Source organism: Lissotriton vulgaris, chromosome 3_2 (assembly GCF_964263255.1).
Source record: "Lissotriton vulgaris chromosome 3_2, aLisVul1.2, whole genome shotgun sequence".
NCBI lineage: Eukaryota > Metazoa > Chordata > Amphibia > Caudata > Salamandridae > Lissotriton > Lissotriton vulgaris.
In genome coordinates, this window is record NC_141690.1 from 173,538,581 (window position 1) to 173,682,759 (window position 144,179).

Genomic DNA, 144,179 nt, shown 5'->3' on the forward strand with positions numbered 1-144,179 from the left:
TTCATCATATGGAACGACACCCAAGCCAACCTGCAACAAGCCCTTACTACCCTGAATACCAAGGATGAAAGAATCCAGCTCACCTGGCAAATGAGGGAACAATCAATCAACTTTCTGGATGTAGTAATCACCAGAACACCTAATGGTTTCACCACTGATTTATACCGCAAACCAACAGACCGAAATAACACCCTTCACTACACCAGTTTCCACCAGGGATCATTAAAAAAGACATCTCCCATTTTCACAAATGTTGCAAGCCAAACGTATCACATCTGATGAACACACAGCAGAACAACGCATCAATGAAATGAGTAACCGATTCTCAGAACGGTTTTACCCTAAAGCCATACTGGAGGACGCTAAAACTCGCGTTAAAGTTATCAGCAGACAAGAGGCTCTCAAGAAAACCACCAAATCCAAAGACACCAGAATGGTACTAGTATCCACATTTTCTACCCTGAGTGCTACATACAAAAAAATCATATTAAAACACTGGCCGATCATGGAATTAGAGCCTGACTTCAAAGACATGTTCAAAGAACCCCTACACGTGGAGCAATAACATCATGGAAATACTAGCAAAACAACCTCTTGTCACCACTGAGAATAAAGGCATGAACTGCAATAATTGTAACAATATCATTAAAGGGAATACCATCACCCACCCTATGAAAGGGAATGATATCAAGTTAATCGTCAATGTCACTTGTGATTCCACCAATCTCATTTACTCACTGAAGTGTCCCTGTGGAAAAATCTATGTGGTGAAGACCGAGAGAAAAATCAAAGATCGAATAAACGAACACAAATCCAACATAAGAACCAGAAACGAAAAAATCCAATGTCGCCGTTCACTTCAATGAACAAAAACACACAGTTGCACAATTAAAATTCATGGTACTTGAAACCATTCGAAAAGCAGAAGGCAGAGATAATCATAAACTTTTACTCTAGCGAGAATTGTCATGGATTTACCGTCTACAATCTATGAAGCCCTTTGGGCTCAATTATAGAATTGAATTTAGCAGCTTTTTGTAGCCATTGTTTTTTTTATAAACATTAGTCTTTGTTTATAACCATCATTCCTGTTTCCAACCACACAAGTGTGGTTTTCTGACACTGTACCTTTGCTGTGTCTTGTTTATACCATATATTTTTGACACTGACACTTTGTTTTATTATTTTTAATTTTGTCACTTCACATAATAACCTTTTGTCACTTTGTAGTTGTTGTGTCACACCACACAACTTAATTGTGCATACACTCACATCGTGATACACTACTAACACACCTACCTCCGTAGGTCATCCAAGATGGCCGCTTCGATAGTCCGTCGTTTATGCCCTTAATTCACACGTGACCGGTTTAACCTATTACTTTGCTCCTATACCGTCACGTCACCGTGTACCTCACAGTGATCCCCGAGGATGCCACCGGCAACACTTGTGGACCCGTAGCATTGTTATGAAGCTTTAACCCACTTACCAAGTAAGTCTCTAACACCGTATCACTGTTAGATGGAGCAAGTCTCCCATCGTGAATAACTACTCACGTCACCTCGTTATTATTACAGACTCGTTGGCCTTGTTCACCGTGCAACCGTAAGTGAACTACCTGGCTTTCCAGCCAATGCTATAACTTTAAACACACGTTTCTTGCTAACTGCCAATGCTACAACTTTAAGCACACGTTCTTGCTAACAGCTTTGAGCACCACACGACTACTGTTCACCTTATCTGCCTCCGGTCAGGCACCAAGCTCGTTTAATACTGGCGTCTCACCCCGTTTCCCCTCTCTAGCATGACAGCCGAGTACACTGCAGACGACCTCACTTTTTCCCCCGACCGAGCACTCCTTTCCTCTTCACCGAGCACTCTTAACACAGGCGGCCCCATGCAGCTGCATCAGCTGGGACCTATTGCATGACACTTATTGTTCACTCCACTTATTAGCGCACTGGTATGCATTATTGATTGCTATATCTCCTTCACTTTTAGAACTCCTTTACAAAGGGCTGACCGCCCGAAATGCATCGGAGTTGTGGAAACTTGTATATATGTGACGACGAATAATGCTACAACGCTGATAAAGTCTATCACATGATATGCTGAAAATATTAGAAGATCATAATTAAACCTAAAACTTTACAAAATCTGATGAACATTGTATGGGAGTCAATTTTTGTTGAACCCAGAGGTGTGCCTCATACAGGGATGCATTCATATGTATGTATGCACTACAATTCTTAATCTTTTTACCATTTACACTTCCCATACTTTTTGTGGCCTCATAATCACTGCCTCCAGCACCATTGCACTCATCATAGTTCCCATACTGCGTCTATGCACTCTAACCTCTGAATGAAAGTCCTTACATCAGACAAAATCAAAACAACTTCACTGAGCAGAAATGGACCGCGAAAGTCAAGAACAAGGAACCTGATGCTTAACTTCCTTTTGTAAATGGTTTGAAGAAGGTAAAAGTTAGATGGAGTGGATCAAATAAGCAGGCTTGTAGATTTATTCTAAGCAAATACATATGTATAATTACCCAGTGAGGACTGACTGTTCGTGCTTTACAAATGTGGATTATTATGAAATTGTGACTACTGATGTCTCTAGAGATTTTTTTAAAACTATAAATTCCATATATACACATTCAACGCAGGACAGTGAAAGGGGACAATGGTGGCATGGCACCCTGTCCATGAGTGACTTCTTTGGTTTCCAAATATAATAATAATTATGCTAACAATAGCTATAATAATAATTATTTAAATATAAATACCCATAGGATGCTATGCAAAAAGCCTGGAAAGCTGCTGATGGTCAGTTTGGTAATGAGAAGATTCATGACTCACTCCTTTGATGTACTACTTGAACGTGATGGCTCATCAGCTCAATCTCGCTTCGCTGACTCGTGGCACAGAATATCCCGGTCCAGGAAGGACCGCAACGCCCAGCCTGCCACTCTCCATTGGCACCCCCTACCGCGTCATGACGCAGTGCCTGGAGGTGCTTGAAATTGGAACGCGGTCTCCCACAGCTTGGGTCTCGTTGGGACAGAATCGCCCGGTCCAGGAAGTACCGCAACACCCAGCCTGCCTCTCTCCCTTGGAGCCACCTACCGCTTCACGCCTCAGCGCCTGGAGGCGCTTGAAATTAGAAGGCAGGCTCCTGCAAAGCCCAGGCCAAGGGCGGGCCCATCTGCTCCAGTAAGCATCAGGAAGAGGCAGGGCAGGGATAGGTCTTTTGGTCTCAGTTCCAGGGCGTCTATTAATATTGAGTTTTGGCTGTTCAACAAATGGTACCAAAAACGTGGTATGTAAATTAATTCATTGGGAATGGCTGCAAATTTGAAATCAGGGGTTGGAAAGGTGGCCACTCCAAAAACTTTGGCAAACTCAACACTTAACTGTTTTCTTCTTCAGGCAGCCAAGGCAATTGATAACGAGATTCAGATTGCGGAGCGACGCTTGTTGGTGGGAGGTGGGCCAGTTTGTACTATTACTAAGCTAATACCTTACAAGTTATTATCTGTTATTGATATCTATCAGGATATCTATCAGGAGGTCAATCTCCTATAATTGGTCCAAGCACAATTGTGAATCAATACCCAATGGTATCACCCCCTGAGATTGTTGTGGCATTTGCTCCTTGTTTTGAAGAAATTATTGTCAAAAACGTCCTTCCTATACTTGCTAAACTTGAGAAGTTGGAGTCAACTGTGGCACTACTTTATAATCTAGTCTCTGATAACTCTTTGGGGGCAGGAGTTAAAAGACAAGAGAGGGGTGGAGGCACAGGCGAAGGGGTAGATGGTGGCACGGCCCGCCAAGGGGGATTGAACATGGGGACTTTGGCTCCAAGTGCCGATCATTGTTCCCAGACAGTGAGCAATGGCCAAACAAGAAGTGCTACTAGAGTAGAGCAACAAAAACATGCAGGGCCTTTGCACACTAGTTATGGAGGGAATTCAAGGTTTCCACCTGATATTGCAAGGCCAAGTAAACCACATGCAACTCCTGTGGGGCGATGGCAGACTGCAACACTACAATACCCTCTATAACACCATCAATCATGCGGGCCAAAAACAATTCAATCAGTCAAGATGACAGGGTGACAGGGTGACCTTGCACGTTCCACCTAAGTGTCGTCCTCATGTGGCAATTCTCACTAGTCATCCCCCGTTGCAGGATGGTCAGAAAGAATCACAGACCGAGCTGAAGAACAAAGTCTGTCATTGGTTAATACAGAACACCAACTTTTCTATCATCTCTTATCGTGATATTCTGTTTCTAAGGTGGGTAGGCTGTGTTGGTCCGTTGGCTAAGTCCCTTGATGAAGACTGTATTGTTATAAGTTGCAGATCCCTATCTTTGGCAGGACATCTGGTTGGTAGGGGGTCTCAATCAGCAAACCAGAGGTTAGGTCCGGGGATCAAAATTCTACCACTTTGCTTCTTTTATAGACTGTAGAGGAGTGGGTATCCCAGTTAACATGATTACCACACAGATGACCGCTACACATAGGGAGGGTCTCCTTCTGGAACTTAGTAACCGATATCAATTACTGTCTGACTTAGACTCCCAAGACGGACTACTAACACCACCTATCATTCCATCAATAATCCTTGAGGAGTTGCAAGCTACGCAGTTGGAGGAAACCCCTGGATATCTTAGTAACCTTGCTGTTTTACCAGGGGACATAAGAAAGAATAGACATTGCCAACAGCAAATAGAATTTGAGGGAGAAATAAATAACACAGGTCATGAACAGGTACCCTCACTTAATTCCCAAGATATGAAAATCTTATCATGGAACGTGGTATAAAATCCAAACTAATTGATCATGATTGGTGCAAACTAGTCGATGAATTTCATATATGCCTACTGCAGGAGATCTGGGCTCCGCCACGTATAGCATCCAAGCATAGCAGTCAACAGTTTGTCACCTTGCCGACAGTTCTCTGATATGGGTCAAAAATACACTGGCATGTAAAATTAAGATCTGAAACCTCGGTTCTGAGGAAATACTTGGGCTTGAACTGTGTGCGTTGAAAGGAGCACTCAAGTTAGGTTATTTAATATATAAAACCGCTTTAGTAGTCCCCACAAGCTCTCTGGGACTATAACAACACTTACTAATTATCTTGACACACTTAAGGGGAACCACCGACTCATATTTGCAGGTGATTTTAATATAACCGATGTACCTGTTGACTACATACAGGAGTTATTATCAGAAGGAAATGAAACTAGAGGAATTACAAAGCTCCAGATACCACAGATCAAGAAGTGTACTATGATTGGTCAACAGATTCTTTCCTTCACTATTGATTATGGGGTACAAGCTTACAATGGTAGGTCATGTTCTGATAAAGATGTAGGTTACACCTTTAAGAGGGGGGATAGTAAAACTAGATTCTTGTTGATCTCGAACTATGGGCTAAAGTTAAAGATATGGCCGTATTAATCTGGGAAGATAGTGACCATAACGCCCTGGCACTCACACTGTCTAGTCTATCTATATTATATGGGCAACCTCAGCACAAAACCACCCCAGTAAATACTAGTAATAATGATAAAACAGTCAAATGGACAATGATACTAGCTGATTAAACACTTAAACAGTTCTCCCGAAAATATATTCAGAGGTAGAGCAGGACCTCCCTGGCCTGAGTAACATCAATAATAGTAAAGATGATATTTTGGCCATATTTTTACCATTAACTGCAACACTCAGACCTTTTTTTTTATAAACAGCGAAGCAAAGCTCAACCTGCCGGAGAACTGCTTTATGGTTTAACGAGGCTTGTATAACATTTATTTATTTATTTATTTATTATTTATTTATTTAAGGTTTTTATAGAGCGCGTAGTCACCCATGAGTATCCCAGCACTATACCTCGTAATCCTGATGGAAGGGAGTGCGGAAAGGTAAGAGTGATTATGGAAAGAGGAGGGTTTTGAGCGATTTCCTGAAACGGAGTAGATTCGGTTCTGTTCTTAGTTTCAGAGGGAGTGCGTTCCATTGCTTCGCTGTGTGAACCGAAAAGCGGCGACCTCCTGAACGGGCTTTTTTCACCCTGGGTACCACAATGAGCTTTTCATGGTCCGATCGGAGCGCTCTATTAGGTCTGTAGGGGGTGATACATTTTTTGAGAATTGGAGGGCCTTCGTTGTGGAGCACTTTGTGAGCCAGGCAGAGGGCCTTGAATACCACTCTTTCCCTGATCTGTAGCCAGTGCAGTTTTTTCAATGCGGGTTTTGCCGATGTTCTGGCCGGGGTGTTCGTGAGCATCCGGGCAGCGGCATTCTGGATTTTCTGTAGTGTCTGGAGGGTGGTTTCAGGGGCTCCCAAATAAATGGCGTTACTGTAGTCCAGCCTGGACACAATCAGGCCTTGGATCAACTGTTTCCGAGAATTGATGGGGAGTAGGGGAAGCACCTTCCTACATGATCTTAACAGTCCGAAACAGACGCCGGCCGTCTTCCTTGCCTGCATTCTAAAGGTGAGATCTTTCTCCAACCATATTCCCAAACTCTTGACCGCCGTCTTGGGGGCAGGAGGATCACCAAGACAGGCGGGCCAGATGTTCGGGGGTAGATCCAGCGTTTTTTGACCTAGGAGCAAAATCTCCGTTTTTGACCCATTTAATTTCAGGGCTGAGTCGTTCATCCATTGATGTATATTAGAGAGGCAGTCATGGAGGTTGGAGGGCTCTTGCTTGGGGTGAGATAGAGTTACCACCAGCTGTGTATCGTCAGCATAACTGACGATGGTGACTCCGAATGGTGTGACCATCTCCTCCAGTGGGGCCATGTACACGTTAAATAACGTGGGGCTCAGTGACGAGCCCTGTGGCACACCACACCGGAGGGGGATGGCAGGGGAGCGGCTGTCACATTCCCAGACTTGGAAGGAGCGTTGGCAGAGAAAGGATGAAAGCCATTTCAGAGCCTTGTCTTTCACTCCGATGTTTTCCAGGCGTTGGGTTAGGACCTGGTGGCTGACAGTATCGAAGGCCGCACTCAGGTCCAGAAGGACCACTGCCACTGATCCTCCTGCATCGAGAATGTCTCTGGCCTTCTCCACTGCTGCAAGGAGAGCGGTGTCAGTGCCCTGACCTGGTTGGAAGCCCGTCTGGGAGTTCTTGAGGAGCTGGTTGGTTTCTAGGAACTGTGACAGTTTTTTATTTACAAGTTTCTCAGCGACCTTACCAATCCAAGGAAGGAGAGAGATGGGTCTATAGTTTGATAGATCCTCAGGGTCTAGTGCAGGTTTCTTAAGAAGTCCTTCTTGGGGATGACCTATTTGTGGCAGTGAAGTCAAGATCCTAATCTGATATTAGTGATAATAGGAAGCTGTATAAAATCAAGGACAAAAGAGAATGGGAATCTGAAAATTGGTGCCTGCTTGTTGAGCCATCAAAACAGAAGAATAGCCAATTGTTTTGGCATATTATGTCAAAAGGGTCACCCAGACTGGAAGCAGCAAATGATTTCCACATACAGACCCATGTGTGGGAAGAGTATTCTGAGCAGTTATATGCAGGGCAGGGCGTGGTCTCTGACCCAGGCCTACCAAATAGATCCCCAAACCTGTCATCAATTGAGGATATTGCTATTACTATAGAGGAAACCATAACAGTAATACAATCACTACAGAAAGGGAAAGCCCCAGGCGTGGCTAAACTACCGGGAGATTTGTATAAGGCTGAGCCAAAAATATAGGGACCCTTATTACAAGTGGTCTTTAATACCATTTTGAGTGGTGGCGAGACACCAGCATCCTGGAGAGGAACCAAAATCATCCTCATATACAAAAAAGAGGATAAAATGTCTCCTGAAAACTATAGGCCAATCAGCCTTATAGATGTCTCCTCAAATATTTTTTGTTAAATCGCCTTGAATAGGATGCAAAATCGAATTGAGGATAATAATGTCCTGTCAGATCTACAGGCAGGCTTTAGGGCATCCACCAGCACAACTGATCAAGTCTTCAGATTTCTTATGCTCATATGGAAGGAAGTGACCGTGGGCAGAGGTCACCTGTGTGTTGTGTTTGTGGACTTAAAAACAGCTTTTGATTCTATTGATCGTACCCAACAGTGGTCTACACTGAAAGATATTGGTCTGCCATGGTACCTACTCAATATTCTGTTTTGATTGCATTATAATACCTTTGCAAAGATTAGGTGGAATCTGGATAGAAGTCTATCCAAGGATATACTGATTAATAAAGGAGTATGCCAAGGCTGTGCCTTGGCCCCAACACTGTTTACCCTTTTCAGCAATGGGCTAATAGGGGAGCTGTTTATTTGGGATGGTGACCCTCCAAAATTAGCCGGCAGAGTATTGCCCTGTCTGCTTTCCACAGACGACACCCTACTTATAGCCTGAACACCAAAAGGGATTCAGAACCTCCAGAACAGATTTGATAAACCCTGCAATTACAGGGGGTTAGTTATAAACTGTTCTAACACCAAATATATGACATTCAATCCATATAAATCACACAAAGGTAAATTAAAGCTACATACTCTAGCCCTGGAGCAGCTTAGGGCATTTGAATATTTGGGAGTGCGCATTAGTGATAAGCTGGCTTGGTCACCACAAATTGAAAAGAGCACCCTGACCCTCCAACATGCCGATTGTGCAATAGTTTGTAGGGATAGAGCTTCCCTGTTCAGCCCACTTTCGCTAATTTTAGAACTTGATAGGGCAAAAGGTCTAGGAGTAGCCCTCTATGGGACCGAGCTATGGGGGCTGGAATATCTGAAAGACCTGGACCTTGCCGAAAATAAATGTATCAGGGCAGCACTGAATCTTCCTGTAAATACCCCCTCCTGCCACTTAGACTTGATATTAGCCTCAGACCTATTAGCTATTTTTCTATTCTCAGGGCTCTTATGTTCTGGATTAGGATTTGGACTAGTGACACTCAGATTCACAGTGGAGAAGTGTGGCTCACCGGTAAGAGGCGGCAGACCCAGAAGCAGAGGTCGGCCCGGGACCAGGGTTCAATTCCCGACGTGGCAGGGTACGGAACCAATGTCAGCGGGCTCGATAAATCTTGCCTGGGTGCCTCTCTAACCATGGGTCCCACGCTGCAACTCTGGGCAATAGCTTGCTTAATCTCCACGACGGCCCCCTCGCTGCCGGGAATGCCTGGCTTCACCTTGGGGATGTCCAATCAAGTCAGAAATTATATAGCGCGCTACATACCCAGAGGGTCTCAAGGCGCTTGAAGAGGGGTGGGGAATTACTGGTCAAATATCCACGTTTTAAGTTGCTTTCTGAATGCTAGGTGGTTCTGAGTAAGGCGAAGGTGAGTGGGAAGTGCGTTCCAGGTTTTAGCTGCCAGGTAGGAAAAGGATCTACCTCCCATGGTGGTTTTGTTGATGCGAGGTACAGTGGCCAGGGCTTGGTTGGATGATCGTAGCTGGCGTGAGGGGGTGTAGAAGGACAGTCGTGTGTTGAGGCATTCTGGTCCGATTTTGTAGAGTGCTTTGTGTGCGAGGGTTAGGAGCCGGAAAGTGATCCTCTTATTGACGGGGAGCCAGTGGAGGTTTTTCAGGTGACCAGAGATGTGTTCTTTGCGCGGGATGTCTAATATGAGCCTGGCTGAAGCGTTCTGGATTCGTTGGAGTTTTTTCTGGAGTTTAGCGGTAGTACCGGCGTAGAGGGTGTTTCCGTAGTCCAGTCGGCTCGTAACCAGAGCGTGGGTGACCGTTTTCCTAGTTTCGGTGGGGATCCAACGAAATGTTTTTTTGAGCATGCGAAGAATGTTGAAGCAGGATGAAGAGACGGCGTTGACTTGTCTATTCATTGAAAGTGAGGAATCCAGGATGACGCCCAGGTTCCGTGCGTGGTCCGTCGAGATGGGTGCTTTTCCAAGGGCTTCTAGCCACCAAGAGTCGTCCCAGGCAGAGGGGGAGGTGCCTAAGATAAGGACTTCTGTTTTATCTGAGTTCAGTTTCAGACGGCGGTGTTTCATCCATTCGGCTACTTCTTTCATTCCTTCGTGTAGGTTAGTTTTGGCGGTGCTAGGGTCATTGGTGAGTGAAAGGATCAGTTGAGTGTCATCCGCGTAGGAGATGATGTTGAGGTTGTGTTGGCGTGCGATGGCCGCGAGGAGGCTCATGTATACGTTGAAGAGGGTGGGACTGAGTGAGGATCCTTGGGGTACGCCGCAGATGACTTCAGTGGCCTCTGAGATGAATGGTGGGAGGCGGACTCTCTGGGTTCTTCCGGTGAGGAATGAGTTGATCCATTCCAATGCTTTTCCTTGTATTCCGATGTTTTTGAGGCGCTGTAGAAGGGTGCTATGGCAGACGTTGTCGAAGGCTGCGGAGAGGTCAAGGAGGATGAGGGCGACTGTGTCTCCATTGTCCAGGAGAGTTCGAATGTCGTCTGTTGCTGCGATGAGGGCGGTTTCAGTGCTGTGTTTGGCTCGGAAGCCGGATTGTGAGGAGTCGAGGGATTTGTTAGTTTCAAGGAAGGTGGCGAGCTGGTTGTTGACCGCTTTCTCGATGACTTTGGCCGGGAATGGAAGGAGCGAGATGGGGCAGTAGTTTTTGAGTTCGGTGGGGTCAGCTGTGGGTTTCTTCAGGAGGGCGCTGAGTTCGGCATGTTTCCAGCTTTCCGGGAAGGTGGCGGAGTTGAAGGAGCAGTTGATGACATCTCGGAGGTGTGGTGCTATGATGGAGTCTGCTTTGTTGAAGATGTGGTGAGGGCATGGGCCAGTTGGGGATCCTGAGTGGATGGAGTTCATCAGGCGGATGGTATCCTCAGTGGAGATTGGGTTCCAGTCGTTGATGGTGTTCAAGGGAGGTGGGGGTCCTGCTAGGGGTTGGGTGGGTTGGTCTTCAGGTTGGTTGTCGAAGCTGTTGTGGATGTCTGCGATTTTGTTGTGGAAGAATGAGGCTAGGGAGTCGCAGAGGGCTTGGGAGGGGGTGATGTTGTTGGAGTTGGCCGTGGGATTGGTGAATTCCTTGACGATATTGAATAGTTCTTTGCTGTTGTGGGCGTTGTTATCTAGTCGGTCCTTGAAAGCGGCTTTCTTGGCTTTTCGGATCAGTTTGTGGTGTAATCGGGTGGCGTTTTTGAAGGCTTCCTTGGTGCTGGTGGTTGGATCTTTTTTCCAGGCCTTCTCAAGGGAGCGGCAGAGTTTCTTGGATTTCTTAAGATCATCGTTGAACCAGGAGGCCTTCTTGCTGCTGAGTTTGTTTTGTCATTTTTTCAGTGGTGCTAGGATGTTAGCGCTGTTGGATAACCATAGGGTGAGGTTGGAGGCGGCTTGATCGGGATTTGAGGAGTGGGCTGGTGGGAGCGACCTCAGCAGTTGGATGCAGAGCGGTCACAGCGGTTCCTTCCTATGGTAGAGGAACTACCATAAGTAGTTAGAGGAGGGGGAGGGGCGAGGGGTGGTCAGCTGGGAGGCGGGATGCGGGGTGGAGCTGCAGGCTGGGCCAAAACAACAACAACAAAATGGCAGGCAAAGCGGAAGTGAGGACGACGGGCTGGGGTGAGCAGGGTCGCTGGTCTAGTCAGAACCGTAAACAGCCTAGCCAGCAAATATGAAGTAAGCGCACTGAACGAGGATACACACAGCAACAATGCTAAATAATCTCAATAGCGCTAGCGTTAGGCTCAGATCCGCCTAATTAAGCGTGGGTACAATAGCGCTGGAGTTAGAATCAGATTGACTAATTAGGCGCAGGCACAATAGCGCTAGCGTGAGGTTTCAATGCAAGTGCAGGCAAGAGTAGGTATAAGCGTGGGAGCAAGCAACGATACCACAGGAGGCTTGGAGGAGCGTGGTGGGAGCGACCTCAGCAGTTGGATGCAGAGCGGTCACAGCGGTTCCTTGGGCGAAGCGATGCTTAACTCTGTTGTGGGAGGGGTGGTCAGCTGGGAGGCGGGATGCGGGGTGGAGCTGCAGGCTGGGCCAAAACAACAACAACAAAATGGCAGGCAAAGCGGAAGTGAGGACGACGGGCTGGGGTGAGCAGGGTCGCCGGTCTAGTCAGAACCGTAAACAGCCTAGCCAGCAAATATGAAGTAAGCGCACTGAACGAGGATACACACAACAACAATGCTAAATAATCTCAATAGCGCTAGCGTTAGGCTCAGATCCGCCTAATTAAGCGTAGGTACAATAGCGCTGGAGTTAGAATCAGATTGCCTAATTAGGCGCAGGCACAATAGCGCTAGCGTGAGGATTCAATGCAAGTGCAGGCAAGAGTAGGTATAAGCGTGGGAGCAAGCAACGATACCACAGGAGGCTTGGAGGAGCGTGGTGGGAGCGACCTCAGCAGTTGGATGCAGAGCGGTCATATAGGGACCATCTCACAGGGAAAGCCAGGACGGGTTCCCCAGCGGTACACAGTGCCAAGAACCCCCAGGGTGAACGTGCGCTCTACAAATACATACTAACATACATACTAAAATCCCACTGAGGAAAGCCCTGGAAGATCTAATTGTTCTGCAAAGGCAAACAGGTCGCATTAAATAGCTTAATATGATCAAGGATTGGTTTTTAAAACTAGGGTTGGGGTCTTTAAGGGAGGATCCAGGGTCTATAAAGAAATCAATGGTTCCCCTACTTAAACAAACTCTCACAAAGTATAGATAGTAACGTGCATGGCATTTTAACCTCTAGTTTTTTAGACTTCAAAGGTTGGGTCGGTTTTATCCATTTATGGATGCTATTGAACCACCCCAGGCAAGAGCCCTATACATTCAATTTAGGTATGGAGATTTGCCTTTAAACTCAAGAAGAAGTACTTGGGAAAACGCATCCACACTACGAATATGCCCCACCTGTCATACCTCCCCTGAGACCCTTGTACATTTTCTTTTTTTCTGTCATACTAATGCTGATCATTGCAAAAATTGGATTATACCTGTATGTCGCCTACTATCTTTTACATGCCCTAATGATGCACTAAGAATCTTTATGTCTGATACGACTAGCTGGTTGATTTTGCAATCTCAAGATACTTACTGTTTGCAAGGTGGAAGAGGTCACAAATAACCAAAAATGTCTTTGGGAACCAGCCATCACAATGAACAACAAATGAACCTATGGAATCGTGCCATGAATTTTATTTTTATATGATCAGAAACTGATCCTCTTTTAAAAATGATAATGCTGCTACCTATGTTATGGGACATTTTAAAACAAATATTTTCTAAAATGATGTATTGCACTGCAATTTTAATTGTTTTTAGATATATGATTTTTTTTTGATGTCTATGATGTAACTGATCATATATTTGATCGATAAATAAAATAACATTCATGACAAACTTCCCTTTGACAGTTATTTGATTGGCTCTTTAAAGCCTAACCATGTGGCCTCCTTTTCTCTACAGTGCTGTGTCTTCCGTTCACACTCACAAAGCTATTTACCACTCTTTTAACTGACAGTACAACGAGAAATAGTGGATCCCATGACAATAGCATTGCATTGAATCAGAAGCATTTTCAGATTCATTATCAGGGTCCCTTCTTGGTTGTACAGTTTCAATAACCTGGAAGTGCATTTCACTCACTTGGTGATTCATTTCACAGAAATGTCTTGGCTCTCTCTGTTTTATTCTGAACTTTAATCTTGTGTTCATAGAGCCTTATTTTAAATGTGTGTTCTGTTTTATCAATATAAGCATAAGCACAAGGGCAATTTTTAAAAGATAATTGCAATTCTTGCTATCGCAAGTTAGTGTGCTTTTTATCAAAAATGTTTTACTAGTTAGGGATGTTGGATTTCAGTGCTCTCCGTGATAGAATGGCTATGTGCACTGTTTTTGCCTGGATCCAACAGTCTGCTCCTACGTGTAGAAATTTCCACTCCAGAATCTACTTCTTTCATAACAATTCTAAGCCTGACAGAGTTTGAGTGTGACAAAAAAACTCCACCAAGCTACGAGGAGTTCTGGAGGAGCAGAGTGGGTTACCTTGCGCTATTTGCACTGATTTTTAGTGCCTGTTGTTTGTACCACTGTAAAATCAGCACCAATGGCATCTCGCAAAGTGCAAGAGGGTGCTGCTACTTTCTGCCCCTCAATAAAGTTCTACTCGAGCGGCAACTTCAACACAAACAGAAGGTTCCTAAATACGAGCAGTAGCGACCATCCGCTACCGTCTGCTTTGAGAAATCTCGCAGGAAAGTGGGCTCGCATTGGATTTTCCTCGCTTGCACTCGCCAACTTACCATTTTTCAGAACTTTGTCAGCTCTGTGGACCGTGGAGTGTGGAAAAACTCTGTAAACTCAGTGAACCAAGCAGTGTTCACCACCCAGGCTTAAATGATGTTCAGACATCTAGTGTAAGGAAACAGCGGTTTAGCTCTGAACAACATTGAGTATATCTGGTCCAATTTCAAATTAAGACTAATATTTGAGAATGACTCTTATAAAACCTACATTTTTAGTAGAAAATTTGGAAACACAAGTTATTCTTATTTGAGTTTTTTTCTCCGTACACCTCCGCAGTTTATCTCTCTTCAAGCACCTGTGGGTTGGTCTGTTCTCAAAAGGTCACTGGAAACGGACCCAGTTTGGGTCTCATCAAGCTGCACAGCCAAACCTCATTTTGAATCCAATGAATCAAATTCATCTGTATTCTTTCTTTTACTCCTCTTTTTTCTTCATTATTTTTCATCCATTTTTAACTCATATTATTCAATCCATTTTATTCAATCTTTATATATCATCGTTGTTCAAAGAAGCGCAGGAGTCATCAATCAGTTCCACATGCCTTAGTTTTATTCAACAACCCAATGCATTTCGGGAATGGGATCCCTTTGTCAGGGGTATCTATAATTGCAAGTAAACATATCAATTTAAACGATCTCCAATTGTAAAAACATTTTCAGAGTATTATCTCAATGTAAGATCATTCCTAATCAATTGTACACAAAATCTGTGTTACAAATAAACAATGCTTAAAACACTACTAATTGTGCCTACACGGTACACTCTAACTTGGTACATTCTATTCTTATCCCCACCTCATGTATAGCACATGCATTATGGTGCATCAGTTTTTAACTGCAATGTTCCTTCCCCGTTTTTTAAGTGTAAAGTGGATAGTTACATTTATGTCAGCCAATGCTAACACTGACAAACTTTAAGCACTGACAACCTCATCTACGCTTACCTTGGCATGCTCATCCCTCTAGTTTCTTAAAATCACAGTATCAAACTGCCATATCCATCGTTAAATCTCGTGTGGAGAAACATTTCAGCGCCACCAGTAACCCGTATTCAGTGCCGAGTGTGATGTGAGGAACTTCCTCCCGTACGTTCCCACCCTTATTCGCCTTCCCCCAGTGAATCAATTACACCTCTGAAGATCTCTGTACAGGGGTGAATGTATGACATTGTTCTGCATTCTGTCCATCACCTGTGGTTTTTGCCTTTTTTTAAGTTTAAAAAGCTTTATTAGAACAAATATACCATGTAAAACATCAGTACAAAGTACAATTCACAATGCTATGAGAAATAAAAGAAAGCAAAAAGATATATATTAAAAAAGAAAATGAAAAATCCTGTTAAGTACAATAAAAGTGTGAATTGCAAAGTACACGAAAGCCCCAAAAAAGGGGAAAACCTAATATCTATACTAAGAGAAAATGCTTTTTAAAAAAATTTTATGAGTACGAAAAAAAAGAGAAAAGGAAACAAAGAAAAAGAACTTAAAAGAGGAAGAAAGAGAAGAGAGAAGAAGAAACAGAGGAGAAAGAATAGAGAACAGAGATGAAAAGTGAAAATAACATATTAATAACAGTAAGGCTTATTATGTTACACGTTTGGAAAGGAAATCAGTTAGAGGTAACCATAACAAATCTCTTTTTATCAAAAGAGAGGTAGTTGTAGCATGGACACGATCAAGTCTATGATGATGACATAGCAGGTTCCACCATGCAGTATGGGAGATATTTGAGGTATCTTTCCAGTTTGTAGTAATAATCTGCAGAGAGATGGATATAAACAAGTCTACAAATTGACAAACAATATTAGAAACATTCCATATAGGGGAAGAACCACCTAAAAAAAATTGATTGAACAATATCAAAAGCGTGGTTGGAGCCCAAAATATCATTCAGCTTATGCCATATACTTTTCCATAAGGAATTAACCAGGGGGCATTGGAAAAACATATGAAAAATATTACTATCAGGGTGTGTACAGGACCAGCATTGACTAGAATCAGAGGCATTAAACTTGAAAAGGTCAGAAGGGGTAAGGAAAAGTCTGTTATAAAAGAAATACAGAGTCTGAGTAGTGCTAGCTGAACGGGACACAGTATGAATCTTAGACCAGATGGACTCCCAGACAGAAAAGGAAAAATCTTGTGCTAGATCCTTTTCCCAGACAAGTTCTGTTTTGGATTTTAAACCATCAGGGATAGAGCGGGAGAGGATTTTATAAATGGTAGCAGCTTTGAGTTGGGTGGTGAAATCTAAATGAAGGGAGTCTGATGGAGTATCAACCAAGAGAGAATTGCGGTATGAGATAAGGGAAGAAAAAGCTAGCTTAAAGTCCGGGAATTGGGAAGAATGCTTATTAGATATATGAAAGGACGAGCAAATATCTGAGAAATCCAGTAAAGAACCATGGAATAAAAGCTTATCAGCAAGCATAATACCTTTATCAATCCATTCCTTCCAAAAGAGAGCCTTATTATTAACTTTAAGTGAGTTTGTTGGACCCGGCCCTTTGGGCAGGTTCACCCCGAGACTTTTTGCTTTTTCCTAGCCTGTTTCTGGAACCTGGTGGTGGTGATTTCAGGCCTCTGCGCACTTTTTCACTGTGGTACAGTGTAAAGTGCTTGAGCTCTCTGTGAATGAATGGTGAGTGACCTGCCCTCCCATAGGAATGAATGGGGAATATGTATGCCCATGGTAGTTCCTGATGTGTGGGGAGTGCAGGGGCGAGTTTGGTATGTAAGAACTCGTGAGACTGAATGCTGCAAAATGGTATATGCGGCATGAGTGTGTCTAGTCTAGAAGTACCTCTTTTGGAAGTTGGCATATTTGTGTAAGTTGTTGCTGGCGTGTGATTGGCTGGTGAGCCTGGCCCAGAGTGCCTGGGCCTGCTTGTGGATTGACTGTCTGGTTTGAGGATGACAGGGGCTGGAGAGCCCAGGAGGTTGTCTGAAGCCAGCCCATGGATGAAAGGCAGCATCTGCTGCCAGGGAAGTGGGAGGAGATGGCACCTGATAGTGAAGGGCTGTGCCTGCCTAACTACAAATCTGGCTCCACCTCCCGCTGGGCGACTGTCACCTCTGTCCCTGATACTGAAGGGACTTCCCTATAACCAGTTCTAGCTGGTTCCCACACTGCCTGCTTCAAAGGACTTCAAGGACTTCAAAGACTTTTTACTGTATAAGAAGGGGCTGTGTCCCCTTCCAAAATGTTCTTGTTTCTGACTTGAATCTACCAGGGGTGGGCGCTGCCCAGCCCCTGGATGCCTGGAGGACCCCTCTGCCTTGCCTGGGCTGATGGGGGGACTTTGCTTTGCCCTGGATTCCTGATGGACTTTCCTTAGGGACCTTTGCCTATGGTCCCCTCCTTGCAGACTCCTGAGGACTTTGTCTTGTTTTTGCTAGGGCTTATTATAGCCTAAATGCGCCTGGGAGCGCTTAGTCTGTTGTTCTAGCGCTAGGAGCACTGTGGATTGTGCTCTAGCGCTGATTAGCACTTTATTTGTGTTCTAGCGCTGGGATCGCTGGGTTCTTCTGTTAAGCGCTGGGAGCGCTTCTATCCCCGTTTATTGGGTTAATTTACGGGTGCCACCCCGCTTTAATTCAATTATTTGGAGCCAGTGCCCACCCGGCATTGCCCCGTGTTGTTCACCGCCGCTGCCCGGGGCCAGGAAGATGCCCAGAAGCTGCCGTTCGTCCGCGGTGAAGATCGAGCCCGCCGCGCTCTGATTGGGTGAGAGAGCCGAGCCCCCTCACCAGAGCCGCGACGGGATTGGTCCGTGGATCATCGCATCATCGGCGAGGCCGCGCTGCCATTGGTTGGCGGTCTCGCGTCAAGAGGGGCTCGTCGCAGGAGCCGCAACGTGATTGGCTGGGCCGCCCCTGAGGCCGGAGACCAGGAGAAGGATGGCGGCTGGTTGCGAGGCTCCTCCGACCTGAGGGAGCCCCAGTGACGAGAAGGGGAAGCATGGCTGCTGGTCTGCAGAGCTCCCGTGAGCGGAGGGAGCCCTGCAGCGAGAGGAGAGGCCTGCAGAAACGAGCGGAGGGGGCGCAAGGCACATTGCCGGTGCCTGCCCCCACCGCGAGGCTCCCCGACTGGAGGGAGAGCCCCGAGTGAAGAGAGCCGCCGGCCGGTGACTGAGCAGACGAAAGAGAGGGGCGCTGGGACACATTGTCGGTGTCTGCCCCTCCCCCGCAGTAGCACGAGCTCGCGCTCATGGTCGGTGTAAAGCCACGAGGGCTTCAAGGGAGGCCCCGTTTGGCAGTGGGTCGCCCCAACGTGCACGGAGCCTGGAGAGGCTCCCCGCCCCATTTTTTTGCATTGAGAGCCCTGAGAGGCTCTGGGGGAATTTTGCGAAGTTAGAGTCCCCCGTAGGGGACTCCACCATGACTGGAGAGTCAGGGCGACCCCGTTTGCCAGTGGGCCGCCCCAACGCGATAGAGAGCCCATGAGAGGCTCTTGGGGGCCATTTTAGTTACGAGGGGGGCGTCGGGGCACATTGCCGGTGCCCGCCCCCTCCTGCCTCCGAGTGTTAGGGTTAGAGTCCGGTGAGGCTCATGGGGGCACCATTGTATTTAGAGCCCTGAGAGGCTCCAACGCTGGGTGCACAGTAGTTTCAGAGCCTGTGTGGCTCAATGTGGCGCAGTTTGTGCTCAAGGGGCACCCCTTTATTTCAGGGCCCCTGCCACAGTTTGTGATTCCCCAGCTGCCCAGCACTTTGTGGGCAGCTGCCACGTTTAGGCTTTTGGTACTTTGTGACTGGCGCTGCTTGGCAGCGTGCCCTGACATTTGGACACAGGGCATCTGAGCCCCAACAAGCCAGTTGGCCTAGGGACTGCCACAGGTGCTGGCTTATGTAAGTTATGCGCAATGTGATTCCTATGTTTTTAATAGTAATTGCCTACCGTGTGTTTTTGCGCTATTGACTTATGTTCTGGCACCTCTGAATGTGTAGGTTTATGCATCATGTGTCTTTCTTTCCATGCGCTGCACCTCTGAATGTTTTAGGCATCATGTGTCTTCTTGTGCTGCACCCCTGAATGTATTTTATTGCATCATGTGCTTTATTCTTAACACCTCTGAATGTTTTAGGCCTCATGTGTTTCTCTTTATTACTCCACTGAATGTGGTTCATGCATCATGGGTAATGTGTTCTGGTATACCCCTAAATGTATTTTACTCTTAGGTGGTTGTCCAGGTGGTCCTAGTAAGGTCCTGGTTCCTGTTACCAGTGGATACTGGTTATGATCTTTTTGATTACTATTTTATGTTTAGTATTTCTTAGTCTAAAAGTACTATATCTGATTCTGACAGTGGCCCATGTGGCCCTGTCTTGTAAATAATCCCTTATGAATGTTGCCCGTGCCAGTTGGCACAATGTACATGTGTGATTTTTATCTGATATGTGTTTTGACAATACAAAAGTTAAAGGTAATAACCTTGTGTGGAGTTCCTTTTTGTGGTGTGCCTAGTATGTTGTTGCTGTTGTGCGCTGACGCAAATGCTTTACACATTGCCTCCGATTTAGCCTTACTGCTTGTGCCAAGTTAGCAAGGGGGTGAGCAGGGGTTATCTTGGCGTGTGACTTCCTTGCCCTGACTAGAATGGTGGTTTCTGCCTGGCTTTGGCGTCAGCCTTAGCCTACCAGAAAAAGCCAGTTCTAACAAAGTTATTATACCATAACGGTATGAGTGAATGCAAATGAACTGGAGAGAAAGATGAGCGAAACAGTGAGAGGGAAAGCGCTCTGGAGAGTTTGAAAGTGGGTGAAAGGAAGCGTTTAGGAGGTTGAGATAAGTGAGTGGCAGCGAGGAAAGGGAAGGGAGAGAGTTGTGCCAACTCCAAGGTACTCCATGCAGTGATAGGAGGAGAGGATGAATCAGACAGAATTGGCCATATTTGTTTTAAAGTGAAAGAAGAATGAACAATTTTCTGAAAATTAAACCCTCCCAAGTGCTTCGGATGTTGAAGGCGAGAGAGAGATATCCTGGCATTGCGATTGTTCCAAAGGAAACAAACAAAAATATGATTCATTTGTGTAAAAAAGTAGGTGGGAAGAGAGATGGGTAACATAGAAAGATAGAAGTTAACAATGGGACGAAGCATCATCTTAATAGTGGACCGTCTACCCCACCAGGATAAAAACAATGGAGACCAACGTTCTATAAGAGAAGAGAACTTAGAAAGAATATCTTTGTGATTGAGTTTAATAGTGTCTTTAATCGAGTTAGCGTACAGAACACCCAAACATTTGATGCCAATAGGACTCCATTCAAAGCCCGAGTCCTGAAACATATGTGGAAGACAATGCTTATTTAGGGGTAAAACTTCAGACTCATCAATATTTAGCTTATACCCAGAAACAGAGGAATACTCATTGAGTAAGGAAAAAAGGGCAGGTAGGGAAGTAGAAGGATTAGAAATGTAAAGTAAAATATCATCGGCATATGCAGTGAACTTAATGTCCAGTGATTTGTAGACAAAACCAGAGTAAGAAGTGGAGCACCGGATCTTTTCAAGAAAAGGTTCTAATGCTAAAACAAAAAGGAGGGGAGATAGAAGACAGCCCTGTCTGGTACCCCTATGCAAGGGGAAATAAGAAGACTGAGCACCATTAACCCATATAGAGGTGGAGGGGGCTGAATAGAGGAGTTGAATAAAATCAATGAAATGAGGACTGAAGCCGTGCCATCGTAAAGCCCCAAACATGAAATCCCAGTTAACCCTATTGAAAGCTTTCTCTGCATCAAGGGTGATGGCCGCAAGGGGGTCAGTCATCTTAGAAGCAAGATGAATTATATTGAGGAGTGTTCTAGAATTATCTGTAATGGATCTACCTTTGAGGAAACCGGATTGATAAACATTAATTGGATCTGGAACTACAGTGTTTAAACGAGAGGCCAACATTTTTGCATATATTTTGAAGTCTGTATTGATTAAAGAAATGGGTCTATAATTTTCGCAGAGCGAGGGATCTTTATCTTTTTTAGGGAGTAAACATAACATGGCCTGAGTAAAGGATCCTTTAGATTCTCCCATAGCGAGAAAGGAAGCTATCAAGGAGGAGAGGTAGGTATGAGATGTTTTTTAAATTGGAAATAAAATCGAACGATAAAGCCATCGGGGCCAGGAGACTTATCTTTGGGTAAAAGAGTGATTGCTTGCAAAATCTCTTGTTCAGAAATAGGAGCATCTAATGAGGAAAAATCAAGACCTGTGGATGAACACTTGGGAATATCAAGAAAAAAGGAATCTATTTGAGAGCGGGATGGAGTCAATTCTGGGGTATATAGAGAGGAGTAGTATTGAACAAAACAAGAGAGAATCTTATTATCCGTACTATGGCGATTACCCTGTGAGACGGTAATGATAGCTATGCTGGATTTTTGTTTCTTGATTTTTAGGTTTAAAGTATTTTATTAAGGTATAAAAAACATGGGGAAGGGAATAGGAGGTCAAGCGAACATACAGTACAAAAAGCGAGATGTTGCAGCGGTTCAGAAGGAAAGTAGGGAGACAGGAAGCCCCAGAGGGTAACAAGGCATAAGTCTTAAGGCAGTAAGGCATCGCGAATGACCCCCCAGGAGACCCCCATTCTCTTAGCAAGGCCGAGCTGAAATAGCGTCCCGCAACACAGTAAAAAAAACACACCATCCCTCCAGCCCCCCAACCCCGGAAAATTAGGAGAAAGAGAAGCAGAGGAAGAAAAGGAAGAAAACAATACCCCAACATCCCCGTCCGAAGGTCAGCATTAGAAGCATATAACCCTGCCCCAAACCCCTGACCCCGCACATTCACTCCGCTGGAGCCGCCGGCGGCGTCAGCCTAAGAAGTCGCAGGTACCGTGGGCATGTGAGCTCGCGGAATTCCGTGGATAGCAGTGCCAAAAAGGGGTGCCAGAGTTCTTCAAACTGGTCAACATTCCCAGCCACCGTCAGCGACATCTTCTCCATGCCCAGTACCTGCCAGAGCCTGTGTAACCAACCAGTGACAGAGGGGGCAGTGGGGGTACGCCAGAGTACCAGGATGTTTTGAACCGCGGAGCCCAGCGCAATCGCAATCTGCCTACCCCTGCGGGACTTCAGCGGGTACATGAGGTCATTGGGGAGGCCTAGCAAGACATACGCAGGGAAGCGCGGGAGCTCAATCTCAAAATGCCTGTCCACCTCATCCAAGACCTCTTTCCAATAGGCCGACAGCACCGGGCACTCCCAGAGAATGTGCGTGAGGGTACCCTCCTGTCCGCAGCCGCGCCAGCAACCTCTATCGCCGATTTTGCGCATCTCGTAGAGCCGCTCCGGGGTGTAATACCAATAGGTGGACACCTTAGTAAAGGTCTCCGTCAGCCCAGTGTGGTACGCCGAGTGCCTCGCCCGATACGCAATCCTGTCCCACTCTTGGTGGCTCAAGGTCCTGCCCAATTCCCTGTGCCAGCGCTCCCTCCCTGGGTTATGGTAATGAAACGGCGGGGGTTGGAGAAACTTGTACAAGTCGGTGATAAGCTTGGCATCCGAGGTCCGGGTAACCAGCCAACGCTCATAGGGCGTAATCGAGCGGGCAGCGACGTCGCGCACTGGGGGTTGTAGAGCCCAGTGGCGGACTTGCATATAACGCAGTCTGTCCCCCTCCGTCAGGCCAAACTCCTGTCGGAGCTGCTGGAAGGGGAGTACGCCCTCCGGACCGTAGATCTGGAAAAGCGCCCTGCAGCCCGCGCTCATCCAATGGGAAAAGGCTCCCGGTTCCAGGCCCGGAGTGAAGTCCGGATTGCCAGCAATGGGGGTGAACGGCGATGGAAAAGTGGTGAGCTCGCGAAGCTCGCACACCGCGTCCCACGCTCTCAGCGGAACCCGGGTGATAAAAGAGGCGTAGAGGTTTGGCGGGCGGTGAGTGCGCCGCAGGAACGGGACTTCCTGGAGCGTACGGCCCGCAACTGCCTGGTCTTGAAAGAGCCAGTGCTTGTCCGATTCCCACCGGCTCCACTCCACCAGATACCGAAGTTGTGCCGCCTGGAAGTACTTCCGGAGGTCTGGGACCCCGAGACCCCCCGCCTCCGGGGCAAGCATGGAGAGGACCCGCTTCATCCGAGGCTTACGGCCCTGCCACACAAAGCGGGAGATGTCTGCCTGCGCCTGTTGTATCCAACCTACAGGGGGCTGGAGAGGTAGGGCGCGAAAAAGATACAGGATCTGAGGCAGTATCGTCATCTTCACCGCTGCAATACGGCCCAGCCACGAGAGCAGGCCCTTGTTCCATCGGCCGAGTTCCTCTTTGATCTTTTTGCCCAGAGAGGAATAGTTAGCAGCGACCATTGCAGGCAGGGAAGGCGCAAGCAAAATCCCCAGGTAAGGCACCGTGGAGGAGGACCATTGCAGAGGAAAAAGACGCTGGAGGTCCCGCCTGGTGTCAACAGAGAGGGACACGTCCAGGGCGGCCGACTTAGACATATTCATTTTGAAGCCTGCCACACGGGCAAAGGAATTCAGTTCCTGGACGCAGGCAGGGAGCGACCGCCTAGGGTCATCTAGGGTCAGCAAGACATCGTCCGCATACAGGCTGACAGTATGCGTGTATTGCCCCATCCTCACTCCGATAGCGTCCGGGTTATCGCGAATCCTCTGGGCAAACGGCTCCATATAGAGGGCAAACAGGAGCGGTGAAAGGGGGCAACCCTGTCTCGTGCCACGCTCAATGGCAAAGCTGCCGGAGCTGTGTCCGTTTACACGCACCGATGCTGACGGTCTCTTATAGCAATTAAAGATCATAGTGCGGAACTTCTCGCCGATCCCCAGTTTCCCAAGAACCAGCTCGAGGTACGGCCAATGAACCCTATCAAAGGCCTTCTCCGCGTCTACCGATAGCAGCATCCGCTCCCCCGGGACGCGTGAGGCCTTTTCTAGCACGTGCGTCACCCTCTTGGTGTTGTCGACCGTCTGCCTACCGGGTACAAAGCCGGTCTGGTCCGCCTCCACCAAACCTGGTAGATGTAGACCCAGTCTGGCCGCCAAGATCCCCGTGTACAGCTTGAGGTCCACATTTAGAAGCGAGATGGGCCGATACGAGCAGCATAGAGTCCGGTCTTTTCCCGGTTTCGGGATAACCGACACGGTCGCCGAAAGAAGGTCTGGCGGGATGGCTCCCGGTTCGGAGAAGGAGTTGAATAAACGAGCTAGGAGAGGCGCGACAGTGGGACAGAAGGTCTTGTAAAACAAGGCCGTATAGCTGTCCGGGCCCGGGGCCTTGCCGTGTTTCAGCCGTGCAATAGCGGAGATGACTTCCTCCACGTGAATATCCCTCTCCAGGTGGGTCGCCTGGGCGGGGTCCAAGGCCGGGAGGGTCACTGATTCCAGATAGGCCTCAGCCTCTCCCGGTGGGGAGGGCTCTGCAGCGTACAGCGCCTCGTAAAAGGCACGGAAGGAGTCCGCCACTTCCGCGTCACCGGAAACCGGGACCCCATCTGCTCCCACTAGCTCCTTCACGACGTTGCGTTGCTGCGCAGCCCTGAGCCGGTGGGCCAGGAGCTTACCGCACCTATCTCCGCCGGTGTAAAAGCATGTTTCAGGCGCAACGCCGCATACTCCGCCCGGTCCAGGTCCAACGCAGAGAGAAGTTTCCGCGCCGCCTTCAGCTGCCTCCAAACACGAGGCGCCCCCGTCGGGCGGTGAACTTGCTCAAGTTCCCTGACCTGCGCCGTTAATTCCTCCCTCTTGCGTTGACGCTCCTTGTTCTCCGCCGAGGAGATGGAGATAAACTCCCCTCTGATGACCGCTTTCAGAGCAGCCCACTGCGTTGCCAGGGACGTATCGGGGTTGCTGTTGTGGATCAGGTACTCTTGAATAACCTCCTCCACTCACTTCACCACCGATTTCTTATGGAGAAGCGTGTCCCGAAGCCGCCACATCCCTCTGGAGGGGGGGGCCGCCGGCCAGGCAAAAACTCCGGAAACCGGCGCATGGTCGGACAGGGACAAAACCCCGATGTCAGCCGCCGTGGCGGCGAAGCGGAGCGGGCCACTCACCAAGAGGTAATCCAACCGCGAGTAAGTGCGGTGTGCGTGGGAGAAATATGAGTAGTCCCTATCGGCGGGGTGCATGATGCGCCAGAGATCATGCAGATCCATCTCTGCGATCTGGTCCTGTACCGCTTTAGAAAGCTCCCCCGTCTGCGGAAAGCGCTGGGCCGACCTATCTAAGGTGGAGTCAAAGACCATGTTCAGGTCTCCCCCCAAGATGACGTGGCGGTCGGGCGAGGCAGTAACGTCTACCAACACAGATTCCAGGAAGCGATCCTGGTGGTCATTTGGGCTGTATACGGAACCAACCGTAAAGGCAACACCCCCCAGACGCATGCGATACACTAGGAGCCTCCCCTTCTGCTCGGCATGTTTATATAGCACCTCACCTCGGAAGGAGCTGGCTAGAAGAATGGCCACCCCTGCAGTCTTAGTCGCCGCCGAGGAAAAGAGTTGCGTGGGAAACTTGGCAGAGCGCAGCCTGTGGCAATCTTTAGAGAGTAAATGGGTTTCCTGCAGGAGGCAGATATCCGCCTGCGACCCTTCTAGCAGGGAAAGAATTGCCCTACGCTTCACAGGGTTGTTCAGACCCTTAACATTAAGGGTCACTACTTTCAGGGGCGGCATCACTCCCAGGGAAGCAAAGCGCTGTGCAGCAAGCTCGGGATCAGTGGAAGGGGCGCGCGGGGCAGGGGCGCAGGAAGGCCAGAATCGGCTCTGCATATGTTCGGACAGTATCGGACGGGACCCCCCCAACACCAAACCAGCTTTGAAACCCCCCCAAAACCAACCCATGGCAACCAGCCAAAACCAAAAACAAGAAAAAACACCCCATAGTCTCAGTCCAGCCCAAATGGGCGAGTCTGCAGAAAACAGTCAAGTGGACGTTCAGCCACACACCTCCAACCTCACCCCCCCAACCCCCAGCCCCAACCCAGCATCGAAGAAGCTAAGAGTCTCTCCCCCCGGAGAAAAGTTAGGCCGTCTGGGCCACGCCATTAGATTCAGGCAAGTTCCTGGCCGCAGTCCTCAGGGCCTCCGCCATATCCGCCCTGATGGTAGGGGAGTCAGGGCGACTCGCTGGTGCTGACGATTGGCGCCTCCTCGATCTCCGTCGGCCTCGCCGCTCGGGGCGCCTCCATGCGGGTGTCGCCCCTTCTTCCTCTGTAGCTGTGAGTCCCAGCACCCCACAGACATCTTGTAAGGAGCGCAGCTGATGTAGCACCCCATTCCATCGGAAAATAAGACGGAAGGGGTGACCCCAGGAGTAGTTCGTCTCATGCTCTCGCAGAAAGTCTGTAGCAATGCGGAAAGACCTGCGCTTCTGCAATGTGATGGCGGACAGGTCTTGATAGAGCACCACGGGTCGTTCTCGGAAGGACAGCGGCTGCTTCCTGCGGGCCTCTGTCATAATGCGCTCCTTTAGGGGAAAATCCGGCAGGAATGCCAGGATATCAGGTGGGGGTGCCGATGATTGGCGCTGGCGGCCCACTCTGTGTGCTCTGTCTATGCGGATCGGGAAGTCCGCTCCTTCTCCCAAGATGTCGCGGAACAGGTCCTGCAAATAGGCCACTAGGTCCGCACCCTCATCCGCGGACGGAACGTCCCGCACCCGGATATTATTCCGCCTGGATCTGTTCTCGAGGTCCTCCGAGTGGGCCTGGAGCTCGACACACTGCTCCCGTAGGCGGAGGACGTCCTGCTGGAGATGAACTATCTCCTCGTCGCGGCGCTGGGCCGCCGTTTCCACCGTGTCGACTCGTTCGCCCAGGCCTTCGATTTCTCTCCGCACTTCACGGACCTCTCCCGCCACCTCGGTTTTGAGAGTCTGAAATTCCTCCTTGAGGGAGCTGAATAAGTCCTCCATGAAGGACCTCGTGACAGGCGGTTCGCCCCCGGTGGCGTCCGTTGAGGCTCGGGAGGACCCCGGGGATGGCTGCGCCCTGTCGCGTAGTTGCTGGGCCCTGCCGAGCATGTCCGGCAAAGTGCGATCTCCCCGTGTTGCGCCTCGTCTTCTGGCCATCCTGGCCTCCGCGGTAGTCGAGGCCCAGAGCCGGCCGTTGTAGACACGCCCAGGCGCTCGTGGGCACCAGATGCGAAGTCCTCACCGAGGACAAGGGTAGTGCGTCACAGGCGACAAAATGGCGGCCCGGGTCAGGGCGAGACGACCGCCGGGCCAGGCAGGGCGGTCAGCAATGTCCGAGTCAGAGGCCCTCAGCCGTGTGCCCCCAGGGAGGACAGCAGATGTGTAGGTGCCAAGAGAAACCCAGGCGCCCGTATGACCAGGGCGCGGGCGAGGGTCACCAGCATTAGTTCGGCAAAGACAAGATGGCGGGAGGGTAGAACCCAGGATGCCAGCCCAGACCAGCCAGTCTATGGGCGACCCTCAAATGGCCACGGGTCGGGGAAGTGCGAACCCAATGTCTCCCAGTACCATCGGCCAAGACGCCCGGCCCGGGCTCCGCTCAGACTTCACCGTTCCACTCCTCCAGGCTCGGGGTCCGCAAGGCGTTACACTCCGATACCCATGGTGGGGGAGTAGATCGTCGTCGCAGGGCAGGGGTCTGTCGTCTAGCGATGGTCCCGACCACCAGGGCGCCGGTCAGGAAGCCTCCACACTCCGCGAAGTCCGTCGAGTCCGTCCCCCGGGATCTCCAGCTTTCAGCACTCGACTCCGCCGTGGCGCGCGGACAGCGCCGCAGTATGCTCCGCCTCCAGGCCCTTCTCCTCGGGGCGACCCAGGCTCCCTTTCTCGGTTCGATCGTTGAACAAACTTTTAGGGGACTTCCCCCGGGGCAACAGAAGTCGAAGTGGTATCAAAACGTGCCCCAAGAACTCCGGCACAGTTCTCTCGCCCGCAGTGCGACCGCGGGGGGAGAGAAGCGCAGGAATCGGGGCTCGAGCTGAGCCAGGCCGGAGGAGCTACGGGAGGAAGCGTCCGCTCACCCCGCCATCTTGGCCACGCCCCGTTTCTTGATTTTTAAATAATTAGCTAGAGATCTGCCGGCTTTGTTGCGCCCACCATACATCTTAGAATTAAACTTCAAAAGGTGGTTACAGGCCGCTTCACAAGAAAATGTATTAAATTGGAGTTTTGCTTTAATAAGGGAATCAAGGGCATCTGGGGAATTAGATGTGTAAAAGAGGTGCTCTAAATCTTTAATCTGCTTAAGTATGTTGGAGGACTTGGAAAGGGCTTGCTTCTTTTTACAAGAAACAAAATCAATGATAAAACCTCTACCCGAAGCTTTAAAAGCGTCCCAAACAAAATGAAATTGGGAAGAAGAGTTAAGATTATTATGAAAAAATTAATTCATAAATAAAGTAAATTGATCTATAAAGTGAGGGCCCAGAAGGAGAGAATTGTTAAAACGCCAGCGACGGGAGCTAGGGGTGTGTGAAGGTAGATCAATATCAAGAATGACAGGTGCTTGGTCGGAAATAAGAATGGAACTAATTTCAATATTTGTGATGAATTGAAAAATATGTTGAGTCAGGAAAATATAATCGATCCGGAAGTGTGATGCATGGACAGGGGAAAAAAAAGAAAATTCCATGTATCAGGATAAGACAACCTCCAGGAGTCGATTAGACCTCTAGAAGAAATTGCTTTAGAAAAAAACTTTTGCATCTTGTTGGGAGTGTATCTGGTCTGAGACTTACGGTCCAGGAAAGGGTCCATTAATTGATTGCAGTCACCACCAACAATTAGGTCAACATTTGATTGAGAGGATAAAAACTTAGAAAATTCATTCCAAAAAGTAAGGTCTATACCATTAGGACCGTAAACATTGCAAAAAGATAATTCAGATTTATTAACTATAACATCTAAGTATAACCATCTACCGTCGGAGTCAGAGATCTCGTTGGTAAGTTGAACAGACAATGACTTGTGGAACAAAATAACAACACCATTCTTATTGTTAACTGAGGGTGAACAGAAAATTTCTCCCACCCACTGCTTGCGTAAAGAGGATAGGTCTTTTTGGGAAAGGTGCGTTTCCTGCAACATAGCAACCTGACATTTCAATCTTGCTAAGTGACATAAAACTCTTTGCTTTTTCACCGGGTTGCGGAGAACCTTAACATTCCAAGATATTACTCGAAGACCAGTCAATTAAAGATTAGAGAGAAAAGTAAACATAAAAATTGAGAAAAAATTGGGAAGGAAAAAAACTACACTGCAGCCAGGGAAGTAGAGCTCAGGAGAGAAAAGAGAGATAATTTCAAAAAGAGCAACAATCGTGGAGAAATGGAAAGCATAATTACCACAAATAAAAATAAAAAGTAGGAAAGGAGGAAGCTAAGTCTAAAATTAAAAGCCAAGGGATAATGCAAAGAAGAGAGCAAAAATGAGTAACAGATGCCATACGGAGAAGAAGAGAGTGAAAGGAAAAAGAGAGAAGTGGGATAGAGATAGGTGAGGAACGAGAGGAACGGTAGACCAAAACTCCCTTGAGATAAAGTAAAAGAAAGAAAATGGCAAAAAGCCAAGGGGCTTCAGCCATACAGATCAAAAGCACGAAGAACAATAAAGTGAGAGCGGGGGCTGCAAAGGACAAACAGACGCGCAAAAAAAGAAAACGTCAAATGAATGATCCCAAAAACATTAGTTATAGGAGAGGAAAGGAGAACAGTACAATAGGATCATGAGACCAAACACGACAATATAAAACAAATGAAGGACACTTACCAAATAATTGGGGAAGGAAAGCAGCGTACTAGGATGAAAAAATAGACAAAGGAACAACACAATGAAGGGATGATACAGCCAGAACATAGAAAGGGAGACCTAAAAGAAACATGATGAAAAAACTAGAACATATTACCATGAGGAACCATAAAACATAAAGTTATAAAACAACAAGGAAAAACACAGAAACATTAAGAACTGCTGGGATCCATGGAGTCTTCTTTATGTGTGTTGATAAACTTCCGAAAGTCAGCTGGATCGTCGAAGCTGAAAGATCTTTCTTTATAAGTCACTTTGAAAAAGCAAGGGTGAATGAGGCCGTATCTGGCATTCATGGATCGTAGTGTAGTACGTAAGTCCAGAAACTCCTTGCGTCGTGCAGCAGTCAGCTTAGAAACACCCTAAATGAGAAAAATGTTGTGGCCAGACCAAATTAACTGCTTGTGCTGTTTAGCAGAGTGGAGAATAGTCATTAGATCAGAGTAGAGAAGGAAATAAGCAATAATGCCTCTGGGTTTGGAAGATGCAGAAGAGTTCTTTGGTCCAAGACAGTGCGCCCTTTGAATATTCACATCCAGGTGCTTAGGAAGGCCAGTAATGGGTAAGACTTGTGCCTTTAGAAATTGGATGATGTCTGACCCCTCCGAATTCTCCGGAATACCATAAATACGTAGGTTATCGCTCCTATTGCGATTTTCCAAATCCTCAGAAGTCTTCTTGAGAATAGCGACTTCCTTCATAAGATTGGCGACCTTAGCAACAACATCTTGAGTGTCACTGATCCCTTGTTCAACGTCTGACACCCTCTTATCCAAGTTGGACCACTTTTCGTCTAGTCTATGTAAGGTACTGGTGGTATCAGCAATGAAAGGGCGGATAAGACGTAGCTCCTCCATAATATCCTCTAAGGTAACAGGAAGAGGAGACTTGGAGGGTGAGGGGGGATCCTTTTTGATATGCTTGCCAGAAGAAGCAGTGTCTTTACGTGTAGAAGAAGCTGCGTTGGAGGCTTTGGAGTTATGTGCGTGCTCCATGTTGACCAAAGCTGAGAGGGGCTGCGTGGATGTAGATGGAAGAAGACACCCCCAAGGCACAGAGGTGATGAACTGACCAAAAAGGCAGCAATAGACAGGTGGGAAGCACGCAAAGATAAATAAGCTTGCAGCAATACAACAGGCTTCAATAAACAGGTAGCGGTGTGTTGTATCTAGCTATAAAAGTAAAGTTGGTACAGTTCGACCCCCTCTGTTCTGCCCCAGTTGGGCTGACCCTTCCCTACATGTCAACGTTCTAAGGCACACTCCTGTGAGTACTTGACTGGCAGGGTTATGGATGTCGGATTATATGTTCTGTCTGAATAAAGAACTTCAAGTTACAGAGCGTTGTTTTTGACTACAATATTGGCGACGATCGTTGGGAGGAGGCGAACACACGACATCCCCTTCATTCGTTACCCGGGACCAGTGGAATGAAGAGAGGAAGTAACGGAATGATACGGAAGGTGAAGAGAGACAGGAAGTAGATTTTTTTGGCTGAGCAAAGTGAGCCTGCAAGCAACTGAAGTGAAAAAAAGAAAAGAAATTACATGTGAACGGACTGACAGAATAAAGAGAAGTTTGTGGAAACTGGCAGGCTGGAAGGTGAAAACAGCTGGCTACGGAACTAATCTGTTGGTGGATGTGAGCAGCAACTGAAAGGGAAAAGGAGATAAGTACCCACAGTGTGACAGTGCCAGCTGAGACGAAGATGAAACTGATCTGCGGGCGAAATGAGCAGTAAATGAGAGGAAGAGACTAGTGAGTGGGAATCGACAGGCTGAAAGGAGAGAACAGCTGCGAGTAACAAACCCGCTGGTGATCGAGCCGTGACCGGATGAAAGAAATATCCACAGTGGATGGGCAAGCTGTAAAGAAGTGAAACTGATCTCAGGTGGAAACCTCAGGTGTTAATGAAAGGAAAATAAATGAAATCAAAGGTACTCACAGTTGCCGGTGCTATATTAGGACACTGGGTGACGGAAGGTTAATAACAGAGCGGAGCCGTAGTGGTGATTGGTGGTATCTGTGAGGAAGCGTCGAGGCAGGCAATCTATGGTGAGAGGAATCATCGTGGAGTCTGGAGCAGGTGGCGCGTAAAAAAAAAGTAAACGGAAGGGATTCCGGTGAGGAACGCTGCCGTCAAGATTTGGAGCAAGGCAGCAGGTTGGAAGTCGGTGAGGTGGCATTTTGCGCAACAGCGGAGGCTAGAGGAAAGTGAGCGAGGAAGAAATTCTGAGAGAGGAAGAGCCTCCGTGTGGAAGGGAGAAGCTGTGGCCGGGGTGAGATGACGGAGTGAGGCATCGTGTTGTAGAAGAAGAAGGATACTGTCAGGAACTGTGCCGTCGTAAATTTGAGCAAGGCAGCAGGGTGATAGACGGTGAGGCAGTATTTTGTGTGACAGCTGTGGCCAGCGGGAAGTAAGTGTTGAAGAAATCCCCTGAGGGAGACTGAACCACCCTGTGAAAGGAGGGAGCTTTAGCCGGTTTAGTCGACGGTGAGAGGCATCCCGTGTGGAAGAAGTGAGGCGTTTCCGTGCTTGAAGTGTTCTCCTGGGTAGGGAGCGTTCCTGAAGAGAATTGGTGACCGTGTGCAACTGGGTGAGGCGAGGGCAGACGCAGTGGGGAATAAAGAAATTTGTTGTGACAGATTCGTTAAAGACGCTACGAACATCATTGGCAGATTCCTCACAGAACTGTCACTAAGAGCAGCGCAATATTGCGGAGGAACTTTTTGACTGAACTGTATTTATTCCTTTTAGGTCATTCTTAAAGGTTGGAGCACAACAATTCTATTGGGGTTTAGGTTAATATTTGCTTAGATAGGAGACCATTGGGAAACAGCTGGAGAATCTGATTTGCAGATTCCAAAGAGAAAAGTGAGAGGAGAGGGGAACTGTTTATGGTGATTAGTCACACGGGTTGGGGAGCACTATTTAAGCTGTGACAAGAAATAACGTAGTTCATAAACAGATTAATCCAAATGTCTTGGTAGAGCATAAATTGAAAGTAATATTTTGCAGTATTTGGTGGTGAAGGTGTAATGTTGTGAAGGGAAAAGTGAAGTTGTTAGGAAAGTGACTACTCTGAAGTAGTATAGGGTACAAGAATCTGCGCCATACACTCTAGTAGGCTGTGCACTATAGTTGTAGCACCACAGGGAGTTAGATTTTTCTCCGTAGTCACCCTGGAAATGGCGGCAGCAAGCGTGAATCAACCGCCACCGTTCCTAACAGAGGAAGGGGAGCCAGTGCTGCCATGGAAAGATTGGAGGAAGGGATTTGAGTCATACGTGGTCGCAATAGGAGCGAGTGGGTTTTCTGCCATCAGGAAGCTGAACATACTCCTGATAAATCTTGGGACGGAGGGAAGGAAAGTTTTTGACAGCCTACCTGAGTTGGAAGGAGGGGTAGGTGAAGGTGAGGATATGGACATCTATGATAAAAGCTTAAAGAAATTAGAATTGCAATATGCTTATAAGATAAATGTAGTGTTGGAAAGACACAAGTTTTATGGAAGAGTGCAAGGGAAAATCGAGAAAGTAGGAAACTATATAGCATGCCTTAGAGGATTAGCGAACACATGTGAATTCAATGATCTGACAGAATCACTTATAAGAGATCAGCTGGTGAGGTGCACCAACAACAAGAAAATTCAGGAGAAGTTGTTGGTAGGTAATCCGGATTTGAGAAATGCCATAGATTTAGCCAAGAGTGTAGAACACACTGCAGAATGCGTGAAGGAAATGAATATAGTCGCGGGAAGTAGGGTAAATGAAATTGGTGGTAGCTGGGAGGTCAACTGAGAAGTGTATGCAGTAAAGAACATAAAGAGCAAAGACTCCTGTAGAGAACAAAAAGAAGAGAAGTATAAAGGAAGAAGATAGACTCAAATGTTTTAGATGCAGCAGTTCCAGACATTTAGCGAATAGTACCAGATGTATGGCAAGATCAGCAACGTGCAAAAATTGCAACAGGAAAGGGCATTTTGAAAGAGCATGCAAAGATAATTCAAGAGTTAAAAATGTGAATCTGTTGAGAAATAGTGATGAGTGTGTAAAAGGGTATGTGTTATGCATTTGTAATAAGGATGAAGACTCTGTTAAGAGAAAAAATTTACCAAAATGTGTAATTGATTTAAATGGTGATATGATAGAAATATTTACAGATTCTTGTTCTCAATTTACTTTCATCAATTCAAAGACGTACAAGGAAAAGGCTGGAAAATGGGGGATACGATTGATGGAACCTGATGTTTGCCCCATTGGCTACAATGGTGAGAGAATACCACTAGAAGGAATGTTCATAGGGAAAATATCCTTTAAGGGTAGAAGCACGTTAGGAAAAGTCCCTGTTGTGATAGATGGTCTAAACTTACTGGGATGGGCTCAACAAAAGGACTTAAGGATGATCCTAGATGCCACTAGTGGAGAACCGGTCATGATATCAAGGGAGTGTGGTGAGGAGGTAATAGAAAGAGGAGAAAAGATGTGTAATGAGAATACATTTGGGGAAATGGAAAACTCTGAAGGAGTTCAAAGAGAATATGTAAGGTAGGAAGAGATGGAACCTGCAGGGAACTCAAGTGGAGTCATACCCATAATAACAAGAGCTGAAGAGGGCACCAACAAAAAGGTGCTAACGAGTGAAGAAGGAAAGCAGAAAACTATGAATGTTTTTCCTCAAGGCCAGTGGAACATTGATGGGGCCATGATCAAGGCTAGGGATATCAGCACCAGGAGGTAAGAGACTACCCCTAGACAAGAGGTAGTGGAGGAAGAAGAGGAAATGGTTGCTGATTCTAGGTTCTTAATTGAACTAGGAGAGCAGGAGGAAGAGATCAGTAGAGGAAGTGTAGTGACCAAAACGCAGATTGGTCAACTAGGTTGTAATTTAATGGTAAACGGAGAGAATTCTAGACAGTGCAGTCGTACTGAGAGTGATGTGACGGCAGTAAGTAAGGAAGCCTGTATATTGGCAGTTGAGGTACCCACCTCTTTTGGCTAGAAATCTGTAAAGAGCAGAGTAGGACCTTGGGAGGCCAAAGAGGTGGAAGCAATATTCAACGAGCCTTTGGGGGTTATCATTCCCGCGGAGCAGGGGAAAAGTGCGTAGAATAGGAGTCTACCAACTTAGTGACAGTGGTCGGTCAAGAAAGGTTAAGGAATTAAGGAGCAGCTCTATTATTGATATTGGAATATTAGATTCAGAGTGTTCCACCACAGGTGAGAGAGGGACATATAAAGGAGTTGCATTTTTACAATGTCCTACACATGTCGCACAACAGTGAATAGTTTATTGAGAAAGGAAATCAGATTATTGAGGAGACCTCGTTTTGTTAGTAACACAGTGGTCAACGTGAGGAAAGCACTGGTAGAAACAATTTGGGTGTATCTAACCCTTCAGCTCATGTGCTGAGGCCATCTACGGGTATCTGGAAATAATTAGACCAGGGACTAACATGAGAATAATAAGACCTTAGGAGAAAGAGGAGGAGAAGGAGGATATGGGAAAACGCCAGGAAGATTAGGGATGCCTGGTGGGGTATCTAGTTGCCACTCTACTGGTATTGGGAAAGAGACTTGGGAGCAGGCATACATAGTAGAGTTGGTTACTTATATCTTTGTCACTGGAGATGTTCAAATGTTGTCTGTGACCATATTCCTATCCCGCGATGCTACCTTGGTAAGCTTTCTATTATGGGGAAGGAGATGTGTTGTATCTAACTATAAAAGTAAAGTTGGTACAGTCCGACCCCCTCTGTTCTGCCCCAGTTGGGCTGACCCTTCCCTACATGTCGACGTTCTAAGGCACACTCCTGTGAGTACTTGACTGGCAGGGTTATGGATGTCGGATTATATGTTCTGTCTGAATAAAGGACTTCAAGTTACAGAGCGTTACAGAACAAAATGATAAGTCACCTTCAAGAATAATGCTGAGGGAAAAACAACACCAAGAGGCTACTTAAACCAGTCAATTTTGAGAGGTAGCCAACATTTGCAGCAAAAAGGCAATAAATGGAAAGAGAACCGGAGGGCCAGAAGCAGGAGCAGAAGAAAAACCTTCATTGTTTTTTAAAAAAAAACGGGTGAAAAAAAGAAAATGGCGGCCGTTTTCGAGTGGGGAGCATTTTCACCGATATTTGTATAAGAAAATGCGTTTGGAGCCCCAAAAAACATACCAAGATGAGGGGAACCATCTCCGACGATAAAATCCGCTGAAAGTGCACCCAAAACACCGGTAATTAGAGCGTTCTTCTCCTAATAGCGCCGCCGAAATCGCAGAGCTCAGGTAGGGGCGGCCATTTTGTCTGCCACGACGCGCACTGTCCTGGTTTTTGCCTTTTGAAAAGGAGCAGATGAAATTTATTTCTAAAATTGAAGGTAATATGACTAGGGTAAAGGGAACCTTCAGGCGAGATTGGAGAGCAACACATCTTTTGTATATTTGTACAGCAAATACATAACCAACAACAATATGCTAGCTTCTCACCATAGACTCAATGTTGGATGGCTTCTCATCTCGCTTTGACAGCACTATTGTCCTTTTTGTTTCCTTGTAAACATATATTTCTTTATAATACACATAGGTGGACTACAGTAATATTTGTTCTAGGCCTCTATTGCATTTATACATGGATATCCGAGCGAGTGGTGATTCTTTCCCTTTAAAGGGGGGATTTTTGGAATTACACAGATTTCAAATACGCCTGCCTCTAGGGATATGGTCGCAATAAAAGGATCAGGACTGTGACCAGAACCACAAGGACTGGTTTTAATGAAGATTACTGGTAAGTAAACTGGTGAAAAGTGGGAACACTCACATTTCCTGCTTCCAGGATCTGACTGTCCTTTTATCTATTGGGCATTTCCCTGGAGGGATGCAACCATTGGGGCAGTGGCGTAACATTAGCCCCTGTGAGGCAGTGGAGCCCTGAGATTCAGGGGACCCCTCTGGCACTCTGCTCGGGTGCCATTCTCCTGGCCTAAGAGCTTCTGATTGGGCCCGGGGTGGGGGCGGGGGGAGAGGGGGCACCTCCATGTACTTTTTGCGGGGGGAGGGGGAGCTCAAGTTTCATTCTGCAACTGTATTGGAGGCCGGTTTTGAAAGCCCTTCGCCACTGGTGGTGACTCTGTCACTTGCCCCATCTCCCTGAGATTAACTGCATCAGGCGCAGATGGCTTTAAGAGAGATAAAGAATGGGAAGAGAGAGAGAGACAGAGGGATGGAGAGAGAGATCCGATAGGTAGAAGAAAGAGATTGAATATATGTATAGATGAGAGAAGAAGAGCGAGGAGAGGAAGGGAGCAGGACTGGTTCGAACATTTTTGCTAGGGCTGATTTTGGTTCATAAGTCAGGGCTTGCCTTCTTCGTCCCATATAGCAATTCTGAATTCTACTTAAATGCTGATTACCAAATGGTTACATATGAATATGCATGTGCACTTTGGCTTTGCGAAATCTACTAGATGAGGATATTGCAGCAGCACCTAATTCGTGGTTTCAGACCATGTTCATTCATCTATGATCATTTTTGCGTATATGTGGCCCCTTGTGGCATTGTTCAGTTCCATTCAATATATAAAAATCATCTTAGTTTCACTTACAAATTATTTGGGTTCTCTTTATTATAAGATTCAGTTATCAGTGATCTCACAGTGGTTTTATGTTTGTGGCCTGTAGATATGTTGCATTTGTGTCTTGATTCTAAACACAGAGCCCTATTCACAAGCCATTTTTGTCCATAAATATACTTTAAAGGCCAACACATTATTTCATTTACACCTGTCAGGAATTTACTGAAATGCTCACAGCTGGTGTAAATAGTTTTCCTGGTTCAGAGTTCTCCATGACGCCATTGAGGAGAAATCTGCATTACTTAATGCACACAGAGGATGAATAATAGGGACATAAATATTTGGGACGGCCCATAATCTTGTGTGTTTGTTGACATTCACAAACTCCAATCTACCTATTCACACAGAGGAAATGGTTTCTGTTTTACTTAAGCAAATGGATGGAGTAATTTCCTTTCCTGGGATGGGGAATGGACCACCTCCAAACCTGGGTATAAGGGGAATTTCTGTAAAAACTTCAAAGATAGAGAAGTTAAAAAAAGTGCATCTGAAAACCAGGCTGCATTTATCCAGAGTGAAGATGCATATAATGCACAATTCTGCAGTAGACAAATGGGAGCCAAGGCCATATTCACATTTTTTTTAACAATAATGCCCCAATAAATAGCCCTGCAAGGGTGTGGTCTGTGCAATTCAGAACATTGATATATAAAATAGCATAAAAGCAGCACATTTGATTTAATTTTTTCCACTATCTGGGAGACAGCACTTTCACGCAATCTGTTGCATTTACTCTCAACTAGCCATGAAATATATCTAGCTTGAACTCTCATAATATATTTACAAAAGTCACCACATATTTACACATTTGAAAATTCTCATTCTTTTCAGTAAACTTTTATAAACTGGGATAGTAACACATTCTAGTTATTCAAGCAATTAATAGACATTTAGAGCCTCAATAACAGTTTGTTGGATAGAGTACTCCATCGTAAAGGTGACAAACTACCCTGCCCATCAAACCCTCTATCTGCTCACCAAATGTTGAGATTCTGTCGAGGAAGCACCTGTTGTCTCTCTCAATGGAATATTTCCTCGGATGGTCCATCTGATTATGGGCTGTGTGAGGAAGGACATTACATCACCAACCCTATTTAGAGTGAACATTGTGATGTTTTTTTTCATCTACCTCACCGCCAGGAAAACGGACAGGAAAAAAATGCCAATAATGATCCCTACATCCTGGGAGACAGTTCCCAAGGTGTGAGAGTCATTTTTTTTTTTCAGAAAGTCCCACTTAGGGGCTTATTGATGATCCCTTGCATCACATTTATGACATCATTGCGTCACCTTATGTGACGCTGTGGCAGCATAAATAATGCTCCATGTTGCTCCATATTTATGAAGTGACGCATCTAGGCAGATGCGTGACCTCGTAAAGCCCTGTGCCACATTATACCTGCGTCAAGTATAATGTACGTAGGATGGCCGTTCCCCCACACCAAAGCCTTGTAGAAGTGGTGCATTGAAATCCATAAGATTTCAGTGCCCAACTTCTAGAACGCCACTGCGTTAAATCCTTACACCTGCCGCATAGCAGGCATAAAGGTGACGCAGTGCTATAATCATAGCCCTCCCCCTGCATTGCTGGAGTGGCGTTGTTCTTCCGACACAACTCCACCAATGCATCCATTTTGCGCCGACAGATATGTCAGTAATACTGTCGTATCTGTCATTCCTTGCGACATGATGCCTCATAGAGTAAATATGGCATTATCAATGGTGTCGCAAGGAGGAAGCACTGAGAAGTGTTGCAGCGATGAAATACTTCTCATAAATAAGGCCCTTCATTTCTAGAAAATAAAAAAAGTGTAAAAAGTTTGTTAGATGGCCTTACAACCTACATCCACTAAGCTTTAAGTAAGTTGGATGGAATCACCATGATGGCGTTTGGTGTATGGAGTACCGTCAGGTTGGCCAAGAAAATGCCCTCCACCATATCGATGGATGCTACTCTGTCAGTCAATCCCTAAATCAGGCCCCTAATCTTTTTTCCCTAAGAACAAATGTGTTTGGATTCTAACACTTTACAGTGCCAGAGCAATATCCTATTCAAAGTGATATTCTTGCCATGAGAGAAAACTCTAAGATATCAAAGTAATACTAAACTAAGCAGGAACAAAGTAAAATTTGAGATATGAGTATGGGAACAGATGTGGAAAAGAAAGGAATCTGTGCAGAGAGTCTGTGATCAACTTGAAAGCACATTAGGTGTTTAGGAGCCTACATTTCCTCTGATCTTTGGTCCTTGTGGGAATCAGAGTTAATAAAATGCCGGAGGCAGACATTCTCTCTGTGCAGTGAGAGGTCTCCTTCAAACACATCCTTCAACCTCTGGCTGCAGTACTGAGAGAATGAGTAGGCTCTATTGTTAAACACATTGGGAATGAAAAGCAAGAGCCAATTATTGCACAGCAGGAAAGTATCAGATTAACCCACACATAAGTAACAAACCCGGAGACTATTCTGTTTTCTAATGAACAGTAGAAAATTAAAATGCATCAGCCCCTAGATGCAATGACATTGGAGCAGCAGTACTGCAAGCAATTTAAAATAAATGGGAATGTTATTTAATTCCGTTCAGGCAGACATTTTTCCATATTAATCAAAGTATTATCTAATCTTACGCTATTGATTATGTATGTGCGGTAGCTGTATGGGTGCAAAGGTGGATAGTTTTGAGATATGAGTGGCAGGTGATGCTTTTCTTCCTTTCAAAGTGAGTACCTTGCATACCATTGATATTAGTCATACTAATAACCCTATTTTACTGGGATGTGTCCTAGCATGCAATAAGTAAACAATGTCACCCCCCCCCCCCCCCCCCATATACATACAATTGTGATTTGTGCGTCTGTCATCCGTCGGCTTGAATATATGCAATGGATGTGAAAAGGATTGCACACTTACTGTCTTCATTACATTAGCTTTAAAATATAAGGCCCTGTTTCTAAAGCACACTGATTTAAATCAGAATTTCTCTGAGTTAGTGCATGAGCTGCAGGCAACGTAGCCTCGAAACTGACAGAGGCAACCATTGTTTCTCCTTTGCACCATTCACAGTTACACTGCTGGGCCCGGTGTGCAGTAGCGTCTGCTACCAAACGGGGCTGTGAGGGCAGGCGTTGTGGGGGGAGCAGACGGAATAAAAAAAAACACTTACCTGGATACGGCCGGCCGCCGCCTCTCCTCCGTCCTCTTCTCTTCTCCCGGGCAGCAGTAACCAGGAAGCACACAGCCTCCCAGACTCCCTTGACCAATCACAACGCTGCCTTACAGCAGCGCTGTGAGAGCACCGTGATTTAGTGCCCAGACAGAGGCTGGGAGGTTGTGCATATTCTCCACCCAGGCTGTAATGCAGCCTTGGTGGAGAACATGCAAAGTGCACATGGCTGTAGGGCTGGTAAAATATCATGTGCACTTAGGAAGTGCCTACCACTCTTCCCCAGCTCTAAACAGTCCAGCTCCACCTGCCCCCAAGCAACTGAGCCAGTACTGTTAACTAAAATTAGAATAATATTGCCATATTATAATTATATTTTTCTGTTTTGAATTGCTCTTCGGGGCAACACTCCTCCGCCTTAGCAGTGGAGCCGCTACTGCCTGTATGAGCACACACATCCATGCCCCGCCCCTGAATGTGCAAGGCCTTTTGCAGTGAGTATTCACAGTCACATCTAATATCTATGAATACATTTATAACTTGTTGCTGCCATATCATGGACCAGTTAATTACAGGTGTTATTATTACCCAATTTCACAGTGCTGAGTTAACTGACCTTGATGCATAGAAGCCTCTAGGTATTCTGGATTCAAACTCATGACCTGTAGTTCACAGTGGGCTACAGTTGCATGCATTCAATTGGGCGCGGGCGGCGAACTCTTCTCCGCCTGCAGAGTGTGCGGAGATTTGCCTACTCCGCGTTGCGCGGAGAACGCGGAGTAGGCAAGTCTCTGCACACGCCACAGCAGAGCAGAGTTGGCCAGCCCCCGCCTACACACCCCCTATCAGCAAATAAATAGATATTAATGAAAACTAAAACAAAAAACACCTCTACTGCGGATTCCCCAGGCTGCCCTGCTCCTCTTCCTAGCCGTCTCTGGGTGATTCTTGCGAAAACTCGCAAGAAATGCGTATGCCCGGGTGCCTGTCATGTGCAGTTTTTGCAAGTATCACCCAGAGACGTCGAGGAAGGGGAAGGAGGGCAGCCCGGGGATGCCGCAGTACAGGTAAGTGTTTTTTTTAGTTTTAATTGATGTCTAATTCATTGTTAATGGGGGGTGGAGGCGGGTGGCCGAGCGGAGATAGATGAGTGGAGTGGAGTTTGTTCCCAACTCCGTGGGCCTCCGCCTAGTCCCACTACGCCAGCTATTCCCAGGTCATGGGGGGCTGTGACCACATGAAAGGTGCAGAATTCAGCATCAGCACTGAGGCAGTCGATACCAGCAATGATACTTACCCTCACAGTTGGCAGTGGGTAATGAGAGAGATAGGTTTCAGCAGGCGGCCAACACCATTTCCATTGCAGTTGCTAGCGGTCGGTAGCTGTAGATTGGATGGGTTTCTGCCATTGTCGGACCGTCCTGGGGCGGTCGCGGTATGGCAAGTGGTTCAGAAGAAGGCTGACAGGGTCACTTGCAGGAGGGTATGGACTCCCGGACACAGGACTGTGAACAGCTATGGTGGCAGGGCCAAGACGATCCATTGAGATCATGGAGGCCGTCCGGCTGTGGGGTTTACTTCCGGTAGGGTAGAGTCACATTGGCACAAGTGCCAGTCCTCTAGCCCTGCAGCCTTTGGGGGTCTCGGGTAGCAGTGAGTCGTGTTGACTGGAGTGTCGGTTCTCAACTACGGTGGTTCTTGGAGTTTTCCCAGTTCAGTCACTTGCTCCCCTGCAGGTTCCAGGGCATCCCCCCCCAAAGGGTGCCTCCTCCTGGACAGTGGGAACTGCGGGCCAGTTTCCCATACCCCCTGCCTCTTCTCTTCATGGCAGGCACCTGGGCCACTGGGTCAGGCTCCAGGTTCTCATGAACACCTTTACTGGCTGCCATAAAAAGAGTGGTTACACAAACCCACTCAGGCAGACCCAACATCTCCATCTCCAAATGTGCCTGGTGCTCCACCTCCTTCCAAGGGGAACTTTCCAGGTCATTCTCTAGCAGACAGTTTACAGGCATGGACAGATTCACAATGACCTTCAAAGAACCTGAGACCCCCCCACTCAAAAGGAACCAGTGCCACCTTGCAGAGGCGCACTGAGTTGTCTGCTGCAACTACAGTATGAAGCACATCAGGAATTGCCTACTCTTCAGACACCCACTGACACCTGACAGATGTCAAACTAGCTCCGGTGTCCCTCAGAGCCTCCAACCTCTTTCCATTGATGTCAATGTATATGTCAATGTCAATGGTATTTATAAAGCGCAAACAATCATCCCAAATAGGATATCATGGCACTGTCCTGACAGTAGTGAGTGGTTGACAGATAAAAGAGTCAAGATCATATTTAATCAGATTTAGGGAAAAGAAATGTTTTTAATTGCTTCCTAAAGGACAAATAACAGTCTGTTAGTCTGAGTTCCTGTGGCAGCTTATTCCAGTTGTTTGGCGCCAGGTGGGAGAACGCCCGTCCACCCATCCTAGCTGTTTTCACACGAGTGTTACTTGCTCTAGCTGCCGTACGGGAGCGCAAGTTCCTAGCAGGAGCATAGAATCTGATTTTATTTTTTAGGATGCGAGGGCCTGTATTGTGCAATGCTCTATGCGTTATGTACAGTAGCTTGAAGATGGCTCTCTGCCTCATTGATAGCCAATGAAGCTCACGCAGGCAGCTTTTGGCTGGGTCGTACTTTCTTTTATTGCAAATTGCCTTCGCCGCAGCGTTCTGTACAACTTGTAGTTTGGCAAACAGATAGTCAGCCATTCCCACGAACAGAGAGTTTCCATAATCCAGCCTACTCATTAATAAGGACTGGACCAGTATTTTCCTACACTCAATAGGGATCCATGGGAAAACTCGCCGGAGCATCTTGAGTAGTGCAAAACCTTTGCCACAGATTATAGATACATGGGTTTTCATGCTCAAGGTATTGTCTAGAATCACACCTAGGTTCTTGGCCGTTGATGCTGGGCTGGGAGCGGTGCCCAAAGTTGTGGGCCACCAGCTGCTGTCCCATAGTTGTGTTTGTCTACCAAACAACAATACCTCAGATTTGTCTGCGTTTAGCTTGAGGCAATGGTTGTCACCCACTGCCTGTATTTTTTAGTATTCTCAGGCAGCGGGATTTCCTGAACCATCTCTCGGTCTCTTAATGAGACCAGGGTCATAACAGCTTGCCCCTCCCCATTCCGAGGACCCAATTACTCCCCTAACGCTACACTCACTAATCCTGGTGTTGGAGCACCAGTGGGTGCAGATGACTTCTTGGGGCATTTAGGGGAAATATGGCCCACTTCCCTAAAGTAGTAACAAGTAAGAGGGCTGTGATTGTCCCGCTTGCCTTTATGGGGCCAGGACCTCTTAGCCTTTGGAGACTGGGACCCTTTCACTGGGAAACTACTTTGGGGCCCTTCAGAGAACGCCTTGTGGATACCCTTTGTCCTCCTCCACTTTCCGCGGTAGGTCCTGTACACTTTTGCTAGTGGTACCTCCTATCCCCTTGTGGACCCAGGTACTGGTCCAGCAGTCCACCTCTTCAGCAAGCTTACTCGGATCAGTCAGCTTACTGTCCAAAAGATACTGGACATCTCTGGAACACACAGACTACTCAAGTGCTCCCAACTAATTAAATCACATAAGCTCTTAAAATCAGTTGCCTTGCTGCCCTTCATCCAACCGTCCAGTACACACGTGTACACATTCACACATTCCACCCAAGTACTGGATTCCAGTTTCTTGGAGGTCCTGAACTTCTGTCTATACCGTTCAGGACTGGAGTGAGCCCATACCTGAGGCATAAAGCCTCCTTCATGTTGGCATAGGTCAGGGTTCCTGCCCTCTCTAAAGGGGGTCCCAGTGTCCCAGCCGCTTTTAACGGCGCTAGTGCTACGTGACCTGTGGTGTGATTTTATGTCTGTTTTAACTGTTAGGGGGCATTGGGAGGAGAGAGATTAGGCTCCCTCCTTGTATTTCTTTTAAAAATTACTTGTTGCACTGTTGGACTGCTGAGGTCTCCTGGCAGCTACTTCGCATGTATTTTTAAAAATAATTACTTGGTGCACTGTTGGACTGCTGAGGTCTCCTACCTGAAGGCAGCAACATCGCGCAGGGGGGCTGGGCTTGTTTTCTTCCTTCCCATCCCGTTCTGACACCAGTGACAAGCACCGTTTGTGCGGAGGGCGTGGAAGGTCCGAGCCAGCCACTTCCGGTGCGCGGGGGAGGACGGTCAGCGTTCTAGTCTTCCTAGACGCTGGGGGGGTTAAAAGGCGGATGTCCACTCGGCCGCGCAGCGGGCGCGCCGACGGCACGCCAAAGGCGCGCCTAAGGCAAGCTCGTCTGCGCCCGTCCACGGCCGGGCCTGAGCCAGGGCCTTAACCCCTGGTCTAACTGGGGTCAGAACGCAATGGACCAGAGACCAACTCCTGAGTCTTCGCACAAAAACCCCTAACTCATGCTATCATAGCATGAGAATGGAGGAGGACGTAGGCTGTAAGTATTGTCAGTATGCGTGCTGTGTAGGATGCGAGGGAAAACAGGAGTACACCAGTCTGGCTTGTGGGCTACTCAATGTCAGATCTATGCGCAAACACAGACTGGACATCTATGACTTACTCATAGAGAAACAATTTGATCTCCTGTTCCCCACGGAAACATGGCTAGACGCTGATTCAGATCCGGATGTCATCGAGGCTCTACCGGAAGGGTACTTGATGGTTCGGCAAGATAGGCCTTTGGGTAGAGGAGTGGGTATAGCCATTATCTTTAAACAACCTCTGTGCTGCCAAATGGAGCAAATGATGGTAACAAATAGTGAAGCAGGTGCCTTCACTATTAGGGTGAACGCTGGTACTACGGTGAAGGGCTTCCTGATTTACAGACCCCCTGGTCCCTACACCCGGTTCGCAGGTAGCTTGGTGGAGGGATTCACAGAAGCAGCTTTACGTAGAGATAAATTCCTCGTGTTAGGGGATCTGAACATGCATTTGGAAGATCCGCTTGACAGAGGAGCGGCTGGTTTCTGTCAGGAATTGCAGGCACTACAGCTTGATCAGAGAGGGCCACTTACTGGACCTGATATTTGCTAATTGGGGGGAAGTGGAGATTAATCCCACCATCCCGCTATCCTGGTCGGACCACTTCCTTGTGCCCTTTTTAGTGCAGATTCCGGGAGCAAGAGCACTGGAACAGCCACCTCTTAACTACCCTAGCCGGAAATGGGCGAAATTCTCCCAGGCTTGGTTTGAGGAAGCACTTATTAAAGGAGGGAGGCCAAGCGGGTTGGATGTGGAACCAGCTAGTAGCAATTTGGATAAGCGTATGACAGAGGCACTGGATTGTACGGTCCCACTCTGTTTGACCAATGTTGGACGCCGTACACAGAAAACGGCTCCTTGGTATAACAATAAGTTGCGGCATGCAAAGGTGGAATGTAAGTGCTTTGAGAGGCTGTGGAGGGTGGCCTTCTTGAGCCAGGCTAAACAGGAGTATTTAGCCAAGAGGCGGGCCTACCATGGGCTGATTAGAAAGGCAAAGGCAGCCTACTTTGCAAAAAGGATTAGGGATGCGGAGAACTCTGCGAAGGAATTGTTTAAAATCTACAAAACAATTTCCGCAGCTAAGTTCTCCGCTGCGCCTGTGGATTGCTCAGTAGACTCATGCAATCGCATTGTGGAATTCTTTGCTGAAAAAGTGGCTAAAATCTACTCATCCTTTCCGGGACAAACCAAAATAGTGTCTGAGTTTGTAGAAGCTGCAAGAGAAGTTAGGGGACGACACGGCCTTGAGAACTTTACTACCCCTTCCCCAGAGGCATTAATACAGATCTGCAGATCAATAAAGTCTGGCTCCCCTAGGGATCCTGTCTCGCGCAAGCGGCTTGCGGAAAGCCTTACGATCCTGGAGCCTTACATTAGACATCTGCTGGATGTATCCTTTGGGACTCATACGGTGCCTATAGCGTGGAAACAGGCGGTAGTACTCCCTCTCCAAAAGAAGCCGAATATAGGCTTTGAGATATTGGAGAACCTTCGCCCCATTTCACTATTACCCTGTATGGCTAAAGTAGCGGAGAAGGTCGTGAACACCCAGCTGATGGAATATGTGGAGGAAGCTAACCTCCTTCATGCTACTCAATTTGGATTCAGACCTCACCACTCTACGGAGTCGGCTCTGCTCATGGCGGTCGAGACCATCAAACAGGGGGTGGATGAGGGCCAAACTATGGCCCTGATCCTCATGGATCTAAGCGCAGCATTCGACACTGTAGCACATGTCACCTTGCTACAGTGTCTGAATGAAGGTGGGATCTTGGGTGCTGCGCTGAAATGGATCCAGTCCTTCCTGGTGGACCGGGGCTTTCAGGTCAGGCAGGGGGACTGCTACTCTAGAGTGGTCAACCTGGGACAGGGCGTACCTCAGGGTTCGTCCCTGAGCCCAACTTTATTTAATCTATATGTCTCCCCAGTAGCAACCATAGTTGAGGGCCATGGGCTGCGCATAGTGTCCTATGCCGATGACACGCAGTTGGTCATCTCCCTATCTCGTGCGCCCGATCTTGCTGCGGACAGGTTCAGAGCATGCATGCAGGAGCTGGCCTCCTGGATGTCGACCAAATGCCTGAGGCTGAATGGCAGCAAGACGGAAGTGCTCGTGGTGGGGGGTGGCCCATCGGTGTCGTCATCGGCTTGGTGGCCACCCTGTCTGGGGTCGACTCCAACACCATGTCAGGAAGCAAAAAATCTGGGCGTGTGGCTCGATGCTGATCTAACATTTGGGCCCCAGATCACTCGGGTGGTGGGTGTATGCTTTGGCGTCCTGAAAGGCCTACGGAAGGTTCTAGAGTTCCTCCCTACAGAGGCTAGAAGGACGCTGGTGCATGCCCTTGTCACCTCTCGATTGGACTATGGCAATCTTCTTTATCTGGGTGCCACGGGAAAGAGCCTTGACCGCCTACAGGTGTTACAAAATGCTGCGGCTCGTTTGGTTTTGAGGCTGCCCAGAAGATCCGCCTTGAGGGCAGCGTTGCAGGCACTTCACTGGCTTCTGGTGAGGAGTAGAATTGAGTTTAAGGTTCTGTGCACGTGCCACCGCATTATGGGCGACAAAGCACCGAAGCCGTTACAGGGCCTAATTACTCGCTACGAGCCAGCCCGAGCATTGAGATCCTATGGCTCCAGACTTCTGATGGTTCCCAAAGTTAAAAAGGCACGCATGGGGGGTAGATCCTTCCGGTTTCTTGCAGCCAGACGCTGGAATAGGCTCCTCCTGGAACTGCGCTTGGAACCATCAGAGTCCAGATTTAGGGGGAAACTGAAAACTCACCTGTTTGTTCAGTAGATGGCCTCTAGGTGCTGCTGAGACTTTGTTGCTTCCACTTACCATAGCGCGGAGACACGCCGGTGTGCGTAACCAGGCGCTTTATAATCTTTCCTATTATTATTATTATTAATAAGACATCCCTCCATGAAGCCTCAAAGTGTTTCCATAGGCCTGCACCCCAATACTTCTCAGGCACCTTATGCATCCTCAGTGCGATCTCATATGCCGTAAACCATGCATATATATCATCACCCCTCTGGTAATCCCGCACTAAGTCCTTGGGAATGTGCACCTTCCCCACTGGCACTGGTTGTACGCTGCCACAATTTGAACAGGCCTTAAAGTCCATTTCCCTCATTCTTAACTCATGAGCTAAGAGAATCTTCTTCTCTTCTTTTCACTTTCGATGAGTAGCTTCTTCTCCTCTGCCTCAGTTTTAAGTTTTAACACCTCCAACTCATACTCTCTGACCCTTTGGTTTTCCTCCAACTCCTCTGGTGAAAATCCCCTCCCTGAGTGGCTACTACCAGCCCCCTGAAGCTGGCGCCTCCACTGGCAAATCCTGTGGACCAAATCCATTCACTGGGTCATCCTCATCCACCTCAACATCACCCGCCTCCTGAGTCCCTTTGGCTTCCCACCAGGCCTGCAAGGCCACCTCCAGCTCCTCCTTCTTGGCACTACTTTTCATGGGACATCCCTAAGCCTTGCAGAATTGCCTCAATTGATCAACCTTGTAGATAAGCAATGCCTCAATTTTGATCTCTAATTCTGCAGCCTCACTAGCTCCTTGACTCCTCTGAGACATGATGTGTGGCTTAAAGGTTTACTCTTTAATAAAACCAACAGTGGTCTACTAAATTTGTGATGTACACCAATCACTGTGAGTGAACTTGCAAATGCACATTCAATTCCTACAGGATTCATTTACAAACACAATGTTAGGAAATCCCACTGCACTGCTGCCAAAATGTTAGAATTCCTAGGCTCCCTGGTTGGCTGAGGTAGGTACCGTAGGCCAAACAGGGACCCGCGAGCCCCAACGATAGGGAAAAGACTGGTCGCCTCTAGAGATAGGCCCCGCTCCACCCCTTGGCAGCTTGTCATTAACATACTATGAGTTTACTCCAAGGGCATGTTTGAAATTGATTAATACTTGAAAGAAACACACACAGTAGAAATGGTGGCAGAAGCCCTTCCTAGATTGGATGCGTCTCCCTATGAAATGCCAGCGGCGCGATTCAGTATGGATCAGGGAGTTTCTGACAGCAGAGATGGTGATTGCTTTGCCTTCAGAAAAAATACAGTGCTTCCCCACCTCTGATGAGCTGGGCAGCCGAGAGGTTGGTAAGTGGGCATCTACCAATTGGTGGCCAAAGCCCCAATCACAAGAATGAACGAATTTGAAATAACATAGTTGCTTGTTGGATGGAATGGTGTAGTTAAAACAGTTCTCAAATGAATGGCCCACTGACAAAAAAAGACTCTTCTTGTTTAACTGAAAGATGTTTATTACCCCCAAATGCTTTTTTCAGCAAATGTAATGTTCATTCCATTAGGCAATGTCATCAAATAAAAATGAACTTATATAGTTTGCCAGTCAAGCAGAACCTTTTCTAAATTATTTTTTTACTCATTGGATGATTTTTTACAGGTTCATGTGCCCTTTCGACCGCATATCTATTTTTCTTTCTGAACATTGAAAATGGCAAAAAAGGTCCGTCTACTTTGAAGAAATGTTAGATGTCTTCATCACTACCCAGCAGGCAACATTTTAATAAAAAATGGGGTGGGATTACCTAAATACATGCATTATGTCTTTCTATGTCCTTTGCATACACAGTGGCTGATGCAATTGTTACAGCAATGGTACAAGAACCCTTTAAAAGAAAAAGCTTTCTACAGAAATATATGAAGGGTCACTGGAAGTATGCCGAAATGGGTGACCAAATTATGCAGCATGCTAAAGTAAATACTGCAGCTTCACTCAGCGTCATATGACGGTATTATCTCATTATTTTGAACCTTTAACACACGTTAATACAACAGGGATGCAATTTTTATGCAAGATCTCAAAGGCTTCTTAAGTACGAAAAGTATACACGTTCGTCAGGCATTAGCTAAATTGTTGTGCACAAGAAAATAATGATTTTGTTTTGCATGGGAGGACAGAACACCACTTTAATAATATGTCCGCTCTAAATAAAAGAATAAACAGCCGGATTCATGAAGCATTTTTGCGGGCGCAAACGGTGCGAATTGCATTAGAAATTCATCATTGGGTCATGTACTCGCAAATTGAGAAATCGCAAAAAATTGCGATTTTTCAAATTGCGATCACATTTAAGGAATCTCAATTTGAGATTCCTTAAATGATATTCATGACCCAATATAAAATTGCGATTTCGCTATTTTTGGACGCAATTTACCGCGAGGTCAAACCTCGCGGTAAATTGCGAAAACTCAGAAAAATGCATTTAAATGCATTTTTCTGAGTTGCATGTTACACACACACACATGTCCTTTGGACATGTGTGTGTGCAACACCTGTGTGAAATTACATTTGAGGGGTGCTACAGGGTGTCCTTTGGACACCCCTGGCACCCTTCAAATCGCAATCTTATTTGCGATTAGCTAATTGCTAATCGCAAATAAGGAATACTCCCCATTCATTCCTATGGGCCTTTTGGCCCATAGGAATGAATGGCGAGTTATTCCTTATTTGCGATTAGCAATTTGCTAATCGCAAATAAGGGATCAGTAGGAATCGCATTTTATTATGCGATTCCTACATGAATGCCGTTTTGCGAGTCCTTAATAGCGAATTGCTATGATTCGCTATTAGGGGCTCGCAAAACGGCCGTTGATGAATCAGGCGGAAAATGATTTATATACACTATTGCACTTTGTAAAAACGAGCGGGCATATGATATGCTTTGTGTGTTCTAATGTGGATCTCTTTTATTCGTCAGGGCTGAAGAGGACTATTGTATTAGGTTTAGTTTCTCTACAATAAGGGCCTCTAGAAGCACGTATTTCTTTCTACTAAGAAACCGCTTCCGGAAAATAATTCTATATCGTGTATAGAATTCTATAACAGACTCTTGCTAGGAAGCACTGTAAAGCATGGTGGGGTTGGAGCTGACTGGGATGTGAGGAGTTGGAGGGGTTGGAGCTGACTGGGATGTGAGAACTAATTGAGTTCATCATGCCTCAAACATCAAGCCTCAAAAAGAGAAGATGAATGTTTAGGAATTTTCTGCATTCTGTGCCCTCCTGAGATAAACACTATTTTGACACCCAGGAGTGCCGGGTAACATGAATGTGAGCTAATATTACTAATTTCCATCCTCTGTGAATTGCATTTAAATATGTCAAGATGTATTTCACACAGCATAGAAGAGCCCCTTCTTGTCCTATATTTGCGGATAATACTGCCACCTTACTAGTATTGTTGTGATGTTTAACAGGGACTGTGCACAAAAGCTTGCATTTTAAATGCTCACTTTTAAACTTGACAACTTTTTAGACATGTGACTTTTAGCCTGCTTTGCACTTACATGATAACGTACTCAGAAAGTGTTCTACTTGCAGGCACATTTCTTCGCAAGCATTTTAACACAAAACCATTCATTATGTTCAAGGATCAAGGGCCTGATGTAGGTAAAATAGAAATACAGAATTCTTAATACCTAATTTTACTGAATCGGTATTAGGAAATGGGTATTTCCGATGTAGATAAAAAATCGGAAAAAAAACAGAATCTGTAATATTTAGTAAAATTTACAGAATCCTTAATACCAATCGGAATTACCGATTCCTAAATACCGAATCGGTAAATACCGAATTGGTAATTTAAAAAAAACAGCAATTGAAGATTCAGCCAATCGTATACATCCACATCACCTCCCATCCAGGAAGTGGCCACACTCATGCAGCTGCACTGAATCAGAATCTGCTGGAGAGGCAGGGAGTGCAGAGGAGAAGACAGGATCAACTGAAAGAACATTTCCTGATACAAACTGCAGAATGGCCAACAAGGAGAGTGAAATGATGGTGCAGAAAGGAAAAGAAAATTCAAATTTAGCGAAAGGGAGCTGGAGGTGGCAAGAGAACACACAAAGCTGCTTGGGAAACAATCACTGCAAGTGCCAGAATCCCAGAAGAGAAAAATATGGATTGGAATACAGGAAACTGTAAATGCCCTTTCCCCAACCCTGTTCAATCTGTACGTCACCCCATTGGTCAATCTCGTCAGAAGGCATGGCTTTGATTTGGTCTCGTACGCCGACGATACTCAACTTGTCATTTCTATAAGCGATCGGCCATAGACTACGGCAGCCAGTTTTCACATCTGCCTCTCCGAGATTACGGCCTGGATGAGCCAGAATCATCTGAAAATAAACACTAACAAAATGGAGGTGATGGAGTTCAGGTCGGGACAACCCCTGTGGAACCAGTCCTGGTGGCCTATGGAGGCTGTAGACTGCCCCTCTCCAGTAGAAAAAGTCAGAAATCTGGGTATCATTTTTGATACCAAATTGAACTTTGGTCCACAGATAAACAGTCTGACTTCATCATGTTGCTATCTTCTGAAAATTTTGAGGAAAATACTCCTGTACATTCCTAAAGACCTTCAGAAGACCGTGATGGTCGCTCTCCTATTATCAAAACTGGACTATTGCAATGCCCTGCTTCTGGGAATTGATAAGTACCAGCTGCAAAAACTGCAGTCTTTGCAAAATGCTGCAGCAAGACTTCTACTGGGTATTCCCAGAAGTCAGCCAACCTCAGCCGGCATAAAAACTTTACACTGGATGCCTATCAAGCAGCATGTAGAGTTCAAAGCTTTAACTGTGGTACATAAAGCAATCTATGGTGGCGGTGCCGAGGATCTCCAGGCTCTCTTTACACTTTACATTCCCACCGTCACCTCAGATCTGCCAACCAGGGCCTCATACTACGAGGATAAGACGGGCAAGATGGGGGGGCAGAGTAATTACGCATTGTGCATCCAGACTCTTAAACAAGATGTCACCACCTCTGAGGACCCAAACCAACCTCCAGCTTTTCAGAAGGAGCTTAAAGACGTGGCTGTTTACAGCCATGTAAGATCTCACCTCCTTAGCCATTTTCCCTCCACACACCACAGCGTCAAGATGCCTCAGCATTCGAGCGCTTTACAAGCATATAAAACATAAAACATAAACAGTGACCCACTGTGAAATAGACGTACTCAAGGAAAGGTGGTACGACGTCAGGAGCCTGGCAAAGAAGAAGATGGCCGAAAGGAAAAAATGAACCAACCTGACAGGTGGAGGAAGAAATAGAGCACCTACACTGACTGCATTGGAACTGCTGGTGGAGTCCATCATTGAGCCTGGGAGTGTCAGCGGGAGCCGGGATGCAGACAGCTCAGCCAGAGCTGGCAACAAACAAGGTAAGCTGCATGCACAACAAGCTGCGCCCCCCCATGCCCTGACCCCATTCCACAACGAGGGAGTGTGAATCCCACTCCAGTACATGTTTTAGTAAACTCCAGCAATGCATTATGGGAGATGTAGTCAGTGTAACACCTATCATAACAGACATCCCACTGAACACAAAGGCATGTGCCACACATCAGTGATAAGCAAGCAGAGAACAGTCAGATAGATTGACAGACATGAAAATAAATTTTTTCGAAGTGCTGCCAGACAAGTGAGCTAATGTATAATTTGTCTCCACAGGCGAGACATCACGCAGGTCTGCACATGTCAAGGCAGGAAAGGCACCGCAGAGGGAAAGAACGGGAGGAGGCCATTTCAACTGCAGGTCACACCACACCACCACCAGCATCAACACCACCACCGGCATCAACACCACCACCGGCATCAACACCATCACCTGCAACACCACCACCTGCAACAACAACACCACCACCTGCATCACCAGCAGCGTCACCACCAGCATTACCAAGACCCAGAAGGCATGCAGTTGCCAGACTCCAAGAAATGGAGTTGTCCGTTTAAGACTGCAAGGGTGGAGAACAGTCAACGGTGGCAGTAGATGGCAATAATGCAGGATCGCAGTCCCACACAGAGCGATCACACACACAGGTGCCAGACTCCGCAGGGCTAGGGAACCCAGTCCACCTTTGCAGGGCGACGAGCATGGCGTGTTTGCAGGTCTGGAGGTGAATATGTTAAAGGTCAAGCGCCTGCAAAGGAAAGCAATCCAATCAGTTCAGGGGCAGATGAGACACGTGACAGCAAACATGCAGAATATAGAGAAGGGCATCTGCTTAATGAACACAACACTGGCTGAGGGCATGAGGGACATGTCCCAGTCAGTGAGGCTGCTGTGCAGCAAGCTTGATGAGGACAGGATGGCACAGTGCAGGGAGAGGCAGAAAATGGAGAAGTATACCAAGGCGGTGAACCGCCTCTCCACTGCAACTTCTCTGCTCTGCAGGCGCTCCGTAGCCATGCAGGAAGGGATTGACTGCCATGTTGAGCCCTTCATGTGGTGGTGTAGTGCCAATATATTAAACTACATAATTCAAATACAACAACTGGCTGTGTCGCATTACTTACTCAAAAATAGTTGAGTCTGATCTCAGCCTGTCTTTGTCTCCCATCTGTTGCTGGCGCCACTCCTGCTGCGTTGGGCTCTAGCTGTGGTAATTCATCATCATCGTCAGTTAATTCAACTGCTGTACCTTTCTTAGTGGCAAGGTTATGCAGCATAACACAAGTTGTGATGATCTTGCAGCAGATGATGGGTAGGTACTGTCATGTCCCTCCGCTTTTGTGGAGGCAGCGGAACCTGCTTTTCAATAGTCCAAACATGGGCTCCACAAAGTTGCGTGTTGATTTGTGCGCCACATTGTATCGTATTTCACTTGGGTTTGATGGGTTTAGGTAAGGAGTGAAGATGAATGACCGCACAGCATATGCGCTATCACCTAGGTGGGGAAGACAGTGCCATTAATAACAGTCACCAACACATTCATCTGCAGTTTACATCAGGGTGTGTCACTGTGATTTACCTAGCAGGTATCCTTCTCGAAATTCTCTCGCAGCCAGGTGTGTGTAGATCCCGCTGTTTTGGAAAATGTATCAGTCGTGGATGCTCCCCGGAAATTTGGCCACGATGTTGGTGATTACGTTGGCTGCATCGCAGATTATCTGCACATTAAGGAAGTAGGTTGATTTTCTGTTTCTGTAGATATACTCAGTGGCTGAAGGTGGGCAGATAGGAATGTGTGTCCCATCAAATCACCCTATAACATGCGGGAACTGTGCCTTTTGGTAAAAGTCTGTCTTTTCTTTTTCTGCAGTTCTGTCTGTGTGGTTGGGAACCTTATGTAGTGATGCATTCTCTGCATCATGGCATCCAGGAACTTGTTAAAGAAACAGAACAGGCAACTCTGTGACACACCACCTCCCGCAGCTATCACCCCCCGGTAACTGCCAGATGCAAGTAGGTGTAGGCTACAGAGCACCTGCACATATTGTGGTATAACGTGCACCTTAGGTGTTGGATTCTCCAGGAGTGGGTGCAGGTCCCTTGTCAGGTCCAGGATGGTTTGGGGGTGTAGCCTGTACCTTTCATGGATCTCTGCCTCAGTCAGTTGGAAGAGTGTGATGCATTGTCTGTAAACGCCCTCTTCCCGTCTCCAGATCCTCACTCCTGCTGCCTGTAGCCGTAGCCGCCGTGCAATAAAATAGAGGGCCACCGAATTTTACTACATCTCTTTTCTCGTTTTTACCGTTTCTTATTTACCGATTCGGTGTTTGGAGGTTCGGTAAGTCCGAATCGGTAAATTAGGAATCGGTAATAAGGAATCGGTATTTACTGATTCCTTATTACCGATTCCTTTCCTACATTGGGGATTGCTAAATACCGGTCGGTAATGCTGAAATCTACCGATTTTCAGTATTACCGACCGGTATTTAGCTACCTACATCTGGCCCAAAGTACACTGAGCAAATTGCCCTTGAGTAGCATTGTTGTCCATTCAGAGATAGGCCTGAGTCAGAAATACAAACAATGAATAGCCAAGGATCTGAGGCACAGTTCAAACAATGCCAGTTTTTATTATAAAAACTGCTTCTGACATTTAGCTTGGCACAGGAGCACTCCATAGATTAACCTGGATATTCAGCCATTACCGATTCCCATCCCGGCTGACTTCTGTCAGTATTCTGCAAAGGATAGCAGCCTGTTCCACATCAGGCAGGGTTCGGGGTATATCATTCATACAGGAAAATGGGGAGTTAAGCTACTCCACAAGATATGACAGAATGCACACCTTATTATGCTCTCTAGCGTAGTTAGTGTGAGGTAGGGTTATCAGTATGATGTGTGTTTATATATTAATATAATCAAGCCAATATCATAATATTTTTTTTATTTCAAGAGTTTTTATTAAGAAAAATGTTCCCATACAGTACAGTAGTGATGCTAGGGCAATACATTGATTCTTGACGCCTTCTTGGTTACATTAGGCGCTTACTGCTGCATAGGCTAGTTTCAGCTGTGGTTATGTAGAGCCCCAAGAAGAGGGTGAGTAGAGGAAAGGGGGCGAGAAGAGAGGAAAGGGGGAAGAGCTGAGGATAAGAGGGACTGGGGGGGCTGGGGGACCAGTCCACGCTTGATCGTGGTCCTCTTGTAGTCTGTTGTTTGTGAGGCATAGTCGCCAGTGCACCTACGGGGGTTTGTGCGACCCCAATTGTGCATCTAGTGCGGCCCACATCTCAGTCCTGGCTGTGTGATTGGGAGAAAATCTTTCTGTGATGTTGTCAGCTCCTCTGAGGAAGGTGACCGAGTTGACCCATCTTTTGAAAGTGGCTTTGGTCGTGTTCTTCCAATTCGCTAGGATAGTTTTTACCGCCGCAGTAAGTAAGAGGTCCACTAGGTCTCTGTCTTCCTTACTTCCTAGGTCTGGTGCCATGAATGCTGTGGCCGGTCCTACGAACCCTGGCTGTATGTTCCTCCCCACTACTGTGTTCATGAGGTCTCTCACCTTCCCCCAGAATGTTTTGACTTTAGGGCACGTGAAAATGAGATGTTCTAGGTCACCTCTGCTTTTGTGGCAGTTCCAGCATGTATCACTCTCACGTATACCAACTTCTGCTAATCTTGCTGGGGTCGAGAATGCTTTGTGTAGGAGCCAGTATTTTGTTTGTGCTAGCTGCGGTGTGATTTTGTTTTTTGTGGCTGACTCCCACAGTCGTGTTTTTTCCACCTCACTGAAGTGTTTGCTATGCATTGTTTCCCAGAAGGATATTGTTTTCGAGTTTAGGTTGGACGTTTTGGGGCATAGAAGCTTGTAAATGTGAGCTGTCTGGTGTCCGACCTTGTTGAGGTTGGTCAAGTAGTGTAGAATGTGAGGTGTTGTCTTAGTTAGGTTCGCTTTTGTTATGGATGTCCTTATTTTGAGGAACGTGTAGAGTTCTATTTCCGGTAGATTGTGTGTTAGTTTGAGGGTGTTAAAAGTAAGTGGGGTGTTATTCTTTTTTAGTTGTGATGGAGTTGTGATTCCCTTCGTGAGCCAGACCTCGTTGTTTAGTGTTCGCCCTTTATATTGTATTCTTGTGTTGAACCATATTGACTCCCATTTGGTATTTCTGATACCTTGCTCCATCCGCTTGTCTACCCTTAGCAGGGCGGTTTTGGTGTTCCTGATGATGGGATTGTTTGCTGCTGGGTGTTTGTTTGCTGTAAGCATCGCTATGGGGTTTAACCCGTCTAGGATGTTCTTTTCTAGCTCTATGCAAGTAAAAAGCAATGGAAAAAGGAGGAAAAGATCTACAGTCACTTATCTAAATAGGAGACAATTAATTCACCTATTTATATGCCATCTAGTGCACTTAGGAAAAATCCAATTTATACCACCCCATCACTCATACACAGGGACTAGATTACACATTTTTTATTGTTTTTTGTAATCACTAGACTCATATCTCTTTGTTCTTTTTTTTTCCTTTGTAACAAACATCAAAAAATAATTTTATACACAAGCTTTTTGTACAACATATACCATCATATACATAACTATATACACACCTATATACAAAACATTCACAACAAATTGACCAATGAACAAAATCATAACACAAAAGCACAAAGACTTGTACGATTTACACCCTACAAAATATTTCAGCAAAGGCTGAGTGCCCTCCTATTCACTCTAGGAGGTGCACTTGCTCTAGCCACACTGGTGCATAGTCTTGTGTTTGGTCGATCCAGAAAATACCCTGCTTTGCCAGGCAAGCCATTTGGAAGGTTTTGAAGTTCGTGATGTTCAGTCCTCCCAAGTTTTTATTGAGTCGCAGTTTCTGTAGGCTGATTCTGGGTTTCTTTCCTTTCCATACAAACTTGTTTATCATGTTGTCAAGCTTCTTATGGAAATCATCCGTCATTGTCAGTGGTAGCATGATTAGTGTGTAGTTGACCATTGGTGTAATCATCATCTTTATTGTTTCCACTCTGCCCCACCAGCTGATGTATTTAGGGGACCACGAGTCTAGTCTCTCTTTGACCTTCTATAGGGTGCTCTCTTCATTGTGGTCAAGGGTTGCTCTCAAGTCTCTGCCGAAGAGGAGGCCCAAGTATTTCAGGGGTTTGGTTTGCCAGGCTAGACCCGAGGATCCTAAAACTGTTTTCGTTGTATGGACGTTCATGGGTTTGCATTCTGATTTGTCCCTGTTCAGTTTATAGCCTGACGCCCGTGCATATTCTTCTATGGTATCCATTAGTGCCGCAATGGAGGTAGTTGGTTCTTTTGTCGTGATTAGTACGTCGTCAGCGTACACTGCCAGTTTCACTGTGTTGTCTTTTATTTGGACTCCTCTTATGTTTGGGTTGTTTCTTATCATGACCAGCAGCGGTTCTAGTGCCAGCAGGAACAGGGCGGGAGATAGCGGGCATCCCTGCCTTGTCCCCCTTTCTAATATAAATGGCTCCGATGAGCCCCCATTCACGACTACTCAGGCCTTGGGCTCTTTATGCAGTGCCATAACCATGTTCCTGTATTTGGTACCTAAGCCGAATTTCTCCATGCATCGGTCAAGGAAGGGCCAGGAAACCCTGTTGAAGGCCTTTTCCGCGTCCAGCGCGATCATAATTGCCTGGTCAGTGCTCTGTGCCGTTTGGTTGATGAGGTGGCACAGGAGTCTGGTGTTGTCTTGAGATAGCCTGTTTTTAAGGTAGCCTACCTGTGAGTTGTGGATAAGGTGGGGCAAGAGCCCGTTGAGTCTGGCTGCCAGGATTTTGGCATAGATTTTGCAGTCTATGTTGATGAGCGAGATTGACCGGTAGCTCTGCGGGTATTGAGGGTCTTTGCCTTCTTTGGGGATGACTATGATATTTGCTTCAGCCATAGACTCTGTCATTCTTCTCTCGCGGATGCAGTGAGTGAAGACTTCTATAGGGTGGATTTGAGCGGCTGTTGGAATTTCTTGTAGAAGGCTGCCGTGTAGCCATCAGACCCTGGTGCTTTGTTTACCTTGAGTGCTGTTATTGCCATCTCTATCTCTGTTCTTGTGATGTCTCCTTCTAGTGCTTCCCTTTGTTCCGCCGTTAGCGTGGGCAGGCTAATTTTGCTTAGTAGGTCCTCCCCCCGTCTGCTAATAGATTCTTGTCTGCCCTGTATAGTTCCTTATAGAACTGTTTGAAGGCTTCCAAGATCCCTTTGTTGGTCGTTTGTGATGTGTTTACTTTGTCTGTTATTGCCGCAATTGAGTGTTGTCTCTGTTTTGCTTTCAGGTACGAGGCTAACGCCTTCCCTGCTTTGTTGGCGGAGCAAAGGTTTATGGCTTTGTACTTGTTGATCCATGTGCCAGCTCTTTCGCTCAGTATCTTGTTGAGCTCGTATTTTTTCCTTGTTAGGTCTGTCAGTGTATTTTTGTCAGTGAGGATTGCACAGTGTCCTTTTTCTAGGTCTCTGATCTGTTCCTCTAGCTCTGCTATTTTCTTGTTTATTCCCTTATTCATTCTGGCTTTGATGTTTATTAGTTTGCCTCTTAGTGTTGCTTTTAGGGCGTCCCAGAGGGTGCCTTTGTTAACTTCTGTGTTGTCATTGAAGGTTAGGTATTCCTTAATGGTTCCTTCAATTTCCGGTATGCTCTCTGGATGTTGCAGGATATCACTATTGAGTCTCCATCTGCGGGTCGGCGTGTTGTTGTGTCTGCCACTTATTGAAAGGGAGATATGTGCGTGGTCTGAGATGGTGATTAGGGTTATTTCTGTTTGGTCAATCAGGTGTGTGTGTGAGGCTGACATTAGTATGTAATCTATTCTGCTGTATGAGTTGTGTGGGTGCGAGTAGAAGGTGTATTCCCTGACAGCTAATGTTGCAGCCTCCAAGGGTCCATGAGTTGGAGTTTGGTGCATATGTTCCTAAGGATGTTTAGGTTCTGCAAGTCGTGGCTCGGTCTATATGGATGTCTGTCAGTGGCCTGATCTAGTACTTGGTACATGCGCATCAAGGTCATTTACGTACAGGCTAAATAGGAGGTGATTTAGGACCCAGACTTGTCTAGCATCCCTCCTAATCTTAATTGGGGGTGTACCTTCAAAGTTTAGGCCAAACCTGACCCATCTCTCTACATCTTCATGGAGTTAATGAGAGCAGATGAACAATCTTAGGATCCGATTCGCTTTTCCAGCATCACCCTCCAAAGCTTGTGTCTATCTACATTGTCAAAAGCAGCACTGAGGCCCATAAAGGCTGTTAGGATACCCTTATCGGGGATCCAGTGCTCTAATTGATCTAGCAATATCCTGCCAGGCACTTTGGCTGTTGAGTAGATAAGGGAGATCAGGCGATAACACAGCGGGTTTCTACGGTCTCTCTTCTTGAATATAGGGACAATGATTGCATTTGATCACGACTTCCGAGGGCACACACTACCTGCGCTCTACAGGACATTTACTTGTAGTGGGGTCTAGAGATCTAGACTGTTCTTAAAAAGATCAGCAGGAATCCCATTGGGCCCTGGAGCCTTCTTGCTCGGACATCGATCCCGGCTATATTAAATCTTTCAGAGTGATCAGTAGATGACCATCGTTTCCAAGGCTAGCTGAAACGCTCCCTCTGTTGTTGGTCATATCTGTCAGAGGATACAATTTGCAGATCTAGGTGAAATGGGCAACCCAAGTATGTGGCAAAATAGTCACGCCTGCTTTAGCTACGCCCAGGCCTCATTTCTTATCTTCTCTTTCCTCAACCTCATGGCATCTTTGTCTAACGTCTTGCATAAGCTTACCTCCTCGCTATCACTTGGTAACCTGTTTAGACCCCATATTATTCTAGTACGTGCTTGAGAACAGTTCCTGTCAAACCATTCTACATGCCTCTAGTACCTCCAGTGACTTGGCTTCATTACCTAGGCCGATGTTAAACTGCTCCTTTTTTCCAGCAATTAAGGATGACATTAGTTTCGCAATTTTTGGTAGAAACCCCTGCTTTTAGAGTGTATATGGTTATTTTGGGGTACTCGCTGGCCTAGAGATGGATTCAAGGCTATCGGTTTATGATCACTAATACAACATTGGAAAATTGAGAAAATAGAAACCTCTCTCTCCCATAGCTTTATTAATGTGATATAGTCAATCATATTGACAGTACTCTTCCCTGTAAATGATGCCTGCCTGTATCCAAATGTACAAGATACGAAACTGAGGATAAGATTATGGGTCATCCTTACTCTATTTAGAGTGATGCCACATTGATTACGAACAAAATGGGAGTAATCCTCAGTCACCTTGTCCCCTAGACAACACACAACATCATTGGAAATAAGACACAGTCGAGAGTTAAAATCTCCACCCCACACTATGAAATATTCCCCTTTTAAGCCATCTAAAACTGTAGTAAGTGCTTGATCAAAAGACTCCACTATTGAGACATTTCTACTGTCAAAATTATTATGATAAACATTATTCAATAGTATGTATGGGGGTACGACAAGTGATAAACATTATCTGAAATTAGGTTGTGTTTAAAATAGGTCTAATTATCTTGCCCATCATGGCCATAATATTTAGGGTTACCGGTATGATGGCCAGATGAGTCGCAGAAAAACCCATTAACATGGAGGATTCTACACAATAACGTCTCTTGTTTATAGACAATTTGAAAATCAGAAATCATATTGACCCAATTTTCCTCATCCATTTTGTTAGAAATGCCAGCTATTTTCCAGAAAGGAAGATTCAGATCAAGGACAGCTGTGGCAATACATGTCCTGTTGCTCACTACTTCTTCTGAGTCTAGCAATTGGACAGGGATCATCAACTCCACACTTTTTATATTATTAGACAGTGGCAAACCTTCAGCCCCGGGGTTACCATTGACACTGTCCAATTGAGCGATACACTTTGGCAACCATGCCATAGTACCAGACAGGGTTTGGTGAAAACTAATCCGAGAGATGGGACCTACTTCAGGTTGCCATATTCCGATCTTTCTCAATTTCAGTCCATTGCATTGATATCTAGAGTCCAAACTCTTGATTTGGGCTTGGATTTTTACAGCCCTGTCAATCAGCTTTTGACGAGATGGAAAATTGATTTTGTGTTGGAATAATGAATGGCGTAGGACCAGAGGAACTCAGGGAAGCAGGGTAGATTGACTTACGTGGTGTTGGCCTATAGAAAAATCCAATGGAATAGCCTGCTTGTTATACTTGAAGTGTTTAGAGTCAGACAATCTGTTTAATATATAGCCCACTGGTTGAGTGTCTCGAAAAATGATGCCCATACAGTTCCCTTCCTCCTTTTTGGGGTTGTTACCTACCTAAAACACTCCTCGGACACCAAAAATGGTTCTGTTGAGAACATCACAGCTAGAACTTGTGAGAGAGGTGCTATGTCAATGTGTCACTTTGTTGTTCAGTCGGACGTCTGATTCAGATTGGTTTGGGTGTAAAGAGGGAACGTTTTTTACCACTACTAAAGGAGTACATGCCATGGGTAACTCTAAGCTTACAAGGGTCAGAGTTTCTTGCACTTTATCTGGTTTGATTTTTTTTCAAAACTCATAACCCAGAGCCATGGGGGGAGGTGCAGCATCACCTTCAGCCGCACGTTGTCACACCCTGTGGAATTTAGTGGGATTTTATTAGGGCTGGCTGAGTTTTCTCACAATCTCCCCTAGTTACAGAACTGTCTTTGCACTTCCAAATACCTTGTGTTGGTCCTGGGATCGCAAGCCAAGCTGCAAATGAAAAAAATAATTTGAGTGGTAAATTCTTTCTCTGCTAAATCTATGCCCTTTAGCTTGGTGAAAACAGGGTTAAGCAAATTCCTGAGGACATCTTCCAGCTGATTAAAGTTAATACTGCATGAATTGGTTACACCTTTTTCTGTAGTTGAGACTTAGGTCAGGTAGACCTGCATTAGGTTCCATAATTAAATGCCTATTGCAATCTAACTGACTTTCCACTGGATTATCAGTTATTCTGGAGGGAATAGGTAGTGTCTTGGGACCCATTTTAGTCTGGCATACAAGGCGCGCATTGCCCTTCTTTTTCTCAATGGGGGAGATCCCGCAGAGTCTTTGCCAGATGCCTTACTGATGTTCAAATAAAGTTTCAGGTATAATTTCCAAATTTCCAACAAAACACAGGGATTTCTTAATGTCTGATTATCATTCCCCAGTGGACGCCCACTGGGCCTCCCGATTGGAACTCTATACCCATACTAGTTGGCTAAGTCTCAAGGAAGGGATCTCTGATGGAGGCAAGAGACAGGGTTTTCTTAGCAACCCCCACTCTTTCCTCCACACATTGGATCTCTGAGTTTATAGCACTCATTGCCGTGGTCAGATAACTAGTGATTGTGCTATAGATTAGTGTATGAGGTTGCAGTCCTACAAGATGTAGTACTGTCTCCCTGGGCACTAGATATATGCTGTTTAAAACCAGCTCAATTCGATTCAAAAAGAATTTCTTCATTCGTATTTGTTGAAAATCATATTCTGTTTTTATTTGCTTTTTCCATTCTAGATGTTAAGTTCACATCCATTTCTTTCAATCATAAACATTTCTTAAGTGTTTCTCATAGACATCCGTATCGTGTATCACAGTTAAACCCAATGCATTTCAACGTTCCACGCCTTCATCAGGGGATTGTCTAAAAGAACAAACTAAATTTACTTATATCTCGTTAATTTCATATGGTAGTCCATACATACATACCTACAACGATTTAATAAATGATATCCATAACCCAAGGTATCTGCTTTTGGAGTTACTATTTATGTTGACTAAGTCAGTAGTTATTGATTGGTCTAAACACACTATTACGGTATGATATCCTGATAAGTTGCCTTTAGTACTTAGTCTTACTAGATAACCCGTGGATTAAGTATAACCAATGATTGGGTCCCACTATCAGGAACATACAGTTGGACTCTTTGGTTAAAGTAGCTGTTGGGCTTCATTCGGAGTGTGTTAATCTAACCTGCTGCTACTGTTGTGTTTAAACACACCTCTCTCCTAGTGCGAATACTCCTGGTATTGACAGCTCCACTTAAAAATAAAATTGTTCGAATGTGGGTTTCAAGCTATGCACTTTACATATCGCTCAATGCTGTCTACTTTAGTTAAACAACCGATGTAGTGTGACCTGCCATGCAGGTTTCGCTCACCTTTCTGTGGTTTAGTGAGGATTCTCATTACTTCCATGTGCGTTCGCGTCTATGTCCAAACTGCTCAATCTGTGATCGCCTCTCGCTCGCCTACCGCTGAGTTGAATTTACGCGCATGCGTGTAGCTGTTCAAAAGATCTTAAAGGGAAAATGCCTCTCTTTGATCGAGTGTGCTTAAAACTTTATGTGTATTATTCAATAGGCTCTGGTGATCGATTGGGTTAAATTAACACTGGATAGAACTCTTTAATTGCGAATTAGAAATGCGCTTAGTCAAGGTGACTATGAATGTTAACTCCATCTTTAAGTGGTCAGGGAATAATGCATCATCCGAACGTATGAAATGCCCAAAATGCAACCTATTAGCAGCAGATATAGTACATATAATTTTTTCATGCAAACATTTTGGGATGAAATAGAAAAAATGCTGAAACTGAATAAATTTTTCTTTGGTAAACTCTCTGCCGAGATGATACTTTTGGGAATACAACCAAATACTGCTATTCTAATTTCTTGTGTAAGATTGATAATCGCTAGGGCTTGGATCTCTGACAAACCACCATTGGTAACCGAATGGTGGCTTCTTGTAAACGAGATATACGATATGGAATTTTCAACTGCCAAAATTCGAGGGATTGGTTCTTTGAGGAAAGTTGATAAAATGTGGGGTAATTTTTTCCCTATTCACGAATGAATGACTTCATCTTCGCAGTACTAGATTTGTGAATAGTTCCTAAAAAATTTTTTTTTTTTGATCATGGTCAGAGCCTATTTGATGCAGAAGAAACTGATGAAAAAAAAGGAGAAAAAAAAAGAATGTTAACTCACTATTTACAGGCTCCCTATCTATCTATACCGTGATTGTTTATATACAAACATGTATTAAGTCTGACACATGCTCAATGGCATTATTGCAGATAACACATACATTCTACACGTTCATTTAACCCATGTGGCTTCAATGAGTTCAGGTGATATATCCAATGATTTTCTCTTTTGAGAAGATTTTTTCTATTGTCTGTCCCTTCTGTTTTTTGTACCACTTCCAATATACATGCTCTCAATTGACTTATATGATGTTTGGCCTCTAAAAAGTGGGCTGTGACAGTAGATTTCATCATTTTTGTCCTGATGTTGCTTTTGTGTTCATTCAATCTAGTTTTTAGTTTTCTTTCTGTTTGGCCCACGTAGACAGAGCCACACGGGCACTTTAACATGTATATAATGTTGGTGGTATCACATGTTGCGTTGACCTTCAAAAGAATCCTATGGCCTTTCATTGGGTGTGTTATTTGATTGCCCTTGATAATGTTATGAAAATTACTACAGTTCATACACGGAACTGTGCCTTTGTATGTCACTGGGATGGTTTTATCCTTTGGTTGTTTGAGAATTTGTCCTAGGTTCTTAGCTCTTGTGTACGCAAACAACGGTTCAGAGGCGAATATATTGTTAAAGTCTGATTCCACTCTTAGTATATTCCAATGTATCTTGATGATAGTTTTGAACTGAGTGCTCATGTTGGAATACTTGCTAATTCATGTTATTCGATTACTGGTTTTGTGTGGTATGGGTTTAAGCAAATCTTCTCTGGTTTTTTGATTGGTTCTTAGGATTGCCTGTTCCAATATTTGATCGGGGTAACCTCGATCTTTAAAGCGTTGTGTCATCATTCTTGTTTGTACCACTTGTTGTTCTGGATCCGAGACCACTCGTTTAACCCTAAGCAGTTGCGAATATGGTAAGAGCTGTTTCAATGATGGGGGTGATAGCTTTCATATCTCAAGAGATTGTTTCTGTCTGTAGGTTTTTTATACAAATTGGTGGCAAAACCTGTGGGTTTCCTTGTTATTTCTACATTTAAGAAATGGATAGTTTCCTCTTGTATATCCCACGTTAACAGCATATATCTAGTGCCCAGGGAGACAGTACTACATCTTGTAGGACTGCAACCTCATACATTAGTAACTGCACTCCTAGTGGGGAGTGATTCCCAGGAGCACGGGAGAAACAAAGAAAAAGGAGGAAAATACAAGGCAGTGCACGACTAACGCAGAAAGCCATAGATTAGTGCTCATTGGCCGATGCAGAAATAGCGCTTGACTTCCTCTTACCCATAGTCTTTATTATGGCGTTGCAGCTCCTCACAGCTCAGTAGATGGATACAGGAATTTGAGACCAAGATAGGTGGCCCTTGCCGGCCTTTGGCTGGCCGCGAACTGGCGCAGATTGTCACGCACTTAGGAGCACAGTATGCCCCTTTTCCTCTGTGTGCAGACAAAACTGCTGGCCGAAGAATTCTAACTCAAAACAAGAAGGGAGTGGCCCCATGTTCCAAGAGACAGGATACCAAATAACAACCAGTGTAAAAAGAATGTCTCTTGGATAAGAAATCATGGACATCAGATCCCATTCCAAACAACCATATATAAACCTAAGATCCACTCAGACTTCCATTAGCTTCAACAAATCTGGAACCAAAGAAAAATTATAAGTACATGTACAAAAGCAAATTCCAGTATCACAAGATTTACTTTATTAGAAAAATCACAAGTCAATTCAAATACAATGGAAAATCGGGTAATGAATCAGCATAAAAATGACATATCAACAAATTCATACATTAAACACTAAATGTTAAAATACACGAGAGACAAACAGCAAGTGAAACATTAAAATCATCAAAAATTGAATATTTTGACTGAATCAATTACGTTGGAGTCTATTCAAATTCATAAAATTAGACTCTAAAGTTCCTCGAATGTAGCCCTTTGACAAAGAGCGTTGACACGTTTTGGTGGCTGTAATTAATTTATGGGCCACCTTCCTCAGGACATCAATATTTATAGTCTCTCGTATTCATGATACATATTCACATACATATTCATATATGCCTTCCTGACTAAAACTGTTTAGTGATCCACAATTCTAAATGGATGCAGATTCGTAGTAAAAACAATAAAAAATCGATATGTATATTGGGATGCGATGAACCGCTAAATCAGAAGCCTTTATGCAACGAATTAAAAGATCCACAAAAATGGCTAGGAAACCATTAACATCATCCCTTAAGCTCACTCCAATCGTAATGGGTATATATTTTAATTTAAATGGAGTTCCTCACAGGTAGGGACCTTATGTCCGGGACTTCATACTTGGGAAATTCCTCTTTTTATTTCTCAAGTGTTTCTGATTAAGAGGGTGACTTGCAGCATATTACCCCGTGTCCCTTCACTTCGCAATAGGAAGTCGTATTCTAACCCCAGCTGTAGTAGGCAAATTCTGGCGCGTCCCATGCTGCGAAGACCTACAAGCACTTAAGACTGTGATATATTCCTCCTCCTCCTCAGTATACAAACAAGACTGGTGGTGGATGTAGTCCCACGACAGCAGCAGCAGGTAATGTCTGGCACGTCCCGCGCCACAGAGACCTGGTAGCATTTAAGAGCATGATATGCCCCTTCTCCTCTGTGGACAGACAAGAATGTTGGGGGATGTAGTCCAACACTAGCCGTATCAAGCAAAATCTGGCACGTCCCCTTTAGTACTCCTTTTAATTCCTGCAGATGATAAATAAAACATGACAAGGAAACATAGGCGGACAGTTGCAGCAGCACACACTAACCTAAGGCAAGGCGCATGATTTGATAGACATATGGAGAATCAAACACCAACGGTATGTGAAGGTACATTAATGTTTTCTGCGTATGGCAGCTGATCAAGACTGAATTACTGGTTGACCCCTCAGGATGTCAATGCTTGGACACAATCTGTACAACATTTAGCAAAATCTCTCTCAGGCCCCTCACCCATTGTAATGAGGTGGAATTTTATGGCTAGCATCACAAACCCTCCCTAGTTTACATGGAAGTTACAACTTGGTGCACTGATGGATGCAATATTCAAAGTAGACACTACGGTAACTGAAAACTGTACCAATAATATTAGTACAGTCAACAGCATGTGCACATTATGGGAAGCTTACAAAGCAGTGGAGGGAGGTGCTTGTTTTATGAAGAAAAGTGGGATGCTTAAAAACATCAGGGCACACAAGAGGAAGCCGGAACAAGACATACGTAAAATATAGTTGGAAAAAGAGACCAATTCTCACCCCTCTCTATTAGCTTTCATTGAACAAGAAATCACAGTTTATTACAAGATAGCTGAGCTTGAGGCTAAACACCTAATCAAGACAACAACATTGTCATCTTTCAGGGGGAGGGAGAGGCCTCTCTGGCAAGGTACTGGCTAATAAGCTGAAATACTCATGGTCCAATAGTAACATTACCACAATAACTCGAGACGATGGACAGCCATGCCTCAACATAGAAAACATTCCCCGGGTCTACGATGTGTTAAGGAATATGTTTTCATAGTAGCCCAACATTCAGTAACGCTTTTTGAGGATATGAGTAAGAAATCTGTTCTCCACCCCCTCCATGAGAGAGTTTCTTCTAGTTACTCTACTCAAGCCATCAAGTGTTTGTGATTCCTACTAATCGTTGTTGCTAATTAATATAGATGGTGTGCAGACAAAATATTGAGTTTAAAATAGCGAGTTGCACAAATATTGAGTCAGAAATATCGTCGATCAGAAATATTCATAGCAAGAATATTATGGTCAAGAATATCGACTTAAGGTAAGTAATTTCGATTTTAAAAATATCGAAGTGTTTAATATCGTTTGCAAAAATATAGTTGTTAAAAATATTGATATTTTACATCAATGTGATGTATTTTAGTATATGTTTCAAATTTATGTGATGTATATTTTTTGTATAAAAACTGTTTGTAATATTAATATATGTGTTAAATATTTAGTAGTTATAAAAAAAATGATTTGCCCTTTTAGTTCTGTAGCGTGGTGTGGGTTGATTGGGGAATAGGGTAGGAAGTCATTTAAATATATTAAATTAATTGATTCTTTTGTATTTATTATTATTTGTTTAATTGAGATGTGATAGTGTTAAATGTGTAATTTATTATTAATTAATTAATAATGTGTTGTTAATTAATAATAATATTTAATTATGTAATTAATTATGGTAATTGTGTAATTAATTTTAGGTATGTGTTGTGGTGTTGATAGGGGTTATGTAGTGTGGGCTAGGGCTGGTTTGCACACATTTTATGTTAGCATGCTTATTAGAAGTTTAAATGCCATTTTACCTTTTGCTGCTTTTGCACACGACACTGCATGTAGCTGTTTTTGTAAGTTAGGCTGCGCGAATGTCTTCACATGGGAAAGGCTTGTTTTCGACATCCCTTTACTTACATCGTGACCCTAGTCTGCACAGTGAGTGCTGAAGCCGTCAAGGTTATCATAACATGGAAGCTGTTGTTCGAAATGATCGGCTAACGTTTTTTAGACAAAACAAATGTCAGCTGCGAGCCAACTGAAATCCTGGCGCCTATATTATTCTACTGCAGCCATGATTTCACACACTTGGAAGATTTTCAGTTTCCAGGGATGCAGAGAGCTTTTGCTGATCCTGATGTGTTTCACTCTTGCTGAGCTGAGAGGTAATAGGGTCCCCCGTACAAGCCTAACAGACCTTCTATAGTTTATAAACATAGTTCCTAGATAGGGAAGGTGGTATAACTAGGCGCTATAAAACCTGTTTTCACCATCATTGCAATATCATTTCTCTCTTTGTATTTTATGGAATTGTAACAATGCAGATCATATTATTTCTAATCATATGTCTGCTTATGTTAGCAAAGATACTGCACCTGAGAGGACGACGTTAAAATAAATATTTTAACCTTATCCGTGTCTCTTATTTACTCCTGTTGTGGACTGGTATGAGAGTATAACGAAAGAGTGTTCTCACTTCCCACCATTCATGAGTTGGTCCTAAGTCGCATGTTCTAGGTTGTCTAATCATTGGTTACTTTGCTATAGGACGAAGAGCTAATGTGTCACAGATGCTAGCTGGTTGGGGTTTTCTGGGTACTGAGGTGAGTTTCTGGTACACCACAATTCACTGATGTCCTAGGTCTCTGTGCACAGTTCTGTGTAGGAGCAGGATCCTTGCAAGAGTGAGGCTTGGGAAGTAATTTGTGTTTAATTAATTAATATATAGTTGTCCGTTGTTATTTGAGCCCAAATGGTTTTGCAGAATAGAACGCATACTGAATAGGTTTATATGGGCCCATGGCAAAACCAGGAGAGCTTATCACTATATCACTCTGCCTAGGGAGAAAGGGGGCTGGGGGACCCCAGATTTCAGAATGAACTACTGGGCGGCAGAACTCCAATATATTCAGGGGTTAATAGGTGGAGCAGGGATAAGTGCAGGGGACTTGGGAAGCAGACCCAGGTACACCAATCTATATGCTATCCTGATGGGGAGTGAAGCAGGGAACGGCTTTTTAAATTGCATTGAATTTAGCTACTATAAACGCACAAAGTTTAAGACATTACAAGCGGCGTATAAAATCTGGGCAGCTTTCTCCAAGAAGTTCGGCATTGGGAGGTTCAATAGATACACTCGTATGTTAGCAAATATCTCCTTGCCAGTGGAAATATTTAGGGACTCAGTGATGTCGGATTGGGGGATGTGTGGTATCCAGAAAGTAGGAGATCTCCTGGGCCCTGATGGACTGCTTCAATTCTCGGGAATACAATCTAAGTATGGTATAGAGAGTAGGAGCTTCTTTAAATATTTACAGGTCAGGAGTTTTATTGCTAGCAAAAACGGTGGACTCTTAGGGTTTGGCCACACATCCATATTCTAGATACTATTGAGGGTAGGGGGGACTGCACGATACGCCGGTTTTACTCAGAACTGATTGCAGCTAAATCAGACGACCTTGAGAAATATGCCACCAAATGGGCAGAGAAATTAGGCATCACTCAGGAGGGGTTTCAGGTCTCCCTGGGCATGGGGCGAACTATACTGTGCTCGGTCTCCCTACAAGCACAGAATTACAAAACAATATATTCTTTGTAATACACACCTGGAAGGATAGCACAGGGGGGGGGGCAACTCAGGCATTACCTGCCCACGCTGTGACTCCAGTGAGGCGGACATAATTCATATTTATGCGACATGTCCACAGCTCTATACACTTCTTAGGGTGATTGAAAAATGTATGGACACCTCATTGGGGATGAAGATCACCCTCTCAGCAGATTTAATTATACTGGGGGTTAATGCAGAACCTAGGGGCCTACATGCAGAATTTCTTTTCATGGCTATGGCGGTGCTACGCATATGTATAGCCAAGTATTGGTTAGATAAGGTACCCCCAACCCTTCATCATTGGTTACCCAGGTTGTTGGCCGCTTATAACCTAGAAAGTGCAATCTATGTCAGGAAAGGCCGCAGGGGCAGAATACTAGGGGGGGAAATCTGGAATCCCATCGAGCAGTGGAAAAAGGGATTGAACAGCATACCCGGGTAGGGATGTCTATCTCTCTTTTTCGGGGGGTTTTGTTGTGCAAGATATGTCAATAGTGTTAAACCGCTCCTGTATTTGTAATTGTTTTCCCTTGTTTTTTTATTTGTATCGACTCTCCTTTTGCCTATTTTTTCTTTTTTCTTTTCTGTTTGCTGTCTTATTTGATTGAATTCACAATGCTGTGCCTAAATTGTGTAAATTGTGCGTAAATTATGTAAAAAGATATTATAATTTGAATGCATTGTAAAGTATTCTGATGTACGGTGTGCTGTAACACTAGGTGAAATAATTATTTTCAAAAGATTCTTTTAAAATAAAATTAAAAAAATAATAATAATAATTAATATATAGTTGTTAATTAATGTTAATTATTTGATATTTATTTTGAGTAATTGTTTATTTTTAGTGTTGTTTCTACTTTTAAAACAAGGGTCTGTATTAAATAAAATGTCATTACTTTCTAATTAGTTGTTAATAGTAATAGCTTTAATTTAAAAATAAGTTTAATTGTGTTTTATTATTTCATAGTTTAATTTACTTGTGATCCAGCACTCAGGAACTGATACATTTCTAAAGACAAGGCCCAATTTCCATTACCCAACAAGCCCCTTCAAGCTGGGTTAGTTGTATTTCGGTAACTATACCAACCTACAATATCCATGATTATTTTTCCCTATTTTACCAAATATGGCGATGCAATCTTTATAAAGTAGGTCAGGGTAGACAAATTAATACTCATGAATAAAAATACTCTAATAAAGACGGACTCATTTGTAAATGTTATAATATTTATCTAAATAATGTGTATGAATGCTCATAAACACAAATACAGCACCAATCATGGATCGTCACAAAGCAAGCAACATCAGAAGAGAAAAATGACAAATTGATAATCAATGACAACGCTTTCAGAAGTGGATAGGAGAAGAGACAACATTTTCAGAGAGAAAATACATTTGCAAATAACTATGCAAATTAGATATCAGGCTAATACTAACCCAATAAGCAAATACTAACTCCTGGCCGGGAAGTACGCATGGGCCCCTCAAGTAGATTTGATTTGAAGAGGCAAAGACTAAGGGGCTCATTAGGATGTAGGGTGGATCGCCACAGCCCGCATGGCGGTAGTGATCCGCCCTACATCTGTCCCCGCCCGCCACATTAGTATGGTGGGGGGTACAGTGGCGGACGGGAAGACCATCTGCTGCTTTTCTTCCCGGTCGACATGTTGACCGGGCGGAAAAGGGTTCAATATGGTGGCGGTGTCTGCTAGACACCACCAGCCATATTAGAATGGGGGCACAAACATGCCTTTCCATGGCAGCATTGCCGCCACAGAAAAGCATGCAGAGTTTCCTTACAGGGGCCCGTTGCGGGCCCCCAGGAACTCTGGGGGTGAGGGGTGCACATGGGGGGTACCTATGGTACCCCACTACATTGTCTTGAATATGGTGACAGGCACCTTGCGGTGCCTGTCACCTTGTGCATGACCATGCATGCAGTGCATTTCCAGCATTGTGGCGGGTGGTACTGTGAGCACCGCCCGCCACAATGCTGGGAATGGAGGATGCCACTGCCACGATGGTGGTGGCATCCTAATCGTTAGGCGGGACCGCCGCACCACAGGCAGTTGGTCTCAGCTCCGCTCGAGTGGCAGGCGGACGGGAGTCTGCCCTCCATCCTAATGACTCCCTAAGTTTAGGAAACACGAGAAAAGGACAGCAAACTGATGACAAGTGACGATCTCACCCCAACAGTCAGCGAAAATGTCTGGCACCTCAATTATAACCTAAAACCAAAAAGACCATCCCACAGAAGTATCTAACTCTGGCTTTTCTCTACTTTCGATTGAGCACTTTGCAGAGGAAGTTTCTCTCCTTAATCATAGTAATGTCTTTTTGTTCAGGATCAGGCAGCCTTGCAGATTTTCGATGGACAAATTCAGGCTATTTCTTCTCCTGTTCTCACACTTCATAATTTTTAAATATTTTCTGTAGTTTCAGCGTTAACCCTTTTAACTGACATGCAGAAAGAAAACCCAGGCTTGCTTTCTACAGAGAATGAAACAAAAACATTTATTACTTTCATGAAAATGGTTTTCTTTACGCACCATCCCAAATGCTGCATTTATCCCTGCGCCACCCATGTTAGTAATTTATTTTATTTACAGCCAATATTAGTAACATGCACTATAAGCAGCATTAGTCCTTTTAATTGCTTAGCTGAAAACAAGCTTGTGGCCTACTTTAGCAGTTTAGTTTTGCGCTTGCGCAGAAGCATTTTCCCTCATGTTAGGCCGTTTCATTAGATTTTCACTGCACACATTTAGTAAATATTACTGAGCGTTCCATCTGAACAGGTTTCATTTTTCCGCAAAAAACTGCTCCATCATATGTTTGTTGTGGGCATTAATGTGTTAAAGTGTGTGTAGTTAATTAATGTTTATTTGTTTTTTTAATCAATTATATCTTTTTCATTGTGTTGTTGTTGGTGTGCTGTTATAAGGTTGGAAATCAAATATATACATGTATGTATTAATTAATGCTTTTGTAAATATTTTCTAGTTTAAAAGAATAATTTTTTTAATGAATTTATTATTTTATTTTATTTATTATTTTTAGGTATTTGTTATATGTAATTAATATTATAATATGTTTTCATTTCATATATTTGATTTTTAATTTTGTTAATATTATTTCTTTACTTTTATTTAAAAAAAATGACTATATTATTTTTAACTGTTGGAGTATGAATAATCATTTTTGCCCCTCCGCTATCCAACACTTTCCATACTGTTGCACTCACTGGAATTGGAATAGTAATTATTACCCCTCCGCTATCCAACACATATCCTACTGTTGCACTCAGTGGAATTGGAATAGTAATTATTACCCCTCCGCTATCCTACACATATCCTACTGTTGCACTCAGTGGAGTGGGAATAGTAATTTTTACCCCTCATTTATCCAACACTTTCCCTACTGTTGCACTCACTGAAGTTGGAATAGTAAATTCCAATATTCCGCTATCCAACACTCACCCTAATGTTGCACTCATTGGAGTGGGAATAGTCTTTTTTACCCCATCGCTATCAACACTTTCCCTACTGTTGCACTGACTGGATCGGGAAATTGAAGTTGAAATATTTTTTAATACTTTATTGTGGTAATTTACTGTAGATTTGTGATTTTTATATGTTAAATAATTGATATATATATTTTTTTATAATTTTAAACTTGTTATACAAATTGTGAATAATAGTTTATTATTGCTTTAAAGTAAATATATACGTGTAAATAATTACGTTTGTGTGTTTATCTTTTTTATTAATTATATTTTTTATATTATATTAAAATATATATTAATTTTTAATATATTTTGTAAAAATTTAATTTAATAGTTAATATATATTATTTTATGTTATATTTATATAAAAGTCAATATTTTATACATCTATATTTTTTACATCGATATTTTGTAGTCAATATTTTTGTACTTACATGTTTAAGTAAAGGAGTAGACATTTTGTTGTCTATATTTTTTACTTAATATTTTTTACAGTAAACAGACATATTATTGACTACAAAATATCGAATGGGCATAATATCGAGTACAAAATATAGGCTGGACAAAATATCGAATGGACAGAATATAGACATCAAAAATATCGTTTTGAAGGTAAGTAATGTAATATCGAATGTTAAAAATATAGAAAGTTAAAATATCGAAGTATATAATATAGGTTATACAAATTATCGAATTTTTAATAATAGCAAATTTTTTATAGTGTTTTTTATGTTATTATATGTGTGAAAAGTGTCTATTTATGTTATAATTTATTTTAATTAATGAATTTTGTTTTATTAATTTTTGCGTAATTTAATCCGGAATAGGGTGAATAGGGTGGGAAGTAATTTAATTATAATGAATTAAGTATGTAAATCTATTTATTAGTAATCATTTTTAATTAATTGTTAATTAATTTATATTTGGTAATTAATTAAATTTTATTTGGAAATTAATTTTAATTAATTGATTAATTGCTAATTATGTTAATTTTACTCATTTATTTTCTGTAGCGTGTTGTGGGTTTATAGGGGAATTGGGTGGGAAGTAATTTATTTATAATTAATTAAATATGTAAAGTTATTTATTGGTATTTATTGAGAATTAATTGTTAACTAATTTTTTATGGGTAATTAATTAAATTTTAATTGCCAATTAATTATATTTAATTGATTAATTGTTAATTATGTTAATTTTACTAATTTATTTTCTGTAGCGGGTTGTGGGTTTATAGGGGAATAGGGTGGGAAGTAATTTATTTATAATTAATTAAATAATTCAATTTATTTAATAAATTTTAATTTGAATTAATTGTTAATTAATTTCAAATTGTTAATTAATTGTTAATTTGTAATTAATTTGTATTAATAGGTAACGAATTGTAGTAATTAATTTTAATTTGTAATTTTATTTGATTAATTATTATATTATATTAAATTGGTAATTACTTTTAATTAATTTTTTATAGATATTAATTTATCTTTTTTTAAATAATATATGAAGTATTTACTTTTTCTACTGTTGGACTAACTGGAGTGGGAATAGTAATTTTTACCCCTACGCTATCCAACGCTTTCCCTACTGTTGCACTCTTTGGAGTGGGAATAGTCATTTTTACCCCTACGCTATCCAACGCTTTCCCTACTGTTGCACTCTTTGGAGTTGGAATAGTAATTTTTACCCCTACGTTATCCAACGCTTTCCCTACTGTTGCACCCACTGGAGTGGGAATAGAAATTTTTACCCCTACGCTATCCAACGCTTTCCATACTGTTGCACTCACTGGATTGGGAATAGTAATTTTTACCCCTACGCTATCCAACGCTTTTCCTACTGTTGCACTCACTGGAGTTAGAATAGTAATTTTTACCCCTACGCTATCCAACGCTTTCCCTACTGTTGCACTCACTGGAGTGGGAATAGTAATTGTTACTCCTACGCTATCCAAAGCTTTCCCTACTGTTGCACTTTTTGGAGTGGGAATAGTAATGTTTACCCCTACGCTATCCAACGCTTTCCCTACTGTTGAACTCTTTGGAGTCGGAACAGTAATTTTTACCGCTACGCTATCCAACGCTTTCCCTACTGTTGCACTCATTGGAGAGGGAATAGTAATTTTTACACTTCCGCTATTGTACAATAATAATATTGGATATTATTTAATTATATTATGTTACTATATATATATATTGTAACAAATATCATTGTAAAAAATTTTTTTTAGAACTTTCATTAATTATTTAATTATTATTAGGTAATTTAAGTATTTTTAAGTATATTTTAACATTGTTTTTAATGAAGTCGATATTTTTATAAACTATATTTTTGTAAACGATTTTTTTTACTCGATATTTTTGTACTTACCTGTTTGTAGATACAAACTCGATATTCTGTCTGTCGATATTTTGTCACCGATATTTTTGCTAGTCGATATTATGTCCCTCGATATTATGTCAGTGATCCATTTTTTACAATGATATTTATTACATCGATGTTGTGTCAGTGAACCAATATAGATGCTAAAATACTGGCCAAAAGATTGCTCAGATTGGTCACTGACTTGGTCCTACCAGATCCATTAAGATTTATCCCTGCAAACCCAAGTCCCATAATCTGCAAATGATATTCACACTTATTCACCAACCAACCATAGACCTGAAGGGGACCCACCTGAAAGTGGTTGTTTGCTGCCGTTTTGGACCCGTTTGGACCCACACTACTCCTACTGCTGCTGGGGTTGAACTCACCGCTGCCGCTGCACCTCGCCGCACCCGCTCCGCGGGTGCCGCTTCGCGGTCAAGGAAGGGAGAGGTGATCTGCGTGCTGCACCTGGGAGGCGCCTGGAAGCTCAATCTCGCCGGCGCTAAGCAGGGACTCAGTAGACCAGGAGTCCCTGCTTCCCCAGACCGGAGAGCGGACGCGCCCACCTTCTGACACGCCCCCGCCTGTCCAGGAGTAAAAGGCGGGCGTGTGCAGTAGCCGCTGGGACCCACCTGAAAGTGGTTGTTTGCTGCCGTTTTGGACCCGTTTGGACCCACACTACTCCTACTGCTGCTGGGGTTGAACTCACCGCTGCACCTCGCCGCACCCGCTCCGCGGGTGCCGCTTCGCGGTCAAGGAAGGGAGAGGTGATCTGCGTGCTGCACCTGGGAGGCGCCTGGAAGCTCAATCTCGCCGGCGCTAAGCAGGGACTCAGTAGACCAGGAGTCCCTGCTTCCCCAGACCGGAGAGCGGACGTGCCCACCTTCTGACACGCCCCCGCCTGTCCAGGAGTAAAAGGCGGGCGTGTGCAGTAGCCGCTGGGACCCACCTGAAAGTGGTTGTTTGCTGCCGTTTTGGACCCGTTTGGACCCACACTACTCCTACTGCTGCTGGGGTTGAACTCACCGCTGCACCTCGCCGCACCCGCTCCGCGGGTGCCGCTTCGCGGTCAAGGAAGGGAGAGGTGATCTGCGTGCTGCACCTGGGAGGCGCCTGGAAGCTCAATCTCCCCGGCGCTAAGCAGGGACTCAGTAGACCAGGAGTCCCTGCTTCCCCAGACCGGAGAGCGGACGCGCCCGCCTTCTGACACGCCCCCACCTGCAACGCCCTCTACATAACAAACTGCCTGACGCTTAGCGGGACGCTAGCGGGACGCCGAGCGAAGCCCGGGCAAAGGGCGGGCCGTCTGTGGCCGTCCGGGGCCGGAAGAGGCCGGGCTGGGCCATATCCCTTGACTCCGTAAAGTGTGCACCCAGCGTACTGGACAATGGCTTCAGGTACTCGATCCTGTAAGACAAAGAAATCTGCAGGAGACGTTGTTCTAGGCACTATGGACCAGTTTATAACTCGAGCAGTTTCCATAGTCGAAAAGGAGATAATCCTTGCAGAACGAAGGTTATCCCGGGATTCTACGAGTATGTCTAACAAGCGCTCATCTCTGGGTGCCATTGCCCTAGCTGCTAGCCCTGGACATATTCCCCTAACTCCATTGCTGATTACTGATTACCCAACAATTGACGAGAGAGTAAGTCGGATTAGGGCTAGTTTAGAAAGGGTTACTACCACTGCACCAAGCATTGTACTTGATCCGACACACTCCAATTCCTCTGTCCAAAGTATCTCACCACCTGGGGGACAAATTCTGGATTGCAATCCTGAAACCCATGAAGTTTCTAGCCCCCCTGTGCCTTCTAGGGAAGCTGTGAATTCCCCACTCACTGTAGGACACACCGAAGTCAGTACTCCTAGAGCTGTAGTTCCCCAAACCACACTTGCAGAGAACCTAGTTTTGGGCCCAGTCTTACAAAAGAAGAGAAAGCGTCCCGCTAGCCCCCGCAGGGGAGGCTCTCTAAAGCCCCAGAGTAAAGTAAGTAGGAACATTGTACCTAAAGGGGGCACTAGTTCAAATCAGGTCTCTCACCCAAAATCACATGTGACCCACACCGGAGATCTCTTATTGGAGGGCACCCCTGGCCAAATGGCTCCTATAGATATTAGCATTTTCCCTCAAGTTGAGAGCATAATTAAGTCTGTGGTGATGCCTCTCGTAGATAAGATTGATGGCCTCACTCGCAAACTAGCCTCACTTGAACAGTCAATGCTGGACAACTTTTACGCGGTGAAATCATTAGTCAAATTTCACGCGAAGGCCCAGGTTGAAGAAAATGGAGGGCTAAGGAGCGGTGCTGTCCCCTTAGTCCCCTCTATTTCCATAGCCCACCCTGAGCCTACATCTTGCCAAAAGACGCCTGCCTCGGGAAAGGCTCCCCAATTGCAGCAACCAAACTCCGGAATCACACCCCTGCCACCAATTCCCACCCCTGAGTCTAGTCTGGCCCGACCAAGGAACAAAGATAGTACCCAGGCTCCCAAGGCACTAAAGGTTAACTTTGCTGTAAATCCAAAGCCTATAGTGCCTAACACCAAGGTTCCTGGAAGCACAGTGATCGCAACGAAGGGTGATACAACCCCATCCCCTCCAACTCCTGCTAAGCAGGCCGTGCCCAAACCTCCAACAAAAACCACTGTAAAATCTCCGGCTAAAGACAGGGCAAGAAGGCACACGCCAAATGCTAGCCTTCCCCCTGGCTGTAAGCCTTATGTGGTAATCTTAACGGGGGTCCCTGAGCTTGAAGAGGGTTCTTGTGAGTCATACTCTGACCTTAAACACAAGACGCTCTCCTGGCTCAAGGCTAATAGACCCCTCCCAGGGCATATCGATGGTAGAATAGCCTTCGTCCGACGCGTGGGTTGGATTGGTAACAGACGTAAGGATATTACTGGGGATTGTGTGTTGATCAATTTCAACGACCCCAGAGCAGCAGGCATGATTTGTAGTCAGCAGTCGCATTACAACTTCTGCGACATACAAACTAGGGATTTGGGGTACTTCTATCACCCCCCTCCTCTAATGGGGCCTAAAAAATCCCTTCAAGGTGGGGGCAGAGGAGCATGGTTCCCGCATTATCCAACTTTGGACCCCAGAGCAAGGGCATGGACACCTACTCAAGCAGCCCCTCCACAGGGTTGGGGTTGGTGACTTGATAATTTAGCGGTAACCGATGCCTCCCCTCCTAGGGTCAATACAATACGCATAGTTGGGGAGGTACCCTTGTCCAGCACTGTTGTGCCCCAATCCCCGCCTAACTTAATTATGTCCTCTCTCCCAGGTGACGGGTCAGTGAACATTGAGTTAGTGGATGGAGCTCAAACTCCCGGTCCACAGGGTGGGAATGCCGGATGCGATGAGTCCCTGCATCATGCATCCCTGAAAGCCATTAGTTGGAATGTGGCAGGTTTAAACAGCAAGCTAGATGTCCCGGACTGGGTGGCACTTATTGAACCCCACTCAGTCTGTGCATTCCAAGAGACGTGGTGCGTAGAACCAAGGCACCGAGTGGGCCATACCTCCTTTTTTGTCCCGGCAAATATTCCAACATCGGGAAGAGGTCGCCCTTATGGTGGTCTCTTAGTTTGGGTAGACATTTCCTTGGGTTGGAGGGTACACCATCATCCCCAAAAATCTCCAGACTTGATGCGCCTCACCGTAACATGCCAGAGGAGAGCTGAAAAACTGGAGATTATTAACATCTACACTCGAGGGGCTTCTGGGAGAGCCTTGTCACCGACGCTCACGGACCTGGAGGTAGTTTTGGGTGAGTGTAGCAGCGATTCATTAATTATGGTCATGGGGGACTTTAATTGTACATTCGAGCCCTTGTTGCCCGATGAATCCCTGGATTTATATGACGAAGATTCAAGGAGAGGTGTCCCGTCACTTGATCTTCCAATTATAAACAGTTGGACCCCCAGAATCATCCAGCTAAATTCCTACACACTGGAGCATGGCCTGAGAGCAGCCAACGGGAGGACACCTTCAGACTTAGCGGGGCACACACATATAATAGGGTTGGTCACTCATCCCGGATTGATTATATCCTCCTAAACTTTTCCTTGTGGGCTCACATGAAGGATATGATAGTCCTACCTTCCCTGGATAGCGACCACAACGCTCTCTCCCTGACCCTATCATATTGGTGGAGGAAGTTTCACCCAGCTTGTGGAAACCATGATACATTAGTGACAGGGCCATTGGGAGGGGTGGTTCCCTCAAACTGCTTAAGACGCCTGAAATGGGACAAAGTGGCAATAGATGAAGAGAAACTGTTATGTATCAGAGCGGTTACTTCTACAGCCTGCGCCATTTTAGAAAATGAGCCTGTCAGCCCAAATCGGATTACAGCGTTGTTCTGCGAGGTCTCGCTGTCAGTTGGGGACCTATTCAAGGCTAAAGTAAAAAAGGGAAACACTAACCGCGACAAGCGGCAGGGCAAACCCGGATGGTACTCGAAGGAGTGTCGTGCTAGAAAGAGAGCACTGATATCGGCTGTAAAAAGTGGAGATGCATCCTTAATAGCTACCAAACGAAAGAGCTATAAAGCGGAGCTTAAAACAGCAAGGAGAGACTGGGAAGACGAATTTTGGCAGGAACTTCGGATCGCAAGTGTTGGAAAAAACGCAAAAGGTTTCTGGGACTTATTACGTAAGAAAAACAGACCCCTTGACACAGTCATCACCTGCAACATAACTGAGGATCTATGGTACTCACATTTTTCGAAATTGTACACGGCAACTGCAGCTGAAGCAATGGATTTCGTATTACCTCAGTCCCCTCGAGTTAAGGAGAGACTTGAGGAAAGTCTGTTCACCAAGGTAGAAGCGGAAGGTGCAATAAAATCCCTTGTCCCGCGTAAAGCGGCTGGTCCCGATGGTCTCCCGGGCGACCTGCTCCGTGCAGACCTAGGCGATTGGAGTATGTTAATTTCATCTGTTTTGAACGCTGCCATGGCGGGTGCTCCTCTGCCCGCCTCCTGGATGGCCGCCGAAGTGGTCCCTCTGCACAAAAAAGGCTCAAGAGAAGACCCAGCGAACTACAGGCCGATTAGCCTGATAGACTGTTCGCAAAAAGTAGCAGGCAAGGTCCTCCTAACCAGAATACAGCAGTGGGCAGATGAAAACAGGATACTCTCGGATCTCCAGGCAGGGTTCCGAACTGGTACAGGAACAATTGAACAATCGTTAAGGCTACTTATGATCCACTGGAAGGTCGTCACGATTGGGAAGGGCACTTTATATCTTGCCTTTATCGACCTCCGGACGGCCTTCGATTTGGTCCCCAGAAACAACTTATGGAAAGTTCTCAGTGATCTTGGCCTGCCACCTTATCTGCTTCACTTGATCATGAAGTTCCACGAAAACAATTATGCCCAAATTCGCTGGGGTCCGAATGGCCAAAAGACCCGAAGAATAGATGTGAATAGAGGAGTGCGGCAAGGGTGCGTTCTTGCCCCAACACTCTTTTCGCTCTATGTAAATGGGGTGGTGGAACACTTGTCAAGGATACCAGCAGATGCCCCTCGCCTGGCAGGTCGTTTAATTCCCACCCTTTTTTTTGCGGACGATACTTTGCTCCTGTCAAAATCGCCAATGGGCCTACAACAGCTTCTCTCTGGATTTGACGATTTTTGCAGACAAAGAGGACTCTGTATAAATACAGACAAAACAAAGTATCTTATCTTGAACCCTCCGCAAAAACATGGCCCTCCACCAACATTGGGCTCTGTCGCACTGGACAGGACCAAGACCTTTGACTATCTGGGTATCCGGCTGGTGGATTCCATGAAATGGGACCAGCATCTGTCCAAAATGTTGCTAAATTTGAAAAGAGTAACCGGGACCCTGCTGAAAGAGCAGAGAGCAGCCTCAACCAAACCAATAGCTGCAGTTTTGGATATTTACTCAGCCAGAGGAGTAAGCGCCGCTTTGTACGGGGCGGAATTGTGGGGAATGTCGAACTTGAAAGATCTTACTCGAGCTGAGAACACCTTCTTGAGAAGCTTGATGTCCCTTGGCCCTTCTGTCCCCATCTTGCCTCTGCAACTGGACATGGGTTGTCGGGCGATTGAAGATCTAGCAAAGCTACGCCCTTTGCTTCTGTGGGCCCGCATCTGGAGAGTCCCTGAACTCTCAAGTTATGCGGATGGTCTGCGGGAGATATTAAGATCGACAGGTTGGGCGAAAATAAAGTGGCTAACGGATATCAAAGCATTACTCACCAATCTGGGGCTGGAAGAAGCATGGTACCAACAGACAGCCCCGCCCAAATCAACGATAAAACAGCTTTATTGGAACTGGGTGGCGAATAGAAGGAATTCTTCTACCTCGATTTGTAAGTCGACCAGAATCTTCATGGAGTCCAAAGATGTCCCCATTAGAGAACTGTATTTGGACATTATTTCAGCCCCTTGGGAAAGATCTCTGTATTTTAAATTTAGAATTGGCCTTCTCCCCGTCATGGAATTTACTAGTCATTGGAAAATTCCCTACCAGACTGCTCCTTGGTGCCCTTTTTGCCCACAGCGCCACGAATCGGTCCCTCACTTTTTATTCGAGTGTCCTGCCTATAAAGTCCCACGGTCAAAATGGCTAAAACCCATGTGTCGCACACTGGGAACTAGACACTGTAATGTGGCACTAAGGATTCTTCTTTCAGACACTCGTACTTTTTATGTATGCGCCACCTCGAAGTATCTTGGGTGGGCATGGCGGATTCGGTCAAAAAGACTCAGACAAATTGTTTAATTAAGTTTTTATTTTTATGGTCTGCTTTAAAACCATGCCTATTTTAGGTAATTTAATTATTTTTCCCCCAAATAATAACAGTATAAATTGCAGTCTTAAATCATGCAAGGGTTTTTTTTAACAAAAACTTGAATTTCGTTTTTAATGCTCTGAAATGAATTTTACTTGTATGTACGCTTTTTAAGATATTTTATATGTCGAAATAAAGCCTTTTTGACTTGACTTGACTTGAATAGACCTGAAGGCAGCATCAGTACTCCTAACCCAGGAAAAAAACATTGATTCACTGGAGTGGGAATTCTTACTTACAGTGCTCTAGAGGATGGGAATGCCAAACCCTTTCATAAGCTAGATTTAGCTGCTATATATGTCTACCACTTCATGCACCTGGGTTAATCTCTGACCCAGTAAAAATAACCCATTGTACCAGATGGGGTTGCCCCTATTGCCCCATTCTTCTATCTTTAGCACTAGAACTCCCTGCATGCAGATTACAAAAGCATTACCCGCATGTGTGGTAAGCTTCCCTGACTGCAAACTGCTTATATCCCTATATGCGAACTGTATGGTGGTCTGTGTCTGTAACCCTGGAAAAAAAATTCTTTCAATTATTAGTGAAAACATGCATTATGGTTACATCTGTGGCCTACAAATAAACTGAAATAAGTACCTGACCTTTCCCATCACTCCCTCCACTATGATGAGTCCTCTTGACTAACCACTCAAATTAAGTCTAAGCCATGAATTATCTAAAAAAAAGGGATTAATCAGGATATGTTATCCTAGAAAATTGTGGTCTCCAAACTTGCATCCCTTGATGGTGGCCAGGATAGCTTTGATAAAAATGATTATCCTGCCAAAGTTCCGATACCTATTTAATAACAGAGCACAACAATTCTTTAAAGCAATAAGATCCTAATTAATTAAACTTGCTTGATCTGGGGAACATCCAGGCTCAAATAGGAAATACTCATTCTACCATAAGACCAGGGTGGCTTTGCAAGACCAGATTTGCACTTGTACTGCCTTTGAGCTCAAGCATAGTATTCCCAATATTGATACAGCCCGCCACCATTTCTGTTGCACTTAGCAATAGAGGACAGTGTGTCTCTGAATCTAAGCTATGCCATCTCAAAAAACATAACAAACCGATAATATGAAATCAATGCTGATCACTGTGAGAGCAGTTAGGCCCACCAAATATTCCCCTGTTCTAGCACCCCAAATGCATTGTTACTTCTGCAGAGAAATCATTCCAAATCTTAAGCACACGTAATTTATTCTGATTCGATGACTTGTTTAGTAGCGTGAATTTTATTCAATTAGAAGACACTGATAACAAGACTGCATTAGTCACTGCATTTAGGGCCTCCTTCACCACATTCCCACACAGTCCCTATCACTTCAAAGCTCTAACACTGCTCCTCGCTGCCAAAACCCATGAGAGCCTCATCAATACTAGGGCTGGGCATAGTTTGGTAAGTTTGCTAAGTGGAACTCTGCAATGTTACAAAAAAACTGTGTGCGAACTGCAGTTCGTGCTGGTATTCCTGCAGTTTGGGTAGAAATTCTACCCGAACGGCAACTTGCGCTCGCAAAATTATCGTTCGAGATCGCAAACTTACAGTTTGCGATCGCGTGCGGGGAAAATACTCTGCTGCACATCGAGAAGCGGAGTTTTCTGCACTCCACGAGCTCCACGTAGTGCGGATTGCAGAAAACTCCCCAAACTCCGCAAACAGAGAAAAGTTCACCGCCTAGGCCTAATTATTACAATTCCATGCAGACCCCAGCACTAATATTTAAGCCTACGTCAAGAAATAATTGAAATCAAAAACTATATTATCCACTATCTGAAGTGGACTGGTCCTACTGTCTCTGGCACCAGGAATTTTCCCAGTGGGCTAGCAGGGTGGGTCAGGTTTTAGACCCCTGGGGAGGCATTTTTGTTACCGACAACAAGAGCGGCACAAAGATTTCCGCTAGCACCCTCCCCCCATGGAGGGGCCACCCGAGTTCTTTGCCAGAGCCAGTTTCGATTCCCAATCCGGCTCTGCCTACTGTTGTTCATTAACAGTGTCTTGATCACCAAATAGCAGTCTGTGAATCATAAACTTCACATATATCTATACAATGCGCAACTCACATGTCAATTTGATGAAAAATGGTCTTGGTGAGGATGCCTTTTGCTCCCTAAGCAGGGATTCTGATGCTGACTTTCTGCCTCTAGCATGAGAGTGTCCCCAGGTTACATCATGTACTGTTATACTATCATTGACATCATAACATAGCTGTTTAATTATCACATTGAACCAGACCCATGTGTATTGAGATGTGCTAAGAATATACCTGCAAGCGTGAGGAGGTTTGTTGCTGTAGATCTACTAGGGGCGGCTCCTCCGCTAAGGCGGAGGAGCGTTGCCTCACCGAGCAGGTCAAAGAGGAAAGAATAAAATGTTAATAATTCATTGTTATTATCATTTTATTTTTTCCCTTGCTCATCTGGGTGGGGGTGGGCTGCTCTGCTCACAGAGCAGGGCAGGGAAGGGAAGGAGTGGTTTGCCCACTCCAAGTGCGCAGGATGCTTTGGCCGGCCGTCTCGGTCCTGTGAAACTGTCAGGTGCACTATGCATGTTTTCCATGCAGGCTGCATTACAGCCTGCATGCAGAACATGGTCAGCCTCCCATTCTCTGGCTGAGCGCCCATTCACAGTTCTCGGACCAATCACAACGCTGCATTGCTTCATGGTGATTGGCCATTGGGAGACTGGTAACCCGATGCTTCCACGACTGGTAACCCTTCTGCACTCCACGAGCTCCACGTAGTGCGGATTGCAGAAAACTCCCCAAACTCCGCAAACAGAGAAAAGTTCACCGCCTAGGCCTAATTATTACAATTCCATGCAGACCCCAGCACTAATATTTAAGCCTACGTCAAGAAATAATTGAAATCAAAAACTATATTATCCACTATCTGAAGTGGACTGGCCCTACTGTCTCTGGCACCAGGAATTTTCCCAGTGGGCTAGCAGGGTGGGTCAGGTTTTAGACCCCTGGGGAGGCATTTTTGTTACCGACAACAAGAGCGGCACAAAGATTTCCGCTAGCACCCTCCCCCCATGGAGGGGCCACCCGAGTTCTTTGCCAGAGCCAGTTTCGATTCCCAATCCGGCTCTGCCTACTGTTGTTCATTAACAGTGTCTTGATCACCAAATAGCAGTCTGTGAATCATAAACTTCACATATATCTATACAATGCGCAACTCACATGTCAATTTGATGAAAAATGGTCTTGGTGAGGATGCCTTTTGCTCCCTAAGCAGGGATTCTGATGCTGACTTTCTGCCTCTAGCATGAGAGTGTCCCCAGGTTACATCATGTACTGTTATACTATCATTGACATCATAACATAGCTGTTTAATTATCACATTGAACCAGACCCATGTGTATTGAGATGTGCTAAGAATATACCTGCAAGCGTGAGGAGGTTTGTTGCTGTAGATCTACTAGGGGCGGCTCCTCCGCTAAGGCGGAGGAGCGTTGCCTCACCGAGCAGGTCAAAGAGGAAAGTATAAAATGTTAATAATTCATTGTTATTATCATTTTATTTTTTCCCTTGCTCATCTGGGTGGGGGTGGGCTGCTCTGCTCACAGAGCAGGGCAGGGAAGGGAAGGAGTGGTTTGCCCACTCCAAGTGCGCAGGATGCTTTGGCCGGCCGTCTCGGTCCTGTGAAACTGTCAGGTGCACTATGCATGTTTTCCATGCAGGCTGCATTACAGCCTGCATGCAGAACATGGTCAGCCTCCCATTCTCTGGCTGAGCGCCCATTCACAGTTCTCGGACCAATCACAACGCTGCATTGCTTCATGGTGATTGGCCATTGGGAGACTGGTAACCCGATGCTTCCTCCTTCCTGCCCTGAAAGCGGGCGAAGAGGGAGATGAGGCTGTGGCGGCAGACAGGTAAGTGTTTGTTTTATTTTTGATCTTCATTTCCCCCACCCACCCCACTACTGCCGTTAAATAGAAGCTGCCACTGAGAAATACTGCTTGCAAAAAGATGACTAGTGATCACTGAGGTAGGGTATGTGTATCCTGCCGAGATAAATGGCTCAAAGATCTAGTATAATGCAACAAGCAACATGAAATACATGCAGAATCCCTTCCCACCTCCTAACTCCCTAGCTTTATCTCGGGTCCAGTTAAAAATTATCTCCGAAGTCAAGATGCTGATCTAGAGTTCACTTAAATATAAGATATCACACCAAAGCTGCAAGCAGTGCTGGCTATAAACAGTGGAAGTGTTGTATCTAGGTCCGAGCGAATTACATGTACTTCCAAGCATCTCTGTAATATGTGGCGTATTTGGTAAGTGTTTAGTTTAATTATTTGTTTCTTTTATTATGTTAATTGAATCTAGAGCTTTACCAACCCTCTGAATTCTAGGATTTCCTACTTGCATCTGAGCATTGCAATGTTACGTCACTCTTCCTGCTCCAGTCCTCTTGAACAGTTGTATCTTTACTTTTCTTCCAATAAAGACCTAATCTTAAATATTAAACTGACTGTTCATTCGATGTTACTACAATCTCCCTCAAAATTCCTTGTTCAATCATCTGATCAGTTACAGGAGTAACTCCTTCTATTGTCTCAGGACTCATTTTATACTGTGGTGTTTTTGGAAACTCTGCACCTTGCTTGACCAAAATCTCAAAAGGATCAACACCCTTCATCAATCCAATGTCCTTTCCTCAAAAATCGCACACATCAGTTGACACTGTCTCTTTTAATTCAACAGGCAAATGATTTGCTGTAAACAAAGGATATAATTCATTCACTTCTGTCCCTTACTTTTCCATCATCATTTTAAAAGCAATATCCTCATCTGGAGTGTGAAAAGCAATATCATTGGGTGTACAATAGATGGTTCAATTCATCTTGCACAACAAGTCCCTACTTAAAGGTTCACTGGACTCGAGTCACACACCACAAACCAATGCAAATCTTTGAAACTCCCAATATGAACCTCCATTGGTTTGGTCACTGGAGTGTTAATATGCTTATTTGAGACTCCCACAACTTGGGTAGTTTCTCCCGAGAGGGGTAAGTTTGGAATTTCTGCTGTTCTTACAATAGAATGGGTAGCACCAGTGTCCACTAGGAATGTAATATCATTACCTTCCACCTTTCCATCCATGCACTCTTCCTCCCCTGTCAGGCACCGTTATTGATATGAATCTGAATCATTCTCAGAACAATGCAACCAATATTGCGAAACCATTTGTACATTCTGATTCTTATCCATTTGTTCACTCGTGTGAAATGCAGCATTCACACTGTATCTCTGTACCTGAGCATTCACATTATTTGGCATAGGTGCTTGAGGCACTTGTACCTGTTGTACCTGTGGTGTAACTAACTGTTGCTGCTGAAATTTCTTTTTCATCTCTTCTTTGTTGCCTTTACCTTTACCTTTCCCTGGTAACTGCACTTGAACAACTCCATTCGGCACAATATTCATAGGCACTTGGCCATTTTGAAAATTGTGAGTCTGTCCTTTCACTTGAAAACTCACTTGTGAACCATCAACATAATTCCCATTTTTCTGATTTGCTACATTCGCCTGCGCCCACATCACTTTTTCCTTCAACTTCTTATGCCTGGACTCAATATCAACACTACAATACTTTGCATATCTCAGAATTTCATCAACTGTCTTATTTTGCCAACAAATCAAATGTTGCTGAATCATAGCCCTAATCTCTGGTTTCAATCCAAACACAAACTTATAGACAAAATGTTCCCTACTCTTGTCTGTGATGCTGTCAAAACTACTGTCCTGTTTCAACACCTGTAAAAGCCTTTCCTAATAAGCATGTACTGTATATTTTGACTCCTGCATCATTCTATCCATATTGAGCCAATCTGTTTCTTTTGGGGACATTTTTCCCTTTAAAAAAATAATCACTTGATTATATTTTTTCATCACTTCGTCTGAAGGTGCTCCGGTTTTAATATCTCTAGGATATTCTTCTTTAGGCCAATCAACTGCAATTGTACATTCTGCCCATAAATCAGCTGGAACTACTATATCAAACAAGCCATCCAAATATTTCAGCAACACTTTGGAAACTTTCACAAATCTTTCTACCTGCTTATACCACGCAACTGGTTTCTCTATCAATCAGGGAACCCATTTGTAAAAAAACAATATATCCTGTCTTGTCCAGGGGATATGAGCAAATCCACCTCCTGGAACCTCTCTCATCGGATACATCATTTCAATAGGCTCTGTTTATTTTAATGAAAGCAAAGGAGATGCAACTATACCCTTATTTGCAAGTGCTTCTTTTTTCTTTCCTTCCCATCTGCCTTTCCATCTTTCTACATCTCCCCATCTCTTCAGAGCATTTATCAATTCCTTTATCTGCAATCGTTTTCCTTAAGCATTCAAACTCTCTAAGTCGTAGTCACTAAAATCCAATCTATATATATTTTGCAAATCTTTTGACCTCTCAATATCAATACCATATTCTTGTGCAGCCTCTGCCGAATTCTCATGCAAGTTTTTCGCTTTCCATGTATATTTTGGCACAACAACAACAACTCTTCATCTTGATATGTACTCAATCTCTCTGGACTAATTGTACCAATAATCATTTCTTCTAGATCTACTCTCAATCTACCTACTTCCATTCTCGGTTTAAATTTATTAAATGCCATTCCTTTTATCCATTCATCTAACTCATCTGGCAAAAGTCCCACTGAACCAGTACCCCCTGACAGTGGAGTTGTTTCTCTTACATTCAACGCAATCTTTCTAGGATATATCTGAACACTTTTTGGTGTTTCAGTCACATTTCCATTCACTGGAAGATTAATTAATGACATACTCTCCTCGCCTGACTCTGATACACTAATATTCCTGACACCATTCACTGGAACTGTCAAAGCATGTACTCTCGAAATATTCTGACCCTCACTATCCAACGGGACTATGGGACCAACCGTTACTGGAACTGACAACGCTTCTGCATTATTTAAACGCATCTGATTAGTTTTCTGAGTCAATTCTTATTGTGCTCAATTAAGCATCTCAATCTCTTTTTCCTGTAAAATCCGAGTAATCGGTGTAGTCTGCAATACCTGTAAAACTTGGGGAACCTATGGAGCTTGGTGGGCTTCTATCTCATTTAAAGATGGTCTCGGAGTAACCCATCTCGATTTTCCATCAATTTCATTTGGATCTATGTCTAATTCTGAAATCTCTATATTCTTCTTCTCCACCCTTACACTTTCCACCAGCCTGATCCTGAGCCACTATTATGGGATATAATCCATCTAAGATTACCTCTCTTCTCCATTACCTCATTTGAGCATCACACTTAGCCTCTGAAGACCATTTTATTGTATTCCTGTATTTCAATCCATTCCTGACTCTCTCTCTCCTATACCCTTCATGCTCCCACTCTTCCAATGCTTCATACTGCATAGGTCTAGGATTTTGTTTCAATGAATTCATTCTCCTTCTCAAATTCTCTAAAATCTTTACATTGAAAGTACTAAGTTCTGGTACAACGCTCCATTGTCCTCTGTGTACCTCACCTCACCCATTTCTCCAAACATGTACACGTATGATACCCATGCTCTAACATCATAAACGAAGCAGGTGATCTTGGAGGAGGCACAGGAAGCCCTTTTCTAGTCACAATAAATCTATTCTTTTTAAAGAAATCCTGAATCGCTTTTATCAACTTCATTTTTGACACTCGCTTTTCTTCGCTAAAGATTCTACAGAAACAGAGAAACCTTCTGTGATTCCGCTTACTCTATTGACTCACACTCATCCAATACCAGCGTGACTCACACATTCGCCAACCAATCAGAACACAATACACACCCGCTACCTTGATCATTGCCGGCGCGGCACTTTGGACGTCAGTATAACTCTTGCTATTGACCCTCCCTTCACAAAAAAATTCTGGCAAATGTAAATCAAAAGTTTTTCTAGCTCTCCTGGGCAAGCTACAACAATGCGAAAGGGAGCGGCCTGAGAGATCATCTGACGTAGGGGCGGGCAGGCAAAAGACATAAGCCGGATAGGCTATCTGAGGACAGAGTGCGATATTGCATGGTCAACTATTTGACACACATAAACACATGTAGGCGCACTCGCCACAGACAACGGACGTTTTAAGACACATCAGTAGAGCAAGGATACGTGTACGCATGCGGGAATCCCGGGCAAGATACTAAGTGCAAGGTCAAAGTTGTTGGTTTCTTATGTTGCATCATGACAGGCATACTTACGCAAAGTGAAAAGATGCCTAAAGTTAAAGAAAGTAATAACTCCTTACCTCATAAAGTTGCCTACATGTAGCGGCTATGCATGATAAACACTGCATTGTTAATATTACATCCCGTACAGAACCGACAATCGTAAATGTGTACACACTGTAACATTTGCAAATGTTAAAGGAAAGACATAGAGGGGCATTGTAAGCATATGTAAAATTAATCGTGAATGTATAAATTCAATAAAAAAGATTTAAACAAATAACAGTTTTTCTAACTACATTTGTATTAGAAACTACACAAAACAGCGCCTTTGTCTGCTCCACTAATAAAGAGATAGCTCAATTTCTCAAAGATTCCTTTTGCTTCTATTAAAATAACGACTAGGGCTACCTCACTCTCAGACAAGTGAAAAGAGGTTTTGGTACTCCTCTAGGGATGAGGCCAAAGTTTCACTAGAGGACTTTTTATTAAAAGAGGTATCAATACTCATTTGGGGATAAGACTAGAGTTTCAGAAGCAGACCATCCACTATTTCATACACCCTTCTTACAACAGAGCAAGTCCCTAAATTTACATCGACAGCCTTTCACTTTTCGATATTACAACAGCAGACAGAGATCTTCCAGTGTAGTATCTCTCTACACTATGACTTTCAATGCGATACTTCTTCACACTTTGACTACCACATAGGCTTAGATCACATCCCAGGATCTTAAGCAACTTCGTACCAGTACTTCCAAACTACATAAAAACAAAACACCAACTTTTCATATTATTAATCAAAATCATTACATCAATTATTAGTTTGCCTAAATAACCATTTTAACCATCAATTTCTGCTACCATAAACTGATCCAGCGCTCATATGGCCGGGATGCCCGCCACCCCCTCCCAACACCAATTCCCAATGGGAGTAGACAGACACAGGTTTTGAACTTTTGGAAGGCGGGGGGGAGTGACCCCCCCTGCCGTATTTATTAAAATATGAAACAAAATTTAAAACATTAAATAAAAGTTTCATGAATTATGTACAATTTTACATTTATGACATTTCGATGAAGACATGTTCTTTGGCTAACCTTAACATCTAATACAAAGGTTTCCTAGCCGAGTCTAGCATCCTGCAAATGCATACATTCTAAATTAAAATTGTACATCCTAGCATTAAGGGCCAACGGCAAGGTCTTAACCGGTGTCAGATCCCTACTACCAAAACTCCGCCCTCACGGTGTGAGTGGCGCATGCGCAGAGGACTTTACCCTCATTGCCACCTGTAACTTCCCTTGTCGTGGTGGGGGCCCCCTTTTCACTCGACGCCATCTTAAAGGTCGTCCGAGTTCCCGTGTGAGGTATCTGTAGGAAGGACAGCGTGGACTTCCCCCATCCCCACACTCTCTATCCACCGTCGCGGATATCCGCCCCCGGGAAATTCGTAGGAGGGGCATCTAGCTGCCTCCCCCCTGGGAGGGGCCTATGGCCGTCTCCCCCTAGGCGACCCATCCTTAGTGGGTGCCGCCTCCCCGTGGAAGGGGCCAATGGCCGCCTCCCCCCGGGCGCTCCCATCCATTCTGGGTGGCGCCCCCCTCTAGGGACCTTGAAATTACTGCTCACCGATCATGACCTTACCGCGCGACCAAAAAATAAATACGACAGTTGTTTTACCTACTAAGGGAAGAAAAAGATACTGATATAGTCTTGATGAGTATCAACTTTATTTTCCTACAAAGGGAAACATCATCCTAAAAGCAGAAGGCACATCATTATATGACACATTCCTTTACTTCTCTACAAAGGAAAAAAAGGGCCTATATGTTACTCTGCAATCAGCTTTATTTAAACAAACATTGCCATCAGGGGCTGGTGGGTGGGTCAAAATTGCCGCTTGTTCCGTCGAGGGCTCACGAGCAACAAGTTGGTGCAGCGTTCAGAGCACAGGAACAAGAGGACGCTTCTTCGGATTCCCGCTCTATTGATCCATCTGTGGGAGGGCGGGGACCCTCCTCTGGTACGCCTACTGGGCGTGGTCTTCCATGCGGGTGTCTAGGACAACCCCTCCTGGGCGGGAAAGGGCGCGCCCTGGCCACGCCACTTCAGGCATACCAGCCGAGCCACGCCTCCCGCCCAAAATGGTTTCCCGGGGGGATCGGGGCACCCAACCATACGTTCGGGGGGACCGAGAGGTCGCCCCTTTCCATATGGCCGGGATGCCCGCCACCCCCTCCCAACACCAATTCCCAATGGGAGTAGACAGACACAGGTTTTGAACTTTTGGAAGGCGGGGGGAAGTGACCCCCCCGGCCGTATTTATTAAAATATGAAACAAAATTTAAAACATTAAATAAAAGTTTCATGAATTATGTACAATTTTACATTTATGACATTTCGATGAAGACATGTTCTTTGGCTAACCTTAACATCTAATACAAAGGTTTCCTAGCTGAGTCTAGCATCCTGCAAATGCATACATTCTAAATTAAAATTGTACATCCTAGCATTAAGGGCCAACGGCAAGGTCTTAACCGGTGTCAGATCCCAACTACCAAAACTCAGCCCTCACGGTGTGAGTGGCGCATGCGCAGAGGACTTTACCCTCATTGCCACCTGTAACTTCCCTTGTCATGGTGGGGGCCCCCTTTTCACTCGACGCCATCTTAAAGGTCGTCCGAGTTCCCGTGTGAGGTATCTGTAGGAAGGACAGCGTGGACTTCCCCCCATCCCCACACTCTCTATCCGCCGTCGTGGATATCTGGCCCCCGGGAAATTCGTAGGAGGGGCATCTAGCCGCCTCCCCCCTGGGAGGGGCCTATGGCCGTCTCCCCCTAGGCGACCCATCCTTAGTGGATGCCGCCTCCCCGTGGAAGGGGCCAATGGCCGCCTCCCCCCGGGCGCTCCCATCCATTCTGGCTGGCGCCCCCCTCTAGGGACCTTGAAATTACTGCTCACCGATCATGACCTTACCGCCACAGGCCGGATAGTTGACCGACTATCCGGCCCCCCCATTCCTCCTAAAGGTCATGCTTCCTCAAACCCCTCAGCCATCTCCTATGAGTAAATCATTTCCCTCCCTGGACAGGTGAACCCCATCATTCAGATACATGTGATCACCCCGAATACACCCTTGAGGGATGCTATGCAACTGTGCTGAGCGAAACAATTTCTCTATCTTATTGTTCACCCTTTTCACAGAGTGGTTCAACGCTGACACTGAAATGCCCCCCCTGCCAACTCTTCCTGGGGATCATGTGGGACCAGGCAATCGTGCACCCCGGGAGTTTCTTAGCCAACCAGCTAACTGCCGACAGGATGTGTTCCAATAACACTCTTCTTCCCAGCTTCACTAAGTCATTGCCTCCCAGGTGTACTATGACTACAGATGGCGGTGACCTTTGCCGCCCTAAAAGACCCTTCCCATGGAACGTCACTCTGTACCCGTATTCTCCAGATGCGTGAGTCGCGTCACCTGCCTTGAATACATCCCCGGCGCGCCTCACATATGAGTGGCCCACGACCCATACCACTTTTTCTCCAGTCGGTGATCCTCGGTGATCCTCGACCGCTGGTCTCCTGATGTTGGGTCGTCTCCCAATTCCGCCCCGCGTGACAGGCTCGCGAAACTGTAATTCAAACAAAAGACAAGAAGCGTGAGTGCATGTCAATTGATCTTTACAACATGTGCAATCGCACATACCTTTTGAAGCACTTCGAGGACCAACGGCCCAGCTGCTTCACTTCCTCAGCACTCTGACCCCGGGCTGTAGCCTCAGTAGCAGCCCCTATTCTGAAGGAGTGGGTCCCAAAATCGCACGGGTCCATGCCCGCGGCAGAGATTGACAGTGCTAGTACCCTCTGAAACTGAAATCTCGTCAGTGGGGTGCCATCCTTGTGCCTCAGCAAGCTCCCCTCCCACGTAACCATCCTCAATGCCAAGTATTCTTCTACGCATCTTATCGGACAAGTGGGGGACCCTTGTGCGCGCTGCACGATAACACTATCACCCATAGCTCCCTGGTCAGTCTTGGACCTGGCTATCGAGATTACCATCGAATCACCCCTTATTTGGACGTGATCCCTGCCCAGGCCTCCCCCTATATCCTTCTTGTTCCTTGCGACCAGTTCGCTCACCCGCATAGCCCCATGGAATGCCAAGGCGAAAGCTGCCCGGAACAGAACTGCTTCGTACAGGGAGGAGCACGTCTCATCTAGCTTTGCTAAAAGCAGAGACAATCTGTCTAAGCCAATCGGGCGCCTCGTATCCTGCTTGCGACCCTCAAGGCATTGCCAGCCGCGGAGTGCCTTCCTAACCAAAAAGGAATCCGTCGGGTCTCTCGTGCCATGCACCTGTGCCATAAACGAAATGGCCGCCCTATGTCTATTGGCCGTTGCCGCTGATCGGCCTCCCCTGTGCAGCGCAACCAGGAACCCCAGGAAGGAGTCCTCCTGACCCCAGCTCTGTTTCCCTGATGGACCCAAAATTGTGCAGTAGGAACGAAACGCTCCTTCGTATGCCTTTCTTGTTCTGGGGGCTAGGCTGGCTGCCACGAGGTCTTGTAATACGGGGCACCGATTAGCCATAGTGCTTCGGGGAACGGTGCCGCCACTAGGTCCGCTGTGGGCAAATAGCCCCTGAAAGCCTGCATGTGTGAACGAGAGAGTGCATCAGCTGCATAATTCAGTACACCTGGCACATGTTTTGCCCTGAACTGTACATTCAATCTCATGCACCGTAACACGATTTCTTTCAATAATCTCAAGATCCACTTGCAGCGGGCTGCCTGCTGGTTAATGCACTCAACCACAGTCATATTATCAGACCAAAACACCACTGAGCGGTCACTGAAGTCGTCTGGCCATGCCATCAGAGCAACCCAAATAGGGAATAACTCCAAGAACCCAATGTTACCTGTCAGACCGATGGAATGCCACCACGTCGGCCATACTTGCGCCGACCATCGGTTACCAAAAATGGCGCCAAATCCCACGCTCCCAGCTGAGTCAGTCCACAAGCCCAGTTCATCCGAAGAAGCTGGTGGCTTGTTCTACACAACTCAACCGTTGAAGTCCGCCAGAAATGCCAACCAAATGCGCATATCCTGGCGAACCTCTGCCGACAGTCTCGTACGGTGGTGTCCCTCCTTGAGACCAACCATAGCTTGTGCAATAGAGCGTGAGAAGGGGCGGGCCATTGGTATCACCCTCAAGGCAAAGTTAAGCTGACCCACTGTTTGCTGTAACTTGTGCAGGGTCACTTTCTACTTGCCCAGGCACTGTGTCAAGGACGCCCCAAACTTAGTCACCTTATCCATCGGTAAACGGAAACATCCTTCCACAGAATCGAGCTCAATTCCCAGAAACTCCAGTGAAGTAGATGGTCCGACCGTCTTACCTGGTGCCAGTGGGACTCCGAACTCCCGCATGAGGATGCAGAAGTCCCGTAGCGCCTGCGCACATTTCGTATCGCCGGCTGCACCTAAAAACAAGAAATCATCCAGATAGTGCATTACATACCTATGCCCTGTGGCCTCCCTGAATACCCACTCTAAAAAACAGCTGAACATTTCAAAATATGCACAAGAAATAGAGCAACCCATAGGCATACATTTATCCATGTAATAACTCCCCTGAAATGCAAAACCTAGCAAGCGCTGATCACGCGGGTGTACCGGGAGCAACCGGAATGCTGATTCGATGTCTGATTTCGCCATCAGTGCTCCGGGGCCCAGGTGATTTAACATGGTCACGGCATCATCGAACGATGCGTACCGCACCGAACAAACGTCTGGGTCAATGGCTTCGTTCACCGAAGAACCCCTTGGGGCAGACAAGTTGTGAATGAGTCTAAACTCCCCAGGGTCTTTCTTCGGGACCACCCCTAACGGGGAACACATGAAATCCGCCACCGGCGGGCGATGAAAAGGCCCCGCCACCCGCCCCAAGCTGACTTCTTTGGAAATCTTCTTTGCAGCTACGCTTGGGTTGTGTTGGACAGATAACTGATTTTTACAAAAGGAGTCCCCCCGAAAATCCCCCGCTGGGACGTTGAAGCCATATAGGAATCCCTTCCTCAACACCCCGGCGGATACATGATCAGGGTATTTGTTCAACCAAGGAGTCAGAGCCATGATATCAACAGGTGTAGGCAATCGGTCACAAAGTATCACCTCACTCTTGCTTAGACCCCCCTTTTCCTCCCGTTCGGCTGTTTTTAGATCTACAGCTACTCTGCGGGTGTGAGGAATTCCCACAGCCCGCACACGCATGTCTGAACCTACATGTTCCCTGGGGCCTGTTACAGTTGCCTCTATTGAAGCCCCAACAAACCCCCCGCGTGCCGCCATTCCCGCCGGCCTTGGGCTGATAGTCCCCACCGGCACCCGCTCGAAAGGGCACCGCGGGCTTCTGGCGAACTAACTCCGACCCGCTCCCGCCCGGCGAGGACGTACCTGCCGCCCCAGGCAAGAGCTGCTTGTTCCATGACACCGAGTCGAGGCAATCCCAAGTCAAAGTAGCATCAAACTCTTTCGCTTTCCGAAATTTCATATCGTAACCTCTCCATTCATCCCCCTCATACATGGAATAAAAATCCATAATCCTATTCTGATAACAAGTCAACTCGGTCATAATTTCAGGCTTCCGTTCCCCCATGATTGCAATAAATATGGAAAAAGCCTTAACCCAGTTTGTTACCGTTTCATCGACCCTGAATTCCGCCATCTTGGCGCGCCATACACTGGGATGCCATAAATCTTTCTGCGATTTTGCATATTCCATCTCGCGATGGTCAGTCAATAATGAAAACATATTCACATACTTCTCCCCCCATATCAGTTCTTTCGTGGCCATAGGGATGTGCTGTGCCACCCTTTCCCGCCTTGAGGGTAACGAACCCTCCCCTGCCATTGGCAGTGTGTGCTTACCAGGTTTGGCCGTTGTATCTGCTGCCTTTTCCCGGCTGACCGCAGGTCCTCCCGGCGCCACCTGTGGGGGAACAAGAGGAACATTCGCCGTTGCGGCCTCTCTCGACTGCCGCAATTGCTCGATTATCAGCTGGCCTCATCGGCCGGGTCCCCCGCGGCCACTGCCCCCCCTGCTTTCTTCTTGAGCCATGGCAACACCGCCGCTAACTGGATGGCCAACTCGGGGGGGGGGCATCTCCTCATCGTTGACAGGAGTAACTACAACCGGGATCGGCAAACCTATATCTGGGTTTGGTACCGGGCTGTCCGCCGGTGTGATGGGGGCAACTGGGGGTACCTCAGGCACCGGAACCTCCCCAGAAACCGCCCTCCTCTTAACCCGCTTCCCCCTACCCTCGGGGACGACTCCCGGCAAGGCCGGGCCTATTACCTTCGTAGGACGGCCTGAGTTGTTCTGGGCCGCCAACTGTTTCTTAACCTCAGCCAAACCTCGACCGATCGAGTCAACTTTTCCGAGCTTTCGGTCCATGCTGGCCATTCGGTTCGACAATTGGCGCAACATCTTCTCCATCTCGGATCCCTTTCCCGCTTTCTTGCCGGCCATGGATTCGAGTACTCTGCTCTAGTTGATCAACGAGGTGCTGGATCCTTCGTACTCCCAATAACTGAAAGAGAAACAACAAGATTACAAGTTCTCAAAATTGCCGCTTGTTCCGTCGAATGCTCACGAGCAACGAGTTGGTGCAGCCTTCAGAGCACAGGAACAAGAGGACGCTTCTTCGGATTCCCGCTCTATTTATTCATCTGTGGGAGGGCGGGGACCCTCCTCTGGTACGCCTACTGGGCGTGGTCTTCCGTGCGGGTGTCTAGGACAACCCCTCCTGGGCGGGAAAGGGCGCGCCCCGGCCACGCCACTTCGGGCATTTCAGCCGAGCCACGCCTCCCGCCCAAAATGGTTTCCCGGGGGGATCGGGGCATACAACCATACGTTCCGGGGGACCGAGTGGTCGCCCCTTTCCAGGAACTGACTTACCCAACAAGCCCCTTCACAATGGGTTAGTTGTATTCCGGTAACTATACCAACCTACAATATCCATTATTATGTTTCCCTATTTTACCAAATATGGCGATGCAATCTTTAAAAAGTGTGTCAGGGTAGACAAATTAATACTCATGAATGAAAATACTCTAATAAAGACAGACTCATTTGTAAATGTTATAATATGTATCTAAATAATGTGTATGAATGCTCATGAACATCAAATACAGCACCAATCATGGATCGTCACAAAGCAAACAACATCAGAAGAGAAAAATGACAAATTGATAATCAATGACAATGCTTTGAGGAGTGGATAGGAGAAGAGACAAAAGTTTCAGTGAGAAAATACATTTGCATATAATTATGCACATTAGATATCAGGCTAATACTAACCCAATAAACAAATACTAACTCCTGGTCGGGAAGTACGCATGGTCCCCTCAAGTAGATTTCATTTGAAGAGGCAAAGACTAAATGTTACCCCTCTGCTATCAAACACTTTCCCTACTTTTGCACTCACTGGAATTGGAATAGTAATTTTTACCCCTCCGCTATCCAACACATATCCTACTGTAACGCTCAGTGGAGTGGGAATAGTAATTTTTACACCTCCGCTATCCAACAATTTCCCTACTGTTGCACTCCAAGCATGGGTGAATTTTGCGAATTCGCGGTTCGCGAATTTGCAGATTTGCGAACTCGCAATTCGCAAAATCCGCGAATTTGCGAATCCGCGGATTTTGCGGATTTTTTCAATGGGGGGGTCTTCTGTGCGAGTTCAAGTGCCTCTTGTGTGTATAAATGGTCAGAGACCGATCAGAGCAGCAGATGAAGAGAAAGAAGCTCCTGGTCACAGGAACAGCACGAGGATTGCGCTCGTGAAAGTCAAGGATACAAAGGCCTCTATCCAGCATCACAGCTGATTTTCGATGGTAGATTTGGGAAGAAGGCACACCTGCGCAGCCTCGACGACGCTCACGATTGTTTTGGGGCTGATGAATGAGTCATTGAATTTGAGCTTCAACTAGTTCCAGCGACCATGTGTGTGTTACTATGCAATCGCCCCGAAAGGCGTAGGAGTCCCTTGAGTGAGCTGTCCATCATAGTGGGTAAATGGTGGGAAGACTGGGCACACCGCGAGTGTGTGAGCGGGGCCAAATGGGCGGGGCTTCCATGCGAGTTCACATGCCTCTTGTGTGTATAAAAGGTCAGAGACCAATTAGAGCAGCAGATCAAGAGAAAGAAGCTCCTGGTCACAGGAGCAGCACGAGGATTGCGCTCGTGAAAGTCCAGGATGCAAAGGCCGCTATCCAGCATCACAGCTGATTTTCGACGGTAGATTTGGGAAGAAGGCACACCTGCCCAGCCTTTTGGGCTGATGAATGAGTCACTGAATTTGAACTTCAACTAGTTCCAGCGACCATGTGTGTGTTACTATGCAATCGCCCCGAAGGGCGCAGGGGTCCCTTGAGTGAGCTGTCATCATCATCCTGTAACTATTTTAGGATGGCGCCGGCAAGCTGCCAGCGCCATCCTAAAATAGTTACTAAATTAGCTTCATCAGGAAGCACTAATAGATAAAATAAAGCGGGTGCTCGAGCACCTGCTTTCTTTTATCTGTTATTGCTTCCTGTTGAAGCTAAAATAGTTACAACAACTTCAAGCTTGAAGGCTTGAACTTTTGCCCCCCAAATCCGCCGCTCGCGGATTTTTGGATTTTCTGTAAATTCGCGGGAGTTCGCGGATTGCGGATTTACCGAAAATCCGCAAAATCCGCGAGCGGAACGGATTTTCCGCTCACGCTTATTGCACTCACTGAAGTTGGAGTAGTAAATTAAATTACTCTGCTATCCAACACTTACCCTACTGTTGCACTCATTGGATTGGGAATAGTTATTTTTACCCCTTCGCTATCAAGACTTTCTCTACTGTTGCACTGACTGTATCGGGAAATTGAAGTTGAAATATTTTTTAATACTTTAATGTGGTAATTTACTGTAGATTTATGATTTTTATATGTTAAATAATTGATATATATATATTTTTCTTTTTTATATAATTATAAACTTGTAACAAATTGAAAGTAATAGTTTATTATTGCTTTAAAGTAAATATACATGTGTTAATAATTATGTTTGTGTGTTTATCTTTTTTATCAATTTTATTTGTTATTATAACAAAATATATATTAAATTAATTGTATTTTGTAAAAATGTAATTTAATAGTTAACATATATTATTTTATGTTATATTTATAAAAAAGTCGATATTTTTGTTGTCTATATTGTTTACTCAATATTTTTTACATCGATATTTATTACATCGATGTTGTGTCTGTGATCCAATATAGATGCTAAAATACTTGCCAAAAGATTGCTCAGATTGGTCACTGACTTGGTCCTACCAGATCCTTTAAAATGTATCCCTGCACACCCAAGTCCCATAATCTACAAATGATATTCACACTTATTCACCAACCAACCACAGACCTGAAGGCAGCAGCAGTACTCCTAACTCAGCGAAGGCCGTTGATTCACTGGAGTGGGAATTCTTACTTACAGTGCTCCAGAGGATGGGAATGCCTAACCCTTTCATAAGCTAGATTCAGCTGCTATATATGTCTACCACTTCATGCACCTGGGTTAATCTCTGACCCAGTAAAAATAACCCATTGTACCAGGCGGAGTTGCCCCTATTGCCCCATTCTATATTCTTTAACACTAGAACTCCTTGCATGCAAATTACAACAGCATTACCCACATGTGTGGTAAGCTTCACTGACTGCAAACTGCTTATATCCCTATATGCGAACTGTATGGTGGTCTCTGTCTGTAACCCTGGAGACAATCTATTTCCAATTATTAGTGAAAAAATGCATTATGGTTACATTTGTGGCCTACAAATAAACTGAAATAAGTACCTGACCTTTCCCATCACTCCCTCCACTATGATGAGTCCTCTTGACTACCCACTCAAATTACGTCTACGCCATGAATTATCTAAAATAAGGGATTCATCAGGATATGTTATCCTAGAAAATCGTGGTCTCCAAACTTGCCTCCCTTGATGGTGGCCAGGATAGCTTTGCTCAAAATGATTATCCTGCCAAAGTTCTGATGCCTATTTAATAACATAGCACAAACGTTATCCCATCAATTCTTTAAAGCAATAAGATCCTAATTAATTAAACTTGCTTGAGCTGGGAAACATCCAGGCTGGGAAATACCCATTCTATACTAAGACCAGGGTGGCTTTGCAGGACCAGATTTGCACTTGTACTACCTTTGAGCTCAAGCATAGTATTCCCAATATTGATACAGCCCGCCACCATTTCTGTTGCACTTAGCAATATAGAAGGACAGTGTTTCTCTGAATCTAAGCTATGCCATCTCAAAAAACATAACAAACCGTTAGTATGAAATCAATGCTGATCACTGCGAGAGCAGTTAGGCCCACCAAATATTCTCCTGTTCTTGCACCCAAAATGTATTGCTATTCTGCAGAGAGATCATTCCAAATCTTAAGCACACTTAATTTATTCAGATTCGATGACTTGTTTCGTAGCGTGAATTTTATTAAACTACAAGACACTGATAACATTCCCACACAGTCCCTATCACTTTAAAGCTCTAACACTGCTCCTCTTTGCCAAAACACATAAGAGCCTCATCAATACTAGGGTGGTGCGTCGTTCGCAGAGTTTTGCTACGCGGAACTCTGCGAAGTTACAAAAAACTCTGTGAAGTTCCGTCAATAGCGGAGTGCACTTCGAACTGCAGTTTGTGCTAGTATTTCTGCAGCTCAGGGTAGAAATTCTACCCAAGCGGCAGCTTGCGCTCGCGAACTTATCATTCACGATTGCGAACTTACAGATTGCGATCGCGAGCGGGGAAAAAACTCCGCTGCACATCGAGCAGCATAGTTTTCTGCACTCCGCGAGCTCCATGGAGTGCGGATTGCAGAAAACTCCCCAAACTCCGCGCACAGAGCGAAGTTCACCACCCAGGCCTAATTAATACAATTCCATGCAGACCACAGCACTAATATTTAAGCATGGGCGCAAAATCCGTTCCGCTCGCAGATTTTGCGGATTTTCTGCAAATTTGCAATCCGCAAATTTCCGCGAATTTGCTGAAAATCCGAAAATCCGCAAATCCGCGAGCGGAACGGTTCCGGGGGGCAAAAGTTCAAGCTTCAAGCTTGTAACTATTTTAGAATGGCGCCGGCAAGCTGCCAGAGCCATTCTAAAATAGCTACTAAGTTAGCTTTAACAGGAAGCACTAATAGATAAAATGAAGCAGGTGCTCGAGTTTAACTGAATTCGAGCTTCAACTCGAGCACCTGCTTTATTTTATCTATTAGTGCTTCCTGATGAAGCTAACTTAGTAACTATTTTAGAATTGCACTGGCAGCTTGCCGGCGCCATTCTAAAATAAAACAGGAGTGGGGCAGAGGGCAGAAGCGCACAACAACGAGTGTGGCAGAGGGCAGAAGGGCACAACAATGAGTGGGGCAGAGGGCAGAAAGGGCACAACAACGAGTGGGGCAGAGGGCAGAAGGGCACAACAACAAGTGGGGCAGAGGGCAGAATGGCACAACAACGAGTGGGGCGGAGGGCAGAATGGCACAACAACGAGTGGGGCAGAGGGCAGAATTGCACAAAAACGAGTGGGGCAGAGGGCAGAAGGGCACAACAACGAGTGGGACAGAGGGCAGAATGGCACAAAAATTAGTGGGGCAAGGGGCAGAAGGGCACAACAACGAGTGAGGCAGAGGGCAGAATGGCACAAAAATGAGTGGGGCAGAAAGGCACAAAAAAGAGGGGCAGAGGGCAGAAGGGCACAAACACGAGTGGGGTAGAGGGCAGAAAGGCACAAAAACGAGTGGTACAGAGGGCAGAAGGGCACAAAAAATGAGAGGGTGGCAGTGATGAACCAGAGGGCGCATCGCGTTCTCGCACAAAACGAACCCCGCGAACACGCAAAGCGCCCCGCGAACACGCAAAGCACCCCGCGAACACGCAAAAATAAAAAAATCTGCAAATTCGCACAAATTCGCAAATTTTGCGGATCGCGAATTCGCAAATCTGCAAATTTTCAGATTGCGAATCTGCAAAATTCGCCCATGCTTACTAATATTTAAACCTACGTCAAGAGATAATTGAAATCAAAAACTATATTATCCACTATCTGAAGTGGACTGGTCCTACTATCTGGGCTGGACTGGCCGTAGCGGGCACCAGGCATTTTTAAAGTGTGCCGACATGGTGGGGGCAGGTTTTAGACCACTGAGGGGGCATTTTTGTTACTTACAACTAAAGTGGCACAAAGATTTCTGCTAGCACCCTCCCCCCATGGAGGGGCCATCGGAGCACTTTGCCAGGGCTGGTTTCGGTTCCCAATCCGGCTCTGCCTACTGTTGTTCATTAACAGTGTCTTGATCACCTAATTGCAGTCTGTGAATCTTAAACTTCAAATATATCTATACAATGTGCATCTCGCCTTTCAATTTGATGAAAAATGGTCTTGGTGAGGATGCCTTTTGCTCCCTAAGCAGGGATTCTGATGCTGACTTTCAGCATCTCAAAAAACACTAAGGGCCTTGACTCTGAACTCAGCAAGGCTGACCCAAACTAGAATGATCAAACCAAAACAATTGCCAGGGCTGAGAATGAATGAAAAAACTGTGGAAAAATGGTAGTTATGAATGTAACATACAAAACCTGCTTTATAAATTGCAACAAATGAATTTTAATATCTCCTTTTGGAGTTCTTATATTGTTTTTTGCAAATGAACTTATTTAGTGCATGGGAATACAAAAACATTTACATACAAAATATATACAGCACAATTACCACAATGAAAATTGACAATGCACACACTCTTGGCCAATTCAATCATACAATAAGACATTCAAACCAACAAACATATAGAAGAAATTTATACAAATTGGTCTCGGCGTCAATTGAACTTTTAGGCATGTATTTCGAGGAATAAATCCTGAACAAAATCTGCCAATGTCAAAGTATTTAACAAAGTTCGTACTAAAGAAGAAGTCTCTTGCTATTCGAAAAACGTCCGTTTGTGAAGGAAGATTTTTTTTTAAATATGACCCAAGACCAGATAGGTTGATGCGTTTCAAACCCCGTTAATGCCGGGGTTCTCCTCAGGACCAATCATACAACTGAAACAATAAAAAACATGGCTTTAGGACTATGATCTGTATTAAGGAACTCCCCTATCCTACACATAGGCAGCCTCTCCTACCTTATCATTTTTAAAGATCCAGTGGATGAAGAGCTGTATTCCCGATAGAAAAAGTGCGCGGGGGCTAAGAGAAGGGAAAAAGTACCAACATGCCACATTTAGACAAGCCTTTCATCCACTCTGTGCATTACACTCGTAAACAGTCCATGTGGACTTACTTAACCGTCAAAGGGAATGCTCCTCTGTCCCCGTATTACTGTGTAGAAGCCGAGCGGTAAACCTGCTCCATCCGCTGTAAAGGAGAGGCGGAGGAAACGTTTAGCAAATGCGGCGGAGGTGGCCGAACTTAGGTCTTCCTTGGGAGGCGGGGGTGTACTGACCGTTGTGCGTTGATTTTGGCACATCCAACTGGTTGACTCAATGCGTCTCCCTGGTTCACTCATACGAAGTGAATCCCACGGCTGTCACTTCCTGGATGGTTAAAGAGTCAGAAGCAGGGAAATCTGGGAATTGTAGTTCAATGCAAGTAGCTGTCTGTATCATAGCAACCAAGGTGACTCGTCCCACTAAAGGTGGAATATAGCAACAATGAGGCGCAAAAAAATCGCTCTAACTGCTAGGTCTGTAAATCTCGGAGATTTCATTAAGGCCGCTAAAGGCAGTATTGAATTTCTTGGTTGTACAAGCTTTATTCGAGATAATTTCTCATAAAAGCACAGCATAAAATTGGACATGACAGAATAAAAACATATCATTTAACAAATACAAATTCATATAAGCATTTTGTGCAAGCTCATACAATGCTGACATAAAAAGGTTTACATGTATATAACAAATTAGGTTTAAATTTTATAAAACAATTAAAAACCAGATTAACTGAGCCCCCCCATGGATCGCCGCCTAATTGCCCAGACCCACCCCAAGTATTTGGCTACCCCAAGAACTATCGACTCCTGGGTTGATGTACACAAAATTCTCAATGCCACTGCACTATCTCGTGTTCCAAGGTTTTTGCATACAGGGGTAAGCCATACACTCCTAGGTGATGAATAGGCTTTACAGGCAAATAAAAAGTGGCCTAGGCTTTCCACAGCTGCTTCACATACTGGGCATGACATATTGGTCGACCTCTGCCAACCTGCAGTTAGTTTTTTTAGGGGAATGGATCCGGATCTTAACTGGAAGACTAGCTTCCTATCCAATGGGACCGTAATAGTGTCCCAGTAGTTTTCTAAGATAGGATAGATTTTTGCCTCCAAGAAACGACCCGCCATAGAGTCAGACCTGGCACCTCTCAGGAAATTGTTGCCAACCCAATCCCAATATTGTGATTTGAGGGCTTCCTTGCTTGGGAAGACTTCCCCCAGTGGATTGGTCCAAAGATTAGAAAACCCAAGGTTTGTTAACATGGCCCTTAAATTTTTTAGCCACTTTATTTTGTGGAAATTATCTTCCTTGATTATCGAGAGGAAACCATCAGCATATTGCCTAATCTCAGGAGTTGTCCAAAGACGTCTCCAATAGAGAACAGGGCGCAGTCGCGCTCTATCGCTAATTGGCCGTCTACCCAACTCCAGGAACAATGGTATTAGGGGGGTGCTCTGTGGGAGGCCTGTGATCCCTCTAAAGAACCTGTTTTCCGATGTCTGTAAGGTCGAGAGGTTGTCCCAAGCCCATAACTCTGCACCGTATAGGGTCGCGCCTAAGACCTTTGCGTCATAAACTATAAGGGCAGGTTTAATCGGTTTGGTCTTGGATTTTCTGTGTTCCCCCCGCAATGCACCTGATAGTTGTTGGTGTTTTAAGGCCGTTTTTTCCAGGTGATGGGACCAACCTGAGCCCTCTGCTATTTGGACCCCTGAATATGTAAACTCCTTGACAGTCTCTAGCTTGCTATTGTTCAGGGTTACCTTGGGATAAATTTTACGGCGTGGGGAGAAGGCCATTAGTTTCGTCTTCCCCACATTTACTTCTAAGCCGTGCTCTTTGCAAAAAACATCAAATATATTTAATGCGCGTTGTAGCCCTGAAGGGGTTTTTGACATAATCAGGGTATCGTCAGCGAACATCAGGATCGGGACCCTGGCGTTCGCTAACGATGGAGCATCTATACTCGCTTCCAACATTCGCTCGACCATCCCATTGATGAATAATGAAAAGAGTAAGGGTGCCATGGCACAGCCTTGGCGGACCCCCCTTTCCACCGGGAAGTCCGATGTTGACTCACCATTCCCACCCCACTGAACTCTTGCGAAATTAGATTCATGCAGACGCATGATTAGGGTGAGCAGTTCAGCAGGAATGCCCAGTTTTTGCAGGACCAGCCATAACTTAAACCTGGGGACCAAGTCAAATGCCGCCCGCAGGTCGACAAATGCGACATACAGGCAGCCCCTGCCAAGCTGAACCGTCTTCCACCGCAGTATGGTAAAACTGAAGACCTGGCTAATTGTGCTGGTTGCTCGCCTGAATCCTGCCTGGTATGGGGAAAGAGCGTTGTTGTCATCCACCCAATCCATAAGCTGATTTGTAACCATTTTCCCCATTACTTTTTGTACGGTTGCTATCAGACTTATGGGCCTGTAGTTGGCGGGGAGAGAACGATCTCCCTTTTTATAAATGGGAATAATGATTGCTCCTTGCCATAACTCGGGAACCACCCCCCACTTGGCTAGAGCATTTCCCAGCAGAAAAATATACCTCACCCATCTCTTCGTGTCATGCTTGAAGATATCCGGGGGTATCCCGTCTAACCCTGGTGCTCTCCCGCATTGTACAGAGCTAATTGCATTCTCTACTTCTTTAAGGGAGAACAAATTGTCAATAGCAAAGACTGGCAGTATGCCCTCCCCCATCCCGGGGTGCTTTACCTCGGCATATTGTGGTCTAAAATACTCAACCCAGGCTTCTTCGGCTACGTTGTTATCAGGCCTTGCGGGGACACCTCCTCTACCCCACTTAATGATTTTCCAGAAGAGCCTAGAATCCTTGCTACTAGAAGCCTCCTTTAGCTCTGCCCAGTGGTCTTCATCCCATTTCCTCTTGGCCTGGGAGATGGCTAGTTTATACAATTTCCTAGCCGCTCTAGTTGCAGCACTGTCCCTATGTCTAATGGCTTAGCCCAATTTCAATCGTGTGGATCTACACTGGCGATTGAACCACCTACCAACGTCCGGGTTTTTTTTCCCTCTGTTGGTCTTAGTCAGAAAACATGGTTTAAGGAGGGAGAATAGCTTATTGTGGATATCTGTGATTTCCCTAGCCCCGGGGGTTGTGGAATCTACCACCTCCATGGTGGAAATTGCCTTATCCACCTCAAAAATGTATGTCATTGTTTCATCATTTGCCAATACCCTTGGCCATTTTAGCCTACGTCCATCATTGGCCATAACTGGGATCTGGTCGTTCCTTAAATGCAAGTTTTCGGATCCAACATTTCACCATCTATGGATCACACAAAGGGGATTGTGGTCACTTTCTATTCTGGGCTTGATGGCCATATCAATAACTCCCTGCCACAGCTGGAGGCTACATATTACGTAATCAATTCTACTCCTGCTGTGGCCGTTATCAAAAGTACAACTGCCCTCCTTGTCCCCTGATGTTCTCCCATTCAGGGCTCTTAAACCGTGCTCCATACAAATAGCGTTTAATAACAGGATGTCCTTTGTCCACCGCGTAACGGGGTTTAGACATAAAGATGGTACTCCCCAAAGAGTGTCCTCTTCCTTCCCTAAGGGATCGTTTGTACAGTCGAGACGCTCGAAGGTCCTGTTAAGATCCCCGGCTACTGTTACCCTATTATCTTGGGACTTAGTTTCTAAGGAGGCAGACAGCACCTCTAAAGTAGAAGAGTTAGCTGAGTTACTGCCTCTTGCGTAGATGTTATACAAGTCCATTAAAACCCCCTTTTCTGATGAAATTCTTAACAGTTGTAAATCGCTAGTTCCCAAATCCAACATTTTGATAGAGATGTCCAGGTCCTGTTTTATCCATACAGTGAGACCTCCCATTGGCCAACCCCTACCTCCTTTGGAGGCCGGTATAGAAAAATGTAGATAGCCACAGAGGAAAACGGGGTCACAAGCCCAAGTTTCTTGGAAACAACACACATCTAACCCATTAATGAATTCCACCCACTTTTGAGAGTCTAGCTTGCTTCCCAACCCAGCAATATTCCAGGATAAAAACATACCAAGGCTAAGCTCGATCCCACCAAAATTGTTATTATTGGAGCATGGTTGAGAAGACCATTCAAGTCCGAGGCATCTGAAATCATCTGCGGCGTACCACAAGGATCCTCACTCAGTCCCACCCTCTTCAACGTATACATGAGCCCCCTCGCGGCCATCGCCCGCCAACACAACCTCAACATCATCTCTTACGCGGATGACACTCAACTGATCCTATCTCTCACCAAGGACCCCAGCACCGCTAAAACTAACCTACACGAAGGAATGAAAGAAGTCGCCGAATGGATGAAACAAAGCCGTCTGAAACTGAACTCAGACAAAACAGAAGTCCTCATCTTAGGTAAATCCCCCTCTGCATGGGACGACTCCTGGTGGCCGGAAGCCCTCGGAAAGGCACCCACCCCGACAGACCACGCACGGAACCTTGGCGTCATCCTGGATTCTTCACTCTCAATGAACAGACAAGTCAGCGCCGTATCCTCTTCCTGCTTTAACATTCTTCGCATGCTCAGAAAAACATTTCGCTGGATCCCCTCCGAAACAAGGAAAACAGTCACCCACGCTTTAGTCACGAGCCGACTGGACTACGGAAACACCCTCTACGCAGGTACCACCGCTAAACTCCAGAAGAAACTACAACGAATCCAAAACGCCTCAGCCAGGCTCATATTAGACATCCCACGCAACGAACACATCTCTGGTCACCTTAAAGACCTCCACTGGCTACCCGTCAATAAGAGGATCACTTTCCGACTGCTTACCCACGCACACAAATCACTCTACGACATCGGACCAGATTGCCTCCACTCTCGACTTTCCTTCTACACCCCCTCCCGCCAACTTCGCTCTTCCAGCCAAGCCTTCGCCACTGTACCTCGCATCAACAAGACCACCATGGGAGGCAGATCCTTCTCATACCTGGCTGCCAAAACATGGAACTCACTCCCCGCTTACCTTCGCCTCACCCAGAATCACCTAGCGTTCAGAAAGCAGCTTAAAACGTGGATATTTGACAAATAATCCACCTCCCCTTCCTAAGCGCCTTGAAACCCTCTGGGTATGTAGTGCGCTATATAAATATTATGACTTGACTTGACTTGACTTATTTGCTATCCCACCTCCTTCCACCACACTCAGACTCCCCTTTCCAGTTTTCCCAACAATTGTGATTGTACCAGCAGTAACATCATGATCTTCACAACTCCCTTTAAAGTCAATGGTACTTCCTTCTATACTACTACACAAGTGTTGAGGGGTTTGTCAACATCCCCACCCTTGGTCTTGCCATTCGACAGGAGGGTTATAATTCATACATGTAGTATAGTTTTGGGGCAGTGGAGGTGGAGCTGGTGTGGGACTAATTGGCCATGGTAGGGTGGGGGGATTTATGTGTTCGTTGAGCAGGCTAGTCAATACACTGGTTGGGCGGGGGTAGAAGAAGGTGAGATCGACAATTCCAATACCTCCCTTGTTAGTACCCCATCCCTGTCTAGTTATCCATCCTGCCACCCTTGGATCTTGGAAATTAACCACAATACAATCCCCACCCAGACTTTTAGTTGTATACCCTATCCAATCTATTCTCCTTACCCCCAAGATTAACCCATCGACATCTCCAGGTAGAGGCCGATTCTCCCTTAACCAGTGCATGATCTTATTTTTGAGCATCTGGAAGGTTTCTCTCTGTCCTACAGGTAATGGTGGAACATTTATGAGGACTGCTACGTAAGGGAAAGAATCAGGGGTAAGGTTCACGGGGGGTTTCCTATGTGGTGGCTTTATCAAGGGTGGTGGGATTGATTTGGTAACTGTAGGAGCAGGGCGGAGTGCAGGTTTGTTTGGTGCTAACTGATTATTAGTTGGTTGGGTAGGTACTGTAACTTTGCCCACTGAAGGACAAATGATACCCCCTGGCCCAACAGCAGAGGGAGGAATTGGTATTGTTGTCGATTGATGCACCACAGTCTGGGCTGGATTTACAGTATCAGAAGGATTTGGAGCAGGGCCTTGATGTACTAATTCAGTAGGTTTGGGAGTTCTGTTTGCAATCGCACTACCTGACTTAGGCGGTAATGGGGGGTTAGTTTGTGGCCTTCTTCCCTTATCCTGGATAGCACAATGGGTATTGCCCTGGTGCTTGCTACTTACATCCGCCCTTGCGTGAGTTTTAATCAACGTTTTTGTAGAATAGAAGTTGTCTAACGTTGCCTGCTCGAAGTGGTCTAATCGATCAGAGAGTTTACCAATTCGGTCCTCTATCGGGGAGAGAAGTAATCTAAGCGCTTTTCTAACTCAGGAATCAGGTTTGCGAGTGGTGATAACTTATCATCAATTGGGGGACCTATCTCAGGAGAAATATTCTTTCCAGGGACTGGGCTATCTACTGAAACAACATTCCCCTCCTGAACACTTTCTGTGCTACAACTTGCTTCAGTGGCAACCTCTCTATTACACATAGTTTTATGCAACTTCCTATGCTTTTGTGGGGGTTTAACAAATTTACATTTTCTCGGTATGGTGGTCCTTTTCCTTTTATATCCATGCTTGGGTTGAGCCAAGATAGCCTGGGCACCTGAGTCAGGAAGCAACATAGGATCAATATGGCTCCCACAAGGTGAAATCAGTTCGGTAACATTGTCCTTACTTGTTACATTTGTGTGTACATCAAATCGCTCATTTACAGCTGGGAGATTTACTGAGGATAACGGTGTTACCAAAGCAGGATATATTAGGGCAGGGTGCTTATCCGTAGAGTTTTTGAGTAGTTCAATGGATAATCTGCGCTCAGCGCGCTTCTCTGCCAGTGTTATCTCTTTATCAATGGATAAGGATGAGCGGTTAAAAAATAATTTATGCAGTGGACCAATTGCCAGTGGTCCAGTCTCGACCGGTGGAGTTGACAAAATGGCATTACTTGTGGAGGTAGACATTGATCTACTAAACGCCAACAAAATACAGCAATTAAATGTCACTTACTGTAGAGTGATCCGTTAAGCAAATATCAGGGGACTGGCCCAGCCCGGCCTCCTTTGGCCCCTGACGGCCACAGACGGTCCCGCCCTTGTCCCGGGCTTCTCCCGGCGCTCCCGCGCGCTCCCGCGCTGCGGGAAACTCAGATTGGGAATATACTGCCTGTAGAGGAAGGGGAGGAGCCTGCAGGGAGAGCGTCCCAGCTGTTGGCAATTGGGAGTTGTGGGCGCTCCTGGGACTTGGAGTCCTGCGCCCACAACACGCTCGCAGCCCTGCAGGTCTCAGTGCCCAGAGGATGACTTTTGCCAGTAGCGCTGTGCAGGGAAGGCCTCCGGCGAAGCGGGACCCGCGCAGCGGTTACCGCGAGCAGTTGAAGGAGGGAGGCAGAAAGGTTCAGAAAATGCGGTAACACGGCAGCCCAGCGTCTGGTCAGCAGCAATGAGGCAATTGAATTTCATTATTAACAGCGCTTCGCGCTGGCTTAACATTGCCTCCACATCGCCTCCTCGTGGATCTTTTTCGATTTTAGAGAGGACGTCCATCTAAAGTCATTCTGTTCGTGTTTGAGGCTCATCCAATGGTTGACTAATGGGGCGTTCTTAATATTTCTCCGGATCCTTGATTTATGTTGCGTGATCCGATGTCTAATTTCTTGTGAAGTCTTCCCAATGTAAATTTTCGGGCAAGGACAGACAATAGCATACACTACATTGCGGGTCTTACAATTGGTAAATACATCGTGTTTCCAATGTATGTTGTTAAATGAAAAGACCGACTCTTCCAATGTTGACTCACAGCATATGCAAGTACCACACTTGTGGTGTCCTTTAGTTGGAGGTAATCCGAAAAGGCTTCTTAAAGTGGGGGATTTTTCAATAGGAAGGGCTGCCCTTACAATGTGATTCGCCACGCTCTTATCTTTTTTATAGGCAAATAGTGGAGGTGTGGAAAAATCCTCATGAAGGTCTTTCAGTAGGTGCCAGTTGGACATTATCAGTTTTTTGTGCTGATTAGCTGCTGGACAGAAAGTAGTCACGCAGACTAATCTTTTCAAATCAAATTTGAAATTTTTCTCAAGTAGTGTCTCTTGTGGTGTCCACCACGCTCTTTTGAGAGAGTTTTTTAACAGTTTTTTAGGGTAGCCTCTCTGTATGAGGCAATTTTTAAGTTGGGTAGCATGTTCGAAATATTCCTCTTTCCTTGAACAGTTTCGACGGATCCTTAAAAATTGTCCGAACGGGGGGTTTTGTCTCAGGCTACGAGGATGGTTGCTGGTGAAGTGTAAGGCTTTGTTTCTGTCTGTCACTTTTCGAAATAAGGTGGTACTCAGGCCCCCTTCATCGGGTTCCAGTTTGACATCCAAGAATGTAATGGGTTTATTAGAGGCCGTGCAAGTGAACTTGATGTCGTTGGTTCTAGAATCAAGCCAGTCAACAAATTCCTTAAGTTCTTCATGTCCCCCCGTCCAGATAAGGAACACGTTGTCTATATAGCGCATATAACTCGATATGCAATGGCTGAAAGGGTTGTTGTTGAATACGAATTTCTCTTCGAACAGTCCCATGAACATTACTGCCAATTCCGGGGCAAAAGGACACCCCATCGCCACCCCTTGTATTTGATAAAAAAACTCAGAATTGAAGGTGAAATAGTTTTTCTTTAAAGCAAAGCTTGCCAATCCTAAGATAATGTCCGTGGGTACTCTCATTGGTCTCTCCCTAGCCTCCAAAAACACAGTAAGTGTCTCCAGAGCTTGTTCTTGCGGAATTTGAGTGTAAAGTGAGACCACGTCTAGTGAAACTAGAAGTTGAATATTACAGTCAAACCGGGTTTTCGCTATTCTATTAAGAAAGGTTGTGGTGTCTTTAAGGTGCGCAGGAATGGTTTCTAAAAAAGGTTTCAAGAAAAAGTCTATGTACTTAGCTACCTATTCCATAAGAGACTCACAACCCGAGACTATGGGGCGGCCTGGCGGGTTGAGTTCATCTTTGTGCATTTTAGGCAGAACATAAAATACCGGGATTCTAGGGTTTTTGTTTTGTAAGAATGTCAATTCTTTTCTTCCTACAAAGCCTTGATCAAAGCCTTTTTGAATCATGTCAAAAAGCTGGTCTTTTAATTCCATGGTGGGGTCCTTTCCAATGCGTCTATAACAGTTGTTATCATTTAACTGCCGGTGGACTTCAGTTTTGTATTTGTTGACATCCCAAATGACGATTGCTCCCCCCTTGTCGGCCTGCTTGACGACCACTGTTTTGTCATTCTTGATAGTCATTAAAGCATCATTTTCAATTTTCAGTAGATTATATTTGACATAGCCTTTCTTTTTTTCTATTGCAGAAATTCCTGATAGAACTGTACGTTCAAACGTGAGGACTTCCTTTGGGATTTTTGATCCTGCCGGGCAGAACGTAGATTTTCTTTTTAGGCCTGTTATCTCCACTGATTGTTCATCTTGTATGTCCTGAAAAAATGTTTTTAACCGGATTTTGCGACAAAACTCAAGAGTCTCCAGCTTCATTTTCACAAAATCTGTTGGCCTTGTTGGAACAAAGTTGAGGCCTTTAGTCAAGATAGCTGTTTCTGCTGTTGTCAGAGTCTTGTCCGGTAAGTTGAAGATAGGTGATATATTTAATTCTTGTAGAATTGTCGACGGGTCCTCATTTCCCATGGTTGAGAGAAAAGTACCCAGCCCCTGCCTCTCTGCTGGCCTCGGCCTAAAAAAGGCGTTTGATTTTGTTGCCGTTGCTGAGGTTCCGGTTGGTTGCCCTTCCTAGTTTGAGGTGCCCTAGCCGTGTTATCAGATTCACTTCCCGATGATGACGATGTTTCTGAAAATGTCACAAATCTCCGGCGTGAGCGGCCTTGGTTGTCCTGTAAGAATCTTCGTGACTCTGAGCGTAAATAAAAGTCCTTATTCAGGTAGGGATAGACGGATTCCAAAGAAAAGTTCTTTTTGTCAATGTCGAACTTGTTATTTTTGTGTTACCGTATAGTCTTTGAACTCCAAGATTTCCTTATCTATTTTTTCCAATAATGTTTTCGAGTCGGTAATCAATTGGTTGTCCTCAATTTCCTTTTGCAGAACTGTTATCTCCTCCAGTTCTTTGACTGATATTCTATTTGGTGTCTCGATGGTAAGGACCATCAAGTCCCTACTACATTTGGTTTCTATCCCGCTGAAACCTTTTTTGTATTCCGGGTCGTCTGTGAACACTACTGGAATGTTGCGAATCTGGAGGCCTGATGGAATAGTTCCTCCCCGTAGATGCTGTAATAAGAAGTGACCGTGAAGATCAGTCCTGATTTGTTTTTTACGTAAGCGGATCAATTTATCCGATTCGTTTTGGCTGGGAAATACTCATTCTATAATAAGACCAGAGTGGCTTTCAGGACCAGATTTGCACTTGTACTACCTTTGAGCTCAAGCATAGTATTCCCAATATTGATACAGCCCGCCACCATTTATGTTGCACTTAGCAATATTGAAGGACAGTGTGTCTCTGAATCTAAGCTATGCCATCTCAAAAAACATAACAAAACCGTTAATATGAAATCAATGCTGATCACTGCGAGAGCAGTTAGGCCCACCAAATATTCCCCTGTTCTTGCACCCAAAATGTATTGCTACTTCTGCAGAGAGATCATTCCAAATCTTAGCACACTTAATGTATTCAGATTCGATGACTTGTTTCGTAGCGTGAATTTTATTAAACTACAAGACACTGATAACATTCCCACACAGTCCCTATCACTTCAAAGCTCTAACACTGCTCCTCTTTGCCAAAACACATAGGAGCCTCATCAATACTAGGGCGGTGCGTCGTTCGCAGAGTTTTGCTACGCGGAACTCTGCGAAGTTACAAAAAACTCTGTGAAGTTCCGTGAATAGCGGAGTGCACTTCGAACTGCAGTTTGTGCTAGTATTCCTGCAGCTCGGGTAGAAATTCTACCCAAGCGGCAGCCTGCGCTCGCGAGCTTATCATTTGCGATTGCGAACTTACAGATTGCGATCGCGAGCGAGGAAAAAACTCCGCTGCACATCGAGCAGCATAGTTTTCTGCACTCCGCGAGCTCCACGGAGTGCGGATTGCAGAAAACTCCCCAAACTCCGCGCACAGAGCGAAGTTCACCACCCAGACCTAATTAATACAATTCCATGCAGACCACAGCACTAATATTTAAGCATGGGCGCAAAATCCGTTCTGCTCGCGGATTTTGCGGATTTTTGGCAAATTCGCAATCCGCAAATTCCCGCGAATTTGCAGAAAATCCGCAAATCCGCGAGTGGAACGGTTCCGGGGGGCAAAAGTTCAAGCTTCAAGCTTGTAACTATTTTAGAATGGCGCCGGCAAGCTGCCAGAGCCATTCTAAAATAGCTACTAAGTTAGCTTTAACAGGAAGCACTAATAGATCAAATGAAGCAGGTGCTCGAGTTTAACTGAATTCGAGCTTCAACTCGAGCACCTGCCTTATTTTATCTATTAGTGCTTCCTGATGAAGCTAACTTAGTAACTATTTTAGAATGGCACTGGCAGCTTGCCGGCGCCATTCTAAAATAAAACAGGAGTGGGGCAGAGGGCAGAAGCGCACAACAACGAGTGTGGCAGAGGGCAGAAGGGCACAACAACGAGTGGGGCAGAGGGCAGAATGGCACAAAAATGAGTGGGGGAGAGGGCAGAAAGGGCAAAACAACGAGTGGGGCAGAGGGCAGAAGGGAACAAAAATGAGTGGGGCAGAGGGCAGAAAGGGCACAACAACGAGTGGGGCAGAGGGAAGAAGGGAATAAAAATGAGTGGGGCAGGAAGGCACAAAAAAGAGGGGCAGAGGGCAGAAGGGCACAAACACGAGTGGGGTAGAGGGCAGAAAGGCACAAAAACGAGTGGTACAGAGGGCAGAAGGGCACAAAAAACGAGAGGGTGGCAGTGATGAACCAGAGGGCGCATCGCGTTCTCGCACAAAACGAACCCCGCGAACACGCAAAGCGCCCCACGAACACGCCAAGCACACCGCGAACCCCGCAAAAATAAAAAAATCTGTAAATTCGCACAAATTCGCGAATTTTGCGGATCACGAATTCGCAAATCCGCAAATTTGCGGAATGCGAATCCGCAAAATTCGCCCATGCTTACTAATATTTAAACCTACGTCAAGAGATAATTGAAATCAAAAACTATATTATCCACTATCTGAAGTGGACTGGTCCTACTATCTGGGCTGGACTGGCCGTAGCGGGCACCAGGCATTTTTAAAGTGTGCCGGCATGGTGGAGGCAGGTTTTAGACCACTGAGGGGGCATTTTTGTTACTTACAACTAAAGTGGCACAAAGATTTCTGCTAGCACCCTCCCCCCATGGAGGGGCAATCGGAGCACTTTGCCAGGGCTGGTTTCGGTTCCCAATCCGGCTCTGCCTACTGTTGTTCATTAACAGTGTCTTGATCACCTAATTGCAGTCTGTGAATCATAAACTTCAAATATATCTATACAATGTGCATCTCGCCTTTCAATTTGATAAAAAATGGTCTTGGTGAGGATGCCTTTTGCTCCCTAAGCAGGGATTCTGATGCTGACTTTCTGCATCTAGCATGAGAGTGTCCCCAGGTTACATCATGTACTGTTATACTATCATTGACATCATAACATAGCTGTTTAATTATCACATTGAACAGGACCCATGTGTATTGGGATGTGCTAAGAATATACCTGCAAGCGTGAGGGGGTTTGTTGCTGTAGATCTACTAGGAGCCCCACCGAGCAGGTCAAAGAGGAAAGAATAAAATGATAATTCATTGTTATTATCAATTGATTTTCCCCTTGCTCGTCAGGGTGGGGGCGGGGCTGCTCCCCCCACAGAGCAGGGCAGGGAAGGAGTGGTTTGCCCACTCCAAGTGCGCAGGATGCTTAGGCCGGCCGTCTCGGGCCTGTGAAACCGTCAGGCGCACTATGCATGTTCTCCATGCAGACTGCATTACAGCCTGCATGCAGAACATGGTCAGCCTCCCATTCTCTGGCTGAGCGCCCATTCACAGTTCTCAGACCAATCACAACGCTCCATTGCAGCATTTTGATTGGCTATTGGGAGGCTGGGAACCCGATGCTTCCTCCTTCCTGCCCTGGAAGTGGGCAAAGAGGGAGAGGAGGCTGCGGCAGCAATCAGGTAAGTGTTTTCTTTGTTGTGTTTTTTATCTTCATTCCCCCCAGCCACCCCCATACCGCCGTTAAATAGAAGCTGCCACTGAGAACTACTGCTTGCAAAAAGATGACTATTGATCACTGGGATAGGGTATGTGTATCCTGCCGAGATAAATGGCTCAAAGATCTAGTATAATGCAACGAGCAACATGAAATATATGCAGAATCCCTTCCCACTTCTCTACTCCCTGGCGTTATCTCGGGTCCAATTAAAAATGATCTCCGAAGTCAAGCTGCTGATCCAGATTTCACTTAAATATACAAACAATTGAAATATGTGCCCAGATATCACACCAAAGTTGCAAGCGGTGCTGGCTATAAACAGTGGAAGTGTTGTAACTAGTTCCGGGCAAAAATTTAATTATGCCAGTGTCATTTACATAATTTCAGGAATTTCGCATCACGTTGTTCCAAGAAATTGTAGAAATGAATCCAGAACTGCACACTGCATAATTAAATTGCCATTTGTGGCAAAATTATAGCACAGAAACACAAGAACAATGTGAACCGCAGAACGTGAATGGCTTTTGTTTGCAGTAACTGTGTTTTTCGGGCAATTTTTAGTACAAATTGAGTCCTAACATCAACATTTGATACAGGATTCAGTCTCTGCTCAAATATAGCTCTAAATGGAGGATTTGTATTCTTTGAAATTACATATAATTTTGTGTAATTGTTTTCGAAAGAAGGTATCCTTATGCAAAAGCAAATTACCCAGACCACTAATGTAAAGTGGATATAAACAACCGGGGATGCATGATGTTATAATGTTCGCTTCCATTCTAATACTTGCTCATATTTCCATCTTTACTTAGGTGATGCAATGTGCATTATCTTAAGTGTACCCTTTTGTATCTACACGCACGTACATATATCAATGCATAACATATTGTTTCGCCATTTCTACAATTAGCACTTGTTTTTGTGTATTTGTTCTCATTATTTTTCTTGAATATGTATAGAGTATATGGTATTCTTTCTTGTGCACACGCTTTAGATTTGTACGGTGTATCATTTCTATGACAGACACACACATACTGCAGAGGAGGGACTAGGAAAATTCCAATATTTCCCTATATTTTGATCAATGTAATTATAATTTTTACACTTATATAGTGTATAGACCAGGCCCTTTGTCTGGTCTTTAGTTACTGATAACAGGTTATAGTTATTACTCAACTCAATGGAACTCATCAGCTTCAAAAGGACAGAAGGCTAAGTTGACCCACTGGAATCGGAACCGTAGACCTTCAGGTCACAGATAGATATTTTCAGGGAATGCATTAGTCCTCTGAGCTATCTACCATCTTCACTGTGCAAGGGTTATACGTCTTACCTTTTAATAAATGTGTATTATGCCTTCAGAAAGTTTATAACCTATCCTGTACGTATGTCATCGATTTCTCGCAACAGGGAAGAAAAAAAAAGAAGACTATTTTATTTATTTTGCGAACATTTATTCATGAAACAACTTATTACAACATTAACAGGTAAATTCTCGTGGATCAGAACACTCAACCCCCCCCCCCCATTTTCTAGGTCCTGATTTCGGTGTAATTTGAATGACTTTGAGGAAGCATTAGGTAGGCGGTGCATATTTTAAGCCCCACATTAAGAGTTTTTTGTTAAAGAGACTTGCTTTACTCTATGGTACAATGTGCGAACGAACGCTGTCATGAGTTTATAACAACAAAGAGAGTTTACCAGCTTTGAGTTTTAGATGCTTACAGATCGTATCGTACAGGTAGTGAGCCACAGAATTCAGCAACAATGTAGGTGAAGAAGGATAATCCGCTAAAGAAGGGGGTGCAATTGGTGCCGCAACAGCGGTGTGTCGGAGGAGTTAGTCTGTTCCCGGTTCGACATTTGTGAAAATGAGCACCAGCGAATCGACCTTGGTGACTCCATCAAAGCATTAATACTTGGCACCGACTGCAGCCACAGCGGCTTGTCAGAGGAGGAGCACCTCGTCTTTTGCATGACGACTGTGAGCTTCAGACTTAACCAATCCCTCAAGGTTACTACATTAGAGCCTTACAACATGTGTGGATGTTTACCAAATGCACAAGCTCTTCAATATCTTCTTTATTTTTCGTGTAAATGACCAGGAAGATTTGACTTATCTCCAGATTCAATCATGATTAGACATTCCTTATGTTCATAAGGGTCATACAACAGTTTATTTCATCATCCTAAAGATGGTCTAACGGATGCATACACCAAGAAGACCGAAACGTTGACAACCTCATCTATTTCCTTATTGTTTGGTTTCTCTTTAGAAAGTGGTTTCTGTTTTGTTCAGACTCACTGTTCTGTTTATGTATTTTGGTTTGGGATAGATGTTTACATTAATGGCTCTGAGGTACCAATAGCATAGAATATTTTGTAAACCTCGGTCATTTCTGTGTTGCTTTAATCCTTCTGTACCCTTTTGTTCACATTATATAAGTTTGATTTATGAGGAATTCACACCCGTTTCATCAGTATCTTTTAGGAAGAAATGGAAAACTGAATTATAGCTTGTTTAACTATAGATTACCGACTGGAACCTTGATATATCATAGTATGAATTGTCTAACTGAGTGCACCTAAATGAATCCCTTGTAGGCACTTTCACCTGATAATATTTAACCTTCCCAAGCCTCCAAGGGAGGCTTGGGAAACTAACACCAAACTGAGACCTGACACCAACCACCTAAAATGCATCCTGCTCAACACCCGCTCGGTCCACAGACATGCCATTGACCTCTGGAATCTACTAGACACCATCTCCCCGGACGTCGCCTTCCTAACAGAAACATGGATGAACGCCTCCTCAGCCCCAGACATCACCATTGCCATCCCGGAAGGCTACAAGATCATCCAGAAAGACCGCACCAAGCAAACAGGAGGAGGCATCGCTATCGTCCATAAGAATTCCATCCGCATCTCAACCAGCTCAGACGTCAACCTCGCTAGCGCCAAACACCTTCACTTTCAGATCCACATTGACCCCAAGACCACTCTCAGAGGCACCCTCCTCTACAGGCCACCAGGACCCCGAGCACAATTCAGTGAAGACATCACTGACTTTATCACCCCACACGCCCTCCCCTCCAAGGACTACATTCTATTGGGAGACCTCAATTTTCACCTGGAAAAAAACAACGACAGCAACACCACCACCCTTCTGGACAATCTCGCCAACCTCGGACTCAAACAACTTGTTAATACCCCCACTCACGACGCAGGTCACACACTCGACCCTATCTTCACCTCCAGCAAACATATCTCCTTCAGTCACACCACAGCTCTCTATTGGACGGACCACAGCTGCTTTCACTTTTTCTACAAAAAGACCACAACCCACAACCATCCTCAACCTACTATGCGAAGAAACTGGAACAAAATCACCATCGACCAGATCTCCTCATCGCTTCTTCAAAACCCCCCTGCCCACTCTTCGAACCCCAACCAAGCAGCCATTAACCTCACTTAATGGCTAACCAACAGCGCCGACAACCTAGCACCCCTGAGAAAAGGTCAAATCAAACTAGGCAACAAAAACGCCCCCTGGTTCAACGATGATCTTAAGAAATCCAAGAAACTCTGTCGCTCCCCTGAGAAGGCATGGAAAAAAGACCCAAACACCAGTACCAGGGACGCCTTCAAAAATGCCACTCGCATACACCACCAACTGAACCGGACTGCCAAGAAAGCCGCCTTCAAAGACCCACTCGACAACAACGCCCACAACAGCAAGGAATTATTCAACATCGTCAAAGAGTTTACCAACCCCGCTGCCAACTCTAACAACATCACTCCCTCTCAAGCCCTCTGGGACTCCCTAGCTTCGTTCTTCCACGACAAAATTGCAGACATCCACAACAGCTTCGACAACCAACCCGGAGACCAACCCACCCAACCTTCCACCGTACCTTCACCCCCCTTGAACATCCTTAATGGCTGGAACCCAATCTCCACTGAGGACACCATCCGCCTGATGAACTCCATCCACTCAGGATCCCCCACAGACCCATGCCCTCACCACATCTTCAACAAAGCTGATTCCATCATAGCACCACACCTCCGAGACGTCATCAACTGCTCCCTTAACTCTGCCACCTTCCCGGAAAGCTGGAAACACGCCGAACTAAGCGCCCTTCTGAAAAAACCCACAGCGGACCCCACCGAACTCAAAAACTACCGCCCCATCTCGCTCCTTCCATTCCCGGCCAAAGTAATCGAGAAAGCTGTCAACAACCAGCTCGCCGCCTTCCTCGAAACCAACAAATCCCTCGACTCCTCACAATCTGGCTTCCGAGCCAAACACAGCACTGAGACCGCACTCATCGCAGCAACAGACGACATTCGAACTCTACTGGACAATGGAGACACAGTCACCCTCATCCTCCTCGACCTCTCCGCAGCCTTTGACACAGTTTGTCATAGCACCTTAATACAACGCCTCAGAAACATCGGAATCCAAGGAAAAGCACTGGAATGGATCACCTTGTTCCTTGCCGGAAGAACTCAGAGTCCACCTTCCACCATTCAAGTCAGAGGCCACTGAAGTCATCTGCGGCGTGCCACAAGGATCTTCACTCAGTCCCACCCTCTTCAACGTATACATGAGCCCCCTCGCGGCCATCGCACGCCAACAACACCTCAACATCATCTCCTATGCTGATGACACTCAACTGATCCTCTCACTCACCAAAGACCCTAACACCGCCAAAACAAACCTACATGAAGGAATGAAAGAAGTAGCCGATTGGATGAAGCACAGCCGTCTGAAACTGAACTCCAACAAAACAGAAGTCCTTATCTTAGGAACCTCCCCCTCTGCCTGGGACGACTCCTGGTGGCCAGAGTCCCTTGGAAAAGCACCCATCCTGACAGACCACGCACAGAACCTGGGCGTCATCCTAGACTCCTCACTCTCGATGACCAGACAAGTCAACGCCGTCTCATCATCGTGCGTCAACATTCTTCGCATGCTCAAAAAAACTTTTCGCTGGATCCCCACCGAAACTAGAAAAACGGTCACCCAAGCACTGGTTACAAGCCGCCTGGACTACAGAAACACCCTATACGCCGGCAACCACCGCAAAACTCCAGAAAAAACTCCAACGCATCCAGAACGCATCAGCCGGACTCATACTTGACATCCCGCGTAACGACCACATTTCTGGTCACCTGAAAGACCTCCACTGGCTCCCCGTCAATAAGAGGATAACATTCCGCCTCCTAACCCACGCACACAAAGCACTTTACGAACTTGGACCCGAATGCCTCAACACACGACTTTCCTTCTACACCCCCCCCCCCCCACCAGCTACGCTCCTCCAACCAAGCCCTTGCTGCTGTACCTCGCATCTACAAAACCACCATGGGAGGAAGATCCTTCTCCTACCTGGCGGCTAAAACCTGGAACTCACTTCCCACCCACCTTCGCCTCACTCAGAACCACCTAGCATTCAGAAAGCAACTTAAAACATGGATATTCGACAAGTAACTCCCCATCCTTCTCCAAGCGCCTTGAGACCCTCTGGGTATGTAGCGCGCTATACAAATTAACTGAATTGAATTGAATTGGCTTTCCCACTTTCTTTTCTTGCTTTTCAAACATGGCTAACCTTATTGGATGTATGCCTTTGCCTATGTCTTTCTAGAATTGAAGTGGGAAACCTTTTATGTCTTAATCCTTGACATCAGGAATATTCAAAATTCCCGAGCTTTTTCTGTCTTTAGTAAATTTAGACTCAAAGCAACTTTTCTTTATACTTCACAACATCTTTATTGTCAGCCAGTGAATGTCCACCCTGCCTACTCGTTCAATGTGACGTCCTGTTCTACATTGTATAGGAACCATTGTACATAACTCAGCCCTCATTCCTTCTCCACTACCATACTAGACCATTATCAAGCTTGCCACCATACCTATAGAACCTACTTTGTGTCATTCAAGTCCCTGAGGTGAGATGGTTTATTTATTCACGGTTATTTATGAATTTCACATACCTCATTTACAGACTCTCTTGAGGCTGAAACATTTACAGCTTTATTGCTAATTGGTTCAGGGTGCTGTTCAGACAGAATTCAGCATAAAAAGACACGTTTTAAACATTTGTGGAATTTCAAGTGTTCTAATTCAACATAGATGTACAGAGAAACTGGATTTCAGAGGGCTGGTCCTCGCAATCAGACAGATCTTCCTTCTCATTTGGAAAATTGTATGTTTGGCCTCATAAAAGTGAGCTTAGCAGAATATCTCAACACTTGAGTAGGTGAAAATTTCATGAATCTATGAGCAAAAAATAGAAAGCATAGATCCATAGAAAGTTTTGTTAATTATACCTTGATTGTATAAAGGTATTCACTGGCAACCAATGTATCTGTTCCCGGTGAAGGGAGACTTGGTCAAATTTTTGTCATGGTGAAAACCAGACGAACTGCAGAATTTTGTGTTTTTTGGTCGTTAGGCCTGACTTTTTTTTGGGGTGGGGGAGCAACAGGTGTGCAACATTCCTCTGCATAATATAGTCTAGACTGAATACATGAATTTGCCACAATTAGGTCGTGGTTAAATGGAAGATATGGAAAAATGTGTCTGTTTTGTTCCACTTGAAAGAACCAAAATTGTGTCGCAGCTGAGATCTGAGTTTCCAATGAGAGACTGGAATCAAATATGATTCGAAGATTGCGGACATTTTTCAGAGGTGGCCCATAGTATGTACCCAAAGGGTTATTCCTACATGAATGTCAAATTGGTAATGAGTAAAAGCTCTCTCTGATTAGGGTTGTTTTAAAAAGTTAGATTTCATCCATTTTTCAGTCAGCTGTAGCACTGTGGCACATTAGAAATATTCCATCTCAATTAGCTGACAGCGGACAGATAAATCGCATGTCACCTGCATACAGATATAATTTAGCCATATTATGGTAACAAAAAAAGCACATGGCCTTATAAATTAAAAAGTAAAGGCGAAATGAAGGAAATTAATCGTACTGCTCTATGTATCAAGTCTCCGGTCCTTACCACTGCCACCACCACTTTAAGTGAAATGGGAAGAATTCATAAAAACCTTCAGTGCCTTAGACTCGTACTGTTTTCTGTCTTTCCTTATTACACCTCATTACCTACCTATGTACAGATTCGCACTTAGCTTTTTTAAATTCTGAACTATAAACTTAAATGAAAATGTAGTGTAGGGGATTGTGGGAGAATAGAAAGTCATAATATAATAAGACCAGGTTTTGTCATTTGCATGTTACTAATCATATATTTCCATTTTAGTCAAATTGTGCATGCATCATAATTCCACACTAATGCTCCTCACGGGGACAGAGGCGTATAAATGATTGCTTTGAGCAGCTGGGCGCGAGAGGATTAATACCTGTTCACAGTTTTAACTTTAATAGACTCTGTCCGCGATTCGAGTGTGCTTCCATTAACATATTTCTTAGGAAACTATTGTGTATAATTATGTTGCTGCTCTTTTAAACGGAAAGATGGTGACAATTTTAATCAACATCGAATCTCATGCAGGTGCATTTATTTTGCCATGGAGTGTCATAACATTGCTTAGCTGAATACTGCATTGAAACACGTGTATATTAGAGCTTTTAACTACACACCATAACGAGCCTGCATAAAAGCAAACTGTTTTCCTCATCATTTAGTGTCTGAATCAATATTGTTTAGCGTCAATTAAGTGATTCATTTTGAAAAAAAATTCCACCCAGGGTAAACCTGTCCATTAGTCGCATTTGTGTCCTTTTGTGGGGTTTTCACTGTGGTACTGTGTGTGTGTCTGTGTGTTTGTACAAATACTATACACATTTCTTTTGAGGACAAGCCTGACTGTTCTTGCAAAACTACCAAGGGGGCGAGCACTGGTTAGTCTGTGTTATTCTGTGGGTGTAACTTACCCTGACTAGAGTGAGGATCTGTTAAAAGAAGGAACTCCACATAGAAGTAGGTAGAATAAGAAATGACTCTTCTTTATTTTAGATAACAGGTTTCTTAAGCCACGGTGCAGTGTGTTCCCTCGGATCATGATCACCAACAGCCGATCGAATCCACGGGAACACATACTCCAAGGACAACATTACATTCCAACCTAGAACATTACAATTGCAATGACATGTACAAATGCGATGACATATACAACATTCCCTGAAGCCCCATAAAACACCAGTCCACTACAACACCTCCCCCTTTATATAAAAAAAAACACATAAGGAAAAGCAACAAATAAAGTTCAATAAGTAACAAAATCAGCAAACCTAGCAGGTAATCTAATAGTGCGTCCACTTCTAGCAGACCTGTCCCCCATGATATTCCTTTCCACCGGAACAGCAGAATTTGAAGATGGGACAACAAAAGCACTGCCATTCACGCACTGAGCAGGAGCAGCAACAACATTACCACCACTTTGATTTTGCAACCAAAAAGTCCATTCCAATTCATTAGAACAACTACTCTTTTTCCTTTTTAAAATTAACTCAATCTTTTCGCAACTTGACTAGCTGTCTCTTATTCCACCAACCTCTACCGTTGAGGAAAACAGCTCCTTAACTAACCTTACAAACCTGAATTGGGTCATAAAATGAGACTCACCTTTCTTAACGTTAAAGGGTTTCCTGCATAACACCCAATCACCAACAGAAATATCAACATCATCCACTGAACCTTTACCATCAAAACGCTTTTTTATCAGAGCCTGACTACGCACCACCTTCTCCAAGACACCAGAAGCCAGCACTTTCACCTCATTCTTATCGGCCAACCAAGAAGGGAGAAGTAAGGAATTAACTTTTCTACCCCTAAGTAACTCAAAGGGAGTTACTCCAGTGGTGCAATGCGGAGACACATTGTAACTCCAAACTTTCTCTTCCAAAAATGAACTGACATCCAAACCAGAAGCCACAGCAGTCTGGATCCCTTCCTTAAGAATCTTATTACCACGTTCCACCAAACCATTAGAAGCGGGGGAGTACTTAGCAACTTTCAAATGCTTAATATCCAGACACCCCAAAAACGAACACATCCGTTCCGACATGAAATGCGTTCCGTTATCAGTGACTAAACACCTAGGAGCCCCTTCAACCAAAAACAATTTCTTCAAAAACAAGATTGTATTCTCAGTATTAGGCGCGTCAACAAACTTATAATACATCCATTTGGAATGATAGTCAACAGCCAGAATCAAATACCTACACACCTCAGGGAGAATTAAATAAGGCCCGGAAAAATCCAGCTCCACCTTAACCCAAGCTTGCTCAGGAAATTCAGTAGGATGAAGTGACAACTTCGGAATCTTCCAGTGCTTATCAGAAAGCAAGCACTCTTCACAACCATCAATAAGTCCTCTAACTTGAGCTTCCAACCCCGGCCACCAATAATGCTGTCTAATTTTCATACAAGTTTTGGTAACACCAAGGTGGCCTTCATGACCCATCTTAATAACTACTTCCCTCAATTTAGACGGGGGCACACATTTATCCCCTCTAAGAACAAAGTTATCCTTTACAGAAAGTTCATCCAAAACCAAAGCAAAATTCTTTAAATCCCCAGAAAGATTCCTCACCTCAGGCCAACCATTTTTACAGCAGTTCAAAACTTTAGTTAGAACTAAATCATCCAGAGAAGCCTTACTCCAGTCTTCTTCAGAAATAAAAGAAACCACAACCTTCTACAGTGTCCAGCATCGCCACACATTCAACATCATCCTCCTCAAAATTCTCCGCATCATCCTTATCCATCAGCATTCTGGGCAGACAATCTGCACGAAAATTCTTACTACCCTGAATATGCTTTATGTCAAAATTGAACTCCTGCAGCTTTGAAACCAACCTTGTCAACCTAGCGGACATAGAATTGGTATTTGAAACTTTGTTGAAAATGAAAGACAGAGGCTTATGGTCGGTCAAAATCTGAAATTTCCTTCCCCAGATATACATTTTAAATTTCTGCATCGCCCACACACAGGCAAGCGTCTCCCGCTCTATTGTGCTATAATTTCTTTCAAAAGGCTTAAGTGCTCTTGATGCGAAAGCAACAGTTTGCTCATGACCCTTTACATTTTGACTAAGAACTGCACCTAGCCCATTTAAACTAGCATCCACGGTGATCATTGAAGGACAGTCATCACGGAAAGCATGCAGAGCCTTCGCAGAAATGACTAGATCTTTTACTTTCTCAAAAACACTGTTCAATTCCTCCGACCAGATACATTTTTGACCCTTCTTAAGCAGACAGCGAAGAGGTTCAACCATCTGAGCATAATTGCACACAAACCTAGCATAGTATTCAGCTAGACCAAGGAAAGAGCGTAAAGTATCTTTATCAGTAGGAGGATTAGCATCTTTCAGAGCTCTAATAACTGAAAACGTTGGACTAATGCCTTTATCAGAAATCATATGCCCCAAGTAATCAAGTTCATTCACACCGAACTTACATTTGTCAGCCCTGATCGTCATTCCATTGCCTTCCAAAGTGCCCAGAACTCTTTTTAAAAGAGTTAAATGCTCATCACGGTTCTTTGTAAAAATCAGTATATCGTCCAAGTAAGCTTGGACCCCCACCATTCCCTTGAACATAGAGTCCATCAACCTCTGAAAAAGACTTGCCGCCGAGGCCAACCCAAAAGGGAGTCTCAGGAACTTATACGCACCAAAAGGTGTAACAAACGTAGTAAGTTCCTAAGACTCCACACTCAAAGGAATCTGGTGGTAGGCAGACTTTAAATCAATAAGGGACAACCACATAGCCCCCCCCAAATTGGCCAAAAGTTCGTGGATCTTAGGAAGAGGGTGGCAATCCACCACAATATTTTTATTCAACCCCCTCATATCTGCGCAGAGCCTAATCTCCCCAGTCTTCTTCCTCGCCACGACAATCGGGGCGACCCATTGGGAAGACTCTGTAGGTTGAATAATTTTTTGATCACAAATGTCATTTAACATTTTCTTCAACTCCCCCCTAGCACTCAACGGTACAGGACGTACCTTATGCATGACCGGCTGAGCGTCAGGAACCAGTCTGATTGTATGACTAAAATTCTTAATGCACACTACTTGATCCTTAAAAACGTCCTTAAAATCTTCAAGTAAGCGCTTACAGTCAATTTCCGAACTTCCCACACTCATGACCTCCTAATCCCTCACCTTAATGGGATTCTCATCCCCTGGAACCAAATACAAGCCCATTTTTGCGAGGTCCTTCCACCCCACAATATTTTTTCCCTTAATTGCAACATACACTTTTGTCATAATACATCGGCCAAGAATTTCAACCTTAGACAAAAAGAACCCCAACATGTCAATGTCCTTTACTCCAAACGCCTTTGGATTAATATCAGGAGGAGTTAAGTGAACTTCTTTTCCCCAATTGTCATAAAAATAAGAGTCACGTAAAATTGTTATCGGGGAACATGAATCACCCGTCACTGTTGTCTGAATTCCATCAATCAATGCTTCGCAAAAAGGACCATTTATCTCCAAAAGATCTTCCTTATGATCCAGAGTTAGCAGCAAATTGTCAAAATCTTCTGAACAGGACTCAAAATTGCTGCTCACATTACTGATTTGAACTACTCTCTTTTGCGCCTTACAGAACTTTTGAAAGTGGCCAAACCTTTTGCAACTAGAACACCACTTGTTTAAGGCAGGGCAATTAGGAAAGTTACCAATGTGAAATTTTGATCCACATCTGAAGCAAAAAATTTGAGGCTTTATTTGAACTGACATTGAAGGAGTAGTTGGTTTCTTTTCAATGACCTTTCCACCTATAGCCAGAATCCCCACATACACGGAATCTTCTTGCTGATAAACAACATTAACTTTAGTAGCACTAGCTTGCAAAGCTTTAGTAGAAATAGTGGACCTTTCGATGCCCAGAGCCAAGTCAACTACTTCCGAAAGAGGAGGATTTTTACAACTTAAAATCCTTTCCTCTATTTTATGTGAAGAACAATTAAAAACAAATTGGTCCCTAATCATATCATCAACTGATGGACCAAATTCACAAGTTATAGCTAATACTCTCAATGCAGAAATATAGTCCTCTACTTTCTCCTCTTCGTTTTGTTTTCGTTTATAAAACTTATGTCGCTCCAGCATAATGTTAGGTGTTTCAGAAAATTGTTTTTTAAGCCTCTCTATAGGCTCCAAATAGACATTCCAACGTCTATCCCCAGAGCCAGACTGACCAGGTGGAAGAGGAATAGGAGGGAAACTCTGAAAAATACGCTGAGCAGCCAAACTGCCAAAAAGAAGAGCATATTTCCTTTCAGGAGAATATTCTGTTGCATCTATGACTACTATATGATTTTCAAAAAGTCCAAACCACTCAGACCAAATAAGGTTTGGCTTATCCGGATTTGCCAAAAATGGAGGAGGTTGTGTAAGTTGACTAATTTGTTGTTGGTTCAAAGCCATCTTTCAATTATCCAAAAATTGTAGATAAATAAAATAATGTTATTTCAAATTGAAACCTGACAGTGACTTAACCCCAGAAATTCAAAGATTCTGACCCTAAATACCTTTGAAGGATGAACAGAGTGCTTTAAATTGTTCCAGATAGAATTCTTAGCACAAAAGGATAAAATAAAAACAACACAAAATTGAACAAATAGAGTCAGAATCACCGTGTTGAATTTTAGAATTGCCCAAAACAGGTGTGTGTATCACCGCGATACACAGAGATCCAGAGGCGAAGTACTCGGACATCCAGACACAAAGAAATCCAAGTTTGGCACGCAGCACGTTGCCAGTGAAACTGTAGACACATTCAGAAGAAAATGGCCGCTCCATTACGTGATCGGCGTAAGCACACTTTCCCGGCCTCCTCCCAGGATCCTTTGCGCAAAACGCTACTGTGACGTAACAAGTCACACGCACACTGCTCCAGCCGTTAGCCTCAGCGCGAGCCTCCGCTCGAGCCACCAACTACCTCCAGATCTCGGATTTCAATAAACTGAGCAAAAAATGAATCCTACCAGCTTTATTGTTACGTCCAAAATCCGGCTCCAGTTCAGATGTAACACCAAATGTTTCCGCCTTCGAAACGACAAGATGACGGGTGCGGTTTCCAGCAAGAAACTTGCAGGTGGCAAAAGAAATTCAAATCGGCGCCAAATGTTAAAAGAAGGAACTCCACGTAGAAGTAGGTAGAATAAGAGTTGACTCTTCTTTATTTTAGATAACAGGTTTCTTAAGCCACGGTGCGGAGCAGTGTGTTCCCTCGGATCACGGTCACCAACAGCCGATCGAATCCACGGGAACACACACTTCAAGGACAACATTACATTCCAACCTAGAACATTACAATTGCGATGACATGCACAAATGCGATGACTTATACAACATCCCCATAAAACACCAGTCCACTACAGGATCCCTACTTGGATAGGGTGCAAACCACTGACTGACAACTAGAGACCCCATTTCTAACACAAAGCATATCCACCCCAACCATACAAGTCAGAGGTTTTTGGGACTACCAGTGCCCAGCTGAGTAAGGGACTGTTGCATTGAGGGGCTAGGGCCCATGGTAGGTGATAGTAGCCTGAGGATGGTGAAAGAAGTTGCGGAGATCAAGTCCTAGTATGCGAGGATCCTTGTTCAATGCCCACTCTCCAGAGAGAGAAAGGAGGTACTCACATGTGACGGTATCTCGGTTAGGCAATGCAGGCAATCTGTAGGCAGGTCCAGGACACAACCTCTATGGCGAGTAGGTTTATTGGGTCCCTAAGGTTTAACACCCCAAAACAATGGTGATTTCCAACAGGTAGCATGAGGATTTCAGTGCAAAAGCACCCAATCCCTCCAATTAGTTCACACACATACAAATATGTTGGGCATTGCACAAGTCAAATAACTTGGCATGTACATAATAATGTATCATCACGCTGCTAAATGCTTACTACCATTCCCAAACACCACCTGACGCTCATCCTAGATGGAGTCTTTGAAACAAGGCCAAGCAGATTACTGAAGACGCTGGGTATGCAAAGGCCGCACCATACTGAAAGCCACACCAGTGGCAGAATGTGACCCAAGATCACAGTGTGTGCTTGTTGTTACAGAAGGCTGTCCGGGTAGCAGTAGTGTAGAGGACGTTGATCTATTAAGATTACTGGTAAGCTGTTAAGTAAGTAGCAAATAGCCCCACCAGGTGCAGCAACCTTGCTGCTCAGCCCACACACTCCATCTGACACTCTCAACCACACCAGGAACTCCAGAATTTCAATACATAACCAAGCTCTCCAGTATTCCACTACATCACCAAGCACTCCAGCATTCCACTACATCACCAAGCACTCCAGTATTCCACTACATCACCAAGCACTCCAGCAAACCACTACATTACCAAGCACTTGATCCAGCGCCACTATAAAAATTCTGTCTCTACAGCACTATTATTTACTACCTAATACTCACCATACTAATTTATACCAAGGCCCATATAACTGAGACAGAATAACAGGCTACTGAATCATGTGGCCTAATTAATCACACTATCCTAACATTTTAAATACATTATATACAACTGCAGTATAACATTTCAAACCTAAGTTTTATAAGAAAAACATTTAACTAGACCACTATGGCCAATGGATTAACTGATGGTAACGACTAAAATAATCAAGACCAGCTTGACGTTTTAAGTCTTTTATTTTTAAAGGTTCAAATTTTCTGTTTCCATCATTTTATTAGCTCACTTATTAAAGCAAACATTTTTATTAAATCAGTTCCATCTATTAGTTTATTGGCACAAAAGTCTGGCACTTCAAAATTGCCCAGAATTAATGAATTTAAACAAGCATTAACCCTATTTCCCTAAATAAAACTTTCTGACCTGTAAAGAAAAAGACATTTAGAAATGCATTTGTTGTTCTTACGTGTCCAAGGGAAATCGGACAGCACTTCGCCCTCAGGAACAGTCAGCCCCGCTCCCCTCAATGGGCCAAGTTTTTATACCTTTCAAACTCCCTAATCTAACTAAAAGTAATATTTCACCTGATTGGTTGCCGACCGTCAGGCCATCGAGAGCCACCGCTTCAGAATACCATAACGTCACTTGTCATTGTTCTTTGACGTGAAGCGACTCCAGCTTCCGAAAGATTGATACAATAATTGAAATCAGTTCACAATTTCCTCCATGGCTCGGCCAAACTGTCTCTTGTCATTTCCTTAGCCTTGGAAAAATAACTTTCAGAGCACATCTTGCACAAATGTCTTTGTTTGAGCTTGTTATGTTACGTAATCTTGTATAGCGCATGTCTACCCCAGCGCTTGCGGACATGCCTACCACTAATGCGACAGAGGGTGTATTAGATGGATGCAAACAACCAAGTTTTTATAAGTTTGCGAAATAACAGATGATTTGAGGTGGCTCGAGCTTTTAAGGGGATGGAATTCCAAAGTTTAGGGGCCAAATACCTGAAGGAGCGGCCACCAGCTCTGCTCCTCCGTATCTTAATGGTACGTGCTAAGAAAAGGTCCGCTGAGCGAAGTGCGCGCGTAGGGGTATAAAAGGAGCATAGTCCTTGAAGAGTTTGGGGGCCAGCGCTATACAAGATTTTATGGGTAAGACAGAGGGTTTTGAATTGAATGCGTTGCTTTATAGGCAACCAATGTAATCGCCGAAGAAAAGGGGAAGTGTGACAGGTTTTGGGCAGAGCAAATAAAACACGAGCAGCGGCATTTTGCGCTCTTTGCATCCTATTTATTGTAGTCGTGTTGGATCCTAGCATGAGAGAATTGCAATAGTCCAGGTGAGAAAGGACTGACGCCTGGACTATGAGTTTGCGAGTTGGGGGTTCGAAGAACCCCAAGATGGGTCTGAGAGAGCGCAGGTGCCCGTAGCAGATGCCCGTAGCAGATGCCCGCCACTTTTTTGGCATGGGAGTCTAAATTGAGCGAGTTGTCAAACATTACTCCTAGATTTTTTACCAGCTCCTTGGGTATGGGAGCTGGTCCCAGCGCAGGAGGCCACCAGTGCTCATCCCATGTCTGTGTGCCATTGCCAATCAGAAGTACCTCTGCTTTGGAGGAGTTTAATTGAAGACAGTTTTTAGATAGCCATTTAGAAATGGCCAAAATGTCTTCTTGAAACTTCATTTGGTCTGTCACATTGTTGTTGGAGAAGTTAAAGATAAGTTGTGTATCATCCGCATATGATATTATTATTATTATTATTATTATTATTAATGAGTTTTATATCGCGTGTGGTTACCCTTGGGCATCCCGGCGCTCATCCAGAGAGACACACCATAGCAGGAAACAAAAGCATTAGGCAATATTAATTGTATCTTACGTTCCCGGGCCATCACGGCCAGGGAGCGTACGTACACATTAAACAATGTGGGACTGAGCGCAGACCCCTGAGGCACCCCACATTCAAGGGGGAGCCTACTGGATGAGTACGTGGGGTGTGCACCTGGAAGGTACGGTCAGATAGAAATGACACGAACCAATCCAGGGCCGTTTCCCTGACTCCGATCTCCCACAGTCTCTCAAGCAGTATCTTGTGGGAGACCGTGTCGAAAGCCGCACTCAAATCCAGCAGAATCAGAATGGAGGTTGCGCCCATATCCAATGAAGCTTTTAGATGTTCTGTAGCTGTTAGCAAGGCCGATTCCGTGCTATGGTTCGCACGGAACCCATTTTGGGACTCATCCAGGATCCCATTGGACTCCAGGTAGGTAGTCAAGGTGTGGTTGACATGTGCTTCTGCCACTTTTGCAAGGTAGGGAAGCAGTGATATGGGGCGGTAGCTGTCAGGCCGGGAGATGTCTAAAGATGGTTTCTTCAAGAGAGGCACCACTTTGGCATGCTTCCATGATTTAGGAATCGAGGCTAGCTGAAAGGACTTATTGATCAAGTCTCGTCCAGCCTGCAGGGCGGAATCACGTAGAGATCTGAAAAGTTCAGGTTTAATAGGGTCGTCTGGGGATCCTGATTTTAATCTAAGTGTAAGATGTTCCATCTCTGTCCACTCTAAAGATGGTATAATAGAGAGGGAGTGAGAGAGAATAGCTTGATCACTAGTAGGACTGGAAATCCCCAGGGGGCCATCTAGTTGTAGTGAGTCGTATATCCCTTTGACCTTATTAATAAAGAAGCAGGATAGTTCCTCACACTGTGTATCTGACACTATCTGGTTGCCCATACCGTCCGGGGCCTTGGTCATTTCTTTTACCAGGGAGAAGATAGTTTTGGAGCGGTTGGTACTAGACGTGATCAGATCAGTGTAGTATGTGGCTTTGTTTTTTCTTATAAGTTTGTGGTATGCTTTAGTGGCCAGCCTAAACTCGCTTTTGGCCAGCGGGTCGTACGAACGTCTCCAAATACGTTCTAGCCGTTTACATTGTTTTTTGGTATCAGCAAGCATCTCCGAGTACCAAGGATGAGAGTAGTCTCGTTTGGGCCTTGAGCATTTTATGGGGATGAGATGATCCATCGAGGTGTTTATCCACTCTCTGTATGCAGAGTCTGCCTCCTCCATATAGCTTCAGTTCATTCAGAGAAGAGTTTCTGTGAAAAAGCTTCAACATGGCTGTGCTTGGCTCTTCTCAGTCAGGCTAACCAACATTCTCCAGAACTAGGCCTCAAGCCTTTCACTCCGGCTAGTATTCAAACAAACATAAAAGAATAATTAATTCAAGTAATGAAAGTCATTCTGTTACCCACCCTCCATTGCTAATGTTAACCCATTAATATAAGTCACCTAGCAGAAGCTCACAGAAAAGCAGCACATTTAAAATCTACCATTCTTCATAATGTCCAGCAGGATTCTTCATATATCTGAAAAAGATAAACAGACACAACATAGACAAAAGCACACATATAATGAGCACATGCCATTAATTAATCAGCCGCATTTAATGTGGACAAAGACAATAGGACAGACAAAACAACATTAGTTATGTATTATAAAACACACTCGCAAATGCAACATGAGCACATTAACATTAGTCCCGTGTGTAATGCAATGTAGAATTTTAATCTAGATTGATTTAGTACAACAAATCGTGCAATAACTCATTAATGTATTAGTTCATGTTACAAGAGATTGAACTTCACGAGCCAGAATAAAATTATTTCTGAAACTCGCTCCATCACACTCCAGCATTCCACTACACCACCAAGCACTCCAGCATTTCACTACATCACATTCATACTGGCTGAGCAGCAGGGCACAGGGAAAGAGGGGGCACAGGGAAATAAGGGAAAGGATGCAGAGTAACAATTCAAGTCACAACAGTGCTATCTCTACACTTTTAATGGCAACCTACCCAATACACGAAAATCTGCACTTAATGTCCTCCATCATTTGCTTTATATAATCTCAAAATCTCCAGCTGTAGTCTGCCTAACAACAACTCTTTGTTTTCTGACTTTACCAATAGATTTTCAGAAGCCTCTAACTTCCCAAAAGGAGTTTGTCACACCCTTCTTCCCATTACCTGGGGTCAAACTGCCAGACTCTACCATATTACCTGATTCTAATAAGGGCCAGTGGAAAGTGATACAGCGCTGCTCTCAAACAACTCTCAAACCATTACGGAACACCCAGGAGCTAGCACACTTCATTCGTCGGTGAGGCCCATAACACCGCAAGTCATTCATTCACACTAATCACACTACTCCTGATATTGGTGCAAATCAGAGGACGAGCTGCTGGATAGCAGAGTACCCTAATTCATCTAAAAGTTAAATTCTATACATTATATACATATGCATTTTATTAATGTCACCATGGTATTTAGATATCATAAAACAGAATTTAAAGCACCCCACTATTCGGCCAATGGATCAGCTAGTAAAAGTTAGTTGATGGACAACAAGACCCGCTTAATTCTCCATTTATTTAATTTTTCTCTTTAAGTTTTCTAGCATGACCTTATGCTTGGAAGTTTTAATGTTTATTCGGAAAATCTAGTTAGGCATTTCTTAAATCACTTCAAGTAAGAGATAAGAATAATTTAATTAGTTTACATTCATTCTCAGAATAGTTCAGAAATGATAAAATTCAAAGACATATTACCCATCTTCTTGGAAAAAAGGAATCAAGATTAAACAGCAAAGTTCCCAAAGACAGCCTCTCTATCTTCCTCGATGTTCACCTCCCATCAAGTCTCTGTCCCATCAAAAGTTAAAGTCAGGAAAATGTCAAAGTCTTTGCACCCAAAAATCGATCAGTCCGACAGCATGTCGTGGTGCCAAAGAAATTCAGAGCAAGCCTTTTTTCTCTCTTCCAAACAGCCTCTTTTATACCCTTTTTCCCTACCTATCTAACTAAAATTTGAAACTTTTAGGATCCACACTTCATTTTCATTGGTCCATTCGAGGGGTGGATGAAGATCACCTCATCTCCTCATTGTCTAACTTTTCGCCAAGTCACTTCCATAATTCTCATGCGTTCATAGTTCATATTGCAAAATATCAATTTTGTCCTTATACTGACACTTCGGTCAACTTTCCCAGGCTCACAACTCGAACATTCCATCTTAGCACCATTCTGATTTTCAGGTCACACTGGCCTTGACATCAGCAGCCATATCGGAAACTATTAAGAAAACAAACACAATTAAACGTTAGATTTCGAAGTAAAATCCTTGTTTACCTCCCCCCATTCTAAGTATACCCTGTTAGTAGTTACCTAGCTTTTAAAGCTACACATAGGCATTGTTTCTTACTATTTCTCCTCCGTTTTTGCCACAAATGAATACTTACAATGAGCATACATGCATAGCTTGGTTAATTTAAAGCATTATCGCACTATATTAGTATGACAATTCACAAGATTAATGTATTATGATTTGCAACACAAGCAAATTAGTATCACGTGTACTTTTCTGTGTGTGTGTTTTTCTTTCTGTTGGTTAGTTAACTTCACTCGATTAGCACATATTATGGTTATGAGAAAACAACTCGGACATTCCCTCTTGGCACCATTCTGCTTTTAAGGTCACACTGGCCTTGACATCAGCAGCCAGGCACAAGCTGCTCATATATCTCTTGAGTGCAGTCGCGCATGCGTAGAATATACTTTCTTGGAGTCTCTCAAAACCTCCATTTTTACTCAGGCTGCATAGACCTTAACAGGAACTATTATGAAAACAAACACAATTAAACGTTAGATTTTGAAGTAAAGCCCTTCTGTTTACCTCCCACCTTTCTAAGTATACCCTGTTTGTAGTTACCTAGCTTTTTAAGCTACACATAGGCATTGTTTCTTACCATTTCTCCTCCATTTTGGCCACAAATGAATACTTACAATAAGTATACATGCATAGCTTAGTTAATTTAAAGCTTTATTGCACTATATTAGTATGACAATTCACAAGATTAATGTATTATGATTTGCAACACAAGCAAATTAGTATTCCATGTGTACTTTTCTGTGTGTGTGTTTTTCTTTCTGTTGGTTAGTTAACTTCACTCGATTAGCACATATTATGGTTATGAGAAAATGATTTTACGAGGGGTATACAAAACTTTTTGCTACAGCCTCGCTCCATCAATTTCCCCCTTTGGTGATTTATCACCACATAAAATAAAAAAATGTGTAGAATTTTTCAAAAACATGTTTCAGGTTCTTTTCAGTTAGTATTTCTTTAAACTCTTGTATCTTTCATGTTCTTTAATCATTATACAGTTTTTCCTTAAAATCTTCTAGCTCTGTTTCTCCTTTCTCACGTTCTCTTTCTTTGCTTTCTTCAACTTTCCTTTTTATAGATTTTCTAACGTTCCTTCTATTTCTAAGTTTACAACTTAATCTTAGGATTAATACTATTACTATCATTACAGTCAGTGGAATTAATACGTTCCCTATTATTAATTCACCTATTTCAAGAAACCACTTCTTTACAACTGAAAAACTTGCACCAAGTTTCTCAAGAACACCGTCAACCTCCAATGGAGCAACTTCTTTATGCAGCTCTGTAATATTTGTAATATACCTTTGAATATTTTGACTTTTATCTGGAATGTAGGTACAACAGTGTTGTACCTTCAAAATTCCACAGACTCCTCCTTTGTTTTGCCAATATTATATCAAGAGCAAGTCTATTTTGCATCACCATCGCTCTCTTAGCAACCATTTCTGTGTTTACCATTAAAAATCCTGCTGCAGTATCTGTTGATTAACGATCAACTATTGTTGACAACTTTCGAATTTTGTTTGCATTAAAAGATGTGCCCACTGCTGGTATCAATGCTCCAAAAACTTTTCCTATTATTTCTAATACACTCTCCCTTCTTCTACGGGTAATGGTTTACCTATTTCATGTATTCCATTAGTTCCTCTATCTACATGGAAAATTTTAGGAAAGACCAGACCTACAAAGCAGGATCCATACCAATGGTCGGGTAATCTATAATAAGCTGTGTTACCACATAAGTAATAAATACCATGGAAAACAAGACTGTCACCACCTTTAAAACCCCACCCACCTTTTAAAATATAAGTATCTTCACATTGACTTGCACCCACAAAATAATTATCATGTAATGTGTTGTCTCTCCGAATACATTATTTCCCTATTTGTGGTGTACCGATACTTATTGCCACATTCACATAATTTCCTTCAAGGTTTTCATCCTCAAAGGCCCACATTGTTGATTTAGGTTTCTTTGCAGTTGCTTTTCTTTTGTATTGGATTCTCCTTTCCTCTACCATATCCAAAAGGCTTTATCTTCATTGCGCATTTTACAAGTTAAATTATGTTTGAACGTATAATCATAAGTCAGTTCTTGTGTTTCCAGAAAATATTCACCAAATACCTTGCCAGGTTTAATTTGTTCAATTCAGGTACTATTTTCAATTTTGCAAAAGTGTCATCAGAATTAGAATAATAATACTCAAGTTGACCTGTTTTGTAAAACAAACAAGACAACACACTACAAGTAACTCCATACGTCAAAGGGAGGTGACGGTAAGTCATGCCCTCTGATGCAAATGCAGGCAACTTCATACAAATGCAGCAGTCACCTGCGTACATCGTCTTTACATATTCAGACAAAAGTTTGGAAAAGGTGTTTTTAGAAAAGTCGCTAATTAAATTATCTATATGCAAATCAGGATTATATCCATGTCTCACATTACTCTTTGACTCATAAACCTTCTCTTTTGCACTATCATTTGTCTTTATATTCTCAAATTCAGGTCTAAAAGGAACCACAATAGCTAATATTAACCATACTACCATTAATAATCCTGTACATATTAACCACATTCTACACCATTTTCTAAATATAGCACATTTCGATTTTTCGTACATCATTAGTAGGCATTTTGGTTTTCTTTTCCTTTTTTTTCATTTACTTTATCTTTTCAACTCTTTTGGCACTAACAATTGTGTCTCTTTTATCAAACTCAAGTTCTTATTTTTTCTCTTTTCTTCTTATCTTTCTCTTTTGTTTCCAAATGTAAGTAATCCTTTGTCTCTTTATTTCACTTTTACTCACTTCCTTTTTCTTTACTTTCACGTTTCAGATTCTCTTAGCTGCTACCTATTTCCTCTATTGTAGGCAACATCACATAGGTCCATTCAGGTGACTTGTACTTTTGATTTGGTCTCCTTACTCTTTTTGGTCTCTGCAAAATCTCTTTTTTTTCTTCCAATAGCTCATTTTGGCTTGTTATCTCATTTACTTATTCTTCTTGACTTTTAACTACAAACAGAGAGACTAGCGGATTGACAGAGCTGAGGGGGTCACGAAACAGTGGAGAATCACGCTCCCCTACCTTACTGCTGCATCTTTCCATCACTTCTCGTGTATCCCGCTCCGCGGGAAACGCTCACTGTTGGGGGCTTTGCGGACAGAGAGGAAGGCAGAACTCCATTGCACACAACCCACCTGGGCAGGGAGACACCTTCCCGACACACCCTCCACAGGTGCTCAAAACCGCCATCATCAACGCGCATCGCGCGACGCACGCGGGACGAGCCGGGCGAAGCATGGGCCAAGGGCGGGCCTGTTTAAGCCCGTTCAAGACCGGGCAAGGACGGGACGGGCCACCCCCCCCAAAAAACCCAGATTTACAGCCTTTCGAAAAGAGGTTAGTGACTCTTTGTATTTACCCTTTTGTTCGCGTGATCTAGTGTGGGCAGTAACAAGAGTCATCTTGTCGCAGACACTTTTGCAAGTTAACTCACAATGGCTATATCACCACCCATAGGAGTAAATGGCAGAAGAAGCACATTAATGGGCACCCTGGACAACTTTTTGATCAGAGTGTCTAGCGCACTGGCAAAAGACATTGAATTGACCGAAAAGAGGTTATCCCTTGACAATTTATTGGATAAGCGGTCATCGCTGGGGATTCTGGCAAGGGTAAAATTGCCTGTTACCTGTATGACTGACCCCCAGGATACACTGATCCTCAGTGAGGGGAAAGAGGGAAGTCGTATTTTTTATCCAGAAGAGTCCCTTGTCACCCTGGATCCAGTTGAAAACATCGTAGCAACTGGGCCACAGAGAAGCAATGTTTCAAAAAGGCACCCGTCACCAAATATAAAGACCAGATCAGCTAGAAGTGCCAAAACTGGGTTGGTAAGTCACTGCAGGGGCCGCTAACGCTAAAAAGGAAACGCATAGGTGCACAAACGCAAGCCGCAGAAAGAAAGGCAAAAAAAGCTAAAGAGGCGATGACCAAAGAGAGCTTGACAGTTAGCACCTCACTAAGCCCACATGAGTTGGTACTGGTAAATGAAGGAGTCAATGGATTGTTAAACAAGGAGGGTACAGTAGTGGATGAGCCAGACCCCTCCTTCTGGAAAAGACTGGAAAACATTGTGAAAAAGGCTATTCATCCGATTCACGATAGACTGGACCGGATGGAATCGAGATTGGTGTGCGTGGAACTTTTGCTCGCATCAGCACAAACAAGGGGTAACCAGGGCAGTGAGCGTCATTGTGCAGAGCCAAAAGTGGCAGGACCAAGTATTGAGCGTACCAGTACTAATACCATTGCTAATGTTCCCATAAATTCTAATGTTCTTACAATTGATAGCCCCCGTCTGTTGTAAATAGCCAGGTGGCAGCCAGT